At 54.6% G+C, this 116,421-nt stretch overlaps 3 protein-coding genes across 7 annotated transcripts; 1 reads left to right on the forward strand and 2 right to left on the reverse strand.

Moving 5' to 3' along the window:
- Window positions 1-2,300: 2,300 nt before the first annotated feature.
- On the forward strand, window positions 2,301-35,281 carry CEP72 (centrosomal protein 72). 2 transcript variants are annotated; one of them, XR_009502585.1, is made up of 10 exons: window positions 2,301-2,433; window positions 6,969-7,096; window positions 8,007-8,199; window positions 10,851-10,959; window positions 18,187-18,365; window positions 19,770-19,940; window positions 21,642-21,910; window positions 32,303-32,429; window positions 33,623-34,021; window positions 34,654-34,962. XR_009502585.1 is itself a non-coding variant. In XM_059919195.1 (10 exons), the coding sequence occupies exons 1-10, from the start codon at window positions 2,355-2,357 to the stop codon at window positions 35,019-35,021; spliced, it is 1,515 nt and encodes a 504-aa protein (XP_059775178.1). In that variant the 5' UTR covers window positions 2,301-2,354; the 3' UTR covers window positions 35,022-35,281. The 2 variants fall into 2 exon arrangements, 1 of the variants encoding a protein (XP_059775178.1); XM_059919195.1 differs by having other exon boundaries at window positions 33,623-33,734; window positions 34,874-35,281.
- Window positions 35,282-40,545: 5,264 nt separating this feature from the next.
- On the reverse strand, window positions 40,546-68,461 carry TPPP (tubulin polymerization promoting protein). 2 transcript variants are annotated; one of them, XM_059916050.1, is made up of 4 exons: window positions 68,375-68,461; window positions 50,892-51,209; window positions 44,728-44,881; window positions 40,546-44,603 (listed from the first exon to the last, which is right to left on the reverse strand). In XM_059916050.1, the coding sequence occupies exons 2-4, from the start codon at window positions 51,206-51,208 to the stop codon at window positions 44,409-44,411; spliced, it is 666 nt and encodes a 221-aa protein (XP_059772033.1). In that variant the 5' UTR covers window position 51,209; window positions 68,375-68,461; the 3' UTR covers window positions 40,546-44,408. The 2 variants fall into 2 exon arrangements, with proteins under 2 accessions (XP_059772033.1, XP_059772034.1); XM_059916051.1 differs by having other exon boundaries at window positions 50,892-51,212.
- Window positions 68,462-77,865: 9,404 nt separating this feature from the next.
- Window positions 77,866-111,939, reverse strand: LOC132363507 (probable palmitoyltransferase ZDHHC11B). 3 transcript variants are annotated; one of them, XM_059919197.1, is made up of 15 exons: window positions 111,876-111,939; window positions 109,909-110,130; window positions 104,655-104,833; window positions 104,162-104,263; window positions 102,935-103,059; window positions 102,006-102,161; window positions 99,685-99,797; window positions 98,758-98,792; window positions 95,627-95,714; window positions 92,199-92,233; window positions 86,617-86,680; window positions 84,642-84,676; window positions 83,663-83,759; window positions 80,458-80,530; window positions 77,866-78,663 (listed from the first exon to the last, which is right to left on the reverse strand). In XM_059919197.1, exons 2-15 carry the CDS (start codon window positions 110,128-110,130, stop codon window positions 78,206-78,208), a joined length of 1,782 nt encoding a protein of 593 aa, XP_059775180.1. In that variant the 5' UTR covers window positions 111,876-111,939; the 3' UTR covers window positions 77,866-78,205. The 3 variants fall into 3 exon arrangements, with proteins under 3 accessions (XP_059775180.1, XP_059775181.1, XP_059775179.1); XM_059919198.1 differs by having other exon boundaries at window positions 83,663-83,756; window positions 95,627-95,717; XM_059919196.1 differs by having other exon boundaries at window positions 95,627-95,717.
- Window positions 111,940-116,421: the final 4,482 nt, after the last annotated feature.

Below are 116,421 nucleotides of genomic sequence, written 5' to 3' on the forward strand. Positions count from 1 at the left end.
TTTACATGAGCCCGCACCCACTCTTGCTCCTGTTTACCTTCCAACAGCCGCAGGAAGGTCCTCACACTCCGTCTCACGTCACACTTTGGATAGAGGTTAGTCGGCAAAATGAGGCATTGACAAGTCACACATGTCGGTACTGACCTTGTGCAGAAAAAAGCTGGGAAAAGGCTCTTTCGTTCAACATTTATGAACGAATAAGCATCAGAACCAGCGAGCAGCTGCCCTTGATCAGAGGCTTCTCACTTGGTCCAGGGCGGAGGGTGAGGCCACAGAGCACCGGCTTCTGGGCAGCGCCTCGCGTGTGACCAGGGTGGGTTCCTGCCATCTGGCCGGGGAGTGGCCGTCCGAGCTGGAGCTCAACTGTCGGAGGTTTGCGAGGGTGTGTGAGTGTGAGGGTGTGTGAGAGTGTGAACGGGGACGTGTGTGAGTTCAGCGGTGTCTGGAGCCGTGGCTGTGTGGGTCTGTCTTCGGGCTCACAGAGGCCCCCTGCCTCCCGTTTGGAGGGCCTGGTGCAGAGGCAACCCAGGGCTGTGCTCGGGTCTGACACTGATCCTCGGTCCGGTCGCACCCAGCTGGCTGATGTTGCCTCGTGGGTGAAGTGACCGTGCTGGCGTTCAGCCCAGGGTGCAGAGGTGGTGACACGAGAGCTCACACAGTTCCCAGAGCGCGTGGCCAGCGCCACAGCCGCTCTGCTTCTGGGGCCTGGACAGCTCGCTCTCTGGGGGAAGGTGGGAGATTGCCCCTCCTCCTCCCGCCCCCGCCCCCTCCCCCTCCCAGCCAAGGCCAGTCAAAGAGTAGGGAAAGTCCAAGGTGCTCCAGGCCGCCAGCCCCTGGAGGACCCCTCTGGCTGCCCAGTCCGCGGGACTGACGTGGGCCTCTACTTGGGTCTCCATCTCTGTCGCCAGCCTTCTCCCTGGGATGGACTGACCGACTCTGGCTCAAGGCTGAGGGGCCTGGAAGCCTCCCTGGAATGTTCTAGAAAGCTGTAGAGGACTTGAGCCTGGGCTGCCTGGCCTGAAGTGACCGGCGGCAGGAGGAAGCAGCGGTGTTTGGCGTGTGGGCTGTGCCCTGGCTGACAAGCCGATTTTCTCGGGGGGGGGGGTGCGGGGGACAGCGACAGAAGCCTTTTGTTTGCTTCCGTTCGCTTCTGAGAGCCGGGATATTTGCTCAGTTTCTAGCCTCCTGGCTGCACCAGCTCCACTCAGGGGGCCCCTGGTTGGTGACCACATGCCGGGCCTCGGGTGCCCGAGTCCCTCCGCGGTCTCGTAGGAAGTGAGATGATGGCAATATGCGGCCTGGAACTGTGGGCAATCACTTGGCAATCCGGACTCAAAATATCGCTGAGTGTTTGCCGGCCTCAGTAAATGGCACAGCCCCACAGGCCTGGTGCAGCAGGCTTGAAGCCCCGCACCGCTCAGGAGAGACTCGGGCACCCTGATGCCCCCCTACCACAGCCCCTGAGCTCATCCCGTACCTCTCCCCTACACCCCCGTCTTCGCCCCTGCCCTACACCCTCTGCCATACTTCCCTTGTCTACACCACTGCCCCTCACCCCTGAGTGTCTATACCTGCCCTTCACCCCTGGCCCTACAAGCCCACCTACACCCCCCTATGCCACCACCCAGGCTGTGACATGCCAGGGGATGTTGCCAACAGGCCAGTCAAATCTGGGGTGAGAGGCAGTAGGGGCACCCTCTGGGGTGACCCGGGAGGGAGGGGGCACCCCCAGGGCTCGAGCTGGCTGGGGCAGATCCAGACCGTAAGGGAAGTCTTCCCTAAAGGTGCTCCACAAAGGGCCCAGTGAGCCGGACACGCCGTGAACCCCTCGGTCAGCTGATGAGTCTCAAGGCCAGACTCCAGACTCCATCACCTAGAAATTGAGGATGGGGGCAGAGCAGGACCCGCTGCCGCTGAGTCACCTGACCGTGGCGGGAGAGCACTGCGACCCCACGTGAGGAGCCCTCGCGCAGAACCTGGGGCGCCCGCAGCCCACGACGCAGGCGAATCTGGGGGTGGGGAGCGTCCCCAGGTGGGGCAGGTGCCCAGGTGAGGCGAGGTCTCCAAGTGGGGCGAGTCCCCAGGTAAGCCCTGGGGCGGGCACCGACTTCCCCTAACGCTCCCTCCCAGCAGCTTCGTCCACATCCTCACACCCCACACCCCGCACCCCGCACCCCGCAGAGGTCCTTGGCCCCGCCCCGCCCCGCCCCGCCCCCCGGCCTCGTCCCGCCCCCCGGCCTCGTCCCGCCCCCCCTGACTCCGCCCCCCCGGTCCCACCCTGGATCCTGGCCCCGCGCCTCGGCCGTCGGCAGCCACATCGCGCAGGCGCGGACAGGTGTGCGCCGTTTGAAAGAATGGCGCCGGCGGGGCGGCTGGTTCTGTGTGAAGAGAAGATCAGGGGGAAGACCGGGCTGGCGCCTCACCGCGGCCTGGGTGCGCGGCGGGCGGCGGGCGGGCGGGCGGCGCTGGCCGGGGGCGCGAGCTTCACGCCGAGGTGTCGGCGGACCGGTCGGGCCAGAGGTGCCGAAGAGCGACCGCGGTTCCCGAACGGTCGCAGGCCTGGGGGGTCGAGGGTGAGGGGTGGGCTGCGGGGCAGGCCGGGAGCGGGTGGGGAGCCCGGAGCAGCGGTGGGGTGTGAGGGGGCAGGCCTGGGGGGGCCCGAAGTGGGGGAGGCTGGGGGAGGGGCTGGGGTTCCGAGCTGAGTCCCCGGCGAGGTGGGGGCCAAGCTCGCGCTCGCAGACTGCCCGCGGGGAGCTCCTCCGGGCCGGGTTTGCTGAGCCCTTGCGGCAGTGCTTTCCGCCTTGACTGATACGGTCACTTGGGCTTTCTTTCCCCGATAAAAAGGTGCGTTAGGCTGATTTCCTGAAAGAGCTTGGAGCGCCTTCGTGTCTGGAGCAGGAGCGCGCCCTCCTTCTGTAGGACGCCAGGGTGTCCCGGGCCCTGCTCCTCCTGTGCTGAGCAGCTGTGGGCCCATGTCCTGAGCGATACGGGTCGCTAGTTTTCTGTTTTCCTGTTTTTGTCTAGTTTTGTCATCCACGTAATGCCCAGCTCATGAAACAGTTGGTAAATTGCCCCTTCTGTTTTCCAGAAGAGATTGTATGAAACTGGTGCCGGTTCTTCTTTGTTTGATGGAGTTTTCCAGTGAAACCTTATGGGCCTGGAAATTTCTGTATTTGAAGCTTTTAAATTACAAATTCAGTTTCTCTAGTCGTTATAGAACTGTTTGTATCATCACCTTCATCTTAGGTGAGTTATAGTTGTCTGGGGTTTTGCGAAACTGGTTCATTTCATCTAAGTTGTTAGATTTATGTGTGTAGAGTTTGTGGTATTTCCTTATTAGCCTATTGTCTCTGGGGTGTGTAGTGATACCCTTCTTCCGGTCCACGTTATTGGTCATCTCTGTCTTCTCTTTCTTGGTCTTTCTGGAGGTTTATGAATTTCATTAATCTTTTCAATGAGCCAACTTTTGTTTTTTCTCCATTGGTTTTCTGGTTTCAAATTTCATTGATTCTGTATTCTGTATAATTTTCTTCTTTCTGCTGCTTTGCATTTATTTTGCTCTTCTTTTTCTTGATTCTTGAGATGCAAGTTTAGATTTCTGATTTGAGACCTTTTTTAATATAATATAAACATTTTAGTGCTATAAAGTTTCCCTCTAAGCACAACTTTAGCTGAATCCACAAGTTTTGTTATGTTGTATTTTCATTTTCATTTAGTTCACTGTGTTTGTTTATTTCCCTTGACTTCCTCTTTGACCTATGGATTGTTCAGAAGTGTGTTCTTTTCATTTCTGTGTGATTGGAGGTTTTCCTAGTTTGTTTGGTATTTTTTTTCTTTTTGTTATTGATTCTGGTGTGATTCCATTATGGTCAGAAAACATACTCTGTATGATCTTAATTGTTTTAAATTTGAAGTTTGTTTTATGGCCCAAGATCTGGTCTATAATGTTCCAAGTGCACTTGGAAAGAATGTGTACTCTGTCATTGACTGGAGTGTTATTCAAATGTCAGTTTGATCTTGTTGACTTGTGACGTTGTTCAATTCTTTTGTATCCTTGCTGATTTTCTGTCTAGTGATTCTCTTAATTATCAGAAGAGGGGTATTGAGACCCCTGACTCTAATTGTGGATGTGTCTATTTCTCTTTTCACGTAAAGATCCTAAATATGTATGCACCAAAGCTGTGCTATTTGGTGCATACATATTTAGAATTTTTATGTCTTCTTGTTGGGGGTGACCCTTTTAACATATGTAGTATTATTCCTCCTTATCCCTGATAATTTTCTACAGTGAGATATCCACTTTATCTGATATTAGTGTAGCCACTCCAGCTTTCTTTGGTTTGGTGTTTGCAGGGTATGTCTTTACCCATATATGTGCTATTTCACCTTGAAACCTACCTATATCATAATATTTGAAATGAGTTTCTTGTAGACAGTGTATACCGTATATCATTTTTAATCTACAGTGCCAATCTTTATCTTTTATAGTGTATTTAGACAATTTACATTTAATGTGTTAATACAGCAGAGCTTAAGTGAGCCATTTATTTTTTTTTCTGTTTGTTCCCTTTGTTTTTTCTTCTTTTGTTTCCGATTTCCTGCCTTCCTGTGGTTTACTTGAGTATTTTTTTGTATTCAATTTTGATTTATCTATTATATTTCTGAACATATCTCTTTGTATAGCTTTTTTAGTGGTTGCTCTACAAATTACAGTATATAGTATGTGATTTAACACAGTCTACTTGTGTGAACGGTTTACCACGTCAGGTGAATATAGAAATTTTACCACCATTTAGGTTTCATTATCTTCCCACTTTATAATTTAGTTGTCTAGACATTTCCCCTGCATACCTGAGAGCCACAGTAATGATATGACTTTTTCTTTTTATAGTCATCCAACAGTTTAAATAGCTTAGGAGGAAACATTGACCCACATGTTTACCTGTTTCATTATTCTTTCTTCATTCCTGATGTCCCAGGTTTCCTTCTTTTATCTTTCCTTAATGTTTGAAGATCTTTCTTTAGCATTTATCTTAGGGAGGTGTGCAGGTGACAGATTCTCTTAGTGTTTCTTCATTTGAGAATATCTATATTTCACCTTTAGTCCTGAAGGCTGTTTTTGGTGGATATAGATTTCTGAGTTTAAAGTTCTTTTCTTTCAGCAATGGAAAAATGTGAGAGCACTTCTTTTGTTTCAGCACCATGGTTTCTGAGGAGTAACTCCCTGCCATGGGAGTTGTTTCTCCTTCTGGGTAATGCCTCTCTCTCTGGTTGCTCTCAAGATTCTTTCATTGTCTTTAGTGTTCAGAAGTTTGATTCTGATGTGTCAGTTTTTGCCTTTATTCTGTTTGGGGTTTTCTCAACTTCCTGAACGTGCAGGTTTATGTGTTTTGCCAAATTTGGGAAGTTTTCAGCCATTATTTCTTTAACTTAAAATTTTTTATTTTTAGCCATACTGTTTTTCTCTTCTTCTTGAAACTCTGATTGGGTCTCCACTGGGACCCCAATGACATGAATGTTAGATTGCTTTTTCTTCTTCCACAGGCCCCTGAGGCTCTGTTCATGTTTTTAAAGTCTGTTTTCTCTCTGGTGGTCAGATAGGACAATTTTGTTCAGTTTATCTTTGCATTTTCTCTCTTTGAATTTTTTCCTCTGTCATCTCCATTGTGTTATTGAGCTGCTCCCATAGTTTTTTGTTTGTTTCTTTCAGTTATTGTATTTTTCATTTCTGAAATTTCTATTTGTTTCTTCTTTACATCTTCTGTTTCTTTGTCAAGAATCCCTATTTTCCTATTTGTTTCAATCATGTTCATAATTGCTCATTGAAGTATTTGTATATCAGTTGCTTTAAAATCCTTGTTAGATAATTCTAATTTCTGTCATCTCATTATTGGTATCTATTGATTGTTTTCTCTCATTCAGATTGAGATTTTCCTAGTTCTTGATCATTTTTGATTGGTCATTTTGATTGGGACTCTGCTTCCTATTTAAATCTCGTTACTCAGTACTGGCACTGCCTGGGTGCTGCCTTGTTGCTGAGGTGGTGGCCAGGCCCCTGTCACACACATAGCATCTGCAGATGCCTCGTTACAGCCAGTCCAGGGCAGTAGTCATGTCCGCTCACACTGTCCTGGTGCTGGCCACTGTGCGAGGCCAGGTGTACGAGGTACATTTTTTTTTTTTTTTTTTCTTGGCGTTGGGCTGGAGTGGGGCTGAGGTTGTCAGGAGTCTGTCCTGCAAGGCCACCCCTCCTGGTACTTTGACCACGGACAGCAGGCTTACCCGTATATTTTGGTAGGTGTCCATGGGTGTTTCTGGGTGGCCAGCTTCTCTTGCACTCAGATTGGGATGTATAGGAGACAGAACAAAACCAACCCTCAGTGCTTGACCACTTTCTTCAGGTCCCTAGACAGTCCCCACGCTTCAGAGTCCCCACGCTTCAGAGTCGCCACGCTTCAGAGCTGCTTCCCGTGTTCTTGTCCAGGGTTTTTAGGTCTAATAAATGGGGAGGAATAGGGTGAAATGTGTCTCCTCTGTCTTGTCTGGAACTGGAAGCCCAAAAACCAGTTTCATATGTAATCAAGATGTGTTTTAAAACAAAAGTTCCTGGGAAGATACTGGTGTATCCAGACACAGTGTCTTTTTCATTACAGAAGCTTACTTTTGTAGTGATGTTTGTCTAACGGCTGCTTACTGGGTGTGCCACGTAGAGGTGTTCAGTGCACCTCGTGTGCAGCTGGCCCTCAGCTGTAACAGCACGGGTGGTCAGGTCAGCTACCGAATGGGTTTCAGATTGCGATCCCTGCACAGAGGCCCACAGGTAATGGGGCTGAGCAGTCAGGTGTGGAAGTGGGAACCCCCTTAGGAGGGTTTCCTGGTGAGAGGGTTTTGGAGGGAGAATAAATTATTGCAATAATTTATTTTCAATAAAATAATAAAGTTAAAATCTCTTAATTTTCTATTCTTAGCTGAACTTCAGTCATTATCTATTCCTGGAACTTACCAAGAAAAGATTACTCACCTAGGAAATTCTTTGATGAATTTAACAGGTCTAAAATCTCTAGATCTCTCACGAAACTCCTTGGTTAGTCTAGAGGTAAGTTTTAGGTTTGTTTCTTGAAAGAAAATTTATTGCTTTCAATAGCAGTGGGTAGTACATTTATGGTAAAAAAGGCAGTCTGTTTTATGACTATGCTTATAATACTTGTAGGCCACACACTTAACAGTGATTGTAAGTTTTGTGCTGATTTTCTTGCATTTGCCGTGAGCTGGATTTCTTACGCATCACATTATGTCTTCGAACTACTTTAACAAGAAGTCACAGCTCTCTGATGGAGATGGCTGTACCCGTAAAGGAAGTAAGATAAGGCCCGAAAGACGAAGGTGTGCGTGCCGGTCACCCTTCATCCTGTATCGGCTGTCGTTTTCTTCATCCACACTGAGCTTCACACCTGTTTACATCTGACTCTTGGCGGCCTCGGGCCCTCGAATGGCTTGCGTGCCTGACGCGGCAGGCGCTGGTCCCCGTGAGGGAGTAGGAAGTCGCCCAGGCCCAGGCGATGGCGAGTGGGACCGCCCTGCGACACTGCCGCGGCTTCGGGTGGGGAGAAGGAAGGCGGGCCGTCACTGCCCTGGAGCAGGACCTCTCAGCGCCCCGACCCGGGGGCTGGGAGCCCGCTCGGAGCCCGTGCGCGTTCCGGCCGGTCCAGGCTGCCGGGTGCTGGCTCACGGCTCGGCCCCGTCCTCTCACCTGTGAGGCGGGCGCAGCGGCACTTGCGCTGCCAGGGCTGCGTGCGGAGGGGGTGAGGTTAGTGCGGGTCGCTCAGCTCGGCGCGGGCTGCGGCCTCGCAGGCCTCGGCCGTCCTCTCCCCGCGGTCGGCGCGCGGCCGTCGCCCCGTGGCTGAGCGGACCTTCCCCTCGCTCTCCTGGGGACGCCGCGTGTGCGCGCTTGTTAGGTTGGGGGCTGGTTCCTGTTAATGGCTGTCTCGGCGCGTTTGTCCCGGCAGGGCATCGAGTACCTGGCGGCGCTGGAGCGCCTCCACGTCTACCGCAACCGCATCTCCTCGCTGGCGGAAGTCTTCCGGCTCCGCTCCTTAACGGAGCTCGCGGAGGTGGACTTCCGGCTGAACCCTGTGGTGGAGAGCAAGCCCGACTACCGCCGCTCCGTGGTGCACACGCTCCCGCGCCTCCGGCAGCTGGGTAGGCCAGCCGCACCCCTGGCCTCGCTTGGTGCTGCCCGATGGGTGTCTCGTGTTCTTGGGGTGATGGCGCTGTTGACCCTCCTGGAAAGGGAGGCTCATTGCCTCCTCTCACGGGAGAGCTGCCTGGAAGGTGGCAGGGAGCCCCTTCCTTGCGGCCACAGATGGCTGCTGGGCCAGGGGCGCAGGCATGGGCCGGCTCTGCTTTCCAGCTGGTGCCCTGTTTCCTGGCATGGGCTGCTGGGCGTCGTCTCAGGCTCAGCTGGACAGCTGGGTTCAACCTGGTCTTACGTCCACCTGGGAGGACACGGGCGAGAAGTTCGCTGTGCCACGCCCTCCCCAGGTGACCGGCGCGAGGGTGCGAGGTCCTGTCGGCAGGCGCAGCCACCACCTTGGCTCAGTGGCCCGTAGCCGTAAAAGAAGCGGATCGCTCAGGCTCGCAGGCCGAGCGGCCAGGGTGCCCACCAGCCGTGCCCAGTCAGGAGGGTTGTGCTGGGGAAACCACAGCGTCTTCCCACCCACTGTCCCGGCTCTCAGGAGCCACTTTGCTGTGAGCAGTGTGGCCAGGGCACTGCTAATGCCCCCCCCCGCCCCGCCCCCATGTCGCACTTCCCGGGGAGAGAGCTGGAGCGTGAGCCCGAGGGCATGCTGGCCTTGGAAACCCTGGGGAAGGAGGGGCTCAGAGTCTCGGAGTGTGAAGTGCTGATTAGTGGTGCAGCGGTGTCTGGAGGAGGGTGGTCCTCCTGTGCCCCTAGTGATCATGGCGCGTTCTCCATCCTGAGGGCCCTTGACTGCCTGGGGAGGCTGGGGGGCTTTCGGGGCGTCTCCACCTCTCAGGCACTGAGCTACCAAACCAAAATGAGACCCACATCATGGCAGCACCTGTCAGGTAAATGCTGGGCTCCGTGGTGGGCAGACCATGGCTCTTGTCCTTTCAGGGTCTACCAGGGCCTGTAGACACCCCACTGGCGGCACCTCTCAGCCGCACACAGCTTCTCTCATGAACAGCCCAGCTGCGCGTGCGCGTTGGCTCACCTGCTGGACCCCGGTCCTGGCGGGCCGTGAGCTCTGGGAGCCTGGCCGCACCGTTCGGCTGTGCCTGCCTGGGCCTAGGGGCACCGACCCCCGGGGGCACGCTGTTTAGTTTCAAACCTACTTAGAATTTCAACATTTAATGTTGATTTTTAGATATTTGGGAGGATTAAGTGCTTGTGTTCTAACTTTTATTTGACTGTTAAGTATCCTATAAACAATTGAATTTGACTCTTTTTCAGAAGCATGACAATCCTTATGGAAAGTTTTGCAGTCTTCAGCCCTAAATCATTTGTTTCCGTTTGTGATGAAAGTTTTCAATTCAGCCTTAGACTGCTCGTGTAGAGAAGGGGTTGTGAGAGCCTTCCCACACGTGAAAGGTGCTTTCAGACGTGAGGAAGGAGCAGAATTGGAGTCAGTCAGTGCGGGAGTGCGGAGCTCTCGGAAGGCCCTCCCTCCCAGCAGGGTGCCGCGAGAGCGATCTGGGTGCACCCTGGGCCGGGGTCTGGGAGAGTGCCGCAGCGAGGAGAGCATGTGGTCTGGCGGAGAAGGTGGGCTTGCATCTGATTTTAGTCATATTGAGTTTGAATTTAGAGTGGAACCGTCCAGAGAAGGATGCTCAGAGTAAGGGACGTGGAACTGCAGAAGCAAAGTTCAGGCTGGGCAAGTAGAGTCACGTGTTGTCGGCACGAAGGCAGCGTCCCGGCCATGAGACGGGAGGCCCCAGGCTGGTGTGTGGTGGATGGCGTCCCTGAGAGGACAGAGGGGCTGCTGGGGGCGTCCCACGTGCGGGGCGGGGCTGCTGTGTGCTGGCCACACCTGTGGAAGTGGGTACGGGGCACCTCCTCGTTCCCTCGTTTCTCACTGAGCTGGTGCACCTCGCGGGGTGCCGTGGGCTAAGTGCTTCCTAGGAGCTCTGTAGCAGCCATGGCAAGTTCCCGAGGGCCGAGCTCCGGCGTTTGGGAGGGGAGCCCCCCTCAGGTGCTTCTGAGGAGGTGCAGTTGTGGATGAGTGGGGTCTTCTTGGGCCCAGGGCACACATGGGGACAGTTTAAACTTGGCTCTGTCTCCTGTTCTGGTCCTGAGGATCTGAGGATGTAAACCCTGGGCGCCAACACACGGCCGGGGCGTCTTCTCTCCAGTGTGTTCAGGCTCCTCACCCACAGACACTTGCTAGGGGTGCTCAGTGTGGTTTGGGAACCTCGCCCAGCACCCAGGATGTGCGTTGAGATGAGAAGGACGTGCCTGCGTGAGAACTTGCGCGTGTGTTTCCTTTCCTGCCTCCGGGGCATCTGAGGTGCAAGCCTGGTGCGAGCTGCCGGCCCTCTGGGAATCAGTGCTCAGCATTTCTGGGAAGCCAGATGTAGCCCCCAGAGCCCAGCCTTGCTTTACTGGGTCTGCCCAGTGATCTGGGGGATGCCGTGGCGGGGTCAGCCCTGAGGGGAGGGAAGGTCCCCAGAGCAAGGGGTGGCAGTCCTGGTCACACGCCATGTGTGGCTGGCTGGGCGAGGGGGCACCTTTAGTCCTGAGGGGAGGCCGGCGGGCACACCGCGGGGTTTGGCTTGGGGCCCTGCCACCTGCCTCGTGCTCTGCTAGATACTCTGCGGCATCTTCTCGCTAGATGACCGCCCTGTGAGGGAGCGTGAGCGGAAAGCATCCCGGCTGCATTTCGCTTCGGAGGAATCGCCGGACTCAACGCAGAGCTTCGCAGCTGTTTTCAGAGTCGAAAGGTATGAACAGGAGGGGTATTAACTAAAGTGCTGATTGCCACTTAGAGGACAGACATCCAGGGGAGCGTGGGGAGAAGCGCTGGATACCAGCTGGCGATCAAGGAGACTGTGGGACAGCCTCTCTTCCTGTCGTCCACATTTTCTATATGGTATTTTTAAAAATATTTAAAATGTTTATTAAAGTAATGGATGTAAAATATGTGGCCCAAAAGGCCTGTGGTGAGAAGCAACAGTCCTTTCTCTCTACTCCTGGTCCACTCCCAGAGGCAGCCTCTTTCCCTTCTGTAATTGTTTCTGCTTCCAGGTTCTGTTTCAGTTACTTTCTGATCTCTAAACAGTGCAGACCCTTTGCTGTTTCTGGATGTGAGCACTTTGAGCAGATCTGACAGCTGCCGGAGCCGCCTCTTCCCCACCCTGGCGGTGTTAGCGCTTGGGCTCTGCTCCTTCCCGTGTTCTCTTTTAGTGCTCTGTGACCAGGGCGCCCGCTCTGCTTTGGCTGGGCTGTGGGAGCCAGTGCCCGGCTTCTCACCACCTCCCAGCTCCTGCCGTCTGCATCTTTATGTCTAACTTTAGATTGTCGGGGTGGGTAGTGTTTAAATGTGTTCTGAAAGCATATAGTCTTCATGTGTGTGGTTGATTCTAAACGGTAGAAGTCAGTCAATGGTGTTTACCTTGCTTGTGATGTACGAGGAGTATATACTCCTTCTTGTACACCATTTTGATTTGTTTGAGGCTTTTAATAGTTTTCTTTCTCTTGCATTGTATGCCTTAGCTCATCTGTAAATTTCTCTAATGTAGACGTCGACCGACTTTTTTTTGTAAAGGGCTGGAGAGAATATTTTCAGCTCTGTGGACCATATGATCTGTGCTTCAATTTCTAAACCCTGCCTTTGTAGTATGAAAGCAGCTATAGGCGATACATAAACTAATGATTGTGTTCCAATAAAACTTTACTTACAAACACAGGCAGTGGCTCAGATTTGACCTGTGGGCCATACTTTGCCAACTTCTGTTCTAAGATCAGTTTCAAATCTCTAGAATCTCCTCTTCCCTCAGATGCCTCCCTTGGAGCTCCCCTCCCCTCACTTCCCTATTTCAAACCAGACTAATTTCTGGGTAGACAGCTGCACGTGGTACCCTGCGGAATGGTCTGTGTATTGTGTACCCCAGATTCATATGCTGAAATCCTAACCCCCGGCATGATGGGTTTAGGAGATAGGGCCCGTGAGAGGTGATTAGGTCCTGAAGGTGGAGTTCTCATGAATGGAATTGGTGTTCTCTTATGAAAGAGACCCCACAGAGCTTTCTAGCCCCTTCCGCATTTGCGTGAGTTTTGTGAGTCACGTGGTGTCAGTCTTCTGACTTTGTCCTCCTTTAATACTGAGTTGCCAGTTCTGGGTCTTTTTCCTTTCCGTATAAATTTTAGAATTAGTTTGTCAATATCCACAAACTACCTTGCTGGGATTTTGATTGGGATTGCATTGAATTACAGATTGAGTTGGGAAGAAACTGACATCTTGACACTATTGAGTCTTCATATCCACGAACATGGAATATCTCTCCATTTATTCAGTTCTTCTTTGATTTCACTTATCAGAGGTTGGTGATTTTCCTGATATAGATGTTGTACATATTTTGTTAGATTTATACCTTAGTATGTTCTTTTGAGGCTAATTTAGGTTTTTTAATTTCAAATTCCAGTTGTTCATTGCTGGTATTTGACTTGTGTACAGCTGATGGTGACAAAGTACCACAAACAGGGTGGCTTAAAATAACAGAAACTTACTGTCTTACAGTTCTTAGGCTACAAGTCTGAAATCAAGGTGTTGGCAGGGTTGCTTCCTTCTGGAGGCTCTGGGAGAGAATCCATTCTATGACTCCAGCTCCTGGTACTTTGCTGGCAATCTTCGGTGTTCCTTGGCTTGTAGGTGCCTCCCTCCAATCCTTTTCTTCATATGGCTGTCTTCTCTCTGTGTCTTTTCACAGAACTCCGCATTGTGCATGCCTGTCCGGTGTCCACATTTCCCCTTTTTATAAGGACACCAGTCGTATTGGTTAGGGCTCCCCATAATTTCCTCCTTTTAACTCGATTACCTCTGTGAAGACCCTATTTCCAAATAAGGTCTTGTTCTTAAGTATGGGGTGTTGGGACTTTGGCATCTCTTTTTTAGGGGACACAATGTGACCCATACATCTTGAATTTTACAATCTTGCTGTAGTCACTTATTAGTTCCTGGAGTTTTTGTTTGTTTTTTGGTCGATTCTTTGAGATTTTCTACATAGATGGTTGGTATGTCATCTGTGAACAAAGATAGTTTTATATCTTCCTTCCCAATCCGTATACCTTTTATTTCCTTTTCTTGTCTTATTGTGTTAGCTTGGACTTCCGGTACAGTGTTAAAAAGCAGTGGGTAGAAGGGACATCCTTGCCTTGCTCCTGATCTCAGCAGGATAGCAGCTGGTTTCTCACCACCAGGTGTGATGTTAGCTGTGGGCTTTCATAGGTGTTCTTTATCAAGTCGAGGAGGTTCCCTTTGATTCCTAGTTTACTGACCACTTTTATCATGAATGGGTATTGGATTTTGTCAAACGCTTTTTCTGCGTCTATTGATATGGTCATATGACTTTTCTTCTTGAGCCTGTTGATGTGATGGATTACATTGATTTTTTTCAAATATTGAGCCAGCTATGCAAACCTGGAATAAATCCCACTTGGCTGTGGTGTAGACTTCTTTTTATACATTGTTGGACTCAATTTGCTGATACTTTGTTGGGGAGTTTTGCATCCGTGTTCATGGGAGATAACTGGTCTATAGTTTCCTTGTATTGTCTTTGCTGGTTCTGGTATTAAGATAATGCTGCCCTCATAGAATGAGTTAGGGTGTATTCCCTCTGTTTCTGCTTCTGTCTTATGGAAAAGATTGTAGAGAATTGGTATAATTTCTTCCTTAAATGTTCAGTAGAATTCACCAATGAATCCATCTGGACCTGGTGTTTTAGGAGGCTATCAATTATTGATTCAAGGTCTGTAATAAATACCCATCTGTTCAGATTATCCATTTTTCCTGGTGTCGGTTTTGGTAGATTGTGTCTTTCCAGGAACCATTCCATTTCATCTAGGTTATCACATTTGTGGGCATAGAGTGTCATAGTGTTCCTCTGTTATCTTCTTGATGTCCACGGAACAGTTCCTGCTGTGTTCCTTCTTTTAATTCTGATATTAGTAATTTGTGGCTTTTTTTTCTTAGGTAACCTGGTGGCATAGAGGTTTTTCCATTTTGTTGATCTTTTTAAAGAACTAGCTTTTGGATTTGTTGATTTTTTTTTTTTTCCCCGTTTTCAGTTTCATTGATTTTTGCTCTAATTTTTATTATTTCTTTTCTTCCTCCTGCTTTGGATTTAATTTGTTATTTTCTTAGTTTCCTAAGCTAGAAGCTTAGATTATTGATTTCGGAGCTTACTGCGTTCTAATATATACTTTCAGTGTTACAGATTTCCTTCTACGCATTGCTTTCGCTGCATCCCACAGATTTTGATAAGATGTATTTTCTTTTTAATTTAGTTCAAAATATTTTTATTTTGAAATATTTTAGTTCAAAACACTTCTTCTGAGATTTCTTTGACTCGTGTTATTTGGAAATACGTTGTTTAATCGCCAAGTTTTTTGAGATCTCCCAGTTATCTTTCTGTTATTTATTTTATTACTAGTTTAATTCCACTGTGTCCTGAGAACAAATATCACATGATTTGTTTTCTTTTAAATGCGTAAAAGTGTGTTTTATGGCCCAGAATGACTCTATCTTGGTGAATGTTCCATGTGAGCTTGGGAGGAATGTGTATCCTGTTGTTTGGATGAGGTAGATGTCACTACATCCAGATGATGGGTGGTGCTGAGTTCAGCTATGTCCTTAGTGACTTTCTGACTGCTGGATCTACCCCTTTCCGAAGGAGAGGTGTTGAAGTGGATCCATCCATTTCTCCTTGAGTTCTATCAGTTTTTGCACCATGTAGTCTGATGCTGTCTTATTAGGCGCAGACACGTCAGGGGCTGTTATGTCTTCTTGGAGAACTGGCCACTTGTCCTCACGTCATGCCCCTCTTTATCCCAGATCACTCTCCCTGCTCTGAAGTCAGCTCTGTCTGAAAGTAATGTAGCTACTTCTGCTTTCTTTTGATTGGTGTCAGCATGGTCTGTTTTTCTCTATCCATTTACTTTTAATCTATCTGTCTTTATATTTAAAGTGGGTTTCTTTAGGTAACATGTAGTTGGGCCTTTTATTTTGATCCACGCTGACAATCTCTGCCTTTCACTTGGTACATTTAGACCATTGATGTTTAAAGTGGTTATTGATACAGTTGGATTAATAGCTGCCATGTTCGCTGTTTCTACTTGTTGCCCTTGTTCTTTGTTCCTATTTTTGTCTTCTGATCTTTTCCTTCCTTTTGTGATTTTAAATGATCATTTTATGATTCCATTTTCTTTCCTTAGCATATCAGTTATACTTATATTTTCACTTTTAGTGGTTGCTCTGGAGTACACAGGACAGGCAGACCTCGTTTTTTGTGCTTTGCTTTATTGTGATTTGCGGATATTGTGTTTTTACAGGTTGCAGGTTTGTGGCAACCCTACGTCAAGCAAATCTGTTGGTGCTGTTCTTCCAATGGTATTTGCTCACTTCATGTCTCTGTGTCACATGGTAATTCTTGCACTATTTCGCACTTTTTTATCTTTTTATATTGTGGTGATCTGTGATCAGTGATCTCTGATGTTGCTCGTATGACTTGCTGAAGGCTCAGATGATGGTTAGCATTTTTTAGCAATAAAGCATTTTTAAATTGAGGTAAGTACATTGTTTTTAACATAATGCTATTGCTCGCTTAATAGACTACAGTACAGTGTAAACATAACTTTTAGATACACTGGGAAACCAAGAAAATGGTGTGACTTGCTGTACTGCAATATTTGCTTTATTGTGGTGGTCTAGAGCTGAACCCTCAGTATCTTCAAGGTCTGCCTATATACATTTACAAGTAATCCAAGACCACTTTCAGACACTATACCACTTCACAGATCATGCAAGTACCTTATAATAACAACATATTCCTAATTCCTCCCTCCTGCCCCTTGTATCATTGCTGTCATTCATTTCATTTATACCCAAACTATAGCCCTGCATGTAATACATGAACATAATGTATTGAGTACATTGTCGCTATTATTTCAAACAAACTGTTGCCTGTTAGATTGTAAGAAAAGTAGAAGTTTTTATTCTGCCTTCACTTATTCCATCTCTGATTTGAGTTTCTGACCTGTGTCATTCTCTTTCTCTCTAAAGAACTTCTTTTAATGTTTCTTACCAGGCAGGTCTACTGGCAACAAATTCCCTCAGTTTTTGTTTATCTGAGAAAGTCTTCATTTCTCCTTCACTTTTGAAGGATAATTTTGCAGGGTACAGAATTCTAGGTTGGTAGTTTTTTTGTCTCCGTACTGAGTATTTCACTTTACTCTTATTTTTGCTTGCATGGTTTTCCCCTCTGGCCTATTTCAAGATGTTTTTCTTTGTCTTAGGTTTTCTCCAGTAGAATATATTCCTTGCTGTAATTTTTTGGGCATTTACTCTGCCACTGTTCTCTGAGCTTCCTGGTTCTGTGATTTGGTGTCTGACATTAAGTTAAGGAAATTTTAAGTCATCTTCAAATATTTTTTTGGTTCCCCTCTCTCTTCTCCTTCTGGTATTCTCAAATGTGTATGTTACACCTTTTGTAGTTGTCCCACGATTCTTGGGTATTCTATTCTGGTTTTTTTCAGTCTTCTTTAATCTTCGCTTTTCAGTTCTGGAGGTTTCTGTTGATATATTCTCGAGTTCCGAGATCCCTTCCTCAGCCATGCCCAGTCTAGAGCTCATCAGAGGTGTTCTTTTCTGTTACAGTGTTTTTGACTCTAATGCGTCTGTTTGCTTCTTTCTTAGAATTTCCATCTCTCTGTTTACATTCCCATCCGTTCTTTCATGTTGTCTCTTTTTTCCATTAGATCTTTTAGCATTATTACTCATAGTTGTTTTAAATCGGAGTCTGATTTCATCCAGCATGTTTGCCGTATCTGAGTCTAGTTCTAATGCTTGCTCTTTTTCAATGTTGTTTTGGCTATTTGGAGTCCCTTGAGATTCCAGACGCATTTTAGGATGAGTTTTTCTGTTTCTGCAAAAAACGTCTTTGGGATTTTGATGGGATTGCACTGATTCCGTAGATTGCTTTGGGTAGTATTGACATTTTAACAGTGTTAAGTCTTCCAATCAGTGAACGTGGGGTGTGTTTCCATTTATTTATATCATCTTTAATTTCTTTCAGCAGTGTTTTGCAGTTTACCTGTGCTTGATTATCTGAAGACTAAGTTACCACAGAGTTTAGGTGATCTGGTGCAGTGTCCTATTATCCAGAGGTGACAGTGGATACCCAGAGAGGCTGCATGTGTCCACTGTCAGGTTTCTGTGGTCAGACCACGAAGGAGAACCAAGTCCCCTTCTTTCTACAGGGATCTGGAACACTTTCAGTATGAGAAAATAAGGAATATCATTCATTGATCTCTCAAAGTACGATAAGGTGTCATAAAATCAATATTCATAGTATGTGATTGAGTTCTATCTTGAAGAGTGATTTCTTAAGCTGCCTTTGTTGGAAATGAGGTTCCCTGTGAGTGTTTACCTCTGTATGGAGGGACGTCCTATTCTAAAGCCTCACATTTCAGTTGGTAGGGAAATATTTTCACTTAATGTGAAAATAGAAATTCGGAACACCACATCCTTGAACTTACTTTTTTGTTTGTTTGTTTTCTGTTTTTTGGCCATGCTATGTGGCATGGGGGAATCTAGTTCCCTGACCAGGGATCGAACCCTCACCCCCTGCAATGGGAGCATGGAGTCTTCGCCACTGATCCCCAGGGAAGTCCTCCTCGAGCTTTCTTGATCACACGTATGGCACTGTGGATGTGCTAGGAGATCCTAGCACAGGGGAGCTTCTTGGGACTTCTGTCCTTGAATGAATCCTGGCGTGGTGACCAGTTGTCCTGGCCGAGTCTGCTCCAACTTCACTGTGGTAGAGACACCAGCTCCTCCTCCTCGGAGACCTTGTGGCCGTGCTCGCGGAGTAGGCGCCTCCCTCCCTGGGTCTGTACGGGCTGGAGTGCTCTGTGGGCTGCAGTGCCAGCACTGGGTTTGCTTTTCTTTGCAGACCGCATCACTCCAGAGCCAAGTGCACTGACCCCTCGGCCAAGAAGGGCTTGGTCATGGACGCGGATGATGAGGCGGTCCTGAACCTCATTGCCGAGTGTGAGTGGGACTTGAGCAACCCTCCTGGGAGCATGAGTTCCAGCCAGCAGGAGCAAGAGGCCAGCTTCCAGAGCTCCCAAGGTAGGCTGCTGCTACACGGAGAGGGCCAGCGCCTGCAGCCTTTCTGGGAGGTTGATGCCTGCTGGCTTCAGAGTCCACGGCGGCCTTTTTTAGAGAGCTTACCTTTAAATGTAGAATCTTCATGGAGTCTTGTGCACTTGTAAATGTCAGTAATTTGGATCATGGAATTACAAAAGAAGAAGTCAGTGTATTTGAGGTGGATGTAGTCATGTTGCAGGGCTGTTTATATCAGGTCCCTCCTCAGATCAGTTACAGGGATAGAGAAGAAGTGAGATGTCTAAGCAGACAAGGAGGAAACGTCCTGTGCTGGAGGGAATGAGTCCCTGCCGGCCACGAGGGGACTCCCGGCTCCAGCTGCACGTTGGTCAGGACGTGAGCCTTGATGAGGACGTGCACGTGAACTTCACGCCCTTTGCTGGGGCTCTTCCGCCAGGACTTGTGTGTGAGCTTCAGCTCCATTGCTGCTGCTTCTGAGTTGTGGGTTCCTGAGGGCTTTCCATGAAGATGCAGCGGGCTGGGGCTTCCCTGCTGCAGGACCACCTCTGCCTTGGCATCCCCACCAGCTCCTGGGACTGTCAGTCTCTCTAACGCTGGCTCCCGTCCTGGGTGTGTGGTGGTATCTCTTGATGGTTTTAATTAGCATTTCCTGAAAACAAGTCACGACAGCCTCTTCACGCGCTCACATCTTCTTCTGTGGCGTTTCTGTTCCTGTCTGTTCCCCTCTCCTTTTCTTTTCTTGGTGTTGAAGCATAAGACTTCTTCATGGTGTTTGAACACAAGCCCTTTCTCAGATATACGTACTGCAAGTTTCTGCCCCTGCTGTGGCTTGCCTTTTGTTTTCTAAACAGTGCTTCCAAGAGCAGTGTTATTTCAGTGAAATCCAGTTCATCATGTTTTCCTTCATGGTCGTGCTTTTCGGTGTGCTGCCCCTGCTGGTGGAGGGTTTCTCCCACGGACCGGTCCATGTGCTGGGGGTCAGTGCTTAGGTCTGAGAGCCGCTCTTTTGAGTGAACTTCTGGGTGTGGTATGAGATGGTCAAGTTGCCCGCCTGTCCCCCCACGTATGTCCAGTTGTGCCAGTGCCATTTGTTGAAAAGACTGTCTTTTTCTTCATTTAATAACCTTGGCGCCCTTGTTAATTCAGTGGGCTGGAGTCTCTGGGTTCTGTTGACCGTCGTGTCTGCCTTGATTCCTCGGCCGAACAGTTTCTCCGGAGTGGGGCTGGGTCACCCTCCCCTGGGGCGCTGCGGGCGGTGACCACTGCAGGTTCCCACCAGGGTGGGCTGGTGCTGTGTTACCCGCTCAGCCTTCTTTTCCCGTTTACCCCACGGAAGGAGTATACTTGACAGATACGGTACACTGTTGGAAGCCTGAAACAAAGCTTTTAAAATGTTTTTTAATGCAGCAGAGTCGCGGCCCCTGTCGAGTCCTGAGTCAGCACGGTACCAGTGCGGGGACGCCCTGAGGAAGGGCCCTGAGATGCGGAGGAGCGGCTCCAGCGGGGACCGTGCGGGGCCGAGGGTGCAGGACCAGCGCTGTGGCGAGCTCCCCCTGCGGCACTTGGCCCCGTGTCCAGGTGAGCCCAGCCTCACCGTCTTCTCTCCTCTTTTCTTCATCGTGTGTGTGCGCGTAGCTCTCCAAGATGTCTTAGGAAAGAATCTTCCCTATAAATGGAAGTTGACATTTGTAGAACATCTGTGGTTTAGGTTCCTGGTCTGTGAGTATACACTCTCGCTCACACACAGTTTCTTCTGGATACATACATGGGCCCAGGTTATGACAGTGGCTACTGTTACAGTTTAAAAAATGAAAGACAAGGGAAATTAAATAAGTTAAATGAGAGTGTTGTTTGCACGAACATGGAAAAGGCGTCAGAAGCCTCCCAGCGTGAGCGAACCTAGCCCCTGCCTGAGGCCCGTGCAGGTGAGCCCGTGGGGACTTTGGTGGGGCGTGGTGGTGGCTGCCCAGTGCCCCGTGGCCACTGCAGAGCAGGCCGTGGCATCGAGGCACCTGCCACATTTGCTCCGTGGCCTGAGACCGCACGCGTGTGTCCCTACACCCGGATCTACACGTGTATGTGTGCATGGGGATGCGTGGATGCGTGTTCGGGTCCCGGATCCTGTCCGGTGCACGTGGCGTATCTTAGCGTCGTGTCTCAGGCGCCTGTGAGCTGGAACTGTTTCTGGGTCCTCCCGTCGTCTGCGTCCTGGAGGGTTTTGAAGCATTCAGACTGTGCTGCTGTGGGCCGGCCCCCAGTCCCAGTGTGGCTTGCTCTGCTGGGTCCTGGTGGCCAGGCTCAGCTGTGTGTCATCTGGGGGGGTGGGCTCATGTGGAGGCCCTGGGCTGGAGGTGGGGGCAGGAAGGGCACAGGTCGCAGGTCAAGGTGAGGGAGCGCGGTGCCGCGTGGGTGGGGGCCAGGTCCCCGGGCTGGAGGCAGGGGACGGCATGGAGTGGCCGGTGGGCATTTGAGTTGTGGAGGGTGGGCGGTGGGTCCGTCTGAGTGGGTGCGGCAGACCCGTCCCGGCAAGGGGCAGAGGTGGCCTGCTGGCGCCGGTTGGGTGGACTTGGTGACGTATGGTGATGGACAGGGAACTGGGGGGAGGACTGTCCGGGTGGTCTCTGACTTGGGCAGCCACATGACAGTGGTGTCCGTCCGCTCAGGTCACGAGCACTCGCGGCCCGAGTTCGCTGGGGACGCCCTGGGTGTGGCTCTGTTCACGGAGCCCTGAGGGGAGGCCTGGCCAGAGGGCAGCCTTTTGGGGCAGATTTGAGCCCGCGTGCCTGCAGAGTCCACGTGCAGGAGGGTCCAGGGCTCGGGCTGAGGGGCCTCAAGAGGAGAGCCTGCCCTGGGAGGAGGGCCCTGGGCTGTGGGGTGCCGGGCCCCGCGGTGCCCGGGAAGTGGCTCAGCGGCTGGGCAGGGAGGGTCTTAGATCCGACGCGTCGACAGCGTCTCCGGTAGGAACAAGTTATTAAATCCACTGTAACTTCCAGATCTTGTTACCCACTTGACTCATCTTTGTTATACATAGTTTTGGTGAGAGGACATACAATAAGTAGTCGATTCATTGGTTAAAGTTACTGCCTCGGTTTTGTCACTCTTCGGTGGATTTTGCATATTTGTGTGTGCACGTGCATCCGTACACAGGCACACGCATGCCTGCACATATGCTCACGTGCACACACACGCATGCATGTGCACACAGCTGTTTAAATTGCAGTGCCGGTCCCTGAGCCCAGGGTGCCTGGTGGTGAGGGCTCTGCCCCTTCTCTGTTGCAGACTCCACGGACACTGAGGACTCAGCCCCCTCTTCTCAGAAGTCAAGTTTATTGACGCAAAAGGGGTCAAATCCCTTGCCTGCTCCGGAAAAGTACAGGAAGCGAAGGGTGCCTGGCGGGAGGTTCCAGGCACCTGCGGACCAGGAGCGTCTGCGCTGCCTGGAGGAGAGTCTGAGCTGGCAGAGCGGTCCGGAGGGCTGGAGCGCGGGGCCCTGTTCCCATGCGGCGGCCTTGGGGCCCGAGCAGCGGAGGCCGCGCAGCGTGAGTGAGGTGAGCCAGCTGTGGAGGCCGAGGGGCCGCCGTCCTCTGTCAGGCCGCGTCTTCCATCCTCGGCGCTAACCACGACCCCGCGGTGAACGTAGCTCTTAGGTGAACTGCTCCGCAGCGCTGTCACCGCTCCGTTTTGTTAGAAGCGCGCTTCCGGGCTCCGCGCCTCTCCCGCGGTGCGAAGGGCCTCGAGGTGGAAGTGTCACCCCAGGGGGGCTGCCGGCCTACGCAGCCTCCTCGCCCCGCCGGCTGGAGCCATCCACGGCGCTCTCGGGAGCGGGAGTCCTGGGCGTGCGTCCTTTGGTTCTCGAAGGACACGTCCTCGTTCGGGAGTGGAAGTTCTCCCCCAGAGTCACCCAGAGCGGTTGTGGACGGTGCTTCGTCGCCCTTGTCACTGGCCCAGTTGGAGACTGAGACATTCTCAAAGTTTGAGACACCAGTGAAGACCACCCAGCAGACAGTGGGTGGCTTGCCCTCCGAGCTCGCGGGGCAGGGGGTTGGCCCTGCCACGTCACTCCCAGGCGGGCGGTGGGGGAGAGCGTCCCAGCAGAGAGGGGCGCGGGTGCCCTGACGGGGGCTGCGGCCCGGGGAGGCTGGGGGGTGGGGCTGGAAGGGGGCGTCCCACGAGGTTGGTGAGGGGAGCGCCTGGCCCCCTGTGGTTGGTCCTGAGCTGGAGACAGTAGAATCAGGGACGCTGGGCTCGTCGTAGGTGGTGGGTGGCTTCCAGGGTGGCCGCCGCAGGCCGCGGGGCCAAGCTCTGCTTTCATGGCTGGTCTGGCCGCTGTCTGTTTGCCTCTTTAGTCTCTCACTGGATTGAGTGAAGGATGGAAAATGAGGATTTGCTTGAGTTGGGAATGTGCCTGGGCCTTCCCTGTCCCCAGACGGATGTCACCCCGGGCAGCGCCTCGCCTGAGGGACTGGCCCTTGCTGTGGGATTGGGGCTTTGCAGGAGGGGCGCTGCCTGCGGTGCCCCCTCCTCTGAGTACTGTGACCCTGTGGTGGTCGTCCTCTTGGAGAGGGCACGACCCTTCTGCCGGGTGGAAGGCAGAAGCCTGACCACCCTGGGGACCTCGGCTCTGTCCCCCGCGCCTGGTGCAGGTGCAGCTTCTGATGGAGGTGTTTGTGCTGATGGCGGCTCTCAGCCTCGGCTCTTGGGGGCCAGCGGCCGGCCTCAGGGTTCCCACGCTGACCGCTCCCAGGAGACGGCTGCCCCGCCCTTGGTGTGACCTCGGGCAGAGCAGTGTCCCCTCTGCGGGCATGTGTTTCCCGGTGCTCCGGGGGCTCCCGTGGGTGGGCAGTGATGCCAGGAGTGAGGGTCTGTCCCGGCTCAAGTGGCCCAGGTTGCTCCCACACTCCCTTCAGGGTCTCGCTGGCTGTTCCAGACGGTCTTTAGGAGAAAAGCCCTTTATTTGTGTAACAGTGGGGAGCCCCGGGCTGCGAAGGGCGGCGGGGCCTCGTCCCCAGCTCTGGCACTGCTGGCATTTACTCCCTAAATCCCGGACCCAGGAGTTGTTCCCTAGACACTCAGAAAGTGGGCAGGAGCCGTCCCCCTTTCTGCACTAACCCCTTAAAATTGGTGAGATAATTTCTGAACGGAAGAAACGGGAGCGTCGCCGTGAGTGCCGGGGGCTCTGTGGTGCTGGCGCGGTCGGGCCGGGGTGGAGCCGGGGTGGCTCTGCTCAGCAGCTTGTGCCGGCACCGCCCCGGCCGGGCCTCCCGCTAGTCCGGCGTCGCTGCGCTGCACTGGCGGCCCGCTGGGCTCCAGGGACCGTTCAGGCCGAGGCTAGTCTCCTCCCTCCCAGAGTCGCTGGGCCTGGTTCAGGAGGGCCCAGGGCAGCTGCCCCTGGGAACCGACTGGTCTCCTGACTGTTACACTCGGGTGACAGTTTCGCCGCTCCTCCCGGTGTGAGATGTTGTCCCCGCCCCACGGATGTGGACACACGTGCGGGGGGCGGGGAGGTGAGTCCCATGCGCCGCCCCTGTGGGTTTGCGGTGTGTGAAGCGTTCATCGTGCTCGCAGGTGGCGGGATGAGGCGTCAGTGTGACGCGCACGCCTACTGCTGCATCACGCCCACTGGTTTCAGGCGCGGAAAAAGCCAAGGTCGTGGTTTGTTTCCGCGCAGGTGTGTACCAAATTGCACTTGGCCGTGCCGCCCGGGAAGAAGGCCGCCCTGGAGGTGGCGCTCCTCGGCCTGGTGGAGGACAGGCCCTGGGGTGGCTGCAGGCCCCGGCGCAGCAGTGAAGCGTGCCTCGTGAGCCGGCCCAGGGCTCTGCGGGCAGGTGCTTGCGCCCCACTGCTGGGCGCTGGTCCCCGCGTCTCGCTGGACCGCCTCACCGGCCTCACTGCCTCGCTGCGCTGCGGGGACTGTCCTGATGGTCCTGTCCACAGCGTCTGGGTTCTCGGGAGGTGGCAGACACGGAGGACTCCGCGCGGCCTGTGGCTGTCGTTTCCCACCTGCTGGCGCTCCGGGCTTCCTGGAGGTGTGTCATCAGCCAGTGGTGTTGGCATTGCTCTTCCTGGGTGTTTGCTTCTCCTTGCTCTGTCTTTATGTGGGGATTTGGAGAGACTAAAATGCTGCTGCTGTCTTCTCCGAACCCTCTGACCATTTGACTGGATGCAGGGCCCTGGATTTGCTGACCTTTTGGTGGAAATGACTTGAGGCCCAGGAAGATGGCCCCTCCCCAGAGAGGACTTGGGTTTTCTTCTGCCTGGTGCCTGGGTACAGGGGCACACAGGGGACCCCACATCCAGAGTCGGGGTGTGAGATGGGGACATGCTGTGTCCCCAGGGCCACCTTCTCTTTCCCCTCAGCCTGATTGCAGCCTCACGTGTCCCAGGGGCAGCAGGGACCTGCCAGCTCTCTCCTTCCAGCAGACCCTGAGCTCTGCCTGGATCTCCCAGCTTAGCTGCACCAGAGGCCTTCCGCTCAGTGTCTTGGCCCCTCAGCTTCTCCATCTGGAATCAGGATGCCCTGAGAAGCTGGCGCCCCTGGATTCTGACCCCATAAACCTACACCCTCTCAGGGCTAGCAGCAGGACTGTGTGCTTTCCCAGGCGTGGAGCTGCCAGACTGTTCGCACTGCAGGGCCAGGCCTGGAGCAGGAGCTCGGTGCTGTGTAAGAGAGCGTTCAAGCAGACCTTCCTAACGGTGGCCTTTCCCTGAGGGCCCTTTTCTCTAGGTCTCTAAAACTGTTGCTCTTTGCCTGTTGGTCCTCATCCACGGCTGGGGATAAAGAGGCCTGATGAGGTCATTTCAATGGTGTACGTGTCCCTTTTCCAGTCTCCATGCCAGTCAGTGTTTCTGAGCCATGTAGCCCGTGTTATTCAAAATGCATTGAATATGTTTTGTTTACACTCATCCTTTCAACGTAAATGTTGTAATAATGTTTGATTCTTACTTCTAGCTCAGGCAAGACACATTTTGTCATCTGTCCGAGAGTTCACAGCCACTCAGGACAGTTCAACAACGTGTGAATGAAGAAATTAGCTCCCTGACTATGGAAAATAAGTCTTTGCAGAGTCGCCTTGGTGAGCTAGAGCAGCAGTATAGTGTGAAGATGAGTGAGGTGGTGTCGGAACTCAGCGACACTCGGAGGGAGATGGTGAGTTAGTTCCGTTTGTTCACAGATGGAGCAAAATGTAGTTTTGACGTCACAGAATGAGGGTAGCTTCTCAACACTGCTTCCCCTTACAGCTGTCGGGCACAACACTGGGGCCCCTTCCTGCCCTTGCAGGATACAAACCCCCTCCCCCACCAGGCTCTCCTCACCCCCAGGGACTCCAGCTGCCCTTCAGGGATGCAGCATGACTCTGTCACTCCAGGACCCCTCATGACAGTGATTGCAGATGGCAGCATTGCCACTTGTCCCAGCTCTGCCTCTCCTGGGCGGCTGCATTCTGTTCTGAGAGAGGCCGAGTGGGAGAGAAAAAGAGAGAGTGAGGCTGGGCTGGAGGTGGAGTTTCTGTGGCCCCAGTGTTCCCTGGCCCAGGCTCCCCAGAACACTGGTGAGAGAGGTTCCAGTTACCTGGGTGACCTGGGGTCCCTGCTGCTGTCCTGTCTGCACCAGCCAGCTATGAGACCAAGGTGTCCTGTTGGACCTGTGGGAATTCCGCCACCAGGTGGCACTGAAGGGCAGCCAGAGCCAGCACAGTGTGGACCTGGCAGTGGAGCCCACTTCCTGGCTGAGGCTGCCCTCGTCCTTTGTAACCTCACCATGAGACCATCACTCACAAATGCCTACACTAAAAAGGAAGAAAGATCTCAAAATCTCAAACAACCTAACTTTACAGCTAGAGGAACTAGAGAAAAGAACAAACTGAATCCAAAGTAAGCAGAAGGAAGGAAATAATAAAGATCATAGCAAAAATAAGAGAGTAGAAAAACAACAGGAAAAAAATTAACAAAACTGAGTTGGGTTTTGAAAATATACAAAACCAATAAACTCTTAGCTAGACTAAGAAAGAGAGGAGATTCAAAATCAAAAATGAAAGAGGAGGCATTACAACGGATGCCTCAGAAATAAAAAGAGTCAAGGAATGGTTATATACAAGCATATTGGAGAACCTAGGAGAAATGGATAAATTCCTAGGAACATACAACCTACCGAGACTGTATCAAGAAGAAATAAAACCTAAGAGACCAATAACAAATGAGATGGAACAGTAATCAACCTCTTAATAAAGGAAAGTCCAGGACCAGATGGCTTCATGGCTGAATTCTATCAGACATTCAAATAAGAATTAATACTTATCCTTCTTAAACTTTTACAAAAAAATAGAAGTAGAGGGAATACTTTAAAACTAATTTCATAAAGCCAGCATTGCCCAGATACCAAAGCCAAAGACACCACAGAAAAGAAAACTACAGGCTACTATCTGATGCACATAGATGTAAAAATCCTCAACAGAAGACTGGTATACCAAATTCAGCAACACATCATCACCAAGAGGGATTGTCCCCTGGAATGCAAGGTTGGTTTAACCTACACAAATTAATATGATACATTAACTCATGGAAAGATAAAGACCACACAGTCATCCCAAGTGATGGAGATAAAGCATCTGAAAAAGTTCAACATCCATTCATAAAAGAAAATTTCCTCAACACAGTAAAGGCCATTTGTGAGAAGCCCTTGGCTCGCCTCACGATCAGTGGGGGAGACTGAATGCTTTTCCTCTAAGACCCAGTATGAGACCAGGGTGTCCACTCTGCAGCTTCTCTTCCACTGGAAGTACAGCTGACCCTTGAACACGTGGGTTTGAACTACATGGGTTCATTTATATGTGGATTTTTTTAATAGTAAATACTATGGTACTACACAATTGGAAGTTGGTTGAATCCACGGACACGGAACTACAGATTTGGAGGGCTGACTATAAATTATATGCAGATTTTCAGCTGCAAGGAGAGTTGGCACCCCAGCCCCCCAACCCGCCGTTGTTCAGGGATCAACTGTACTAGCAAGAGCAAGCAGGTGAGAAAAAGAAACAAAAGGCCTCCAGATTGGAAAGGAAGGAGTAAAGTTACCTCTATTTGTAGATGATGTGATGTGATCATTCATGTAGAAAACATTAAAGACTTTACAAAAGAAAATTAGAACAAATAAATTCAGTGAAGTTGCAGGATACAAAGTCAGCATAACAAAATCATTCTTATTTCTTTACACCAATGATTGTTCTAAAACAATTCCATTTATAGCATCAAAAAGAATAAATTTAACCAAGAAGGTTAAAGATCTTAACACTGAAAGCTATAAAACATTGATAAAAGAAGTTGAAGAAGACAAATGAGCGGAAGGATATCCCATGTTCATGGGTGGAAGGTTGTTAGTGTTAAAATGTCCATACTGCCCAAAGACATCTACAGTCGCAGTGTAAGCCCTATAAAAATTCCAATGGCATTTTTCACAGAAATAGAAAAAACAATTCTAAAATTTGTATAATTATTTTTCTTTTAATTTGTATTCTTCTTTTTGTAGTTCCACAAAAGACCCCAAATCACCAAAGTGATATTGAGAAAGAACAGAGTTTCAGGCATCACTTTCTGATTTAAAATTATATTACAAAGCTATAGTAATCATAACAGTATGGTGCTGGCATAAAAACAGACATAGATTACTGGAACAGAATAGAGAACCCAAAAATAAACCCAAAAATAAACCCACGCATATATGGTCAACTAATTTTTTTTTAAATTAATTTATTTATTTATTTTTGGCTGTGTTGAGTCTTAGTTTCTGTGCAAGGGCTTTCTCCAGTTGCGGCGAGCGGGGGCCGCTCTTCATCGCTGTGCGCGGGCCTCTCACTGTTGTGGCCTCTCTTGTTGCGGAGCACAAGCTCCAGACACGCAGGCTCAGTAGTTGTGGCTCACGGGCCCAATTGCTCCGCCGCCTGTGGGATCTTCCCAGACCAGGGCTCGAACCCGCGTCCCCTGCATCGGCAGGCAGACTCTCAACGACTGCGCCACCAGGGAAGCCCAGTCAACTAATTTTTGACAAGGGCACCAAGAATACACCATGGTGAAAGGATAATCTCTTCAGTAAATGGTGTTGGGAAAACTGGATGTTCACAGGCAAAAGAATGAACTTGGACCCTTATCTTACAGCACACACAAAATTCAACTCAGAGTGGATAAAAAATTTAAATATAAGACTTGAAACTAAAACTCCTAGAAGGGGCTTCCCTGGTGGTCCAGTGGTTAGGACTCTGTGCTTCCACTGCAGGGGGCGTGGGTTTGATCCCTGGTCGGGGAACTAAGATCCCACATGCTGCGTGGTGCGGCCAAAAAAGAAAAAAAAAAAAAAAAAAAAACCTCCTAGAAGAAAACGGGAAAAAAAGCTCCTTGACGTGGCCTTGACAGTGATTTTTTGGATGTAACACCAAAAGCAAAGGCAACAAAAGCAAAAATAAACTAGTGGGACTACCTCAAACTAAAAGTTTCTGCAGAGCAAAGGAAACCATCACCAAAATGAAAAGGTAGCCTATGGATTGGGAGAAAATATTTGCAAACCATTTATCCGATGAGGGGTTAATATCCAGAATATATAAAGAATTCATACAACTCAATAGAAAAAAAAAAAAGAAACCCAATTAAAAAATGGGCAGAGGACCTAAAAAAGACGACATACAGATGGTCAACAGACATGTGAAAAGGATGCTCAGTATTACTAATCATCAGGGAAATGCAAATCAAAACCAGAGTGAACTGTCACTTCACACCTGCAGAATGGCTGTCATCAAAAAGACAAGAGATAACAAGTGGAGGATGTGGAGAGAAGGGAACCCTCGTGCACTGTTAGCGGGAATGTAAGTTGGTGCAGCCGCTCTGGAGAACAGTATGGAGGGTCCTCAAAAAATCTACAGTAGAACTAGCATATGATCCAGCAATCCCACTTCTGCCTATTTATCCAAAGGAAGTGAAATCAGGATCTGGAAGAGATACATGTACTGCCATGTTCACTGCAGTGTTATTCACAGGAACCAAGATGTGGAAGCAACCTAAGTGTCCTTCAGCGGATGAGTGGGTAAAGAAGACGCGGTGTATGTGTACAGTGGGACATTACACAGCTTTCAAAAGAAGGAAATCCTGCCATTTGCAACAATGTGGCAAACGTTGCTCGCCCATAGACCTCGAGGGCGTTATGCTAAGTGAAATAAGTCAGACGTGGAAAGAAAACAAACTCCATGATCTCATATATGGAATCTAAGAGTTCATAGAAGCAGGGAGTAGAAGGGTGGTCACCAGCGGTGGGGAGGTGGGGGGTGGGGGGGTGGGGAGATGGCGGTCCAGGGCACAGAGTGGCAGTTCTGCAGGTGACTAAGTCTAGGGCTCTAAAGCGTGCCTGATGATCACAGCTAATAAGACCGCACTGAATCTGGGAATCTGCTGAGAGAACAGATTTCCCGTGTTCTCATCACCAAAGAAATGGTTACTCTGTGAAGAGAAGATGTGTGTATTACCTTGACTGTGGTCATCACTATGTACATGCACATCAGACCATCGAAGGGGCACCTTAAACATGTATAATTTTTACTTAAAGACCATCGTGCATTCAGCATGTTGAGGTTTTTACCTCACTGATCATTATGGTTCAGTTTAATTGTATGGAAACTATTTAGAGTGTCCTTTCATTTTATTTTTATTTATTTATTTATTTATTTATTTATTTAATAGCCAAAATAAGTAAATTTGATTCATATAGTATAATTGTTCTTTTTGGTCAAGCTCGTATGTCGTCAGGGTTGAGTGTGCGGGCCGTGGAGTTAGGCTGCCCGGTGTGAATCTGGTCACTCCTGTGCCATGTGACGGGCCCACGCCTGTGCCCTGATCTCTCGGGGGCTGCTCAGGTGACACCTGTGTGCTCAGTGGTGTCGGCGTTTCCAGGGAGTGGTCCTCCCGGTGTTGCCGTCCCGTGTTGGTGCACCTCCTGGCCTGTTCTCTGCCTTTCCCTCCACGCACTGCCGTCACCTGACACCCTGCCTGCCATTAACCCCTGTCAGTCCCCTGAATGTGTGATGCTTCCTCTCGTGCTTTTCCCCTTTGTACCTGCTCTTTCTCTCTCTTATTCTGCTCTGTCTGACGTGAGCGAGTAGCCACCGCAGCTTTCTTCCATTAGTGTTGCTATAGTGTATCTTTTTCTGTCCTTTTAATTTACTGGTGTGCTTGTATTTAAAGTGGGCTCCTTGTAGGCAGCATACACTTGGGTCTTGTGTTTTTTATCTAATTAACAACCTCTCCCTTTTATTTGCAGTAGACTTTTTTAAAAAATTCAATTGAATTAAACTAAAAAGCAGGAACGGTTCACCCACTTCTCCCACCCCTAACCTCTGCTTCTGGCAGGCACCAAGTTCTCTGTATGTGAGCTTCACTTTGTTTGTTTGTTTTAGATTCCACATATGACTGAGATCATATGGTACTTGTCTTTCTCATCGTATACATATAGCACATCTTCTTTATCCGTTCATCTATTGGTGGGCACTTAGGTTGCTCCATATCTTGGCTATTGTAAGTAATGCTGCTATGAACATGGGGGGTGCACATATCTTTTCAAATTAGTGTTTTTGTTTTCTTCAGATAAGTACCCAGAAGTGGAATTGCTGGATCTGGTAGCTCTGTTTTTAATTGTCTGAGGAACCTCCATACTGTTCTCCGTAGTGGCTGCACCAATTTACATTCCTACCAACAGCGCACGAGGGTTCCCTTTTCTCCACACCCGTGGCAGCACTTGTTATCGCTTGTCTTTTTGATGAAGCCATTCTGACAGGTGTGGTGACACCTCACTGTGCTTTTGAACTGCATTTCCCTGATGACTAGTGAGGTTGAGCACCTTTTTATGCGCCTGTTGGCCATCTGTATGTCTTCTTTGAAAAAATGTCTGTTCAGGTCCTCTGCCCATTTTTAAATCAGATTGTTTTTTTCACTGTTGTGTGAGTTCTTTATGTATTTTGGATATTAACCCCTTATCAGACAAATGGTTTGCAAATATTTTCTCCCAATCCGTAGGCTGCCTTTTCATTTTGTTGATGGTTTCCTTTGCTGTGTAGAAGCTTTTTGGCTTCTGTCCCGTGGTTAAGAGGGTGGGCTGTAGGGATGGCAGCAGGTACTGAACCCCCTGTGTTAGGTTGTCTGTTGCTGCATAACAAGTTACCCCCAGTCACACCTCAAACAGCACACGCTTACCCTGTGCAGTCTCTGTAGTCAGAGCCCAGGGCAGCTGAGCCGTGTGTCCTGGGGCCTCCTGAAGTTGCTGTCAGGCTGTCACTCGGGGCTGTGGTCTCCTCTGAAGGCTTAGCAGGGTGCAGGCCCTCCACGGCCATTCCACGCAGCCCCGCAAGGCCTCGCGATGCGGCAGCTGGTGAGCAGGGTGCCACGTGGTGGCTTCTGTGCGTTGTGTGTGGCGGGGACGGGTCTTCTCCCCGGGCGTGAGCACCCTCCGTGCTCAGTCCCCCCGTTTGTAAAATGGGAGTGAAAGTAGCCACGGGGTTGCTGGGAGACAAGTGTCTGAAGTGTCTGGTGCTTATCGTCTTATCAAGACAGAGATCCTACACAAAGCTTCATTTTTAGAGGCATAAATGAAAAATAGTGAAGTGGTACTGGCATCCTCTGGGTGTCTGCACACAAATGGCTCTCGCATCCAGGAAGGGCTGCAGCCCCAGCCTGCCTGGTCACTGGGCAGTGCGTCGTCCCCATGGGCATAGCGGGCCTGTCAACCCGGAAACAGAGGACCGTGGATTTGGGGGTTTGGGCAGATGAGTAGTGGCACCCCTTCCCCTTACAGTGTGCAGTTTGGGACCATTTGGATCCAGACAGACGGGCCCCAGATGCCATCTTTGTAGCGATGCAGTCTGCACAGAGTTTGACTCGTCTGTTTGGCGTGCGTTGCTCTGTGTCTGCAGGATCACCTGAGGCAGCATCTGGACAGAACTCTGGAGGAAAGCAGTAGCTTGAAGTCTCTTCTGTTCAGCGTGAAAAAAGAAGTGAGAAACACCGACACTCCATCCACACTGAACTTGCAGATCACTGGTGAGTTCATGGTTTACTTGTATGTGTAAGAGTCAGGATTTCACAGGGTTCAGACTCAGCAAGTGCAGTGAAGCGGGGTCAGAGCCCCCAGCCCTGCCAGGGCAGGCATGCGTGCCGGGACCGTCTCTCTGAGCTGCTGAAAGGCCACGGGGCCCTCCCCGGGGCGTCCTTCTCCTTGATTACGGCTCCTTCCAGACCCAGGTCATTTTTGTTTCCCTCTTCACTGTCTTGGATTCTACTTTGCCAGTTTTGCAAAAGTGCCCTTGGGATTTCAAGGTGGGGTGCAGCCTGCTCTGGGGTAATGTGAGGTGACGTGGGGTCCCACAGGGGCTTCAGCCTGAGTGTCTGCTCCAGTCTGACCTCTTAGGGGCCTGAAACTTCTTCCTAAAGGACAGGGTGGTAACTATCTCAGGGCGTGAGCACAGTCACAGCCGAGACCCTCCGGGGCCCGCCGCTCGGTAACCGTCCCCGCAGCCTTTCACCCCAGTCGTGTCGGCTGCCAGGGTCTTCTTCCTGAAGGCCCAGCTGTCCAGCAGCAGATCCAGCCTAGGACCTCCGGCTGGCGCCAGGCCCACCTCCACCTGTCTCTGCTCCACGCCGCACGCGCCCCTCAGGGGTGCCCGGAGGGCAGAGTCCCGGGGCTTCATCCCCAACAGCAGGGGCCGGCGCTGGGCCCTGGGTGGGACGATTGCAGGTGGAGAGGGGGCTGCTTTGCTCACCCTGATGACCTTTTCCCGTGTTTCCCAGGTGCGCTTTAAACTCTAGAATCATTTTAGTATCCAGAATGTGGTAGTGTTGGGACTTCCCTGGTGGCGCAGTGGTTAAGAATCCACTTAACCTGCCTGCCAATGCAGGGGACACGGGTTCAATCCCTGGTCTGGGAAGATCCCACATGCTATGGAGCAGCTAAGCCCGTGCGCCACAACTACTGAGCCTGAGCTCTAGAACCCGCGAGCCCCAACTGCTGAAGCCCACGCGCTTAGAGCTGGTGCTCCGCAACAAGAGAAGCCACCGCAGTGAGAAGCCTGCGCACCGCAACGAAGAGTCGCCCCTGCTCGCCGCAACTAGAGAAAAGCCCGCACACAGCAACAAAGACTCAACGCAGCCAAAACTAACTAACTAAATAAATAAATAAAATTTTTTAAAAATGTGGGAGCGCATTTCACTGACTATCGCTACTTCTTTCCCATCAGGACTTCAGACAAGTGTGGAGCGGCTCTCCGGTGAGATTGTGGAACTGAAGCAGCATCTGGAGCACTACGACCGGATCCACGAGCTCACCCAGATGCTGCAGGAGAGCCACAGGTGCCTGCCCGGGGCAGCGGGCCGGTGGTCCTGAGCCCACGCGTGTCGCTGGGTTGACTTGGAGCTTGTGTGAGCGTCCCCGTCTTACTGAGCAGCGAGGTCCTTCCTGCTGCAGCTTCCTGGGAGGTGTTAAGGGGGGGACGAGGGGCGAGGGAGAGGTGGTGCAGTGTCCTGGAGGCCTGCGCGTGCCCCCTCGGTGTGGTTCTCGGCTGTTCTCGTAGAAACGTGAGGATTCCACCTTTGCCCCTGGCTCAGATTTTGTGAAGAGACCTGCGGCTGGCAAGCAGGTGGGGCTGCGGAGGGGAAGCCGGCGGCAGCGGGGGGGCAGGCCTGAGGGCAGCACTCCCGCCCCACCCTCCCTCTTCCTCTGTTCTCCCCCCGCCCCCTTCTCACTGTCGGGCGAGGTCACCACACCTGCCCTGCCACAGCCGGAGCCGGCTGTGACCTGGTGGCGATTGGAGGCCACAGGCCCCTGGGCCCGTCCCAGCACAAGCCCCGTGGGGAGGGCAGGCAGGCCGCGGGCGGTGGGCTCCGTGGGCTCGGTGTGGGCACGGCAGGGCCGCGGCGCCTCTCGGAGCAGCAGGCGGGTCGGTGCCGAGCCTCCGCCTGGCCCGTGGCTCTCCCGGTGTCCCGGCACACGGGGCTTGTCGCTGGGGTGGCCAGCGTCGTGGAGAACGGGGCCCCGTGCTATCTGTGGCTCGCGGTGCCATGGAGGCCCCTCAGTCAGTGCCAGCTTGGTGAGCTGGCAGCTTGGAGACGGGGTCGGCAACGTGCAGCCCCCCTTTCCTGCTGAGATTCCTCCAGAGTTAAAAACGGTCACAGCAGTAAAAAACCCAGGACTTTCCCATTGTGCTGTGTCCGTGTCAGAAGTGCATTTGACTGCGAGTTAGAACTGTTTCCATCCTTGGACCTTTTCTAGAACCGGAACACTGTTTTCTCGCCGTGAAGATGGAGTGTTCTTGTCAGAGCGTCGAGGGGCCTCCCCGCCCCTTCAGCTCCCGTGCCAGCGGGGCGCCTGCCGGGCCGGGGCCGGGGAGACGCAGCCCCGCCAGGCGAGGGGCGGCAGCAGGGCAAGCGGGAGGGCCCCCGGGGCGGGGACGGGGCCCGGGGCTGAGCGCCGTCCCCCGCCTCGTCTCCAGGTCCCTGGTCAGCACCAACGAGCACCTGCTTCGGGAGCTGGGCCGGGCGCGGGCGCAGCACCAGGCCGAGGCGGAGCAGCTGCGCTGGAGCTACAGGCAGCTCAAGAAGACCACGGCCCCGTTGCCCGGCCGCCCGCCCGCGCCCTGAGCGCGCCTCTCTGCGGGCGCCTGTCTTCAGGGCCTGTGCTGCGGGCTCCGAAGGGTCCTGAGGAGGGAAGCTCATCCAAGCCCCGTACGTGTCTCGAGACAAACAGGTCATTACTTTTTCATCAGGTATCTTGAGACAAAGAAGATGCTGTATTTTTCTGCCTAACGTGCAAGAAAGCAGCTCTGTAGGATGGTTAAAGAAAATAATTTATTGTGTAACAAGCAACCCTTATTTAATAAACTAATACATTGTTCTAAAAAGCGGCTCGTTAATTATAACTGAGCTTCGCGTTGAGTTCTTTTATGAAATAAGCTGTGCAGCATGGTTGATGAGCAGGAACTGCAAGATCTGAGACTAAATACAAGTAGCACTTAGAGCTGTGAAGAATAATGTTTGTGGCATTAACACCCACAGGAGAAATACCCGCCCAAGCCCCGCTCTCCTTGGTTTGCAGTTCATTGCTGAAAATTATGTCCTAACAGGGCATAAGATTAGATTTTTAGATTGGAAACGTTATATCTTAGGTAATACGTGCTTTCTTTGGTGAAGCGAAGTGACCGTTGAGAGTGCCGTGCGGTGGACTTGGGGAGCAGAGCTGCAGGTGGAGAGCAGGGGCTGGCGCGGTCCTGGGGCTCAGGAGGAGGCTTGCCTTCAGGTCGCGTTGTGTTTTTGTAACTTCACAGGGAAGTCGGTATGGGGGGTGGGTGTTTCATCATCAGATTTTTTTTTTTTTTATTTAAAGATTTTCTCATGAATCCGTTTTCAGCTTGTAGAAGATTGTCGCCGTGCTGTTACTTTATGTTTGTCGTTTGGGTTACGTTGAGCTTGTTGGACCCGAGTTTGTATTTTTCGTCAAATGTGGAAAGTTTGGGCCACAATTTCCTGTTATTTCTCCCTTGACCCGACCCGCCTCTCCCATCCTCTCCCCCCTGGCACTCCAGTGACGCCACGTCAGCCCCTGGGTCTGGCCCCCCCTTTCCCTAATCTTGGGTCTTTTCCCCCTTAGTTCTCTAGGAGCTTCGGTTGGGTGGTCTCTGTTGTCCCGTCACAGAGTTTACTGCTCTCTCCTCCATGCGCCTGATCTGCTGTTGGGCTTGTAGACTGAATTTTTAATTTTAGAAATTGTATATTTCTTCGTTCTAAAATTCCATTTGGTCCTTTTTTACAAAAAGGAAAGAAAACCTTTTTTATAAAGGTTTTATTTCCCATTATGTTCATGTTTCATTTAACTGCTTAACCATATTCTGGGTAGCTTTACTACAGATCATCTGCACCTGTTTGCAAAGTGGTGACACCAGCTAACACTGCCGCTGGCAGGTGTGTGGGGACACCTGCTGGCCCTCGTGCCCCACACTTTCAGTCAGGCTTCTAGAAGTCTGCCTCCTAGCGAGTCCTGCACCTGCTGCCCTGTCGGCCAGGGTGAGCACCTGGCTTGCCAAGGTGCGGGTCAAGGCTTTTCCCTATTCTCCTACCGCATAGCCTGTCCCTTAACTTGTAGAAGTTATTTATAGTTCTGGATGCTAGTACTTTGTGGATTATGTTTGAAAATAGCTTTTTCTTGTCTTTCCACATTTTAATGGTGTGTTTTGATGAGAAATTTTAAACTTTTTTTTAAAGTGTTTTTTTTTTTTGACGTGGACCATTTTTAACGTCTTTATTGAATTTGTTACAGTATTGCTTCTGGTTTTTTGGCCGCGAGGCATGTGGGATCTTAGCTCCCCGACCAGGGATCGAACCCGCACCCCCTGCATTGGAAGTCAAAGTCTTAACCGCTGGACTGCCAGGGAAGTTCCAATTTAAACTTTAATAGGATGCAATTTATCAGTCTTTTTCATGATGATTTTTCTGTTTGTGGTCATAAAATATTCCATGTATCTTCTAAAAGAGCGTATAGTTTTGTCTGTTTTGAGTATTAGATACATATTCTACCTGGAATTGACTTCTGTGCACGTTGTGAGGGTTAAGGACCCAGTTCTGGGGTTTTCACGTGTAGGTCCAGTTGCCCAGCGTCATCCATTCACAAGACTCGTTGGTCATAAGTGATTCGTGCGTCTGTTGCCCCCACTGGTGTCCGGTCCGTCCCTGTGCAGCACCACACTCCGTAGGTCAAGACCTCCCACCCCATGTCGGGATGTTTGGGCTACTTTTGACCCTTTGAATTGCATGAGCTTTAGAATTAGCTGGTTAAGTTGGGATTTTGTTTGGGATTGCGTCGGTCGGTTTGGGAAGAGTTGACATAGGTAAATATTGGGTCTTACAAGCTGTGACTGTAGTATCTGTGTCCACTTATTAGATCTCCTTTAATGTACGTTAATTATAGTTCTATAATTTTCTCCATGGAGGTCTTATGCATCTTTTATGTTTATTCCTAGGTTTTCCTTATTTTGTGATGCCATATCTAAAAGATGTATTTTTGAAATGTGTTTGTTTGTATTTTATGGAAATAGAATTGATTTTTTTGTACATTAATTTTACATCCAGAGATCTTGTTAAACTCGTAATAATTTGCCTGTAGCTGTGCTAGACTTTCTAGTACAGTCACGCCTTCTGTGAGTAATGGCTTTTCTTTTCTCCGTTCCATTCCTTTACTCTGGGTTTTTACTTTATGTTTTCTTTTCGGTTTTGTTTTGAGTTTTGCTCTTCTGTGCTGGCTGGCATGTCTAATATAATTGTGGATTATACGTGGTAGTAGAGCGGGCATCTGTCTTGTTCTGGGTATTAAATCAAAGGGGAGCTTTTACCACTTCACCACTAAATTTGCAATCGGTTTTTTGGTAGGTGGCCTTGCTCCTTCTGTTGTTAATTTGCTAAGAATTTGTCATCATGAATGGATGAATAAGACACTTTTCTGCCACTATTGAGATGACCATATGATTTTTCTCCCTTGTTCTATTAACATGGTTAACTACAGTAAATTTCTGGAATAAGCACAACTTAGTGATGATGGGCTTTCCTTACAGACATGTTGTACGTGGTTTGTGGATGTTTTGTGTAGGATTTCGTGTTCCAGGTGTGCCACTTCATGTCCCCCTGGGCAGTGAGATTCTCTGGGCCTCCGTGTCCTGGTTTGCAGGGCCTGCCTCGCAGGCCACCGTGAGGGTCGAGTGACCTGTGAGTGCGGTCCCAGACAGGCCCCCCACACGGCCGGCACAGCGTGAGTGTGGCTCTGAGAAGATGTGGTACGTCCGTCTCCAGGGTGACATTTGCCTTTGTGATGCTGTCCTTGTTGGGATTTGCATCTACCTGTCCTCTATTCCCAGGAGAATTTGTATAAGATTGTTTCTTCCCTGAATGTTTGGCGGGACTTGCCCATGGAGTCATTTGTGCCTGCAGTGTTCTTTGTGGGGAGATTTTTTAAAAGTTTTATTTATTTTTTATTTAGTTGATTTACAATGTTATGTTAGTTTTTGCTGTACAGCAAAGTGGTTCAGATATATATATATACTTTTTCATATTCTTTTCCATTATGGTTTATCACAGGATATTGAGTAGAGTTCCCTGTGCTACACAATAGGACCTTGTTGTTTATTTTATATATAGGTAATGTTTATCTGTTAATCCCAAACTCCAAATTTATCCCTCCCCTCTACCATTCCCCTTTGGTAACCACAAGTTTGTTTTTGGTGTCTGTGAGTCTGTTTCTGTTTTGCAAAAAAGTTCATTTGTATCATTTTTTTAAATTCCACATATAAGTGATATCATATTTGTCTTTCTCTGACTTAACTTCACTTAGTATGACAATCTCTAGGTCCATCCACGTTGCTGCAAATGGCATTATTTCAATCTCTTTTTATGGCTGAATATTCCATTGTGTATATGTGCCACATCTTCTTTATCTATTTCTCTGTTGATGGACATTTAGTTTGCTTCCATGTCCTGGCTATTGTAAATAGAGCTGCATTGAACATTGTGGTACATGACTCTTTTTGAATTATGGTTTTCTTAGGGTATATGCCCAGTAGTGGGATTGCTGGGTCATATGGCAGGTAGTTCTATTTTTAGTTTTTTAAGGAACGTCCATACTGTTCTCCATAGCGACTGTACCAGTTCACATCTTGTGGGGAGACTTTTGACTTGATTCAGTTGAATTATGGTACGGCAATGCCGCAGAACGGGTTCTCAGGGGCCGTCCATGTGCCTCCCCTATAGCTGGTTTGGGGCCATGTGACCAATTCTGCAAGTGAAGGAGGCGTGTCTTCAGGGCCCAGCAGAGAAAAGCTGGTGGCCGCCCCAGTGGCACCCCTCCCCCCGGGCCCCAGCTGGGCTCCGTGTGAGTGAGATGCACGCCTCGTTGCCCAGCCCCTGGACTTTGGGCTTCTCCACTGCCGTTGGTACTCACCTGGCCAGGACTGTGCGGGCTTCCCCGTTCTTCTTGAGTTAGTTTTCATAAGTTACGTTATCTCTAGGAATTTGTCCTTATGGCCTAATTTTCAGGGTTTTTGGCATGACACTCGATCTTTTAATGACATTTTAATAGTTTCAGCATTTGAAGTTGTGTCCCTGTGGCAGAGATGTAGGGGCAGGTGTGTCCCTTCACGCAAGACCTTGCTGTTCAGGGGACGGGATGCAGCTCCTGAGCTCAGGACCCTCGTCCAGGCAGCCCCAGTCAGTGACCCGGTGACCCCAGCAGGGCCCGGGGGTGCCCCCAACAGGCCGCTGACCGAGATCCTGGGCCAGCTTGGCGGTGGCCCCGAGGCCTCCACTCCTGCCTCCTCCTGGGTGCCTCGGGGTGGTACCCACCGTGGACGGCTGACCGCCTCCACGCTCCTGCCCGGCCCCACTCGCTCTCCTTGGTCATTCCTCATCCTGGCAGTGGAGCTGTTAGCAATTCTTCTGTGTTTCTCTTGCTTTATCAGCTAATGTAATTGATACATTTTAGTTTAAATCTGCCATCTCATTTTGTGCTGTTTGTTCTACTTGTATGATTTTTTTTCCCGTCTAGTGTTGCCGTTTTTAGATAATTTTCTATCATTCACATTTTCACCTCTACAAGTTTGGAGGCTATGTGCCCTGTTCCTGGTGTGGTATCACAGCACAGGTTGTGTTTATTTGATCAGCACTCCTGACATCGTACACGAGCCATGAGCACGTGACTCCCTGTGCACCCCTTCTGGCTTAAATGTCATGGTTTTCAGGTGCCTTAATGAAATATTTTGTTTAAATGAAATACAGTCACTATTTACCTGTAGTTATTTATTGTTTGCCCACTTCTCTGTCACATCTCAGACTCTCCGTCTCTAATCACTCTCTGCGTTTACAATTTCCTTTCTCACCTACTGGCACGAGTCTCCCCATCACGGTCTAAAAACGTCCTTATTTTATGTCAGTTTTGATGGCGTCATCCCCGTTTTCAGGGCTGCTGTGGGCGTTCGTGATGGGGTTTGTGTCCAGATCCCACTCCAGGCCTCGCACCTGGTGGGCGGCTGGCGCTCCCGTAAGCTGTGGCCCCCCCGGGCGCGTCCGTGTTACCGTAGTGCCCACGCGACTGCCCTTGCACACAGCGCACTTTTGAGGACCACAGACCCACGATTCAACACCTTTATTTGTCACTTTCCCAATCTGACACAGTGTTAACAACGGAACACACGAGGAGGTATGCAGACAGACAGGGGCTGTTTCACCACAGGTTTGCAAGCCAGGCCTTGGGCCGCGACTGGCAGGTGACACCACGCCTCGGCCCTACAGACGCCCCCAGAGTTCCTGGTGAGTGTGGTTCTGAGTCAGAGCACCCGTGACGTCCACACTGCTTGTCCCATCACACTGCAAAGTGATGCCCTCATCACTCCCTAACAGTAAGAAAACAGTGCAAAAATAGATCGCATCTATATATACATTTATTTCCCTTTCCTGAAAAAAACTTAGTACAAACTAGTAGCATATGATCCCTTTCAAGTTTGAGTTATGTGCATTTCCTTTGTTGTTTGGCTTGGTTTGGGGAAGACAGAAAGTTAACTAAAGCATCTCAAAGTGCAGGGCGACCACCTCCCGGGAGTGCCCGGGGCCACCACTGGCCACACTCTCCACTCCCACGGACGAAAGCCACACCCGAGCCACGGGATTTCACGGAGCGCTCAGTAGTCAGTCAGCGGAGGGAAGCTACGCAGGGTGAGTTCTAAGGACATTCTAGCCTCGTGGTGACTTCACAGTACAGCTGAACTGTCAACCTGAGTGGACGCAACAGGTGACAGTGGTGTCCCCACCTGCGTGCACTGTGGGACGGGGTGTGCCAGCTCGTGCGGGAACACTCCCAGAGGAGGGAGCCTGCTGGGTCCTCGGGGTGGGGGCAGCACCAGCAGCCTCCCCTCAAGGCCCAGGCGGTGGCTGGTGCAGGGTCCGTGGGCCACGGCGTCTGTGACTTGTCTTCTCCCTGCCGCCGGCGTGGCCACAGAAGCAGCCACGGGCGTTGCGCGGTGCACCGCAGGGCTGTGTGCCGGTAAAACTTGATTCGTGACAGCCGGTGGTGAGCAGGCCCAGGCTTCGGGTGTGTGAGCCTCTTCCGCTCGGTGCTTCAGAGGGACGCCGCGGCCTGCCCCGAGCTCTCGGCCACTGGGGCGTGGACGTAGCGCAGCGTAGACAGGAGGCGATGCCTCTGGAGCTCCACGTGCCTCTTCCTGACAGTAATTTTCATCGGCCTCGAACCTTAAGACTGAGGATATTCGAGGTGTAAAAATACTCCAGTATAAATATAGATCTCTTCCTATAATTTTAAACTTAACGTAATTTGAACTTCAATTTTGGTGAACTGACCGCCGCCTAGTTGCTCATCCTAGGGCATTAAATAGAAATAAATAAGTACTGTGGCGCCATCAGTGTTCTCAAACGCTCGCTCTGCTGTCCTGGCGCTCGGCGCCGTCAGCACGGTGCGCCCTGACCACGGGTCCCTGCTCCCTGGCGGGCTTGCTGTGCAGTTCCTTCGTTCACAGAGAGACGTGTAGTTTCTAGTTAACCGCAGTTAGTAGAAGCGAATGGGTGTTGCATAGAACATGCAGCGAAGACGCACACCTGCCTGTGTGTCCACGGCGTCCAGAGCCTGAGGGAGGCACGTGTGTCCGTGCAGAGCTTGGAGCCCGAGCCACGTGCTGTGTTTGAGCTACACACAGATGCCGTGACGGAGCCGACGGGGAGGGGGCCACCGCTTCCTCCTGCCCTGAGCGGGGAGATGTGTTTCCAGAGCTACCCTTTGGGAAGGAAGCCTCAGGCGAGCTGGGGACACCTGAGACCCCCCCAGACGCCTTGGCCTCGGCAGCTCGGGAGCCCGCGAGCGCAGGGCCGGGGCAGGGATGGCCACGGGGGGGCAGCTGTGTGCGCCAGACTTCCCTCAACCCCAGGAGGGGGTGCTGCTGTAACCATCGGGAAGATGGGTTTCCTGCGGCGGGTGGTGTTGGCCCCGCAGGCCGGCCCCGGGGCGGGGGGCAGAGTGAGGAAGCGTCCCAGGACGCCACTGGCGTGGTTTCTTCTGCTCAGACCGCCTCCCGTGCGCTCCCGGGCAGGCCAGCCCCTGGCCGGCCGGGAGGGCTGGACTCCCGCGTCCTGCTGCGGGACGGCCGTGCGGGGCGCTGGGCCGTTGGGCAGGCGGAGACCCGCAGCGTCTGGGCAGAGGATGGGTCTGGGGAGGAGTCCTGTCCCGAGTCCGCGGAGAGGAACCGGCCGGCCCTGGAGCACGGGCTTTCCCATCTGTGATCCGCTTAGTGCCCAGAAACACTCTGCACGTTCAGAGTTGTCTGCAGACGCAATTCCCCAGCTGACTCTTGCCTCTGGAGGGAGGAGAGGAGCCCAGGGCCGGGGTCGGCCTCCTGCCTGCCTTTCCCCAGCCCTCGGGCCTGTTTCCTGGTGGCGGATTGGAGGCCTGGCCGGGCAGCTTCGGAGCCCCAAGTTTTAGAAGCTTTCTAGACGGCAGTGATTCACATCTTCGCAGTGAGCCCGGACGCCTGTGCTCCGTCACTTGCTGGGTGATCGTGCGGTGAGGTGCCAGGCCTCACGACGAAGCTGCCCGCAGAGGCCACCGCCATCCCAGGGGGACCCCCCCGTGCGAGGGGCTGTGTTGGCTGGGAGCGCTGGCCTGAGCCCCTCTGTATGGGTGGGCAGGGTCCAACGTGCCTGCCATGGCAGTGCTGGCCTTTCTCACGGCCACCTGTGCCGCGGGCCAGGCCGTGTGTCCATGGAGCGGTGCCCCTAACCGGCCTGCTGCCCTGGACACAGGACAGATAGCGGCAGGGCGGTTGGGTTCCCGGGAAGCATTCCCCGGGGGCTGCCATGGGCTTTCCCCGGGACCGGAACCAGGACCACAGGGTCCAGAGGGTTACACGCCAGGCTGTGGCCATGCCCATGCAAAGGGACACACTGCCAAGGGCCCACTGTGACAGCAGGAGGCTCCCCCTCTGGCGTCTCAGAGAAACCAAACCCCGCAGACGCTGCCGGCCCCGGGCCCTCCGCTGGCCTGGTCCTGCCCTGCAGTTTTCTGCGCCCCTGAGCGGGGAGGACAGGGAAGGCCGCTCACGGAGGCTCCAGAGAGGCCAGAGGAGCAAGGAGAGAGCCGTCGGGCCGCCCGCAGCCTCTAGCCCAGGGCCCCCGGGGTCTTCCCGGCTCGGGGCGGGGGGACACGGGCCGCTGGGAGGGAGTCACAGAGACGGGATATTCTGAGTCTTCCCTGAGCCGTTCTGAGAATAAACGTGCATCACTGTTTCCTATTTCTTCTCAGAGAAGCGAAATGAATTGCCCTTAGTTTCCATTTTTGAATCTCGTGACGTCACGCTCCGAGTCACTTTGGTCGACAGAGGATGCGTCTTCCTGTGCACAGCAGCCCTCAGCTCGGCGCCCGCCCTCAGCGCAGACCTGGCGGTCGGTTTGTGCGTCTGAGCGCGTGTGCGTGCGTGCGTGGGTGCGTAGTGCGCGTGCGTGCGCGTAGTGTGGGTACGTGCGTGCGTTCGTGTGTGCCTGGGTGTGCAAGCGTGCACGGTGCGCCCCGCCTCCCACACCTGCGTGGTGCTCTCCGGGCCCCGCGGCGCCCTGTCCGGGGCTCCCTCTGCTTTATCGGTGCTGCTGGTTGGTGCCTTGGCGCTTGCGGGTCAGCACCGCGCCGACAGGGTCTGCCCCCCAGCTCCTTTAAAACGCCCCCTGTGCTGCAAACCAGTGGCCCGTGTGGTCTGGCCCCGGGAGACACTTTGGAAAGGGCCATCTGCCCACTTCCTGGCGGGGACGAGGCAGGTGTGTTAGGAAAGGTGAGTCGGGGCCAAAGCTGGGGTGGAGGGGAGTGCGGGCCCGGGCGGGAGGGAGGCCTGGAGCCTCCGCAGCCGCCCAGCCCCGGGTCCGAGTTCTGCCTGCAAGCACAGGAATGTAACGAAGTGTGAGGCGGCGGGGGGACCGGGCGACGGGAGAAGGCCCCGCCGGCTACTTGCCCCCCTGCACCTTCTGGTCGTAGGTGCCCGCATGCTTGTAGCCCGGCACGTAGCCTGATTCGTCCACCAGGTCCACGCGGCCCGCCCTGCCCTTGCCCCTGCCCGACGGGTCGAAGCGCTCCTTGTGGGAGCCCGTGAACTTGGTGGTGTCCGTGAGCCGCGACACGGTGGGCGAGGAGATGGCTTTCTGCAAGAGAGCGGGGAACGAGGTTAGGGAAGTCCAGCCCAGGGGCCCGGACCGCGGACGGGGGCCGCCGGCGCCCGGGAGCCACGCTTCTGCCTCCCTCCCGAGACCCGCCCGCCGCACTCACCGTCACCCCCGAGATGATGGGGGCCTTGCCCTCGACGAGCCTGTGCACCTCTCGGACGGCCGCCTCACCGCTCTTGTCTTTGAATCGCTTCTTGGCCAGCTCCTCCAGCGCTTCCTTGAACTGCTCGAATGAGATGGTCCTGCAGGACTTGCCCCTGCAGGGAGAGGGGGCTCAGGGGGCGCCCACCGGGCCCAGGCACCCCCCACGGGGAGGGGGCGCCGAGCAGCCACTGGGCTCGGCCCCGGTGTCATCGGGGGACCCTCACCCCACCTCCTTCCCGCAGCCCAGAGCGAGTCTGCCGTTGAAACCCAGCACGTGCCCCTGCCCCGCCCTGGTCTGCAGCGTTGCACCCAACGGTCGGTTGCCATCGGCAATGGCAGCAAACATAAATCGTCTTGGAACAAAGTTGAAAGGAAGCACGTCCTTTGTGAACGACTGGACATCAAAACACATCCTTGTCTGGTTCTAAAGCGGGCGAGTGTGTGGCCTCCGTCAGAGGGAAAGTGGGTGAAAAGCACGTCGGATCCCACGGCACAGAGGCAGCTGCAGTCCTGGCTGGGGCCACCGGCCTGCGCGGGGGTCGCCAGGGGGTGGGGGGCACGGTCCCCACTCGGGGACAGGATTGGGGGCCGCCTCCCCGTAGCCGGGGCCTGACCAGCACCGGGCGGGCTGGGGCACAGCCGGGACCCAGGAGCAGCTCCTTACCCAGACGCATCCCACGGCTGCCCAGGACCTGGTAGGTCATTCTCGCAATTTCTTTCTCCTCCCTCCCTCCCTCCCTTTTTGGCTGCGTTGCTTCGCGTGGGCTTTCTCTAGTTGCGGTGGCAAGCGGGGGCTACTCTTGGTTGAGGTGTGTGGGCTTCTCATTGCGGTGGCCTCTCCCATTGTGGAGCACGGGCTCCAGGCGCGTGGGCTCTGTAGTTGTGGCGCACGGGCTCAGCTGCTCCGCGGCATGTGGGATCTTCCCGGACCAGGGCTCGAACCCATGTCCCCTGCATTGGCAGGCGGATTCACAACCACTGTGCCACCAGGGAAGTCCATTCTCGCAATTTCAAAATGGCTCTAGACTGGCTCTTGGTCTCTACGAATTTTAACTGAAAAACACTTTTGCCACTTTGGATCTTCCCCAGCTAATCCATCCAGTGAGGTTTTCAATGTTCTACAGTAAGAGGAGGTGGGGGGAGGTGCCCCGGGGACCAACAGAAAGGCTGCCTGCAGAAGCCAAGGGCTCGAGACAGCGCGGCCGCCGGCACCCAGGGGACCGGCTGGAGAGGCGAGAGCAAAGTGGGAGGGGGCTGCCCCCACGTCAGCACCGGCCGCAAAGCCACAGGGACGGCCGCAGGGCGGCCACAGGACAGCCAAACAGGCCACATGTAAGGGTTTTTGACAAGGTTGCAAAAGCCAGTGAGCGGAGGTGGAACTGTCCTTTCAGCGGCCGGAGGCTGTGCGCAGAGGAAAAGGCCTGGCCTGTGCCCCACGCCGTCTACAAGATGAACTCAACTGGACCACAGTCCTACGTTGATATCATAGACCCCGAACTATCCAACTTCCGGATGAGCATCCAGATGAAACTTTTCGTGACCTTGGCTTAGGCAAAGATTTTCTCAGGAACGACCCCCCACAAACAGTCCATAAAAGAAAAACAATGAATTGGACTTGACCAAAAATTTTAAAACCATGCTCTTCAAAAGATACTGTTAAGAGAAGTAAAAGACAAGCCACAGACGAGAAAATCTGATAAAGGACTTGTATCTGAAATACGCAAAGAACTCTTACACCTCAACAGCAAGAAAAAACCCAGTGTAAAAAGTTGGGCAAAATACTTGAACCGGACACTTTGTCAAAGATCTACAAGTGCAAACCAGCCCGTGAAGGCCGCTCCACGTCACTGGGCACCAGGGAAATCAGGTTGAACTGGGATGCGGCCCCGCCGCACACCCACTGGGACAGCGGAAGTAAGTAAACCAGATAAAAGGACACCACGGTGTGGCAGGGTGCAGGTGGCAGCATCCCCCAGAAGGTGGGCTGGCAGCCCACGCACAGCCCTGCGACCCCTCCTGGGTCTCACTCGCACGTAAACCTGTGCGTGGGTGTCGCTCTCCTATTCGTGGTTCTGTTCAGTCACCAGAACTCAGACAGCCCAGCGGTGAGCGATAAACACGCCTCAGGACGTCCCCTGCACATGCCGGGACTCACAGGCACTTGACACGTGAGTCTGAGGACACGGGACCTGCTGACCGCTCACCCCGGGGTCGGGGAGACAGAGGAGGGAGGACACAGCCCCAGGGGCCATGGGGAGGACGACCGAGTCGTGCCGCCAGCGAGGCCACGTGGGCGGATGGTGAGTGGAGCCCGAGAGGCCTGGACGGCCGTCGGGAGGGGCACCTGGACCGCAGGCCTCATCAGAGCCCCCGTGTCCGGCGGTGGGTTCCACCCCTGAAAGCCTGGCTGCGACACCACAGCGGCTCTGAGGTCTGTGGGCCGGGCTGGGGGGATCCCTTGGCCCAGCTGTCCCGGGCAGCGTGTCCCGGGCCTTGTCGGGGCGGGGAACCTGCCATCCCTGCTGGACGCTGGCCCGCGACGGCCGCGGGGCCCCACTTGTTTGTCCTGGGCTGTCCAAGGCGCTCCCGTCTCTATTCACGGGTGCCAGGCCTGACTGCCAGCCCGGTGACCGGCCGCTGGGGCACCAGGCGCCACCAGCGTGAGTCACTCGGGCTGGGGGCGGGGGCGTGGCCGACGGGGCCTCCGTCAGAGGCTGCATTCAGATCGAGTGGACGTGCGGGCCCAGGGCGCTGACCTGCCTGCTCCACCTGGCGGGGCCGGGTGTCCCCACGTGTCCCCACCGTGACCGCCAGGCAGGGTCTCGGAGCCTGGTCTGGGCTGGCAGGGAGCTTTCCCCAGGGGGCCCCCGGTCCCCGCTGAGAGCAGTGCCTGGGGAGTTCTCGAATGACACTGCCAGCCTCTTCCCTGGAGACACGTGATCACTTTACACGGCTCCCCACACACAGGGAGCCTGTTCTCGGGAGTGCACAGAACTGGAGGGGGTCCCCCCGCCAAGCCCCCCTCCCTCCTCCCGGCTCGGCGCTGGGGCCAACCAGCGCCCTGCTCAGAAGGCTGTTGTTCTGCTGGAAAGCTGGTCCAGCAGTAACGGGGTCACTGGTCACACACGCGGCCCCGTGGCTTGTGCTCCCCAGGCCCTGCGTCCCCAGACCTCCAGGCCCAACGCAGGGCAGGCAGAGGGCTGAGCCCGGCCACCCCCGAAGGTCACCAGGGACACTCGGTGGCCAGGGATCTGGGCGGGGGGTGGGGGGGTGGCCAGCGCAGCCCTCCGAGGACAGAGGTCTGTGTCTCCAGGGCCAGCGTCATGAAGGCCGCTGGACTTCGGCTAACATGTCCTAGGACGGAGCAAGGGGCCCCCTCTGGACCACAGACAACATGCCGCTTGGGGGCTGGAGAAAGCCGACCCCAGGCTCCCCTGAGCAGCAGGAGCTGGGACCTGGGTGGCCCGTCCGGAGAGCAGGAAGTGGGGTCTGGAGGGGGAGACGACGGCACCGACGAGGGCCAGAGGAGGGAGCCTCCGGGATACTCCCACCAGACCCTGGGCCAGCAGGGCTGTGCGGGTTGCCACGGGAGCGCTGTCTGGAGGACCTGGATGCCGTGTGAGGATGCCGTGTGCTGCGGCAGCTGCCCGCACGTGTGGCTCCAGGCCTCGGGAGCGGGCAGACGCCAGCCCCCTGCTCCCGGGCCCCAGGGACCACGCTGCTGGCAACCTGGAACGAGGCTGCTCAAACCCAGGTCTGGCGGCCTCCAGGCCGGCCGCCTGAAGGGCAGCTGTGGCCCCAGCAGTCAGCCACTCCCCAGGCAGGAAAGAGCGTCCTACGTTCCTCCTGACTTCGCGAGGGCCTAACGCAGGCTGGAGGCTCAGGGATGGGTTCTGGGGACAGATGCACCTGAGGTCACGGAAACCACTTCTGGGTGTTTGGGGGAGGTCATCAAAAGACCTGCGTGCACTGGCGTCCAACACCGATATCAATGGGATGAGGAGCCAGCCCCCCCGAAGCCTTGGCCCTCTGTAGACACACCAGGCAGGCCCCAGGGAGGCCAGGGCAGAAGCCGCTGGAGGCCCTGCACAGGCTCGGGCGGCCAGGAGAGGCCCCCGCGGAGGACACTGTGAGACCCCCAACGCCACAGCTGGAAGCACATGCTGGGATCAGGGCCCCGAATGCCGCAGCCTCACCCACCAGCCTGCAGGGAGGGGCAGGGCAGGGCCAGGCGCCGCTGGCGTGTCCGGGACTGCACAGCGCACCCGGCCTTGCCCGCTGCCCGCCGCTCCCGCGGGCATCCCGCCCGGCCTGGGCCTCTGCACCGATGTGCCAAGCTCTGTGCTTCAGACAGTTCCCTCTGCGGCCCGTGCGGCAAAAATGGGCCGCGTCCCCAGCCCAACCTGCGTCCTCCTAACCTGCAGCCCAGACAGGGCTCCAGAGTCACGGGAAACGCCACCATTGGCCAGAAAGCCAGCGGGTGGGGGCCAGGAAGGGCCAGCAGAGCCCCCCTCCGCCTCCGCAGCCTTCCCACCTGGGCGCACACGCAAGGGACCCTGCGGCCCACAGACCCCCGGCGGGAGTGTTGGGGTGACACTCCTGCTTATGGGAACGGGGTCCTGAGTTAATTCCTTCGGCCCTGGGGCCGGGGAGGGGGGTGGGGGGGTCCCAGAGACAGCAGTCTTCAATCAAGGCCTGGGGAAGAGCTGCAAGAAGCTTGTTTAAAACTCAACACATAGTAACATCCAAACAAACAAGCGCTGCCATGACGACGGGCCTAAACAGAGGCTGCAGATACGGGGCTGGCGGCAGGGCTGCAGAGTCATGGCAACCGCCCCAAACAGAAACAGCCGTCGGCGGTCAGCGACCCGTGTGGTTCCGCGCCCACGGCTCCCACGAGCTGAGGCGCTTCTGCCATGGCTGCCACCGGGAGCAGCCGCGGTCCCACGACCCGCACACCGGGCCGCGCACGTCCCCACCGCGCCCCACACTCCTCAGACCTGGTCCCCCAGGGGTGGCTCCCAGCCTGTCCTGCAGGACCCCACGACCCGACTCAGGGCACCAGCCCCCCAGGACCCCCCAGGGAGCACTGCCTTCCTCTCTGTTCCCAGGGCAAGGTCCCCCCCTGCACAGCTGGGAGGTCTGGGGGACCCTCCCCCAGAACAGGCTCTCCCAAGTGGGACACAGGTCACAGGGACCCCCCAGGGAGTTCAGGTCCAGGAAGGCAGGGGGGGGTAGCCACAGGCTGGTCTTGACTGTGTCTTGACCACGACCCCTCGCCGGGCCGGGGCTGCAGCCGCCCACTTCCCGCGACGGCCCGCGCCCAGCAAGCCGAGGCAGAGACCCTGGGGCCCACAGCATCCGGGCTCTGAGGTGGGGCCCCCGTAGTGCCTGGGCGCCAGGGGCCAAGCCTCCTCCCTGAGTGTCTGAGCAGCGCCCTGCCCTCCAGAGCGGGACCGGGACCAGATGGGGCTCCCTTTCCCGGGGGGCAGAAGGGCCCGTGTGCCTCCACTGCCCGTGCTTCCTGCACACGGGGTCTCCAAGGCCTGTCCAGGACATCCGTGCTCCGGGTGAGCCGTGACCAGCAGAGTGGAGACCTGAGTTCTACGTGTGTGTGTGTGCACGTGCACGTGTGTGCGTGTCTGTGTGATGCCTCGGGGACGCTGTTCTCAGGTGTGGTCACGGGGTGTGAAGGGCAGGAGAAGGGGGAGGGGGCATATCGATGCCCGGACCACACACCCGAGCCCGTGTGCACACGCGTGCAGACACGCACACGGAGAAGCACACGGTGCCACCGTTCGTCATCCCCGCTCTTCTTCACACGTGAACGTCCCCCAGAGCTGAGGGGAGCGGCGCCACAGACGCCCACCTCCCGGACTCGTGCCCCCTGCCCCCAGCAGCCCCCCACGGGCCAGGCTCTGCCACCTGAGACCCCTCGGGCCGCGCCAGGCGGCTGCAGCAGCGTCCCTGACCTGGGCTCCCGGCCCCACGGGGGCATGTTCTGGTTCAAACTCCCGGGCATTGTCTTCCGGGCGGGGACAGCGTCCCAAAGCATCGCCTCCTGGCCGCCCGAGAGAATGCAGAGCCCCGCTCCCAGCCCCCTGGTCCCAGGCGCACACGTACTTGATCTTGCTGAAGACGATGTCCACGTCGGTGACGGTCACGTTCCTGCCGTCGATCACCTGGCAGTCCCTGCACAGCTTGGACCAGTTCTTGCCATGCATCTCCTTCCCGGTGGCCCTGGTGTCCCCGTGCACCGCAAACCTCCGGAAGGCCTCCTCCAGGGCGCTGAGCTCCGGGCCCGCGGCGGCCGCCCCCTCGCTGGCACCCTCCGACTCCAGTGACAGCCTCTTGGCTGCCTTGTCCTTCGCGGGGTCCCCTGGGGACTTGGGGGGCGTCTTGTTGGCGGGCTTGGGGGGCTTGGGCCTGCTGTCAGCCATGCTACTGGGAGGAAGCAACAAGAGGTCACCTGCTTCTGCGGGCAGCTGCCCAAGGCCCCCGCTGCCCGCGGACAGGGGCTGTGGCCCGCCAGCGACTGTGCGACCCCGGGACAAAGTGTCCATCTGCTGCAGGACACGGCGGGGCCCCTCCAGCCCCGGCGCCCTGGCCGCCAAGTCCCCGACAGTCAAAGCCTCCAGCGCGGGGGAGCACGAGGCCAGCCTCCTGGGGGACTCGGGGCCCCTCCTGCTCTGGGGACTCCCCGAGTGACTCCTTCCCGGGCGTCAGTGGGGTGACACCATCCTCGGGGAAGGGATCCAGAACCTGTCACGCTGCTGCGCCCACCTCAGGGCCCAGTCTGCTGACCAGGGTGCCCCCCACCCAGGGGGCCGAGCAGACTGCTAGTAGGAGAGGGAAGCCCCAGGCGAGAGCCGGGGTCTGTGGAGACTCCGAGGGCCGAGCAGGGCTGCGGCCCGGGCCCAGGGTGAGGGGGGGGTCATGTTGGGGGGGTGGCTGATGGCGTCAGGAGCCCAGTGAATGCCCAAAGCTGGGCCCAGGTCCCCACGGGGCTGAGAAGACACCGCCACCTCCAGCAGCTCGGGGGAGCCGGGAGCTGAGCACCGACGCCCACCCCCGGTCATGGCTCATGGTCAGCGGGGGAAGCAGGCAACCCGGCATCGTGGGGTTCCCGAGCAGGGCCCTGCTGAACTCAGGACCTACAAGCTCCCCAAACAGAAAAGGCAGCGCAGCTCAAGAAGGCACGGTGCCTGGCGAGGATGGTCCAGGACCCGGGGCCTCAGGGCAGGGTGGACGTGACTGCGGCTGTGGTGATGAGCCCCAGGACCCAGCTCTCCATCCTGGGCTCCACGTTTGTAGCTTAATAAAGTAACTTGAAAATTACTTGAACAAAAGCAACAGGAGTGAGACCCTACATGCAGATGGGAAGCGCTCCAAGGTGACGTCCTGTTGTGCGGAGAAGCAGGACGGTGGGGGGAGCAGAAATAACACAGCCGATGTTGGAGCCGTCGAGGACGAACAGCATCCACGTGTGGGCCTGCACCTCGTGACCAGGTGTCGCTGTGGCTGGCTGTGGACGCGGCAAACTGGAGGCCCAGCGGCCTCCGTCCCTGCTCCCTCCACGTGAGGCTTGTCAGCAGCTGGTCCCGGTGTGGGGCCAGGGGTAGGAGGAGCAGGTGGGCAGGTGAGGTGGGGGGAACTGTGTGAGTGCCACCTGGCCAGGCCCTGCTGAGGCACGGCTGACCCCGCGGGCTCCGGAGTTGGGAACTGATGAGGGATTCACGGCGGGTGTGGGGATGGACTGCATTACCGGATTTGCATTTTCAAATGAGGGTTTGGAGAGGGCAGGGCAGCTGCAAGGTGGACTCACAGACCAGAGTGGAAGGAGATGCAGGACGAGCGGACCTGGGGACACCTGCCCCGGAGTGTCCACCAGGCTCCAGGGACCACCCCACCACGGGGGCCCAGCTGTCTTCAGACACCACGTGATCCCCTGGCCCACCAGCCCCTCACAGGCTGTCCACGCCCCAAAAAGGCGCCACGAGGCCTGTGTCTCCAGAATGATTCTCCCTGGCAACGCCCTTAAGACGTGACTACCTGAAGCAAAACCTATAGAAAAGGTGACACAGGACAGACCATTATATGCCACAGTCACAGCTTCTGTGTGACATCAGCACACAGTGCCCCCAGCCAGGAGGGCTGGGAATCCATGTTAGTGATGTGCCTGCAACAGGGCCAGGTGTGCCTGTGAGCTGGGCCAGGTGTGCCTGTGAGCTGGACCAGGTGTGTCTGTGAGCTGAGCCAGGTGTGCCTGTGAGCTGGGCCAGGTGTGCCTGTGAGCTGGACCAGGTGTGCCTGTGAGCTGAGCCAGGTGTGCCTGTGAGCTGAGCCAGGTGTGCCTGTGAGCTGAGCCAGGTGTGCCTGTGAGCTGAGCCAGGTGTGCCTGTGAGCTGGACCAGGTGTGCCTGTGAGCTGGGCCAGGTGTGCCTGTGAGCTGAGCCAGGTGTGCCTGTGAGCTGAGCCAGGTGTGCCTGTGAGCTGAGCCAGGTGTGCCTGTGAGCTGAGCCAGGTGTGCCTGTGAGCTGGACCAGGTGTGCCTGTGAGCTGAGCCAGGTGTGCCTGTGAGCTGAGCCAGGTGTGCCTGTGAGCTGAGCCAGGTGTGCCTGTGAGCTGGACCAGGTGTGCCTGTGAGCTGGGCCAGGTGTGCCTGTGAGCTGAGCCAGGTGTGCCTGTGAGCTGAGCCAGGTGTGCCTGTGAGCTGGACCAGGTGTGCCTGTGAGCTGGGCCAGGTGTGCCTGTGAGCTGGACCAGGTGTGTCTGTGAGCTGAGCCAGGTGTGCCTGTGAGCTGGGCCAGGTGTGCCTGTGAGCTGGACCAGGTGTGCCTGTGAGCTGAGCCAGGTGTGCCTGTGAGCTGAGCCAGGTGTGCCTGTGAGCTGAGCCAGGTGTGCCTGTGAGCTGGACCAGGTGTGCCTGTGAGCTGGGCCAGGTGTGCCTGTGAGCTGAGCCAGGTGTGCCTGTGAGCTGAGCCAGGTGTGCCTGTGAGCTGAGCCAGGTGTGCCTGTGAGCTGGACCAGGTGTGCCTGTGAGCTGAGCCAGGTGTGCCTGTGAGCTGAGCCAGGTGTGCCTGTGAGCTGAGCCAGGTGTGCCTGTGAGCTGGACCAGGTGTGCCTGTGAGCTGGGCCAGGTGTGCCTGTGAGCTGAGCCAGGTGTGCCTGTGAGCTGAGCCAGGTGTGCCTGTGAGCTGGACCAGGTGTGCCTGTGAGCTGGGCCAGGTGTGCCTGTGAGCTGAGCCAGGTGTGCCTGTGAACTGAGCCAGGTGTGCCTGTGAGCTGAGCCAGGTGTGCCTGTGAGCTGAGCCAGGTGTGCCTGTGAGCTGGACCAGGTGTGCCTGTGAGCTGAGCCAGGTGTGCCTGTGAGCTGAGCCAGGTGTGCCTGTGAGCTGAGCCAGGTGTGCCTGTGAGCTGGACCAGGTGTGCCTGTGAGCTGGGCCAGGTGTGCCTGTGAGCTGAGCCAGGTGTGCCTGTGAGCTGAGCCAGGTGTGCCTGTGAGCTGGACCAGGTGTGCCTGTGAGCTGGGCCAGGTGTGCCTGTGAGCTGAGCCAGGTGTGCCTGTGAACTGAGCCAGGTGTGCCTGTGAGCTGAGCCAGGTGTGCCTGTGAGCTGGACCAGGTGTGCCTGTGAGCTGAGCCAGGTGTGCCTGTGAGCTGAGCCAGGTGTGCCTGTGAACTGGGCCAGGTGTGCCTGTGAGCTGAGCCAGGTGTGCCTGTGAGCTGGGCCAGGTGTGCCTGTGAGCTGGGCCAGGTGTGCCTGTGAGCTGGGCCAGGTGTGCCTGTGAGCTGAGCCAGGTGTGCCTGTGAGCTGGGCCAGGTGTGCCTGTGAACTGGGCCAGGTGTGCCTGTGAGCTGAGCCAGGTGTGCCTGTGAGCTGGGCCAGGTGTGCCTGTGAGCTGGACCAGGTGTGCCTGTGAGCTGGGCCAGGTGTGCCTGTGAGCTGGGCCAGGTGTGCCTGTGAGCTGGGCCAGGTGTGCCTGTGAGCTGAGCCAGGTGTGTCTGTGAGCTGAGCCAGGTGTGCCTGTGAGCTGAGCCAGGTGTGCCTGTGAGCTGGGCCAGGTGTGCATGTGAGCTGGGCCAGGTGTGTCTGTGAGCTGAGCCAGGTGTGCATGTGAGCTGGACCAGGTGTGCATGTGAGCTGGACCAGGTGTGCCTGTGAGCTGAGCCAGGTGTGTCTGTGAGCTGGGCGAGGTGTGCCTGTGAGCTGGGCGAGGTGTGCCTGTGAGCTGGGCGAGGTGTGCCTGTGAGCTGGGCCAGGTGTGCATGTGAGCTGGGCCAGGTGTGTCTGTGAGCTGGGCCAGGTGTGCATGTGAGCTGGACCAGGTGTGCATGTGAGCTGGACCAGGTGTGCCTGTGAACTGGGCCAGGTGTGCCTGTGAGCTGAGCCAGGTGTGCCTGTGAGCTGAGCCAGGTGTGCCTGTGAGCTGGGCGAGGTGTGCCTGTGAGCTGGGCCAGGTGTGCATGTGAGCTGGGCCAGGTGTGCATGTGAGCTGGACCAGGTGTGCATGTGAGCTGGACCAGGTGTGCATGTGAGCTGGGCGAGGTGTGCCTGTGAGCTGGGCCAGGTGTGCATGTGAGCTGGGCGAGGTGTGCATGTGAGCTGGACCAGGTGTGCATGTGAGCTGGGCGAGGTGTGCCTGTGAGCTGGGCCAGGTGTGCATGTGAGCTGGGCGAGGTGTGCCTGTGAGCTGGACCAGGTGTGCCTGTGAGCTGAGCCAGGTGTGCCTGTGAGCTGAGCCAGGTGTGCCTGTGAGCTGGGTGAGGTGTGCCTGTGAGCTGAGCCAGGTTTGCCTGTGAGCTGAGCCAGGTGTGCCTGTGAACTGGGCCAGGTGTGCCTGTGAGCTGAGCCAGGTGTGCCTGTGAACTGGGCCAGGTGTGCCTGTGAGCTGAGCCAGGTGTGCCTGTGAGCTGGGCCAGGTGTGCCTGTGAGCTGGGCCAGGTGTGCCTGTGAGCTGAGCCAGGTGTGCCTGTGAACTGGGCCAGGTGTGCCTGTGAACTGGGCCAGGTGTGCCTGTGAGCTGGGCCAGGTGTGCCTGTGAGCTGGGCCAGGTGTGCCTGTGAGCTGGACCAGGTGTGCCTGTGAGCTGAGCCAGGTGTGCCTGTGAGCTGGGCCAGGTGTGCCTGTGAGCTGGGCCAGGTGTGCCTGTGAGCTGAGCCAGGTGTGTCTGTGAGCTGAGCCAGGTGTGCCTGTGAGCTGAGCCAGGTGTGCCTGTGAGCTGGGCCAGGTGTGCATGTGAGCTGGGCCAGGTGTGTCTGTGAGCTGAGCCAGGTGTGCATGTGAGCTGGACCAGGTGTGCATGTGAGCTGGACCAGGTGTGCCTGTGAGCTGAGCCAGGTGTGTCTGTGAGCTGGGCGAGGTGTGCCTGTGAGCTGGGCGAGGTGTGCCTGTGAGCTGGGCCAGGTGTGCCTGTGAGCTGGGCCAGGTGTGTCTGTGAGCTGGGCCAGGTGTGCATGTGAGCTGGACCAGGTGTGCATGTGAGCTGGACCAGGTGTGCCTGTGAACTGGGCCAGGTGTGCCTGTGAGCTGAGCCAGGTGTGCCTGTGAGCTGAGCCAGGTGTGCCTGTGAGCTGGGCGAGGTGTGCCTGTGAGCTGGGCCAGGTGTGCATGTGAGCTGGGCCAGGTGTGCATGTGAGCTGGACCAGGTGTGCATGTGAGCTGGACCAGGTGTGCATGTGAGCTGGGCGAGGTGTGCCTGTGAGCTGGGCCAGGTGTGCATGTGAGCTGGGCGAGGTGTGCCTGTGAGCTGGGCCAGGTGTGTCTGTGAGCTGGGCCAGGTGTGCCTGTGAGCTGGGCCAGGTGTGCATGTGAGCTGGACCAGGTGTGCATGTGAGCTGGACCAGGTGTGCATGTGAGCTGGGCCAGGTGTGTCTGTGAGCTGAGCCAGGTGTGTCTGTGAGCTGAGCCAGGTGTGCCTGTGAGCTGGGCGAGGTGTGCCTGTGAGCTGGGCCAGGTGTGCATGTGAGCTGGGCCAGGTGTGTCTGTGAGCTGGGCCAGGTGTGCATGTGAGCTGGACCAGGTGTGCATGTGAGCTGGACCAGGTGTGCCTGTGAGCTGAGCCAGGTGTGTCTGTGAGCTGGGTGAGGTGTGCCTGTGAGCTGGGCGAGGTGTGCCTGTGAGCTGGGCCAGGTGTGCCTGTGAGCTGGGCCAGGTGTGTCTGTGAGCTGGGCCAGGTGTGCATGTGAGCTGGACCAGGTGTGCATGTGAGCTGGACCAGGTGTGCCTGTGAACTGGGCCAGGTGTGCCTGTGAGCTGAGCCAGGTGTGTCTGTGAGCTGAGCCAGGTGTGCCTGTGAGCTGGGCGAGGTGTGCCTGTGAGCTGGGCCAGGTGTGCATGTGAGCTGGGCCAGGTGTGCATGTGAGCTGGGCCAGGTGTGTCTGTGAGCTGGGCCAGGTGTGCATGTGAGCTGGACCAGGTGTGCATGTGAGCTGGGCCAGGTGTGTCTGTGAGCTGGGCCACGTGTGAATGTGAGCAAAGCCACGTGTGCACGTGAGCTGGGCCAGGTGTGCACGTGAGCTGGGCCAGGTGTGTCTGTGAGCTGGGCCAGGTATGCATGTGAGCTGGACCAGGTTTGCATGTGAGCTGGGCCAGGTGTGAATGTGAGCTGGACCAGGTGTGCATGTGAGCTGAGCCAGGTGTGCCTGTGAGCTGGGCCAGGTGTGCATGTGAGCTGGGCCAGGTGTGTCTGTGAGCTGGGCCAGGTGTGCATGTGAGCTGGGCCAGGTGTGTCTGTGAGCTGGGCCAGGTGTAAATGTGAGCTGGGCCAGGTGTAAATGTGAGCTGGGCCAGGTGTGTATGTGAGCAGAGCCAGGTGTGTATGTGAGCAGAGCCAGGTGTGCATGTGAGTTGAGCCAGGTGTGCATGTGAGCTGGGCCAGGTGTTGTTTCAAAGGCGACAGCAACCCTGCCTCTCCTGGTTCCCCTTCCTCGAGCAGGACACAGGTCTGCACTGAGACTAAAGGCGGAGTGTGTGTTCCTGCTTCCGCAGGTGTGACCGCACCTCCACCCCGACTCCCCCAAACCAGCTCTCAGCCCCTCGTTCCCAGTGCCCCTCCTCATACTGCCCATAATCTACACCCTAGCTGCAGGCACTTCCTGCGATCAGACCAGGCCTCAAGCATCTTGCCCCTTGGGATCCAGGTGCCTTCCAGCCCCCGGGGCCCCTTCCACCTCCTGGGTCCTCTGGGCCCGAAGCCCCTGGCGGGTGCTGAGTGCACCAGGATGGCCAAGGCTCGCTGGAGGGCGGCCTGGGAAAGCTGCCGGCCCTGGGGTGGGGGGTCGGGGATGGCGTGCCTTGGGGGGGCAGGATGGGGGCCAGAAGATGCGCATGTCTGGGAGCTGGGACCCGCACAGGGGACCCCCTGCCCCCAGCCCTGCCACGCCACACGCTCCCAGCACCCGCCTGGGGCCCGTGTGACATCCCCACCCCCGCCTCCTGGGGCCCGTCTGGGAAACACTGGGCCTGACCCCTCTCCTCCCAGGCCCTGAAGGGGCGCTGCTCAGGCCTCAGGCCCGTCCCGCCGGCCTCCTTGACGCCAAACCTCCGGAAACTCGGAACCCGGCCCCACGTCACGCCGAGCGAGCTGGGCCGGCGGCACGGGCACGGGGGCAACGCGGGTCACGGCCCGGCCACGGCGCCCGGACCCTAGCACGGGCTCTGCGGGTCACCGGGCATCGCACCCCAAGTCCGGAACCTCCCCGCGACACAGCGGCCCCACTGGCGAGCCCCCTACTTGGAGGGTCGGGGAGCTGGGGCATCCAGAGGCCTCAGCGCACTGTGGCCTCCAGGGCGCCCTGGGGTGTCGCTGACGACGCGCTAGAGCTCGACTGGGGTTCTTGTCACCGACCTCGTCCTAGAGGCTGCTCGGGACCGGGAGACCGGCCCGCAGGTGGGAAAGGGCTCCCGGGACAGCGGATGCCGGAAGGAATCTTCTGGAGCCGTGAGCCGGGGTGGGAGCCCTGGGCTCTCGAGCTCCTGCTCAGGCGTCCCTGGTCCTCAGCCCCGTCGGCCCACCCCACGTGCCGCCCTCCTGCGCTCTCAGGGCCGGCGTGGTGCCAGCGCCCTCCAGATGTCTACACCAAGCTGGGCCCAGGGGCGGCACCCTCCACCAGGGCCGAGAGCCCAAGTCCCTGGGCCGTGGCTGCGCCCGCGGATGTGCCCCCAAGGCCCGGGGTCCAGCTGAGACCCCGCTTCTGCGCAAGAACCGCAGGGGCCCTGGAAATGCCAGGTTCCCGAGCATCTGACAAACTAGCCCTCCTTGGACCTCGATGGAGTGCCTGAGGCCGACCGGGCTGACACTCTGCTGAGCGCACCTGACCTCGGCCGTGTAGGGCCTGGCCACGGAATGCCCCTCGCCGGATGCTGCTGCACGCGCAGAGGCAGCCCAGAGGCTCTGTGCCAAGCGCGGGAAGGCGGGGAGAAGTGCAGCGGGAGCAGGCGCTTCCCAGGGCGGCCCAGCCCCTTTGGACGGCTCAGCCCACCGGGGCCGGTCCCAGGACTGATGCGGACGGAGGGGCGGGGGAATAACAGCAGCAGCCCCAAGTAGGCCCCAAGCACAGCTGCTCCGGGGCCGCACAGGAGGCCAGGGCGCCTGGTCAGCTGGGCCCGGGGAGAACCTCCTTGACCCCTGCCGGGTGGGCGCGCTGTACCCTCGCAGCCAAGATGAGGTGGGCGGGGTGAGGGTTAGGACAGAAAGTGCAGAAGACCAAGCGGCCAGCAGCCGGGGGGAGGGACGCCATCGCCTCCCCCTCCTCCCCTCCGTCCACCAGGGCTCAGGCGCCCAGGGTCGGGGTCCAGCTTCGCCCTCGGCGCAGCTCCTGGAAAAGGCACAGCCTCCGAGTGAACAGCCCGAGGGGAACAGAGGCGTCCGGGCCTGCACAGCCTCTGGCCCGGCCCGCTCCCCGGCCCGCAGCTCTGGCTCCTTATTTCAGCGTCCACTGGAACACAACACAGCCCTTTGGCAACTGTTCACATTTTAATCATAATACGGCCACCCCTCCTCGGCGGCCCGACACTCGATGTGAATGACCACTCGTCCCAGGCAGCGGCAGCCTCCCAGGCGGGCACAGAGCGGCCTCTGAGCGCCGGCCCCGCAGAGCAGGCGGCCCCGGGAGTGTCGGGCGTGGAGGCAGCCCTGCCGCCTTCCCGTCCCTGCAGGGGCCCCGGCGGGACGCGACGAGCGGCCGCACCGTCCGAGCAGGGTGCCACGCAGGTCCCGGGTCACATGCTTCAGGCCGTAGGCCCGGAACGGCCCGTGGGGTTGGGACCGCCTGCACTGAGGCTAGGCCATCCCTCGGGGCAGCCTGGGAACCAGTCACAGCCACACTGTCCCCTGCGCCCAAGTCAAACGCGGTTTCTCTGGGACGAGAGAGAAGAAAGTGGGTAGCTGAGGGCACCTTCCTGGGGGCCGTGGCCATCCTGCGTCCCGCGCTGCCCTGCGGTGAGATCACCGTGGGAGCCGCACCCTCGGGCCTGGGGGCTCCTGCTGGTGGGGCAGGCGGGGGAGGGGACGGGCACGGCGGGAGGAAGGGGCCAGGACAGGTTTGCCACCCCTGCCCCTCAGAAGAACTGATGTGGACAGCAGGAACTTCTCTGGGTCACCACGAAGCTGGGGGCTTTGAGGGGACTCACTCTGTTGGGACCCCTTGGCCTCCCAGGAACCATATCCTGGGCCCCAGTCCCCCGGTCCCAGAGCCGGTCTCTACTGTTTGTCAGCATGTTTCTTACAAAATCCAAGAACATGGCATCTGCAGCCAACCTGGGGTTGGGCGGGCCCTGTGCAGGGTACGTGTAGTGGGTGAATGGTGGCCCCGAGTCAGGTGTGTCCACGTCCTCGCAAGGTGGAGGAACCTTGTTTGGAAGAAGGGTCTCTGCAGACGTCATCAAGCTAAGGATCTCGAGATGGGTCCACTCTGGACCAGGGTGGCCCTAAGTCCATTGACAGGTGTCCTTACAAGGGACGGAAGAGGAGACACACAGACACAGAGAAGCCACGTGAAGACGGAGGCCAAGACGGGAAGGACGTGGCCACAAGCCCAGGGATGCCCGGAGCCCCGGGAGCTGGAAGAGGCAGGAGGGACCCTCCCTGGTGCCTCTGGAGGGAGCGCGGCCCTGCGACACCTCAATCTCGGACTGGGAGACTGGCCTCAGAACTGGGAGAGGACACATTTCTGTAGTTTTCAGTCAAAAGTCTGTGGTCCTTTGTCACAGCAGCCCCAGGACCCGCACACAGCAGGGACACCAGAAAGGGGTCCCTGCCCCAGAGAAAAGCGCCTGCAAAGGCCCAGAGGAGTGAAGCCTGGGCGGCGGCACAGAACCCAGAGGCGAGAGCGGGCAGAGGACCCTCCCCGCAGACAGGGTCTGGCCTCGAGTTGGCGTGCACGTGAGACCCTCAACAGGAAGTCTGTTGGCTCCAGGAACATGGAGCTGCCCGCAGATGGCCTGGCCTCTTCCCAACGGCAGGCGCCCTGTGGTCACCACGTGCCCGCACGGCAGGTCCTGGGGCCAGGCCTCTCAGGCCGCCCGAGACCCCACGGACCCCACAGCGTGGAGGGCAGGCCGGGGCCCGGGGAGGGCGGGTGGGGCGGGGAAGCCAACCGCAGGGCCAGGAGGAGCAGAGGGGCCTGCGGGGAAGGGCCGCTGCCTGGGTCTGACGGCTGGCAGGTGAGGGACAGTGTCGCCTGCAGGCCGCAAAGCCTCTCCTGCCCCAAAGCAGCCAGCACAGGTGTGAAGCGCAAACCCAGAGGCAGCCCGAGGGTCTCCGAAGTGGTTTGCAGCCCAGCCCTCACTCCCCCTCCGCCAGACAGCTGGGAGGCTTCCCACCAACCACAGGGACTGAAAAGCCCCAGGCCCCCCACCCTGGAGGGCAGGGGACCCTGAACAGACCAGCCCTGCCCTGGGGGTGGCGGACGGCGCCCGGGAGTCAGGGGCGGGGGCCGCTGGCAGGGGCGGTCAGGTCGGCTCCTCTCAACCCCCAGTGTGGATGCGGGGATCTGGATCGCTGGTGCCCCAAACACTGGCAGGACACACATAAGCACTCCTGAGGAGGAGACGACCATTGGAGAGGGAAAAACACAATATCCACACATGATAAAAAAACAACCAGGCCCAAGAGGGGGAACAAGTGCCAAGAACTTGCAGAAACAACAGGAAGCAGAAACGACTAGAGGTTCCAGTTCCTGGAGCTCGATCAGACGTTGAGTTTGAAGTAACTACGTGCACCGTGTGCAAAGAAGAAAAAGGACAAGATGAGGAATTCCAGCAAAGAACGGGAGCTGTAAGAATGCAGGAAGCAGATCTGAAAAAAGAACACCTTAGAAATTCTAGCCCTAAAAAGCACAGTAACTAAAATTCAGAACTCAGTGGTTGGGTTTCACAGCAGAGCAGATTAAAGAACCCGTGGATCAGAAATACCCAAAAGAAAACAGCTAGATGTGGTGGCAACGTGTGTATGTGCACACATGTACATACATGTGTGCATGTGTATGGTGTACACACATAGGAAAATCGAATGTGGGTACACCATCATATGTGAGGTAAGCTGCCATCTAAGAACTCAGGAAAAAAACCTCAGCAAATTAAGGACAAAGGCGTTAGAAACAATGAAGATAAAAGTAAAAATTAATAAATTAGAAAACAAATCTATAATACAGAGGACCAACGACATCAAAAGTTAATGCCTTGAAAACACTGATAAAATTGATAAACACTGGGGACGTTAATCAAGTAAAATAAAGAGAAGGTCCAAATATCCAATACCAGAATGGAAAATGAGGACATCCCTACAAGCTCTACAGATATTAAGGGATTAAAATATAATAAGAGAATATTATAAACAATTTTAGACCAACATGTTTGATAATTTAAATGAAATAGACAAATTCCTAAAAACAAAACAAAAGCCATTTTACCAAACAGTAACAAGAAGAAATATATTCTTATAATTGCTCTTGTATTTATTATTAATTCTTATAATTATTGAGGATTTGAATTCTTATTTAAAACCCTTCTCACAAAGAAAACTCCAGGCCTGAAAGACTTTACCAGCAGATTCTTCCTTATATTGAAAGAAAAAATAATGTCAGTCTTACACAAATTCTTCCAGAGAAGAGTAAAAGATGAAACACCCCACCCCGACTCATTCTGGCTAAAATAATCCTGGTACCAAAACCTGATAAGGGCGTTACAAGAAAAGAAAAATTTATGCCAATCTCACTTACAAACACAGATACAAAAACCCTAAACAAAATATTAACAAACTAAATCCAGTAATAGATAAAAAGGATCAATACCTTACAATCAAGTTTGGTTTATGCCAGGAATGCAAGGTTCATTTAACATTAACTTAATATAATTCATCACATAACACAATACAGAACCAAAATCATATTATCATCTTGCAGCCAAATTTGATGGATTTCAGCATTTATTCACCGTAAAAATTCTTAGCAAATTAGAAAAGGAAATAAGTTCCTTAATTTGATAATGGGTACCTACAAAAAGCTACAAAATCATCACACTTTGAATATTGAAAATTTTTCTTTTCAAACTGGAGTAAGAGAAAGACGCTTGTCTGCTATCAACACTTCTACTCACTGTGTCAGTGTGGTAAGATAAGGAAAGGAAATAAATATGATATAAACATAGAAAGGAAGAAATAAAACTGGCATTATTTGCAGTTTCTATGACTGTGTACATACAAAATCCAAAGGGATCCCAGGAAAACTACTAGAATCCGCGTGAGTTTAGCAAGGTTTCTGGATACATGGTCAACATACAAAAATCTATTCTATTTCCATGTAGCAGCAAAACCAGACAATAAAAGGTATTTAGAAATATACCATTTTAAAAAAAGTGAGGAAATATGAATTACCTAGGAATAAATTTAACAAAAGATGTGCAAGACCATCGACACAGAGACTATGAAGCATTATTGAAAGAATAGTGATATTATGAACATGGATTAAGTCTGAAATACAAAGATGTCAATTATACCTAAATTCATCCACAGTTTTAATTTAATCCAAATAAAAATTCTAACACTTTTTATGTCTGGGTAGTGAGACAAGCTGAATGTAAAATATACACGAAAAGGCAAAGAACCATGAATTAACCAGCGATCTTGAAGGAAGAACAGGTGGAGGATTTGCCCAGCGGTTTCGAGACTTGATGGAAAGTTCTGGAAATGAAGCCAGTGTGGTGTGGTGTGTGGTCCTGGTACAAGGACAGAAAATAAACCACCGGGCAGAAGAGAGCCCCCAATCCACCCGCACATGTGCAGAGACAGTGTGGACCACAAAGGTGGTCCTGCAGGAAAAGCGGGGAAGAAAACTTTTTCAACAAAAGGAGACGGGCTGACTGAACAGACACACGGAGAAAAATGGAAATTAATTCAGCAACAGATTGAAGCAGGAAAGGCAAAATCATTAAGCCTCAGGAAGGGGATGCGTGAGAGCATCTGATGTCCTGGGTGGGAAAGACTCTCTACACAGGACACAAAAACCACTACCCCTAAAGGAAAAGATTCTTAAATGGCACCAGATTAAAACTCAGAACTTCCATTCATCAAAAGATATCATTAAGGAGTGAAAAGACAGCTGCGGGGTAGAGAAGGTGTCTCTTACATGCAACACACATTGCTGTCTCCAGAATCTAGAAGGAACCCTGTGGATCAACCAGAAAAAGACAGCTCTAGAGAAATGGGCAAGGGACTCGAGGAGGCCCAGCACATCCAGACTCCCAGTCACCGGCGGGGACGCCGGGCTTCGTTACCTCGGCCGGAAACGCAGGCTCTGGCGCGCACCCTCCAGACGGCCACCCGCCAAGAGGCCACTGCGCCCTGCCCGCTGCCGGCGGCTGTGGAGCGCGGCCGCCAAGGGGCTTCGACCCCAGGGAGCCGCCGGTACCATCAGCTACGGCTGGAGGGGGACGGGGCGCCGAGGGCCCAGCAGAAACGTTCGCACGCGTTCTCCGAGGAACACGCAGGGGGGCTCCAAGCAGCCACGCCAGAGCGTGGAAATAACCCCAAGGCCCGGGGCCCACACAAGACATCAGCGGATGGTGACGGGCTCACGGAACGGAGCGTGCACCGGCTCCACGCGGCACTGCCCGAAATGCGCCAGCGTGGCAGGGCACGTGCTCTGAGGGAGGAAGGTTGAACGCTAAACCGGAGAGGTGGGGAAACAGGCTCAGGTAGTAAAACCACAGCAAAAGCAGAGCCCCTCCCCAGGAACGGGCTGGGGGGGCAGCCACAACCCCTGGCAGGAGGACGAAGGAGCAGCCTCGGGACATCTGGAGGCCTGGGGGCCCAACAGCCAGCAGAGCCAGGGCCGGGGAGACAGGCCCAGATGAGCTGCGGGAACCGCCTTCCCAGGAAGGCAGCTTGGTGCTGGCGGCTCCTCCCAGGCTCCGAGGCCCATGGCCCCCCGCACCCAGAGGCAGTGGGAGTGGGAGGCGTGAAAGAGGCCCCGGGAGGATTCTGGCTTTTGTGACAGTCCCACTGGAGCGAGAGCTTCCCAGGGCTGACCTGGCCGGGCTCACCTGGCACCTGCTGTCTGTTGAACAGATGGGTGCAACAGGGTTACAGGATGAGACCTTGGGAATGTGGCCCAAAGAGGGGAGATTGTGCTGGGACAATTGGACATGGGACACGCTGGGGACAGGGGGACACTGTGCTGCGGGACACAAGGCGATGGGCAGGAAAGGGCTCCAGGTGTTCTTAACTTTTACACTTGAAAAAAGGTAAGGACCAGTCCTTCCTCTTCACAAATCTAATTACGAAAAGGAAAAATGGGCGTGAACGCGCTCTTCCGAGGTGAGCTCACACCCCCCTGCTAGTGGGGGTCGCAGAAGACACTTGGGTTTGGTACCAAAGTCAGAACACCATCGTTTCCTCACACCCCGTGAAAGACGTTTTACATTTCTTCACCAAAGAAGGTCCTACATTTGGACATTTAGACATTAAATTACAATTGAGCTTCACCGCATGTCACTGCACATCCTGTACAGTTAAAGGGGAAATCTGCAAGCTGAGAACAGTCTTGCTTCCCCGTCAGCAAACGAGATTTGGAGACAGCATGCCACATCCCTGTGGGGAGCTGCCCTTCTCCCATATGCCCTTCTTGGGGGCTGCAGATCACAGAACCCGCACCCTCCCCTGTCACCCCAGCAGGGCCAATCAAAGCCATTTCCAGGAAGTGCCATGTGGATGCCGCTGAGGGCGTTCCCCCTCTGAAGAGGCTCTGCTGAGCTGGGACTCGTGGCGCGGATGCTGTGGCCTGGGGGTGCCGAGTTTGGGGATTCCACGGGTTGTGACACCATGGTTACCTCCCCACCCAAAGAGGAGGCTGGTCTCCCCAGGAGGGGCTGAAGAGTGGGGCGAGCCCACACGGGGCGCCGGAGACCACGTCTGAGCCCCAGATGCCGCTGGGTCCCCCCCAGGCAGCTCCCCACCTTCCTTCCCAGGAAACACCTGCTGCTGAAGCAGTAGGAGTTGGGTGTGTGTCGATTCTCCTGCCTAATCCCAGCATCTGCCTGGTCCAGGCTTTTGGGCTCAGGTGGCCTCTGCACAGTGCCCAGCACCCTCGGTCTGGGGTGGTTTCCAGATGGTGCCAGGTTGGGCCCAGGGCACGGACCTCCCGACCCAGGGAGGACCTGATACTTCAAGGTGCAGAGGGGGCCGTGCCTCATGGCCCCAGTAGCCCCAGGTGGCGTCTGTACGTGCTCCTCTGGCCTCAGAGCAACATCACCAGCTATAAATAGCCCTGGCGCTAAGCCAGCAAGCCTCTCCCTGAGGAAGCTTCTAATTCTCAGCCTCTTCTGCAGGGAGCGGCTCCACTGCCCACCAGGGAGGGAAGCCACGAGGACGCAGCCCCGGAGGACAGTTTGGCTGCTCAAAGGTTTCTCTTAATCCTCGATCAGTGACCAGTCATTTTAATTTTCTTTACGAAATTCTCCTGTGATTTGCACATTTCCCACAATGAGCATCTATAACCTTGTATATAGTTAAAACAGCTCATTTATTGCAACTTCAAAGGATTCACGAAGATCAGCCAAACAACACCGAGGAGATAAGAATTCGGCCAACACAGCTTCCTCTAGTCTCCATCACTTCGTCATTCCAAAAAGATGGAGAAGAATTTTTTAATGTAGTACCTAAATTAGGGTACCTTTCTGAGTCACAGATTCTTCTGGAAATCATGAAGGCCCTTTCCCCAGGAAAACACACATACCCTTGCGTGGCACGCATTTTGCAGATGCCCCCAGGAAATTCACCAGCACCCCCTTCCCCCATCACTCATCACTGAGCCCTGGGATCCCAACCATGTGGTGGGAACAGGGGCTGGTACCAGAGGACGGATCATGGAGTCCAGTTTAAGGCACTCGCAAGGCGCCTGTCCCATGGCCCCCGCCCCTCCCCCCATTTCCTGCCTGCTCCAAGCTCTCCCTCCCCAGCCCCATTGCTCCATCCCCGGATGTGGTCCTAGTGCACTTGGAGTTCAGGTCAGGGTTTACTGATCACCTCCTAGGCGGCAGGGGCTGGCTCAGGCCCTGGGGAGGCCCCCCCAGCACACCCTCCCTGAGAGACTGGCCACGGGGAGTCCTGGGAGGTGGTGGGGGGGGCCATGGGAGCTAGGTCTTTTATCGTTTATAAACGTCAGATGAATTAGCCAGTAAATACACAGACGGATGACAGCATAGCCGGCTTAGCCTAAAAGGTGTCCCATCATCAGAGAGCACAAAACGCCTATCAAAACAGCAGTCACAGAGAGGGTTTTCTTCCCACCTCATTTCAAGGCTTCATTTACATAACTGAAACCGCAGAATAAAGGGTTTCTCTGGATCCTCCTTCAAGGGCGGGGCACTGGTCCCCAGGGGCGTGTGGAAAAAATACACTGGCAGCCAACCTCTTTATCTTGATTGCCGGGTTATGTGCCCACATGCGATAAGAAAACAGAACACCCCTCCGGGGATGCTTCTGGATTTGCAAAGTGTAGGCCTGACCCTCTCACCTGCACCGATATGGCGACGTTAATGCCGGACCGAGAGGGGCGGCCGAGTTATCGCCAAAGGATCACGTACATTCTCGGCCAGTGGACACAAACGGCCCTTTCTGTGGCCCTGGGTCTAAAATTCGTGCTGTATGACAGTGGCTTCATTTCAAACCCTCTAAGCCCTAATGTCCCGCCGTCTCGCCGGCAGCCGCCACCCCAGGCCTGGGCATGTGAACGGTGTTTATGTAGCAGGACACGGAGAGGGAAGGGGCTGTGAGGGGCGTCCTCTGTCGCGATACGCACCGACGCGAAGAAAGGCCAAAGCGCCTCATTTAGGGCCCAATTATAAACCTGTACCTTTGCATCGCCGGTCGCTCCAGCCCGCGCCCCCGCGTCCCCAAACCCGCGCCCGGACGCAGCCACGGGGGCCCGAGCGCCGCGCGGATAGCCGGCAGCTCCGGGGCGCGGGGCGCACGGACGCATTGGGCCTCGGGGAAGGGGCGCGGCGGGCGCCGGGAATGGGTGGCGCGCCCCGGCCTGCGGGCGCAGGTGGCAGGAGGAGCAGGGGGCCCTGCGCGCCGCGCCCCGGGACGGAGCCCCGCGGCCCCTTACCTCGGAGATGCGGCGACTGCAGCGGCGGCGCCTCCGCGACTCGCGCGCGAGCGACCCGGTACCCAGCCTGCGCTCGCGCCGCAGCTCCCACCCCGCCGGCTCCGCCCCCGGCCTCAGGCCCGCCCCCAGACCCGCCGGCGCGCCCCCCAGCCCACAGCTTCCGCGCCCGGTCCGCCCCACGCCCTGCCCTCCCCGCGCTCCCATTGGAGGACCCGTCCCAGGACCCGCCCCCCAGCCCCCACTGGCCCCCTCTCGGACCCGCCCCCAAGGCCCGCCCCGCCCGCTCCTGGCGGCTCCGCCCCGACCCCTCCCCCCCGGGCGGCAGGGCGCACTGAGGCCGTCCGAGCGCAGCCTCTTCCTTACAAGGAGGGTCGGCGCTGGCCCCGGGGCCCCACGGCTCCGCGGGACGGGGTGTCGCCCGTGCGGTCCCACCTGGCCCTCCGGGACCCCGGACGCGGGTCGACGGATGGGCGCGAGGACGGGCCTCCCGGCTGGGGCGGCCGGGCGCTGGCCTCTCTGCGGAGACGCTCGGGCCAACGCTGGGGTTCGGGGTGGCCGGGCTCGGACCCCACGGAGGGGAGCAGGGTGGGGCGGGGAGTGGGGCCGCCCCGCGAGAGTTTGGGGGACAGTGGGAGGGTGAGGCGAGCGCCCGGCTGGGGTGGGCCAGAGGCGGGGAGGCGGGTGCGTGCCGGGCCCTGGGCGCGGTGCGCAGCTGGGACGCCTTCCCGGGGGCAAGCGGCGGCGCCCCAACCCGGGTCCCCACTCCAGCTGGAGGCGGGCCATCTTCCTGCGTCCGACCGGGGCCTCCGCGGGTTACCTGGGTGAAAGCTGCAGACCTCAGAGCCTCTTCCAGGGTCTCCTCCTCTCTCTTCTCGGGACACCTGCTGCCCCCTCTCCACCAGGCCGGCTCTGCGCCGGGAGGGGTGGGGAGGGGTGGGTTCGGAGACAGGGCGCGTCCCCGCCTTCACCAGGAGGTTGCTCAGCCGAAGGTTCTGGGGCCGGGGTGACAGGGAGGTTCTAGTACTGAGACTTGGGGTGCAGGGGTCTCCCTCTCTGTCCTCCAGGACCCCCTCCAGTGGAGCAAGCCGTCTCAGGCTGTCGAGATGCCCGGGCCCCAGGGGGAAGTGTGGCCTTTAGCTTCACTGCCGTGGTACCTGGAGCTGGCCAAGGAGCCCACCGCAGGCCCTGTCCCCCGCTCTTGGCTGCAAAGCCCCCCACCCTGAGCCTTACACATACACGCCTCCACGGCCCATCTGGCCACAGACCTCACTCCTCCCCCACCCCAGGCTCTGTCCTCCGTCCTGGCTGCAGAGACCCCACACCTGACCCCAGGCTCTGCCCAGCTCTCAGGTCTCGTCTGAATCGGGATTGCAGGCGGCAGCTTCCGACTTCACCTGGGATTCCGGCCGGGCCAGGCAACAGAGGAAGCCGGGGTGCTGAGCCAGAGAAGGGGTGACAGGTGCTGCTGTCCAACAGGCCGCCCGCCCCCGGGAGAGAGGATGCGGTTTTCTCGACCCTTCGGGAACCAGGGACCGGCAGGCTGAGCCCGCCCGTCCCCACCGTGGGCCTGGGCCGAAGTGCCTTTCTCTCAACCCCTCTGCGGCTCAAAACTGGCCGCAGACGGGCTTCTATTTCTCGTTTCCTTGAAAAGTTTCACGCTCTGGACGCCAGGTAAGTCCAGAATCTTAGAGTCGGAAGAACAGGGAAAGCAGGAGGTCCCCCTGAGGCCCGCTCCCTGTGACCTGCGGTCCTGACTCTTTAGGTTGAAGCTGGGCTGCACCTTCTCTGTCCCACACAGCCCCGAGCACCACTGAAGTTACTATTAACGATGCAAATGAAAGAACGAAAAACACTACTCATTATTACGTTCCCGGTATCGTATTAGCCAAAAGGCGAGCATTCAGTCCACTTTTCAAAACCTGTGCAAGTGCCGTGGCATAAACGTGTGGGTTTGCCGATGGCAGAACTGCTCTGGGAGGTGAGTGCCAGACTCCGGGGGCAGAGACATGTGAGGGACAGTCATCGCAGGGGCCTGGGGGATGGGGTGGGCTCCCAGCACTCCCGCCCCCACGATGGGGTGGCCAGAGCCACAGCCCACAGAGCCACGCCCCACGGCGCAGGCGGCCAGAAGCCAGCCAGCGGGGTTGCCGGCTGTACCATTCCTGGAGGCTACCACTGGTCGTCTGTGAATGAGATTGTGTTTTGAGTTCACAGCATAGAGTCAGTCCTGGCCACACTCGGAAAATCGCCTGAAATAGTGACATCGGCTCTTACCAAGCTGGGAGAGTCCCCTTCGCGATGGGATGGGATGGCAGGTTCCATCCTGGTGTGGGAGTCAGAGGACCCTTTTTCCGGCTCTGGCTGCTGGACCAGCGCACCCTTTGTGGGGGATGACACTGCCCCCTGGCCCTTGGGCCACTGACGAGACCTGGACGACCTCTGTCTACACTCCAGTTATCAAAACCCAACTCGAGTTGGCACATGCTCGTCTGCACGGTGGCCACACGGAGGCCGCCCGTGAGCGGAATCATCTGTACTTGTAAGACGCTGTGCTGGTTTTTCAGGGCCACGGGGCAAAGGACCGCATGCTGGCGGCTTAAACAACAGAAGCCCTCACAGTCCAAGGTCAAGGTGTCGGCAGCCGTGCTCCCTGCAGGGGTCTGGGGACCCTTCCTGCCTCTCCAGCTTCGGGGGCCTCCAGGCATCCCTGGGCTTGTGGCCCCATCACCCTGACCTCGGCCTATGTCTTCACGTGGCCTCCTCCCCCGTGTCGGTTTCCTCCCTGTGTCTCCTAAGGACACTCTCGTGGATTTAGGGCCCACGATGGTAATGCGAGGTGCCCTCCTGTAGAGGCTCCTAGTCATATCTACAGAGACCACCTTCTGTGCCCCCCCCCCAGGACGGCGCTCAGCCCACGGGCCTGGCTTCCTGGCACGTTCTGTTTCCCATGCCTCGTCCACCCTAGCTCCCACCTGGCTACCTCAGGCTCTGGACCCTGGGCCCCCCCCCCGAGGACCACCCAGACGGGAGGCAGAGGGCGCCTGTGGGCGGGAAAGGGCCGGGGCCTCAGGCTATACCTAGCTCCACACACTAGGCATGAGAGTGTTCCTTATTTTAAAACCTGAAGTCCGTCCTCTTGGTTGAAATGCATTCCTGACCGCATGCTCGGAGGCCCGGGCAGCTTCCATCCTCGGCCACGCAGTGTTCCCCCACGTGGGAAGCTGCTCGTGGGCCGCGGCACACGCAGGCTCTCACCCAGGCGGCAGGGGGACACCGGTGGGCACGAGGCGGCCCGTCCATCTCGCCGGGGGGACGGAGCTTTGGCGACTCCCGCTTGGTGCTGCTCAACCAGGGAAGAGTTGCCCTTCATCGAAGCCTAGACCCAATGGAGCCAAAATAACCCCGGGTAGCCAAGGAAGGAGGGACGACCTCCAGCCAGCTCTGAGCCCCTTGGGGAGCTGCTGCCCGGGGTGGGGCGCCTCAGCCAGCTGGGGACCGCTCTGTCCGCTCGCTGCTGGTCGGTGCCCAGCAGGGCCCCCTCCTCGGGGTGAGATGCACGGGATGGACGGACAGATGGCTCCTGGGGAGGAATGTCCTCACCACAACCCAGCTCGGTGACCGTGGACGCCCAGAGCCCGCTCTGGCCCACGCTGGCCCTGCCCTGCTGCACATCCCGCCTGGAGTGGATGTCCGATCGGGGCCGCCGACGTCAGGTGCGGGATCCAGTCAAAATGAAAACTTGGGGCCCTCGTTCCAGATTGTGAAGAATCTCACGATGGTGGCGGCCGAGCCCTGGACCAGCACGGGATCCTCCTGGGGGCCCTAGGCGTGCACAGCCCTGATCGCCGTCCCGATTTTCAGGCGATGCTCCTGGGACTCAGAGAAGTTGAACAGCTGACGCAGGACACACAGCAGGCTTGGGGCAGGGCTGGCGTCCCCCACCAGTGTGTGCTTGATACTCACCTTGGAAACCTGCTTGTTTGGCTCATAGACGTATCCTTGCAGTCATAAACGTGGGCGTAAAGTCTTATTTCAGAAAGCCAGAAAAATTCCTGATGGTTTAAGATGATTCCTTAATTTTTATTCTAATAAGACTTTCAGGACCTGGGGTCTGTTATTAACTTTGCTTCTAAGACAGTCTCGTGAGGCATCAGCTCACCAACTCGGGGTGGAGGCCTGGTGCTTCCCCTTGGCTTTGGGGACCCCTCCTGCCCACGCATCCTTCTCCACCTCTGGTCATGCCAAGCCTGCGGTGCTAACCCTGGCAGCATGGCGCGTGGGCTCTGAGCACAGTGACAGACTCTGAGTTCTTCCCCGGGCTGTTGGTCGTCGTTGCTGTGATCACAGTGGCCGAGGTGGTGCCCCTGTGTCCATCCGAGGCAGCCTACCTTGGCTTTTCCTTTTTCCCAACGTCGCATGAGGCTGAGGGCGTATGGTGCCAGCACAGGCGTGCACGCGATTTCCTGAATGTGCCATCAAGTTCGTTTAACGCCTGTGCACTCCGGGCGTGAGGGCCGGAGGTCAGTAGGACAGTCGGACACCCCGAAGTCACGGCGGACGGCATTACAAACTGCAGGGCTTGAGGTGGGTGTGTGAACGAGGCGGCTTTCTGTGGTCCCTTCAGGAGGATGTGGAAGTGTATCCACGTCACAGAGGTTCTAAACATAGAAACAGTTGAACAGAAATCAAAGCCATTTTGATAAGCTTGTTCTTCCAGCATCTGTGGAAATCCATCATAAGACGTCCACTGCAGGAGAGTCACTGACTCTGCCTGACACCGTGTCTCGTCGTCTGGAAAGGATCCCGGGACAGAGGCACCACGCCTCCCCGGAAACCACGCCGGGGTCAGCTGCCCCGTGGGAGCAGAATCCGCCCTTCAGCCCAGTCCTAGCTTTTCCCACTTATTTAAACTAATAATCTGTTCTTCTGTGCTGCCTTCTTAGCACGTGGAGAGCCCAGCACGAGTCCTAATCTGTTAAGGTAGCAGCTACTGGGTCAGCTGCCCTCTCCCTGCGTTCTCTGAACGCGCTCTTGAGAAGCGCCACCCCCATTTCCTGCTGTTCAGAGGGAGCGTCACTGCTGGGGGTTAAGGTCTGCGAGCCCTCGGCCCTGGCGCGTCTTCACCAGTGACAACAGCAGCTGTCTGAGCCTGTGTGGGTTCAGTCGGCTCTGCTCCCGTCATTGCATTTCCTGAGTTTGCAAAGGAAAACGGGTGTGTGTGCAGCAGTAGCCAATATGCATCAAATTATCACTGAACAGACTTCTGCTTCCAGGCAAGATGGAATAACAGGAACTAGGTTTACCTTCTCACATGAAACAACCCCAAACTGGATGAAATATATGAAGCAATGGTTTGCAAGGCACTGGACAGCAGGTGACAAAGGACAGTGACCCCGAGTGATGGGAGCCCCGGCTGACGTCCTAGATAGCGTCCAGGTGCAGGGAGAGGACCCGGGCGGAGCCGGCAGCCTCCCCAGGTGAGGGGACAAAGCGGAGAGACTGGGGGGTCCAAAGTGGACAGAGTAGCACAGAGAGAGCTGCGCAGCCCCCTAGAGTGTGCAGCTGAGCGCTGATGCCCTCACATAGGTGAGGGCACCAGCAAGGCTGGGAGTGGACTGCTGCAAATGTCAGAGGGGGCAGAGCTGACACCCACACAAGGTCATGAGCGATGCGGGGACCGGCCAACAAGAAGACTTCACGATTCTCAGGCGTCTGGGGTGCCTGGAAAGAAAGGGATTGCTCTGGAGAGGGGATGGTAGACCGCAGTCTGAGCTCTGCCCTGGTCTTGCCTACAAATCTTAGCAGCAAGGCACAGAGACCAAACTGCATCTCAGACCAAACTTCAAGAAAATTTACTGTATAAGAATACAGAAATATCTAGCACCCAAAAGGTACACTTAACAATCACTGGCATTCAATGAGAACTATTAGGTGTGCAAAGAAGCAAAAAAAATAAGACCCATAATGAGAAGATAGATGAATCAATTGAAATGGACCTAGAACTGACACAGGGCAATAAAACAGTATTGTAACTTATTCCACGTGTTCTAAGATTATAGCAACACTACCAATTAAATTAATGGAGGTAAAAACTACGATGCATGGATAAAATACCCAAGGCGTTACTGGCAGGTTAGACCATGGAGAAGTGTAGCAATGCCAACTATCCAAAATGAAACAGAGATAAAAGAGAATCAAAAAAAAATCATCACAGGGACTTCCCTGGCGGTCTACTAGTTAGGACTCTGTGCTTCCATTGCAGGGGGCACAGGTTTGATCCCTGGCTGGGGAGCTAAGATCCCACATGCTGTGTGGCACCACCAAAAAAAAAAAAAAAAATCATCAGTGACCTGTGGGACAGCTTGAAGGAGCCTAATGTATGTTTAGTTGGAGCCCTTGAAGGAGGGGAGAAAATATTGGGGTTGGAGTGCAGAAAAGATGTTAGAAAAAAAAAATGAATGCCAAAATGTTTCCAAATTTGATGTAAACTCAACCCAAAGGTGCAAGAAGCTCGATGAAGCCCAAACATGAAGCCCAAGAGGGAGGCTCAGCGCGTACAGCTGTCCCACCGCTCAACTCCGTGGTCACGGGGAACCCTTGAGGCAGCAGGAGACGGCACCACACCGGGCGGGGGTGGGCACAGAGGTGAGGACGCTCGCCCACCCACGCCCGTGACCAGAGGGTTGCTCGGGCTTTGTTTTGGGAGATAATCCCTGTGTGCCCGAGCAGAACCCACATGTTCCAGAAAACGAGTCCAGGGTCCTGAAGATGCCCCCTAATTCGGGCTTGTTCGTCGTGTTGTCCAATCTGTATTTTTACTTCCTTTCCAATGTGGTGGCCTGACACAGCCGAGAGGGGTGTGTTGGAAGCACTTCTGCACTTTTCCTGTGGCTTCTGCCAGTGTTTGCATTACACGTTTTCCTTTGATGGTGGTAAACTCAGCTTTTATTCATCTAAGAATGTGTTTCTGCTCTTTTTCCTAAGTATGCACTGCCGGGTACATGCTTCTAGGTTGACACCCATGTCTGTCACGCTTTGTGGACACCACTTCCCACCTTTTGTTGTTAGTATCCAGAAGTCTGCTGTTCTCTGTAGGTGGTCCGTTCTCCTTCTGGTTGTTTTTAAGGTCAGATTGTCTGGTGTTCTGCCTTTCTCTCCAAGAGGTCTAGGCGTGGGTTTCTTTTTTATTTATGCAGCTTGTTATACATTATGCCTCCTGTACCTGTACTTTCATGTCCTTTGTTAGCTCGGGGGAACCCTAATATCATTCCTTATAACCCTTCCCTCCCTGAGTTCTTGTCTTCCTGGCCTCTAGCATCTGAGACCCCATCTTTCCTCTGTCTCTGCCAACCTTCCCTTCTTTCTGTCCATCTCTCATCCTCTCTGCTGCATCTGCATTCTGAGTAATTTCTTCAGATGATTTTCCTGTTTAATAACTCTTTCTTCAACTATGTTTAATCTGATGTTTTGTTTACCTGTTAACGTTTATTTTAACAAGTATATTTATTTCTAAAAAGTCTATTTGCATCTTTTACATATCCTCCTGATCATGTAGAAAATCTTCTTTTTGCTTATTTCTGTGATTTTCATATATTTAAATATTTCATGCACCCTATTGAATAGTCCATATTTCTAATTCCAAATCTCAAGTTCCTGGGGCCTAAATCCACTTTTACTGTTTCTGTTGACTTCCACTCACAATGGTGTGTTTTCTCTGATCTTTGATTGTGAGCTTATTTTGCTTGATCTTAAACCCTGAAATCTAGAAATCTAAGAAATCTAGGATCTCAACTTCGGCCGCCTTATTTCAGTTTATTTCTGCTGGAGTCCCTGATTTAGTCCTGGAATCTTGCACCCAGCCCTGCTCTTGGTTCAAGGCCTGGTTTCAAAGAAGCCCACCCTTCTGTGTACTCATCTACTACTTATTTCCCAGCTCACTTTCTCTAGTTTCTTGAGGGTTTTCTCACTTTCTTCAATGCAGGATGCAATAAAAATGCATTTTTAAGCAAGTGCTTATTGTTCTGTAGTAAAAACGTCACCATACAGCCTGGGAGCCCTTTCTTCATATCTCGTGTCCTAGGTCCTCCGTCCATATTCATGACTCAGAGGGCCATAGCCCTAACGCCCATCATGTGGTCCCTGCATGCTTTTTGTCAGTGCTTTCTAGCCACCCAGCTTCTGAACCTGTTCTCTATTTGGGGGATCTTCTGGATCTTCTTTGTGAGCTTGGCTGGGAGGCAGAGGCCACCTCCCCTCTGGAAGCCGGAGGCTCATCTTTTCTTAAGGTTGAGGTCAGATGAGCGGCTGGGTCCCTCAGTCCCATGAGCCCATGTGGACTTGGAGGTCCCCATGCCATGGGGCAGGGGAGCTGCCACCTGGTACCATAATCCAATTTCAAGTAATTGGGGTGACAGCAGTTCCACTAGCAGGTCCTGTGGGGACCAGGTCTCTGCAGACTTTGGGGGCTGGGGGCAGGAGCCAGAGTGCTGCTGGAAGCCCAGAGGGACACCCAAACCCTGTGGAGGAGGGCAGAGAGGGCTGGAGGTGGCAGGGAAACAGGGACAGGGAGGGGCCGCTCCAGGTTTCCCGCAGGTGAGAGGGCGCAGCAGTCTTCAGCTTGGAGGCAGGGCCCCCTGACTGTGTTGATGGGGATGAGAAGTGTGTGCCGGGGCGGGGGGGGGGGGGGACTGTAGGAGGGCTGGCCCACCCTGGAGAGGCCCGAGGGTGTGTGGGGGTCTTCTAGGTGGTCCCCAAGGGAGAACACATTCCGTCAGGAGGAAGGGGCTGGAAACGGACTCTGTGACTGAAGAACATGGGCATGAGCAGGTGAGGCCAAGGGGTGCCTTGCGTCACGTACGACACACGCGTGTGTTCTCCTGATGAGGGACCACACAGGCGGCCCGGAGGCTAACCCTCTAGGAAGGGACCTCATCACCGTGCGGCTCACGCGGAGGAAGTGGGATTTCAGTAGCCTGCCCAGGGCCTCCGACCGTGTTGATGGGGATGAGCACGGCCAGCACAGGTGTGACCACGGCCGTGCGGGTGAGGCAGGCTATGCCCTGGATGGTCACCGCCTGCAGTGGGCCTGATTCAGGGGAGTGACAGGGACAAGGCTGGGGCGGCTGCCCCTGGGAATGGGCTTGGGAGCCAGTTCTGGAGGCCCAGACCAGGCCTGGTTCACACTGGACTTCAGAGCCCAGCACTAGTGTGGTGGGCAGGCCAGGGGTCAGCTGCCAGCCCTCCACAGAAGCAGCCACTTGAAACCCAGGGACTTAAAATTTACCAAGACTGATTTCAAGGTTATTGCCATTAAAAATAATTTTCATTTTTTCCTATAAAACTTACTAAGGAATTCTGAAGAATTTTCTTAAAAGCTACTTAAATTCCTACAGTTAAAAACGTTAATAGTCAACAAAGTAAAAACATGGCACCCACTCCATCTTGAATCCTCTTTATTTCTGGAATAACACTTAGACGTGTTTAGAAAAATATGAAAGTCTTTAACATGTGGCTTCTAGAGTGAGTGAAATGCAGAGGTCATAAAACTCTTCCCACGTAGCCAGAAGCAGAGGGGCTTATGCTCCCTCTTCCCTCCTGACTCTCATGGAGGGTGTGGGGTCTGATGGTGACAGCAGGGTCTGACGGTGGACGGCGGGGTCTGATGGTGGACGGCGGGGTCTGAAGGTGGATGGCGGGGTCTGAAGGTGGACGGCGGGGTCTGACGGTGGATGGCAGGGCCCAGGTCTCCTCCTAGAGTTGGAAATGAGGCCAGGCTGTGTGAGCAGCTCTGGAGGGAGGGGGCGTCCTGGGGCCCTGGGGGATGCGCTTGCTCTATAGAGGCTGAGGAGCCCGGTCCTTGAGCTCCGGGTCCTCAGGCGTTACGATCATGGTGACCCTGCGGGAGTCGTCGGATCCAGTGGCCTCCTCGGGGCTGCAGCCCTCCTCCACGCTGACGACGGGGGTCACCATCATCCCACACTCTTCTTCCTCGATGACGGGCAGGCCCTTGGGCATCTGGATGTACGGCACCGTTGCCCACGCACGGGGCACCTCCTGGATGGCCGGCTGGTTGTTCGGCTTCCCGGAGGCATTGATGACCGTGGACTCCAAGCTCCAGGGCTTCTGGCTGCCGGGGAGGGTGTCCCAGTGCCTCTGGGACCACGTGTCCTTTCTGTGGCCATGCAGAGAGGACAGGAGAGAGTAGTTTTCAGGGACTGACTCCACAGGCAGCATACTGGCGGAGAAGGAGCCCTGGAAGGGGCTCTCAGTCGGCGCAGGTCCCTGGGCTCCTGCAGAAAAAGGAGACATTCCCGTGAGCACCTCAGAGGGGTGTGTGCAGGGGTGGGGGGCGCCGAGCCCTGGCACACGGCCCCGCACACGGCGCACGGCGCCCCACACGGCACAGAGCCGGCCGTTGCAGCAAAGACCAGGCTCGGCTCTGTGCACCTCTTGTCCTGCCCTTTTGCATTTCTGTAAGTTTTATCTCGTTCTTCCTCAAATGTGTTTGGTAATTAAAGAATAGTTTTCTGTTCTCTTCAGATATTTTGAACTTGGCCTTTTATTTCTCTAAACAAAATAAATCCTCATAGTTATTTGGTGTTTTCGCCTGCTGAGTCCCGAGGCCTCTGTGTCTGTTTCCGTTACAGTTTCTGCGGATTCTCTCTCCAGCGCTTCGTCCCCACGTGAAGTCGGTCACTCTTACTGAGAGCTGCTCACTTTCTTGCAGTTCTCTTCGTGACGCCTTTGATGAAGGAGCAGCAAGTCTCAGAGGGTCTCCGCCTGGCACCCAGGATGGCCCTAACCCTCTGTATCACTTCTCAGCTTGGGGGCTCAGGGGATCAGCCCTTTTCACAAAGTTACGGACAGCCTGGTGTTCCGAATAGTCAGCAGTGATTTTTCTCTTTTCCTCACACCCCCAAGGTTTGAGGCTGATTATTCCTGTGTCCTTTGGGGCTAGAGAATTGGGGTCCTCCGGCTCACCTCCACATTTTGGGGTCCCAGTTTTATGGGACAACTTAACCCATAAAGTTAAGTTGGCTCTGAACTTGGCCTTCTGTTTCTACCTCCTGTACGTCTGTGAAGATCAAGGTCACCAGGGTTGGCAGGTGCCCTGGGCTTCTCTCTGGGGTTCTCCCTGCCTCAGTCCCAGCCCGAGAACCCCTCACCGCCTGGCTGGTCCATCATCACCTTCAGGAGGACCCACGCGTGGGCGCACCCTCACACACCTACGGGGCTCGCTTGTCGGGAGCACGCTCTGTCCTCAGAATCAACCTGCATACTCGGGCTCATGGAACAGCCTCTCCCTTCTCCCCTCCCTGCTTCATGGATGCCATGTTTGTGTTTGTGAGCCTTCAACTCCAGCTTATGTGGATGACGTAACATCAGTTAACCCTTCCAGCCTCCATCTCCCTTCCAGGAGTCGGAGTCTCCGAGTCCTACATCGAGCGTGCTGAAGGGTTAGCAGCTCAAGAAGGTGCCCTGTGTGCTCTACCGGGATGCACACTCATGAGACGATATCGTCATGAACGTTAGTTGGTGAAAGGCTGAGTGGTGAATATTTTTTTAAACTCTGGAAGGATGAAGACTCACAAACAGTGAAGACGCTGCGTGAAATCACTCGAGACCCCGGCAGGCGGAATGTGGTGGAGCCACGTTGGAGCGTCCGTGGAGCACACTGGACCTTCTGTTCCCGTCGCCACCCAGACTCTCTGGTGGGACCCTGCCCTGTGCGGCCACCATGAGGTCGGCCACCATCACTGCTTGCGGTCCACAGCTCGGATTGGTGGCCACAGAAGGATGCCCAGAGCCAGCCCTCAGTCAGGGGCAGACGTTCGCTGCTGGTGCTTCAGCCGGTGTCCAGCTCCACCTCTTGGACTGCTTTTTGGCACAGAGGTGGGCAGGGCAAACACATGGGACGTCGGGGGCTGTCTGAGGACACATCACAGAGACAAGCGTCCCAGCCCTGAGTTTCCATGCTGATTTCTCTCTCCTTTTTTTTTTTTTTTTCTTTAAAAAATATTTAACTCTCTAGAAAATCACACTTGGGTAGATCTCAACATGACCCAAATTGCCAAATAGCTTACCTGAAGCTGAGCCTTGGTTTTCAGCCATGTCTCCTTCCATATGCTGCCTTATTTCTTGTTGATCATTTGCATCCTACAGAAAGAGAAGTAATACGGAATGCGTGATGCAGTATTTGTTAAACTGCCAAAGGGGACAAAATGTAGTGACAAGAGGATGTTTTAGAGACAGACAAGCCTGCCTCTCCCCCGGATGAGCTCTGAGATGTGGGCAGTCGGTCACCTCTAGAGCCTCAGAGCATTCATCTCTGTGTGTGCCTAGAACCACCACTGCTTCTGGTGGAGAATGTTGGCTTTTTCTCCCGCATGTGCATCAGGATAAAGACAAGTGTGCTTTGCCTAATGTGTGTGAGGGTCTCATGGAAGCCAAGGAGACCTGTGTGGGTTCCCAGCACGAGAAATGGTGGGTGCCTGGGGCACACACAGGTCATCGCAAACCTGGCAACTTCTCCATATAACTCGCTGCTCTGTGGTGCTGGGGTCTGGCTACCAGGGAGCCCCTAGTGTTTTACACCCACATCTGAATACAGGCATTTTGTTCCTTGCCCTGGTGCTAACCTGGCCCAGCAGACTGATGACTTTATTGTCCCATGTCTGCCCAGCGAGCCAACAGGAAGGGCGACCACAGTTCTTGCCAGATTTGCCAAAGGGTCAGGGATGGTGATAATTTCAACTTTCAGTGCTGAATGTGGCATGAACCAGAGACTGGGACTATGCAAAACTGTTCTTTGAAGATTTGGAAAGACTTACAAGTAAACATGTCACTAGGAGACTTCTAAATCAAAACAGCATGTCTAAAATATGCTATAGTCTCCCTCCCCTGATCCAATACTTTAAAATTATAGTCAATATATAAATAGATACATAAAGGGGTAAAGATATAACTTCAGGGGAAAGCAAGAAGGGAAACCCTAGCTGGGCCAGAAAAGACAACTCCCAAAGAGGAGGAAGCAAATGGGCACAGAAGGACATGGTCAGAGGAGTGTGCTGTGGACGGTGGGAGAGACCCGCGTGGAATCCGCCGTGAGAGGGGCAGGGTGCTGCCATGGTTGGGGGGTACCCCCAGCGGATAACTTGCTGGGACCACCGCAGGCCGAGCAGCCAGGCAAACGATCGCTGCTACAAACCTTCCTGAGTCCACAGGCGACAACGGGGTGTCTGCCCCCAGATGAAAGCACTGGAGCAGTCATCTTGGTAGAGACAGGGCAGTGTGAGAAAAAGTACACAGAGGAACAGATGCCCAGGAAGCAAAGGTGAGGTGAGGTGTTGCCAAACCATCTAGAAATTACTGGAACTAAGGGGAGACAAAATGTCACTTTGGAATGACAATAAAAACCGGACAAAGCAGGTAGGTGAAACAGTGGGGGACTGTGGAATGGAGATTTGTGGGGAAGGAGGTGGCTGACGGCTACGTTAGAAGTGCAGCAATGGCTTGCTAGGGAAGAGGGGTGCAGCCGCAAGCTTTAGAGGTTCGCCCTCCACAGAGGCGACCCTCGTGCTGAAAGGAGCTGTCAGTCACCCATCTCACACGTGGAGACTGATCAGATGCTGTAACATCTGGGGGGGAGGGAGCGGCTGCCACCCTCTGTTCTTTAGTCCTGCTGCGGCTCCGGGCAGAACAGCCTTCATTCCCGGAGCAGTTGGCTGACGCACCCCACAAGTTCGGGGTTGTGTGTTTTGCTTGGCCTGGCCTTGCCCTGAGGGGCAGGCACAGGTGCCTGCCTTAGTTTTGGCCCCCTTGGCAGCAAGAGCTTCCGTCAGTGCCACCTTCTGGAAGATTTAAAGAGACAGAACCTTTGCCCTCTATTTGCAGCCAGACATTTAAGGAAGTCTTTGTCAGGTCACTAGCTGACCACAGAGATAACGGAAGAGAAATTTCAGTGACAAGAAATACACACTTGGCAAAAATAGTTTGGAAAAGTCACAAACACATAGTTCCAGCCTTCCACAGGCAAAAATCTATAATCCCTGAGGAGCGAATCTGACTTCCAGAGTTACCACATTATAATACTCAGAATATCCAGTTCTCAACAAAAAATTATAAAACATACAAAGAAACAGGAAGCCCAGACTTTCAAATTAATAGTAAAGGATATTAAATCGGCCGTCTCAAAAATGCTCAGTGAGGCAGAGGACATCATGGACAAAGAATTAAAGGAGATCAGGAAAATGGTGTATGAACAGATAAGAATATCAGTAAAGAGGCAGAAATTAGAAAAAGAAACTAAACGAATTCTGGAGCTGAAAAATAAGAAAACTGAAATAAAAAATTCACTGGAGGAGATCAGCATATTTGAGCAGGCAGGAAAAAGGATCAGAAAACTTGACGAAACTGAAATTATCCAGTCTCAGGACCGTAAAGAAAAAAGAATGAAGGAAAGTGGACAGAGGCTGGTGGACCTGTGGGACACATCAAAGGTATCAACATACGTGTTGTGGGAGTCCCAGGAGGAGGGGAGAGGGGAAGAGAACAGAAAAATACCTGAAGAAATAATGACTGAAAGCTTCCCAAAGATGAAAAACATACATCTACAAATCCAAGAAGCTTAACAAACTTCAAGCAAGATAAACTAAAACAATCCACACTGAAACATTACAGCCAAATTCTCAGAACCTAAAAAGAGAATTTTGAAAGCAGCAAGAGAGAAGCAACTGATCACAAACAAGGGATCCTCAGTGTGATAAACAGTGATTTCTCATCAGATTCCATGGAGGCCAGGAGTCATTGGGGTGACATAATGTCATGAAGGAAAAAAAAAAAAACCCTGCCAACCAAGAATTCTATACACAACAAAAGTATCTTTTAAGAATGATGGAGAAATTAAGACATTTTCAGGTAAACAAGTGCTGAGGGAATCTATCACCAATAGACTTAACACAGTTTACACAGCCCCTCCAAATTCTTCAGGCTAAAATGAAAAGATACTAGACAGTCTTTCAAAGCTGCTTGTGGACGTCAGGACTCCCACAAGGGCTGCTGGCGGTGCCTCCGTTTTGCGGTCCGTCTGCTTCTATCACACACACACCATCCCGCGGCCCACAGCCTTGGCCCTCCTTTCTCTGCTGCTCTGCACTCAGCTGGGTTGTCCTGAGGAGCACCCCTGCGTCACAGGCAAACCAGCCATCCTAACCTCAGTGTGGGGAGCCTGGCTTCTACACAGAGTCTCACTCTGCACTTGGGGCTCAGAGGTCGGTCCCCCGGGCTCACCTGGAGCTGCAGGGAGCTCTCTGAGCCGATGGTCCTGAGGGAGGTCTCACTTGAGCACCTGGACGGTGGCGACAGGAACTCCTTCCACTTCACTCTGCTGGGGCCGTGGGAAACAGAGTCAGCAGGGAGGCGGGGGGGTGGCATGTGGGGGACACGGAAGGAGGCCACGTGCAGTGTCTGAGGGCTGGAGAGGTGTGTGAGCATGTGCGTGCGTGTGTGTGTGTGTTTGGTGGGTGAGATTCAAGTAAATGACTTGTTCCTTTTAATTTTTATTTTAAATTGTATTCAGTGACACCAGATGAAAGTGATTGAGCTTGGAGGGTAAGGGTGCAATCTCCAAATGCTTACAGCATAGGAAATGTTTTATAAAAGTAGCTTTTTATTTAAAGCTCTCCCTGTTGCTGAGTAAGTGAATAAAGAGTGAGTAATTTACTTACTGTCAAGTTGTGAGTGTGTTCATTGTTACACGCTATTCTAAGATATAAGACTCTCGTGGCCACACACAGTTTTGCCAGGGGACAGAGCATACGCTTTAACACGTGTGCTTGAAACTGGGTCAGGGCCTTTGTAAAGGGCCACTTCCTGCCCTTGAGGCAGGAAGGTGGGCAGCGGGCTGGCCCGTGTTCCTGGGAGGCGAACAGACTCAGTGCCCACTGGACTCAGGCCTGCGTCAGGAGGACACTACGGGAAACCATCGGAAGGGCGTCCTACATGTTCACAGAGAGAGAAATCAAACGAGCATGACTCATATGTGTCCATTAGCTCAGGTGTCAGTTGTAAAGAAGGTGACGGGGAGCACTCAGGACTTTCCAGGCTGGGGGACAGCCGTGAGTGACAGTGTCAGAGAGTTACCTGAATAATTGTATTTTCTATTATGTCTTCCCCCAAATACCCCATCACAGATGAACCACTCTCCTCAGGAATCTGTGTTAAGAGGAGCATACAGCCCTTTGTCAGGTAGAAAAGCTCACAGACTTACCCCACTGTGGATGAACTCAGGTTGGCATCCAGTTCCTGTGAGGGGAAAGGAGTAAACGATGATTCATCAAGTTAAAAAAGAAGCCCTCGACACGGAGCTTACCTTACACAAAATCAAGCCCATCATCAGTGGACTTTGAGTAACGGTACCTCAGGGGCTCCCAGGTCCAGGGAAGGATCTCTGGTGGGTGGTACCCTAGCCCCAGTCCTCGGGTTCTGGCCTGAATTGCATCCCCTCCATTTCTATGTTGAAGTCCTAGCCCCTCGTGACTTTGTGGCTGTATTTGGAAATAGGGCCTTTAGAGCGGCAGTTAATGTGGAATGAGGTCATTAGGGTGTGTCCTCGTCCACTGTGCCTGCTTTCCTCACGTGAGGGGGAGATTCAGACGAAGGCCGTGTGATGGCCGAGGAGAGATGCTCAGAAGGACCAGCCCTGACTGCACCCTGACTGCAGACGTCCAGCCTCCAGAACTGTAAGAAAATAAACGTGTAGTTGGGCTGCCTGGCCTCTGCAGCCCCAGCGGAGAAATACACCGTCACACGTGCACGTGTTTTCACTCCCGTTTGGCGAGGACGGGGGTGGGGCGGCTGGGTCGCATGAAAGCATGTATCTGACTCCAGGTGCTGCTGGCTGGTCCGCCTTCCGCACCTCACCCGCAGGGCACAGGCCTCCACCTCCTCTGCCCCTTCACCACGCTTGGCATCAGTAAACGCTCTGATTGCAGCCGCGCTGGCAGGCGTGTGGTTACACCTTCCTGCCGTGCTCATCTGTATCTCCTCAGAGTCTAGTGATACCGAGCCCCTTTTCATGTGCTTACTTGCTGTCCTTCGATCCCTTTTGGTGAAGAGTTTGTTCAAATCTAACCCTAACCCTAACCCTAAACTTTGATGATGCCCCATGTACCATTTATTTCTTTTTCCTCCTTTTTTAACCTAAAAAAATCAAATATTTCATGTATTTTTACTCAAAAATCATGCAACCACAGAAAACACTTTGGGAAATAGAAAAAGAAAACTAAAAGTTACCCAGAGTTCAATCATTCTAATGCATTTTCATGAATTTTCTGTCAATCTTTTTTTCCCTATTTATAGGATTTGGTTTTTGTTTTATACAGTTGCAAACATGCCATATATGTAATTTTATATACTGCTTTCCCCCACTTATTACATCAGAAGCATTTAACTTTGTTATTTCATCTTCAAAGCCAGAATTTTCAATTGGTCCATCATCTGTCAGGACTGGATATTCAGCCCATTTTACTTAATCATTCACCTGAATTTGGATTTTTAGATTATTTCAGATTTTTCATTATTATAAACAATGTTACGGTGAACATCTTTGCAATAGAGCTTTGTCCACAGTTATGATTGGATCTTCAAGTTAACGGTAAGAAACAGTTGCGTGCTCCCAAGTGCTGGGTGCTGTGCTAGTGGAGCAACTCTGCAATCACCACCAACAAACTTAGAGGTTTGCACAGGAGTAGACGTGCACAGGGCTCCCTGCCCAGGTAACTGGCAGAACTGGGTTGAACCCAGGAAGCCTTAGAGTCTATTTTCATTCTCAGGAGTGCAATTCCTGGGCCCAAAAGTTTATTAATAGGTTTACCCAAAGGGAAGACCTTTTAAAAATAAACCTTATGATCTAACATGCATCCTGGTGACTGTACTTGGAATCTGCTGAGAGAGTAGATCTCAAGGTTCTCTCTCTCACACACAAGGTGACGACATGAGATGCGATCATCTCACCATGTACACGCATGCCACTGCCCTCTTTCATAGACAGTGCTTTTGGCATTGTATAAAAGAAAACTTTGCCTAACACAAGATCTGGATGCCCGTCTGGATGTAAGAATGGACGTAGGAACATTCCGTTACAGTAGCAGCCCCGGAAACACCGGGTCAAACAGGCAACTCCTGCACTGTGCGGTCCTCCCCCCGGTCCCTGAGTCCGGCCCCTGACCCCGCGCCGCGCTTACCTGCAGCCCCGAGGAGCTCTCGCCTAGGATGCTGATGGTAGAGTCCTGTTCTGTGAGCTTCACGCTGGTGGGACATACAGAAGGAAGAAAGGACACATATCAGCAAATGTGGACTTTTGGGGGCTCAGAATGGGCTGTGAGAGGCTGCGCGATCATACAAGGCTCAGAGAGAGAGCAGCTCTGCCGAGCCCTGGAGTCTGGCCTCTGACACTGAGAGAGAACAAATGCCCCCTCTTTTAAGCCCCTTAGTTTGTGAGGATTTGTTGCACTAGACCTAAAACAAACACAAAACTATTGCGTTGAATTATCTACGTGGGCCCAGTGTAATCATCTGAGCCTCTAAAAACGCAGAACCCAGGAAGAATAATTCAGAGAGATTTGAACGTAAGAAGGACTTAAACTGCCATTGCTGACTTGCGATTCAGGGGGAGGAGAAACGGTGAGAAGTGAATTCTGTCACTGTCCCCAGTGGGCTTGGAAGTGGATTCTCCCCCAGAACCTCCAGGGATGAACGAAACCTGGGGACACACGGTTGCTGTCTGTGGGGTGCAGAGAAGAGACCCAGTTTCATTCGACCAGGTTTCTGCCCCAAGGAAACCATGAGATAGTAAGTGTTGATGTGTGTCTTCACGTGTAAGATCTTATTCCTTGTTCATATTCTCAGCCCATCCATTTAACATTCCATAACAGATAAACAGTCCAGAAGAAATACTCTTTAGAAATTGGTACGATAACCACTGCTAGAGCAAGAGACACTTTGTAAAGTCCTCCGTGAGGTTTTCTGTTACAACTTGCCCACAGAACACCGTCACATCCACGGGCACGTATGGGGCGCATTTCTTCCTCTGGCAGGTGTCACATGACTTAGATATTTCCCCTGGTCTCTGTGAACCGAGATCCGACCTGCTCTAACAGGGTCAGCCGCCGGAGTGAGGCTGGGAATGGCCATCAAAAGTGCGGATTTCCTCAACTGGATCCAAACTACTATGTTACCCTGGAAACATTTTCTGCCACAAAAAAGACTACTGGTAATTTATTTCCCATCTCATCTAGAGGATTTGTAACTTACACTGTACTTGTATCACATTTTACCCATCATTAACCCTTTCATTAAATAATGCTAGCTCCTTTTCCAATTGGAGGAGTAGAGGCTGGATTGGAAAAGAAAAAGAATATGGTAAAGATGAATATGATACATGCCCAAGGTAGAAGAAAAAGTCTTGATTTTTTTCTTTTAACAGAATGAACTTCACAATCAATGAGGCTCCTAAGGAATTGTATATGATCATTATTTTATAAAATAAAACATTATGTATACAATGCACAGAAAAATTATTAGAAGGGAAGACTTAAAAGATACAAATCAAAATTCCAGCAGTAGTTATTGGCGGGTGGGGGACTCTGAGTGTCTTTTGTTTTTATACTGGGAATTTTGTATTTCCAAATTTTCTATAATAAATGTGCATTGATTTGGAAATCTGAAAAAAAATTTTTTTGAGGTGAAAGTTTACCATCCTGGTTCCAGTTAAGTTTCTATCATTCTTACCAGAAAAGGATAAAAGAGAAACGTTCTCAGATTCTACTTAAAGGGTCATGGTTAGATGATGCTGTGAAGTGAAATTCATAATGACTTGGATTCACATGATAGTCTTGCCGGTCAGATTTCTCAGGAAGTCAATTTAGAAGAAAACTTATTGGGTTGTTTGAAAGAGAATGATCTTTTTACACTAAATTGTATTTACTGGCTGATTGTTAGACTAAGCAAAAATCTAAGTGACTCTCAGCATCTGAGACACTGCCTAGTGGTGCATTTCTTCTAAGCTCCCCTTTCCCGGTCCAGGGAACCTCTCTGCCCTGCTGGATGCAGGATGGAGAGAGAGTGACCCACAGGGGCACAGCCCCAGCGCTCCCCGTCCCCAGCTCCCAGCACAGCCCTCCAGAAGGGCGGGGGCTGCACTTCTGGCCCCTTTTCCACTGAGGAGAGATGAATCTAGGCTTCCCTGTGCTTCCACATGGAGCAGTGATGCTGGGAAAGAAGCAATGGTCCCTCCCAAGTGAAGCCATATTGAAGGCAACACCAACCCCAAACCCAGGTGTCTTGGAACTGGACAAAATCATTTCAAAGTTTATCTGGAAAAATAAATGTGTAAGAATTGTCAAAATTTTTGAAAAATGAAAACATCTTGATAGGAATTTGTCTAACAGGGAGTAACGGGATGCTGCAGTAGAAAGAGATAAATGAGGCAGAAGCAGGCATCCAGGATGAGTGCAGATGGGTCCAGACACTAAAGAGAGAGCTTCTCACTTCCACGGGGAAGGTGGACTACTTAATAAATGAGGTGGCAACCAGTAGTTACATCGTTGGGATAAAATGACTTTGTTACCTGTCTCACTGTATCCAAACATCAAGATGGCCTGAGAATCAAAACGTAAAGAAAGCAAATAAAAACTACGAAAATATTAGAAAGACTATTGGAGGATATTTGTAGAAACTGAGAGTAAGGAAGGCTTTTAAAAGCAAGACAAAAGAAAATCTTGACAAATTCAGCTTCAGAAAAATCTGTGACCTCTACATTGCAAAAGACACAATAAAGAAATTTTTTTAAATGACAGACTGGATGAAATATATTTGAAACACATAGAACAAAGAATTAATCAATATCTTCAGTAGGCAAAGAGCTCTTAAAATTGCTAAGAAATATACAAATACCCCAGTATAAAAATGGGGAAAATATGTGAAAATCTAATACAATGCACACAAGAGAAACTATATAATGGTCAAAACAGATGAAATGATGTACATTCCCACTGGTATTAAGAGGAATGCACATAGAAACAATTACTTGTTTTATTTGGATGAAACTAAATATACTGTTAGTATCTTGTATTGAAAACTTTGAGGAAATTGATGGAAGTGTGAATTACTCTAACTTTGGGGAAAGTAATCGTGAAGATCTTTGAAGATTTAAAGTGCACAGCCAAGCCCTTTGCCCTATGGATGTCCTACAGAAATAAAACCAACTGTACCTAACAATAATGGCACAAAGACGCTTCTGGTAAACTGTCCGTAAAAGCCAAAGCTGGCCATAACCTCAGGGTCTGCCGGGGGATAGCTGACAGACTCACGGTCTATCCACGGAAGAGGATGACTTTCCTGACGAGAAGGAATCACGTCTACGTGCAGTATCACAAAAGCCATCCACGATACACCATTGGGGGTATAAAATAGGGAGCTGCAGACTGACGGGTATGGCGTGATTCGATCTTTTTCCTGTAAGCTTTTGTGTATGGATAGAAAGCAAAGGTGGCGGCTGCTCAGGTTATCAGCCTTGAGGTGGTGCTGGGGGTTTTCCATGGTCTCTATATTGATGCAAGAGCATGTGTTAACAGATATAATAATGAAGAAGCAGTGAGGTATTCATCTCAACCAATTCTCAACTTTAAATGGATAACAAGCCCAGCTTCCTGGCATGGAGCAGGGCGTGGTGGGCCGTCACCTGGTGGGCCTGACGATAGCACAGATGACCAAGCCAAAGGGGATTTTTTCTCAACACTTGAAATCTAAGGAATTTGCCCTGCTGGGTTTCAGATTTGCTCGGGACTGGTGACCCTTTTTTCCTTCTGATTTCTTCCTTCTGGAATGGGTATGTCTAGCCTATCTATGCCTGTCCCGTCAATGTATTTTGGAAGCAAATAACTTGTCTGGTTTCACAGGTTCACAGATGGAGTGGAATTTTGTCCAGGATGAATCAGTCATACCCTGAGTCTCAGCCATCACTGATTTGGATGATTTAGGTGGTGAGATTTGGGACTTAGAGCTGATGCTTGAACTGGGGGAAGTCGTGATGTGGTGACAGAAGAGCATGGATTTTGGAGGGCCAGAAGGCACACTGTTGTGGGTTAAATTGTGTCCCTTTAAAAAAGATGAACAGTTGACCCTTGAACAACATGGCTTTGAACAGTGCGGGTTCACTTATACGTGCATTTTTTCCAATATACAGTTGGCCCTCCAGATTTATGGGTCTCACATCCGAGAATTCACCCAAACTTGGACTGAAATTTCTATCTGTGGTTTGTTGAACCCTCGGATCCAGAGCCCACAGATGTGGATGGCTACCTATGGCACTTGAGCATCCACGGATTTTGGTGAACGCAGGGGCCCCTGGGACAAATCCCCCACGGAGACTGAGGGATGGCTGCGTTGGCGCCGTAATTCCCAGGACGTCAGAACGTGGCCTTATTTGGAGACAGGGTGTTTCAGAAGCCATCAACTTAAAGTGAGGTCATGGGGGCTTCCCTGGTGGCACAGTGGTTAAGAATCCGCCTGCCAATGCAAGGGACACGGGTTCGAGCCCTGGTTTGGGAAGATCCCACCTGCCGCGGAGCAACTAAGCCCGTGCGCCACAACTACTGAGCCTGTGCTCTGTCCTGTGAGCCACAACTACTGAAGCCCAAGTGCCACAACTACTGAAGCCTGCGCACCTAGAGCCCGTGCTTCACAACAAGAGAAGCCAGCACAGTGAGAAGCCCGCGCACAGCAATGAAGAGCAGCCCCTGCTCACTGCAACTAGAGAAAGCCAGTGTGCAGCAATGAAGACCCAACGCAGCCAAAAATAAATAAATAAAATTAAATTAAAAATTTTGGATTAGGGTGGGTACTAATCCAATACCCGTGGTGGCCTTGTAAAAAGGGAAATTTGTGCACAGAGACAGGCATAGAGGGAAGACGATGTGAAGAGACACAGGCAGAAGATCACCATCTACAAGCCAAGGAGCCAGGCCTGGAACAGATCCCACCACCCTCAGATCCCAATCCACCCTGCCAACACTTGATTTCAGACTTCCAGCCTCCAGAACAGTGAGACATGTTTCTAATTTTTAAGCCGCTTGTTTTGTGGTACTTTGCTGTGGCAGCCCTAGTAAATGAAAACACCCACCATAACATTGCAAGTAAATTCCCTGTTTCTCCACTGTCTGTGAGAAGATGACTTTTCATGGCTGCATACAATTTCATCACGGAGACAGAGTGTACTCTTAAAATGTGTTCTTACCCTGGATGATGACCTTTATAATGGGCCATGTTCTGTTTTTGTGATTTCGAAGGTGAAAAGGTCATGTGCGTGTGTGCAGTGCTCCTGGGGCAGAGTGTCACTTACCTTAGCATCTAACTGACTCAACACCGACTCAACATGAGTCAGCCTGACTTTCGGGAGCTTAATTGAAACCTAATGTTAGTAGAGGCTGTCAAAAGGACATTCAGGCTCAACGGAGCCCATGTCCTCCAACTGGCACGGAAAATAAAGAGACTTGTCTTATTTTTGTGTATTAGTTCAGATGTTAGTTGTAAAGAAGGGCGAGGAGAATTATTGTAGTTTTTGCAAGTAAGATAAGTAAAAATGAGATACATGAATGGCTATAATTGTTAGTAATCTTAAGTGAAACAATTTTAGTTTTCATTGTGGTACACATTATTTAAAAATATTCCATCACAGATGAATTATTTTTCAAAGTAATTTAAGTTAAGAAGAGAATATAGCTATTTTTCAGATAGATACAACAACTCTAGTAAGCATCTAACCTACCTCTGTACAGATGAACTCAGGCTGGCAACTGGTTGCTGTGAGAATAAATAAAAATCAATAAAATTGTAAAGGAAGAAATTGTCGATGTTGAGGTTATTTGTTCAGAAAATTCAAGTCTGTTATAGTTGATTTCAAGCAATGGTGTCTCACGGGCTTCTGAGGCCTGGGAAAGGATCTCACTGGTGGGATAGTATCTTTCCTCCCAACCCACGTTACATGTACAGAGGTGGCTTCATTTCTCCTAGTCAGGAATGGGATTGCTGGGTCAAATGATAAGAATATATTTAAGCTTTAAAGAAACTGCCAAACTACTTTCCAAAGTGGTGTCACTTTAAATTTTCATTTTCCTTTCCATGTATTAAGACATCCAACTCCTCTACAGGTTCACCAACACTTGGTATTGTTAGCCTTTTTAATTTTAGCCATTCTGATTCATGTGTAGTGGGGTCTTATTTTAGTTTTAATTTTCATTCCCTTAATGCCTAATGGTGTTGACCATCTTTTCATGTGCATATTTGCCACCCATATATCTTTTTTGGGGCGGTTTGTTCAAGTCTTTTGCCCATTTAAAAAACTGGGTCATTTTTCTTATAATTGAGTTTTGAAAATTCTTTATATATTCTGGATACAAGTATATGGTTTGGAAGTATTTATTCCAGTCTGTGGCTTATATCTTTATTTTTGTAGTGGTGACCTCTGAAGGGCAAATATTTTAAATTTTGATGAAGTCCAATTTTTCATATTTTTCTTTAATAGTGCTTTGGTGTCATATTAAAGAAAACTTTGCCTAACTCAAGATCACAAAGATTTTATTCTGTTTTCTTCCTAAAGTGTTGTAGTTTAGCCCTGAAATTTAGGTCCAAGATTGATTCTGAGTTATTTTTTTGTATGCTGTGAAGTAGGACATTAAGTTAATTTTTTTTTTTTTCCTTGTGGGTATCCAATTGTTCCAGTATCGTTTACTGAAAATACATTTCTCCCCATTGAATTGCCTTGGCACATTTGTTTAAAATCCATTTACCATAATTGTAAAGGTTTTATTTCTGGAGTTTCTATTCTGCTTCATTGATCTCTATGTCTGTCCTTATGCTGGCAACCATACAGTAGCTTTGTAGTGAAATTTGAAGTCAGATTGTCTAAATCCTCCGATTTGGTTCTCCTTTTTCTAAATGATTTTGGCCACTCTAAGTCCTCCGAATTTCCACATACAGCTTGCTATTTCCTTAAAGAAAAAATCTTGCTGGGAATTCAATGGGGATCATGTAAGTTTGTAGACCAATTTGGGGGAAATTTTCTATCATGACAATATTGAGTGTTCCAATCCATAAATATTGTAAATCTTTCCATTTATTTGGAGTGTGTCTAATTTCTCTCAGCAATAGTTTGTAGCTTCACATATACAGATTTTTGTGCTTGTTTCATTATTTTATTATTTTTTGATTCTACTGTGAATGGAATAGTTTTCTTAATACCATTTTCAGAATTTTCACTGCTAGTATACAGAAATGTAATTCAGTTTTTAACATTGATTTTATATCCTACCACCTTGCTAAGCTATCTTATTATTTCTACAGATTTGTTAGGATCATGTTTCCTGCAAATAAACACCATTTCATTTTCAAATCTATATGCCTTTAACTTATATTTCTGGCTTTACTGCACTGGTTGGAACTTTAGTAAAATGTCAAATAGAAGTTTGGAATGGACATTCTTGCCTTGGTCCCAATCTTAAGGGGAAAGCATTCAGTATGAATTAAGTATGAATTAGCTGTAAGTTTCACCAGTGTTCTTTACCAGATTTAGGGTGTTTTCCCCACTAGGTTGTGAAACTGTTTTATCATAACTAGATGTGTTACTGGCAAATACTTTTTCTGATTGATTGATGTGCTTGTATGTTTATTGTATTTTATTTTATTAATATGTTTACTACATTAATACGTTTTCAGATGTTAAACCAACCTTGCATTCCTGGAATAAACCTCACTTAGTCACAGTGGATAGTTCTGTATATATGTGACTGCATTTGGTTTGCTAATATTTTGTTAATGATATTTGCCTCTGTATTCATGAGTGATATTGGCTTATGATACTCTTTTTTGATGACATTATCTGGCTTTAGTATTATGTACTAGCCTCACAGAAATGAGTTGGGAAGTATTTCTTCCTCCTCTATTTTCTGAAAGTTTGTGCATAATTGATTTGGGTTTTTTTCCCCTTAAAATAACAGTTAGAATTCACCAATGAGGCCATTAGGGTCTAGAATTTTCTTTGTGGAGAATTTAAAATGACTAGTTCAGTGTCTTTACTTGTTATATGACCATTTGAATGTTCCATTTCTTCTTGAATCGGTTTTGGTAATTTGTACCAACTAAGTAGAATGGTAAATCCCTTTCTCAAGTAATAAAGCATATTTCAACCTTAGAACACTTACAATTAAGTATAGAAAAGTTTAAGAGACCCAAACCCATAATGTTATATTTTTGCATTAGAAAGTCACCTGTGCATTGGTAATTTGGTGTTTCATGTTCTTAAATGCCAAAGGTAATGTGTCCTCCAGTGCAGGAGAGAGAAAGGTTTCAAATCTCAGAGTCTCAGAAGACCTGCCTGCTCTTAGGAGTTGAGCTTGGCCCCATTCTCTCCTGTTGGCCACCAAATGGATATAATAATGTGTCCAGGAGACTCTTAGTGAGATTTAACATATGATCAATGACAAGTCAGAGTGGTGACCACATGGTCAAGACTGGCAGCAGGTATCAAATGGGACTGTCTCAGGCAAACTGGAACATAGGGTCACCCTGGCTTTAATGACAGCAAAGAAAAACCCATGGATGCCTGCTCCTGGCTTGCAGTAAAGGTCACCTTTGGTGGTTGAGTCTGGGGGGGTGGGCAGGATGATAGTTTCCATGAAATGTGCTTCCGAACTTCTAGTAGAAGTTGCTAGCGCAAGTGCAAGCAAGGAAAAAGACTGCTGACAACTTCACTGCTGCTAAAGGTGGGTGCTGACCCTCTTGCTATTTCTAAATTATTACAAGGGTCCCCCTTCTCTGATGCCCTTCAGGGTTTGTGGTGAGATGAAGCTCCTCCACAGAGAAAATAAAGTCACCAGCAACACATCATACTCACACATCACACACACACATCACAAACACACATCACACACAGAACACACATGCATCACACACACACACTCACACACACACACACAATACAAGCCCCACAGTTAAGAACAGTTCTGTCCCTCACTTTCTCTTCTATTCCCCACCTACCTTTGTTCCCATGTGAGGGGCATCCCTGGGAACCACATAAATGCTCCCATTCATCAAACAAGCAATTCCAAATACTGCTCTGCCCTCATTCTTGGAGGGCCTCAGACCCACCTTTGGCTCTGACCCCCGTGGTGAGTCTCACGCTGGTGGCCGTGGGCTTACCTTCGATGGCGAGGTGTCCTCTGGTTTTACGGCGGTGGAGCACAGCCTCAGGTGCATGGAAGTTGGCAGGAACTCCTTCAGCTTCTTTCTGCTAGGATGGGGCGGGGGGAGGGAAGACTGAGGTCAGCGAGGAGGGAGCTGGCTGGGGGCAGGAGCGCATGCGGGGCTGGTAAGGCTGCAAAGCCTCACACCAGCCCCAATGCTGCCATTTCCCCCTTAGAGCAGCAGCCCTGGGAGGCCGTTTGAACGCTCAATGTGAAACAGCCCGCAGGGGCTGTGCATGTAAAGGACCATGACTGCTTGCCAGTGGGACGCCAGGAAGACGGGCTTCGCCCCACTGAGCCCCCCCGGACAACTGCACTTGCCAGTTTGCGAGCAGCAGCGGCGCAGGGGCTCCTTACAAGCGCACAGTGACGTGCCCCGGGGCCACAACATTGCCACTTTGTGGCACTTTCCCGCAGAGGCTCCAGGAAACGAATACGGGGGGGCTTGTCTTTGATGCCCAGGTAGGTCAGTGTCATCACACGGACCTCCACAAACCGAGGAACGTGGAAGAGGGAAGTCAGGGAGGTTTGAAGCACGAGGAGGACTTGGCCCTCCGCTACCGACTTAGAGATGGAGCGTGAGGACGGGACGGGCTCTGCCAACACTCCAGACCCACCGTCTGCCGAGGACGCCGCCCCAGGAGCCCTGACGGCTCTGTGTGAAGTGCCCGGCAGAGCCCGACGTGCCCGCAGGCATGTGCCCGCGGGAACCGAGAGTTCACGCGTCGTCTTTGTCACTAAGTCTGTGGGGATTTGCTGTGTAGCAATGGGAACTGGCACAGGCCACGCCTCTAAAATCAGACAGGAAGTGTCTGCCTGTGTGTGGTCCTCCCCCCACTTGTATTTTCATCCTAGCTGGTCAATTTCTATCGACATAATCCATTCTGTTTACTGTTCCACGGCAGGCAAACAGGCCAGAACAGAAGAAACACTCCCAGTAAACTGGTCTGATAACCGCTACCAGAGACACACTTTACAAAGTCCCACAGTGTTTTCCACCAAAACACGCCTGTGAGACACTTCAGTGTCCTGTGATTTAAACATATTCCCAGGTTTCTAGGACCTACTCCAGCAAACTTTCCCCCAAATCGGGCTGTGTCTACTCATCAACTGTTAGGTTGACTCCCAGGTCGCCCCAGGAACATTTCTGCAGCAAGAAAAGGCCATTGGTGTTTTATTGCCCATTGGGTCTGGAGGGCTTGTAAACTTGTATTTTGTTGTATCACACTTCTCACACAATCAACCTTTTCAATAAAGGGATGCAAAAGTAAAGACTAGATTGAAAATAAAGAATAGTATTCCAAAAATGAGGAATACGGTACATTCCAAAGATGGAATGATTTATATTCACAAAAATCATTATTTTTTCTGTTAACAATGTTCACAATATATGGAGTTTTTAAAAAAGACTTCTAAAGAGTTCTACAATATGATTATAATTTTAGAAAAAAACCCATCATGGGCTTCCCTGCTGGCGCAGTGGTTGAGAATCTGCCTGCCAATGCAGGGGACACGGGTTCGAGCCCTGGTTTGGGAAGATCCCACATGCCGCGGAGCAACTGGGCCCGTGAGCCACGATTACTGAGCTTGCGCGTCTGGAGCCTGTGCTCCGCAACAAGAGAGGCCGCGATAGTGAGAGGCCCGCGCACCGCGATGAAGAGTGGCCCCCGCTTGCCGCAACTAGAGAAAGCCCTCGCACAGAAACGAAGACCCAACACAGCCATAGATAAATTAAAAAAAAAAAAACAAAAAAAAAAACCCATCATGTATATAATGCACACAAAAAATATTTAAAAGGAAGACCTAAAAGATACTAATCAAAATGCCAGCAGTGGCACTTGGTGGAGGGGGGCAAGAAGGGATGTTTGTATTTACAATGGGAAGTTTTGCAGTTTCCAAATGTTCTATAATGAATATGCATTGATTAGGCAATCTGAAAAAAACTAGGTTTTTGTCTTGTTTAGGCTTGGTTTTAGAGTTAAGCTTACCATGCTGATTCCAGTTAGGTTTCTACCATTCTTGCCAGAAAGCGATAAAGGAAAAAATATTCTTAGATTTTATTTAAAGGACCATAGACACTTGAAAGTGAAATTCAAAGTGACTTAGATTTTCACAATACTAGTGCCAATCAGGTTTCTAATAAATTTAGAAGAAAAAAAATAGTGGGTTATTTGAAAAGGAATGCTCTTTCACACTAAATGCCCTGATTATTAAACTAAGCAAAAATCTGTAGCAATTCTCAGCTTTTGGGGAATTGACTAATGGTGCACCTCTCCTTTTCTGAGTCTCTCTGCCAGTTGAGCTGTGGCAAGGGAGACGTGAAGCCCTCCAGGACCCCTGGGCCAGTCTTCCCTGCCAGGAACACTGGAGCTTCCCCTGTAGGTTTCCGGGAAGAAGGAGCCCACTAGGGTGTGCCCGGCACTTCCAGCCCCTCGATTCCCCACCTCCCCACCCGGAGACTGGCTTCCTGGTTTGTTCCCCACACAGACGCTGAGCTGTGAAGGTGGGGAGGCAGCCTTTGTCCCTCCCACGTAAAGTGCACACCTAACGTAACTCCAGATCAAACTCCAGGTTTCTTGGAACTGCACAAAATGATCTTCAAGTTTATATGGAAAAATAAATACAGGAAAGAATTGTCAAAAGTAATGAAAAACAAAAATCTTAAGAGGGGCATTCACCTACTAGATATTTAAAGGTAGCTAAATGAAGTCCTATCGTTAAAACAGCACAGTGTCCTTAGTACACTCAGCAGAGGGACAGACTGGTGTCCAGAAGCAGACAAGCCCAGCGTCTACGGAAGCTCGGGGTATCAGGAAAAGGGCCTTTCGATTTGATGAGGAAAAGTGGACCATTTAATTAATGAGGTGGCAACCAACAGTTACGCTGTAATCAAATAACCTTGGCTCCTGTTTCAGTAAATACAAAAATAAATAGAAGATGGTTTAAAAACCAAACGTAAAGAAAGCAAGTAAAAATTACGAAAATATTAGCAAAGAATATGGAGGCTGTTCTTTGGGCTAAGAAAGACTTTCTAAAGCAAGCCAGTTAAGAGGAGAATATAGCTGCTCTAGGCAGACGACCACTTACCCCTGCACGGATGATCTCAGGTGGTTATCCAGCTGCTGTGGGAGACAAAGGAAAGTCATAAAATGAAAGCAAGTTGTTGACACTTTCAGTTGATTTGGAGCAGTGGTACCTCAGAGGCTCCTGGGTCCTGGGAAGGGACCTCACAGAAGGGAGGGGGCACCCTTCCCCACACCCTCACACATGTGTGCACGTTCCCACTTCTCTTTGGCAAGAGACAGGGAGTGGGGTGACTGGGTCACTGAGACGTATATATTTCACTTTTTAAGAAAATGCCAAACCTCTTTGCAAAGTGATGTAGTTTCACATCCCCACCAGCAACGTGTGAGCCCGCCATCTACAGCCTCGCCAACACTTGGGGCTGGTCTCTTTGATTACGGCCACTCTAATGGGCATGTGTGATGTCTCATTGTGGTTTTGTGTTTCCTTAACGATGAATTATGTTGACCATCTTTTCATGTGCCTATCTGCCACCCATAGATCCCCTTTGGTGCAGTGTGTTCAAATCTTTTGCCCATTTAAAAAGTTGGGTCGATTTTCTTATAATTGAGTTTTGAGAGTTCTATACACTTTCTGGGTACAAGTATATGATTTGCAAATAATTATTTGTGTCTGTGGCTTATATTTTCATTTTCTTAATGGTGACCTTTGAAGAGTAAATGTTAACTTTGACGAGGAGCAGCTGCAGAAATGGGTGGGCCTGAAAGGAGTCAGCCCTGCGGGCTTGATCTTGTGGAGAGTGAGCTCGGACATGAAACCACACACACACGCACGCTACGTGCCAAACATACTCACGTACGCATACAACCACACACACATGCCAACACAGAAGCGAAGGATGGTGGCTAAGTGTTCCTAGCTGCAAGGTGACCTTGGGTCTTGCCCCAGCCCGCATGAACCTGGATGGTGAAGCAGAGAGACGTCCGGTACCTGTGACAACTCTTCTCTTTCTGAGGTCACATCTCTCTTCACTGCCGGGGCCTTCGAGCTCTGCTGCTGGTAGTTTCGCGTTATGTAATCATATGTGCTCAGCTTCTTGGCCCCTAGAAAGGAGGAAGGAGGCAAAGGGCAGAGTCGCCCTCCATCAGCTGCACAGCGGCCCGCCCTCCATGGTCCGGGGCGTCGGGGGTTGGTTCCCAGGCCACTCCAAGCCCGGCTGGCCTCGGGCCGTGGCCAGCAGCTCCCCGCACCTGCTGGGCCCACCAGCCCCGTCCCGGGCAGGGGAGCCGGGGCCCTGTGTCCCTCACAGGCCCGCAAAGCCAAGGTGGACGGGGGAGGGCTGAGCCCAGCTCCGTTTTAATTAAGGTGAGACACCAGCTCTCACACGTGGCGGAAAGACCCCAGGTTGTTAGAAGAAACTCTCAAACATGTTTGTCAATAGAAAAGCACTATTAACGAAAGCACGTCCTGTGCCCGTTTCAGTCGTGTGCCTTCGCGGAGGGGCCGAACCTTCCCTGAAAACTAACAAACGTGAGAACAGAGGGTTGACCATCATTTCTGAAAAGCGAAAAGGGCCCCCCACAGAAGCCTGTTTGCCGCTTGGGGAGCAGACGGAGGGCCGCCCGCCCTCACAGCTCAAGGCCCACTCGGCTGCTCCCTGCGGGGGGCCCGAGGCTCAGAACCCCTTCCCCGTCCCCTTCCCTGGGGGTTCCTACAAGGGCTTTTGCTTCATTTGCCTTATCTTTCTTGATTAACTGCACACATTCCCTCAGAACCTGTGTCACAGTTTGAGGATGTAAACTTGACCCTGTTTATATCTCATGAAAATATTCATTCTTCGGTGCGGGTTTGCACAAACCCCACCAAATTCAGACTGTGAGCCGCCCCTGCGTGCATCCGGCGCTCACCCCCTTCTGAGTGCACCTCGCGTGAGGTGTGCTAATCGGACCGCAGTGATAAAGCAGAGGAGGGGACACAGATGCAGAGCCTCACACGCCTCGCGGCCTGGGAGCTGTGGCCGGAGCCCGGCCGCACTGAGGAGGGTCCGCCTGTGTCCACCCGCCAGCTCGGGCCGCTGGAGGGTCCTCTTCTTCCTCGGCATCTTGCATGGCGCTTTCTCTCCCATTTGCCGTGCCCGGCTCTTCCTTGAGCCTCCGACCCGAGGGTTTCACTCCGATCGCATGCTGAGCGCTCGCCACTGCGCTGAGCCTGGACTGAATTCTGACTCGCCACTGCGCTGAGTCTGACCCCGCAGAAGCTGAGGGGTCGCGAGGATGTTAAGTAGATACGTTCTAGGGTACTTTTACTGTAACTAACAATAGCTAAATCCCAATGCTTTCCTGGAAATCCATTCTTGGAGGTTCAAAGACCCTAAAATAAACCCACGCGGTCCTGAATCCAGCACATCTCCCCCTGTACAGGCCTCCTGTGTGTCCTCACCCTCGGTGACGGTGGCACCACTACCCCCGGACGCTCCTGTCCTTACACGTCCAGCCGGCCACCGAGTCCTGGGGGCTTGACTTCTCCAGGCCCCTCCTCACTCCTGCGGACTCACCGCGCCCCTATCAGCTACAGAAGCGCAGAGAGCAGCGCTTGGGCGCGCTCCGCCTGGACAGGCGCAGACGGCCCCCGACACGCACCCCGGCCCCGAGCCCAGGGCCCTGCTGGCCCCGCCGTGCACGCAGGAGCTGGCGGAGCCGTCCGGGGCTTCCAGGGCGGGTTCTGCGCTCGTCTCTGGCTCAGCGGGGGATGGTGGGCGCTGGAGCACCCGGCACGGCCACCACAGGCCCCTCGCCTTCCCTTCGGGGCCGCAGAGGTTGGTGACGGTTGTGACTTCCAAACAAAGTCTTCACAGGGTGAGGGATGGGCCTTCTCCCCTCATTTTAAAGGCAGATGGAGCCTGCCCCGGGCAGCTGCCGTGTGGACACGAGCAAACCACCGGTTCTCCCTCAAGCGAGTTTGGTTAGTGGAGACCCCATCGCTGAGTTCAATGCTCTTCATTGGTAGGATTTCTGGTTGTTGCTTTTCTAAATCTCCCTGTTCTTTTCCACAGCGTCCTGTTCGTGCCTCATAGATTCTATTCCTTTCTATCTCTGAACACCTTAACTGACCACTTTCTGAACCTCCTTTATGTTTTCCGCAGGTCTTGGAATAGAACTCAGCCTTTCTGCCCCTCATGGGGTGTTTCTTCTCTTCCCGTGACTTGTCCTTTGTGCTTTGAGCTTGTTTCTGGCGGAGCCTGCCTGCCCGGGGACCCACGTGAACATAGGGGCAAAGGCTGGCCAACACAGGGCAGCCCAGGGGGCACGTACTCAAGTAGATGTGGAAGAAGAGCAGGTGACCAAGCAGCAGGAGGCTGATGAGCTCAAGCAGCAGCACCAGCACCCCGATGCCCAGGAAGACCGGGGTGCTCGTCCTCACAGGGAAGAGCGGAAGGAACAGCAGCCACGTGTTCTGATCGGAGATACCTGTGGAGAGGCGGAGACACATGCACCCAGCTCCTGCTGACAAGGCAGCACCCCTCATCAGGTGAGTACCTGGGGACAGAGCTTGGCACTGGGGGAGGGAACACCAGCCTGAGGGAGCGACTCCCTGCCCAGGTGAGCTCTTCCCTGCCCAGATGAGCTCTTCCCTGCCCAGGTGAGCTCTTCCCTGCCCAGGTGAGCTCCTCCCTGCCCAGGTGAGCACCTCCCTGCCCAGGTGAGCTCCTCCCTGCCCAGGTGAGCCCTTCCTCCTCGCCCAGGTGAGCCCTTCCTCCTCGCCCAGGTGAGCCCTTCCTCCTCGCCCAGGTGTGCTCTGCCTGACCTAAGTACCCTTGCAGCCCCTTCTGACTGCGGTGGGTATCATGACCCACTTCACGGATCTGGAGGGTAAGGCTGGGAGACGGTAACTAGGTGCCCAGGTCACAGAGCCTGACCCCGGCGTCCACTGCGCTGCCCCGCTGGGCCCTCCCCACTCTAACTAGAGCTGGAAGGTCAGAGCCACCACCTGGGGCATTTCCAGGATACAGTCCTCTGTGACCCAAGGGGACCTGACACCACAGCCACGCGGCCTCCAACAATTAAGTGAAGAAAAACAGAGAAGGGTCGTGTGCTGGCCAGTGAAGACCGAATTCCAGCTCAGGCGTCTTCACCCCACAACTCAGTCTGGACAGGTGCTCGACCCCGGGCTGCCCTACGTGGCCCCCCAGAGGGAAGGTGGCGCGAGGGGAGGCCCAGGCCCGGGCGCGGGGAGCGCATACTCCTGTAGTGTGGGTCGGTGCGCAGGCTGGCGGGGCTGATGAAGTACTGGATGAGGGTGTACAGCAGGATGACGATCGTGTACAGCAGTCCGGCCGAAGCGGAGGCCACTGTGGTGAAGAAGTACCTGCGGGGCAGAGCCTGCTCAGGGCGGCTGCACAGCCCGGGGCCGGGGAGCCAGCCGGCACGCGTGCCGAGGCCCCGGGCAGCGTGGGGGACCCGGGCTCGTCCCTGCCGAGGGCGTGCCCCGGCCGCCGCCCCGCAGCCCTTCCGCCTCTGGCTCCCGACCTTCGGGCTTCTCTCTCCTGCTCTCGGGGTGGCCGCACAGACGCGCGGCCCCGGGGCCTCCCTGCACTTTCTGTTGCTCCACGGCCTGCAACCTGAGGTCTCACTCGGTCCTCCAGGAGGCCCGAGGAGGGCCCGAACCCTAGCGCTACCCGCCCCAGCTCACAGGAGGGAGACGGAGGCTCAGACACGGGGTGCGACTGGTCCAAGCCGGCCCCCCCCGGCCCCCCCTCTCCTGCTGGTTCAGACCCGGCTCCCTCCCAGCCACCACCAAGGGCACGGCCGGCCGGGGTGTTGATGCCGGCGCTGAGGAGCGGGGAGACACTGCCTTCGAAAGGCACACCCGTCAGGGCTGCGTGCTTCGGTTTCAGACCCGAATCACTGCTGCACTTCGCGCACAAAAGACACGGAGAACGGTCTCCCCGTCAGAACAAATAAACCCTGGGGGGCAATTCCTGGACTACGGTTCCACTAAAACGCCTTCCTTTAGTCTTTCTGCTGTTATACCTTTAACATTTTCAGTGTTAAACGGTGTCTGTAGTTCACCTGAAGTCGCCTTACACCTGCCCTGAGGTCCTCCCCTAACGGCCCGGATAACCCCGCACAGGCCGAGCCCGTTGCGTGCCAGGCCCCCCCCCCCGACCCCGTCCTGCCGACCCTGCCCAGTGGACACGGGGAGGCGCCCGCCAGGAGACCCCTCTCGGCCAGCTCTGTGCTTGGAGCCGCCGTCGGGACCTCCCGAGGGACCCCGCGGAGCCCGGCCCCCTCGGTGCTCTTCGAGGCAGGGCCACACCCCTCACCCGTCCCCACGGCAGGTGGACCTTGAGGTGCTCGGCCAGTTAGGAGGCCCCTTAAGGAGGCACGTCCCGGAGGAGGGGGGAGCGAGCCGCGTGAGGGGTGAGTGCCGTCCCAGGCCCGACGCCCCGGGTGGGGAGAACCCTCACCAGTAATTCCTGCTCCCCACGCAGTTGTTAAGCCACTTGCAGTGATGGTCAAAGCCTGCGACACACTTGTTGCAGGCGCTACAATGCTTGGCTTTCGCGGTCCTGGAAGGAAGGTTAGGAGGGGCAGCCTGTCAGAGCCCCTGTCTGCCTGCAGGGCCAACCCCACGCGGTGGGTGCCTGCCCGGGCGGGCGGGGCGGCCACAAGGCGCCAGGGCCTGAGGCCCGGAGGCTGAGTCAGATCCCTCCTGGCCGCCTACTGACACCCCTGGGGCCCTGAGCAGCCCCGGGCGGTGATCCGGTCGGGGGCAGAGGCTTGTGGGAGACCCGAGGCTACGGCGCTCCTGCCCCGGACGGGCGGGGGGCTGTGTGTCGGGGCCCCTGCTTCTCTGCAAAAGGGGCGGCGCCCGGCGGCTGCTGGGGACCAGGTGCGCCTGAGCCCAGCCCACCCCCGCGGGACGGCTCGGGGGGGCCCCTCACGCGGCCGGGCACTCACACGGGGACCTCGCACAGGTGGCAGCACTGCCCCTGGATGACACGGGCGTGTTTGGACCGGTCGAAAGTCGGCACAACCCGTGCGTAGTTCTTCTTTAAGCGGACATTGGCTTCGGCCGGATCGATGGAAACAACAATCAAGTGGACTAAGAGGTGGAAGAGGCAAATCCCGCCGGTCACCTGGGGGGCGTCAAGGAACATCTCGGCCTGGGCAGCACGCGTGAGGGGCCCGCTCCGGGCGGCCAGGGGTCCAGGCCCCAGGCAGCCACGAGAGCCTGTGCCTGGCCGGCAGTGGGAACGGCCCCTCTGGCACCTGCGTGCCCAGCAGAACCCACCCGACTCCTTTGTCCTTGAGGGACACAGCAGGGCCCGCTGGAGGCCGTGGCCCTGCAACCCCAGCTGAGCTTCACTGGGACAGCGGGAGAGGCCTGTGTGCGTCCACGGGCACCAAGCCTGGCGCCGAAGCCGGGTTGTGGAGGTCCTTGGGGCAGGGAGGCCGCGCTGAGCACATGTGTCAACAGGAGAAGGAGGGAGGGAGGGAGGGAGGATTCAAATACCCGCAGTGAGCCTCTGTGGTGAGTGGGCCGGGACTGTCTGTCTCTCTCTGTCTTTGTCTCTGTCTCTGTCTCTCTGTCTCTCGCTGTCTTCCTCCCAGCCCAGGACCCCTCAGGCCCACTCCAGCTCCCACTCCCTCCAGGGCTCCCAGGGTAAAATCAATTCCTCACATCCCACCCTCTCCACCTCCTCTTCAGGGACTGACACACTGTCCCCATGGAAACCAAACAGAAGGGGAGGAAGTGTCGGCCTGGCCTCCCCATCAGCCCTGCCCTGCTTCCCAGGACAGTTCTGAGCCGGGAGGGTTCGGGTTCACGGGTCCAGCTCCTGCGAGGGCGGCCTGGGCGTGGTGGGGAAAGGCCTCTCTCCGCCCGCCCACAGGGTCTCGTGGCAAAGCCGCATGTGCACAGGGTCTACGGTGACTGTACAGAGGCCCACTGGCAGTGCAGACTCTGAGCAGGGAGGCCCCTCTTCCGGGGCCCTTCTCAGGCTGCACCGCCGTCGGGGTCCAGGGCCTGCTGGCCCTGCCTGTACCGCTCAGCCTCAGCGGAGCCGCCCTGGGGCTCTGGGGCTCGCGCTCACAGGCACGGTGCTGCCTGGACCAAGCACCCCTGGTGCACGGCGAGCCTCAGTGGGGGACTGGTCTGGCCAAAGCTGCTTGGCCTCCCTTGTCCTCCAGCCTCCAGCGCAGACCCAGGGCCCTGGGTGCCAGGCGTGGGGCAACAGAAGCCCGGCCCAGCCAGGGGGCACAGAGACCACGGTGAGGGCGAGAGAGAGCCGAGGACCAGCCAGGCCAGGGGACCTACACAGGGAACGGGACTGACTGGATCCCTCAGTGCCACACAGGGACGCCCTTCCTGTGGCCTGGACCTCCCTGCCCCTGCTGTCCAGCAGGCTGAGCCACGCTCCCGTGCAGGGTGTGGGGCAGTGGGCAGGTGGTCAGCGGCGGGCCAGCACTGTCCCATCTGGAGATGCCAACAAGGTCCGGGCACGCTGGTGCCCCTACGCCCGCTTCCCGAGGCCTGAGGCACAGCTGACGCAGCACTGTTTGTGTGGTTGCTGTGGCAACAGGAGCGTGTCCTGAGCGCAGGACACAGGCGGGGGCACAGCCCGGGGCAGGAGATGTGGCAGGAAGTGGCACTGCGGCCCAGGTGCGGCCCTGCTCTGCGGAGCTAGAGTAGGACTGTCCCCATCAGACGCCGGGGGCCCAACCCTAGCCTGAGGGGCAGCCCTGCAGAGCCCCTAAGCCTGCAGGTGCCCGGGGGATCCCGAGACCCAGATGCGCTGGGCCAAGCTGCCACGGCCCCTCAGACGTCACGCGTCTGCCCACCTGCCTGCCTGCGTCTGCGTTTGCCAGAGACGGCCCGGCCATTCCCGCTGTCGGTCACACGCTCAGTGGCCGTCTCTGAGCCCCCAGAATAGAAGGTGCCACAGGCGGGGTGTTGCGCCCTCAAGCTGCCCGCTTTCACTTTCGAAGTAATTTTATCTCAGGAGCGTCTTAGGTTCAAGTAAATAATAAAAAGAACCCGGTCTGCCGTCTCACTTCCCCTGCAAAGCAGGGCCCCGAGCTGTTCTGAGGACGCGGCGGTCCCCTAGCAACTATCTTTGTTCAGTAAACAAACAGCACCGGGCGCCAGCCCAGGATGCCCGCCCTGTCACACGGCTGCCTCGCCGGTCCTGCAGCCGGAGGGCGGGGCCCCCGCGGAGCTGCCCCACCGCTGCCTGGGTCCCAGAGGAGCCCCACCCCGCCCAGTGCCTTCCGCACGCCGAGGGCGGCCAGGCTCCTGCGCGGTGACCCCCACGCTGCACGTGCAGCCTTGCTGACGCTTGCCTGTCTCCGCCGGGCCCACGGAATGCCACACGGCTTCCTGAAATCCCGCGGCCCTGACCCGGGACCCTGCCCTCCCTGCTCCTGGGTCCCTGCAGGCGCCGAGTGACGCTGGCGCCCACTAGTGGCCAGAGCATGGCGCCCAAGTGCGGCTGCCGGGGCCTGAGGAACATCGCTGGGGCAGTGGCGGGTCTGGGTGGCAGGAAACTGGACCAGAAATCATGTCCTGAAGGCCGTCTGAGCTCTGAACAGCCAGGGACGCCATCCTGCATCCCCCGCTTGGGACAGGCAGGAGGGGGCCACACAGACTGGGTGCTGAGCCACCCACAGGCAGGGGCCCACCAGGGGGCCAGGACTCTGGGAAGAAATGGCCGTCCACGTGGGATTGGGTGCACTTGACCCCGGGGCTCCTTGCTGTGCACAAAGCAGGTAAGCGCTCACAGTGGCTACTGGACAAAGCACACGGGGACGCTCAAAAAGGCTCCAACGGCCAAAACTCAGCTAAGTTTTGGGTCAAAAGAGAATTAAGGTACAGCATCATAGCCCAGCACATAAGCAAAGACCCACAGGTGAGGCTGAACTGTGTCCCCAAAAGATGTTGAAGTCCTAACCCCAGGAACTGTGAATGATTTTACTTGAAAATGGGGTCTTTGCAGATGATCAAGGTAAGATGAGGTCCTTATGGTGGGTCCTGATCTCATAGGACTGGTGTCCTTACAAGAGGAGAAGATCAGGACTCAGACACTCACAGCGGGACAACCCTGTGAGGACGCAGAGGTGGTGGCATCTAAAGCCAAGGGATGCCTGAGGCCACCAGAGCTGGGACAGGTCCTGGGAACTTCAGAGGGAGCACGGCCCTGCCAAACCAGCTTGGACCTCTGGCCACCATCTTTGTGCCTCTGTGCCTCCGTGTGTGTGACAGAGCGGGTGCCCATATGTGTGGCTGGTTTGTGACTTGTGCATTGTATGTATATTAGTGTGTGTGTATCTGTGTGTTTGTAGGTCTGTGTGTGCTTGCACCTAAGGGGAAACTTATAGCTTCAGATACGACAGAAAGAAAAAAGGTCTAAAATCAATGGCCCAAGTTTCCACCTTAAGAAGGTAGAAAGAACAGAACTTCCCTGGTGGTCCAGTGGGTAAGGCTCTGCGTTTGATCCCTGGTCAGAGAGCTAGATCCCGCACGCCGCAACTAAGAGTTCACTCGTTGCAACTAAAAGATCCCATGTGCCACAATGACGATCCCACGTGCCACAGCAAAGACCTGGCACAGCCAAAATAAATAAATAAATAGATAAAAATAAATCTTAAAAGAAAAAAAGAAGGTAGAAGAAGAGGAAATTAAAGCCACAATACATTGAAAATAAATAGTAAAAATAAAAGCAGAAATTCAAAAGAAGAAAACAGGGAAAATCAGTAAGTCCAAAAGCTGATTCTTTGAATAATCGATAAAAGCGATAAACCCTACGAAGACTGATCAGCAGTGGCATCACGACAGATCCTACAGATAACAGGAAATAGTGCGAATAATTGTATTCCAAGAAATGTGACCATTTAGACAAAATACTAAAATTTCTTGAAAAAGATGACTTGCCAAAACAGGCAGAAGATGAAACAGAAAAGCTGAAGAGCTCTTTTCCTATTAAGGAAATTGATCATTGCAAACCTTATCACAAAGAAATCTATCCCTATGACCTCGAGGGGAAAAAATGGGCCTCATCTGAGGGAGAGGCACTCCAGGCAGATGCCCTGGTTTTTCTGACTGATTGAGGCTCAGGGGGGCCTTTGGGGCTCAGGGGGGGGCCCCACCTCTGCAAAATGACAAGTGTCAATCTTGGTAACTTGCCATGGGATTTTTTAGGTGAGATAAGAAGAATGGTGGTGTGGAGACAGAAGTCTTTGTCAGATGCAAACTGGGGCATTCCAGTGAAATTGCATGATGTCTGGGATTTTTAAAGGTACTCAGTGTATGTGTGTGAGATGTGAGACAACACTGGCAAAATCTTAACTGTTGAAGCTGAGTACCTGGTAGCTGGGGTCCACCACACTGTTCTTTCCGCTTCTTCAAAGCTGAAAGACGCCATGATAAGGGGTCGGGAGGCCCCGGGAGACAGAGGGGCCAAGAGACAGAGGGCCCTTCTTGGTCCTGCCACCTCCCTCGCGCCCGAGCCCCACCACTTACACACACCTGGCCAGGGGCATGGGGCAGCCTAGGAGAAGAGGCAGGCAGTGTAGCTGCAGGCGCAAACACCCCGCTCTTAGAAGCTGGTTCCAATGCCCACTCTGCAGCAGCCCAGCCGGTCCACTGGCTGTAACGGGCGGCGACCCTCAGCGTGAGGGCCGGGGCTCCTGGTGGAGTCCCGCGCCACCCTGACGCCCACCCTGACGCCCACCCCAGCATTCAGAGCAGACGTCTCTCGCCCAGAACACAGCCACCCCGGGGTATCACAGACGTCAGCGCCTCGGCTCCACATACGTGACACTCGCGGGGACATGCGAGCTCTTCAAGTCCCCATTAAAACCCACCATTCCTCTTGGACAACACAGACCGACCGCTTAGCCGTGGTTGGGAACGTGCGTGGCCCGTCTGCGGCTCCTCCCCTCCTGGGGTCTCTGTCCACCCGGGACCCTCCCAGCCCTGCTGCCAGCTGGGCACCCTCTCCCTGCCCCAGCACTGGTGGGCACTTGCAGCCCAGAGCCCGAGCCAGCGGCTGCCTGGAGGACAGCTGTGGGGTCTCCAGCACTGGCAGTGGTAGCAGGGGTGGGGGGCAGGTCTGACCACCTCCGCGGGCGGCCCGGAGCCAGTCCTGCTGGAGGCCCCTCCGGAAGCACCGCCCCCCCTCAGACGACAGCAATGCCCCCAGTAAAAGGATACACTGTAGGCAATGTATCTCCACTCGGGTGGCAGGAGGGGAATAAAGATGCCAAAGGTGGTGAAGGCCAGGACCAGGAACAGGATCCAGGCCACGACCTGCAAGTAGTGGACAGGCTGCGACCAGCCATTCACCCTGGACCGCCTGGGTGGCACAGTCTTCGGGCTCTTCCTGGACATGGTTCCTGGGAGGATAAGCCTCGAGATCCTGGCACAGAGCGCCATCTGCAAGACAGGACGGGGCATGGCAGGCCATGGGCTCCTGCCCTCGTGGCGCGGGGGCTCTGGGGGCGGGACCCACGGCCCAGCATCGCCCGGGGCCCCGGTGACATCACAGCTGCGGAAAACAGCTCTTGGGGTGGTGTGGCCCCGTGGGTGAGGAACGAAGGGCACCCCCCTACCCCCCACCATGACCTCAGGGCGGGCAGCTACCAGCCCCTCACTTGCAGCGATGAGTCCGGGGGCTGGTTTATGATGCACACGCCTCATCAGAAGACTCATGGGATATGGGGGACCCAGTGAGGAAAAGGTCCTCATCCCTGGGGAAGCCGAGAGGGGGGCAGGAAAAGCCAACTTTAGCTGGTGTGATCATGTGACACTTTCATCCACCAGAAATCCTGCAAGTTTCCCCTGTGGCAGGAGAGGCCACATTTCCAGAGTCCTGTGTTTTTCCTTCCACAGGGACAGGCCCTCCGGGGGTGGGAGGGAACCGTGGCCCTTCCGGCCAGTCAGGTGGGCAGGGCCACTGGGAAAGGGAGGGACGTGGCCAGGAAGGCTGTCGGGTGTTTGAGGGTGTTGGAGGGGTTAAGGATGTTAACAGCCGTTACAGGTGGAACTCTGAGGTTAGAAGGCCCTGTGCACAGCCTTCATTGTCTCTTCAGAAAGAAATGCACAGAAAATATAGTTGATATTAATGTGTTACTTTGGGAAGAGACAGAAATATTGAAAAATATTCTAAGACTCTTTTTTTCTGTGAGCTGTGACTTCCCCTTGGGGATTGTCCTAAGAGCAGGTTTCAGCTGCTGGCCACAGCTTTTGGTCATCTGCTGTGGTCCTCTGGATGTGACGCCACGTGGGCATCGGGACGCAGCAGCCCTGAGTCTGCGTGGGTTTCGTGAGCATCTAATGGCACATTTGTACAACACGACCAAGGCAGCAGGGATTCAGAACCCAGCAAGGCAGGCTTGGTATTGAAACATGATTCCCAGATGAAAGCATTCAGATGGAAGGGCCAACTAACAGAAAAGGTGTTGCCAAAAATCAAACTCCAGTCACGTGGAAGGTCACATCAAGGGATTACTGCAGATCTTGAAACAGAGACGTGTGGAAGGGATAATTGTGAGAGCAAATTTAAGTGACACAGACACAATGTCTGTCTGTCAGGGTTTCCAGAAGAGGAAAAGGAAGAGGGCGTAAGAGAAGAAACAAAGAAAAAAAGTGAAGCAATGTCCGTACTGCAAGAAGATTTAAGACTTTAGCCCTAAATTATACTCCAAGAACCAGACAGTGGAAAAAAGAATACATCTACGGTGGTGAAAATGCGAACTTCGAGGACGCAGAATCCTACAGGTGTCCCGGAAGAAGAAACAGTGAGATTACCTATGACACGATGTAACTGGCATTTATAAAGTTCAAGTGCTGAGTCTTCTGTGCTGAGACGGACCAGCCGGCCTCTCCCTGAAGGGGACACAGGGCACACCCTCGGGAGGCGTGGAGACTCAAGCGCACCCACTCACCTTTTCCCAGAGATCTTCTGAAAAGATTTACTCCCTCAGATCTGAGAGTCACCCTGATACCCCGGGCACTTCAAGTTCAGAATGCAGGGCCGAGCGGGTGGGTCTTCAGTGAAAGCCGGAGCCCACGGCGCTGGCCGCGCGGACACCCGCCAGCCCGTCAGCAGGCCCGCCATGTGGTGGTGAGAGGTGGCGCCCGGGCCCCCCAACCCTGACCTAGGGCCCCCGCACGCAGACCTGGCAACTGTGGCCGAAGTCCTTCCTCTCCAGGCCCCGCGCTGGGACGTCGGGATCAGCTGGGTTGTTCCGACCAAGGGGACCTGGGGGAGAAGAGAGCAGACGGGGTGGAGGGGCCGCGGCCCACGCTCGTCCCGCGCCTCTCCTCGTGAGCCGCGCCCTGCGGCCTGAGCCCCGCCTCCCCGCGTGCACGAGGGGACACGCGGGGTGACGAGAGCCACACAGGGCCGCGAGCGCTCGGCAGCCGTGGAACGTTCGCGCGGGGCCGGGCCCTCTGCCCCGAGACGGGACTGTCCCCGCCTTGCCATCTGGCTCCACCTCCCACCGCGGCCTTGGCTCGCGTCCTGCCGGCTCCTCTCCACTCAGCACCCCGCCAGGCGCCAGGTACCCCGCCGCCATGGCCACCGCTGCACGGCGGAACTGGAACCCCCCAGGCCCAGCGACCGGCGCGGTGACAGGCTCTCCTGCCCCACCCGTCCTGTGACACGGCTCCACACTGCTGCTGCACGCGGACACACAGCACACGCCACAGACACGCACACACGCACGCACACGACACACACGCGCATGACACACACACACCACACACACACACGCACCACACACACACGTACAACACACATACATACACACACCACACACGCCACACAGAGACACACACACACAGCACACAGCACACACACCACTCACCACAGCTGCACACACTCTCAGGTTTCTGGGCTCGTTTCTCACTGCTCAGTGTTTTCCAGGCTATTTCCTGGGCTGGGACCCTGGCGCCATCTTCTGCCCCTGCCCACCCTGGTAACAGCCGCATTCTCCCTCTGTGCCCTGTCCGGGTGCCACCTCCTCTGGGACATTCTGACTTCACTATGGGGCAGACCGCTGGTGTTGGGCTCAGGAAATTAGCCCTGTTTGGGGCATGATGGTGCCTGGGTCCACTTTTTGCCCCATTTTGGTTCCTGCATCTTGTTTTCCATCATCCCTGGGGCTCCAGTCTGTGCTTGGTGCTGGGATGACCCGTAAGGTCATTGTCACCTCCAGGCCCCCGACACGACCATGGTCAAGATTCACAGGCTGTGGTCACCATGGAAGCAGGGGGCTCCCAGGTCTCCTGAATAACTTGTCCGCAGTGCAGACAGAGCCCCTCCCCACCTCGTCCCCAATGTGTTCCCACCCCACCCACACCGTCCCCACCCCGTCCCCACTCTGTCCCCATCCTCCCCGGAACAGGGCATCGGGCTGGCTGCACGCTGCGTCCTGAGCCAACCACGACCTCTGCGAGCACGTTTTCTGGCCGTCCCCCAGCACAGATCCTGGCAGCTTCTGGACCCGTGTCTCCCCGTGTCCCACGTGGTCCTGGACTCGAGGGGCGGAGCAGACGGAGGGCGGAGCACCCACCTTCCCCGCAGCCAGACGCGCAGCCAGAACGCACTCTCCTCACGATCCCAGGTCCTCGATGAGCGGGAACGCAAGGTGCCTCTCGCTCAGCCCAAGCCCAAGTGAGGGGAGCCGGGTCTCGAGGTGCCTCTCGCTCAGCCCAAGCCCAAGTGAGGGGAGCCGGGTCTCGAGGTGCCTCTCGCTCAGCCCAAGCCCAAGTGAGGGGAGCCGGGTCTCGAGGTGCCTCTCGCTCAGCCCAAGCCCAAGTGAGGGGAGCTGGGTCTCGAGGTGCCTCTCGCTCAGCCCAAGCCCAAGTGAGGGGAGCTGGGTCTCGAGGTGCCTCTCGCTCAGCCCAAGCCCAAGTGAGGGGAGCTGGGTCTCGAGGTGCCTCTCGCTCAGCCCAAGCCCAAGTGAGGGAGGGGAGCCGGGTCTCGAGGTGCCTCTCGCTCAGCCCAAGCCCAAGTGAGGGGAGCTGGGTCTCGAGGTGCCTCTCGCTCAGCCCAAGCCCAAGTAAGGGAGGGGAGCTGGGTCTCGAGGTGCCTCAAGCTCAGCCCAAGCCCAAGTGAGGGAGGGGAGCCAGGTCTCGAGGTGCCTGAAGCTCAGCCCAAGCCCAAGTGAGGGGAGCCGGGTCTCCTGGCAACACTAAATGGACACCCAAGACGTGTCACAAAGGCGGGCCCCGCCCCCGGGACGCATCACCAGCTCTAGTGCAGGGGCAGGGTGGCACAGGGGCGGGCCCAAGAGACCCTCAGGAGGGACCCTCACCACCCGTGCCTGAGCCTGGAGAACTTCAGCCCTCGGTGAAAAGGCGGTGGGCTCGTGCCCCCGACCCGCTGCTTCAGCAGCTCACGCCGGGGGAGGCCAGGGCGTCCATACCAACCTCGTCCTCACACTTGACCCAGGAGCCGGGACTCCAGGCTCTGTCCAGGGTGTGGGTGCCTCTGTCTGGGCTGCGCTCCCCCAGCCTGACGCCCCGGTTGCCCCCTTGAAGGCCACGGAAGGGCCACGGCAGGGGCAAGTAGGGGAGCACGGGGCACGTGGACACAGTGCCGAGCGGGCAGCTCGCGCCACAAGGATGGCCAGCCCACTGGCTCAGGGCCTCCTCCCCCCCGCCTCTCACCACATCGTCTCGATTCCCAAGCTCCAGAAAGTCCCGGTTCCTTAGTGTGGTGTCCGAGGACTCCTATCTGAAGGCCCCAAGTGCGGCCAATCGCCAATCGCGATCCTTCCTTGGGGGGGACAGGGAGGGGGACAGGGACACGTCCCCTCTCCGTCCACAGAGGCGGCGGCCTCTCGCAGGCTCCGGCTGCCCGCGCCCCACGCACCCTCCTGGGGAGCCACGGCGCCGGCAGGCTGGCTTCCTCCAAGCAGTGTGGCGGCCCTGCTCCCGGCGCCTGCAGGGACGGCTGGGTCTGGCCCAGATGGACAGAGGCACGAGTGGAGGAGCCGGCAGGTTACGAGGCCCCCTGGGCGGGGCTGGGGGCCGGTTAGGAGAGGGGGGCTCCTCCGCGGTCGGGGCCCCTCTGCTGGGCCCTGCGCCCCAGCCTGACCGGCCCCTCCCCGCTCACCTGGTGTCCGTTCCCTCAAACGGCAGCGCTGCCTTTGGCCCGACGGCACGGTCCTGGGAGCAAAGCACCACCGGCACGACGACGCTCATCCGGGAAATCCTGGCTGACCACAGCCGGCAGGGGCGTGGGGGGCCAGGGGCCTCCCGGGATCGCCCACCTCGGGCCCCAGGGAATGAGGGGCTGCGGGCTGCTTGCAGGGCCCCTGCGCGCGGCGCCCACCGCGAGCAGGCCCGGGCTGGCACCTCCACCCAGAAAGCACTTCCCAGGGAGGCAGGCGCCCAGGACGGGACCAGGCGGCGCCACGCTGCCGCCGCCGCCGTCCACAGTACTGCCAGGGGCCCACAGACGCCTCCCGAGCCCCAGGGCAGACCATCAGGCCGCCCGAGCAGGGTGTGACCGCGAGAGTCCAGCCCGCCGTGCAGCAGAGGCCGCGGGCTGCAGGGAGCATCTGGGCCGTGCGCTCTGGTGACTGAAAGCACAGCTCAGCCCCGCAGAGAGCGTGGCCCTTGCTCGTGCACTCTCCCCCCCAGGGCCCGGGCCCTGGGAGCCCGGGGGCGGCCACAGCTCCTGCCTGAAGCAGGCGTCGCCCAGGCCGCTGCTCAGCGCGTCCTCACGGTTCTTCGAAGTGCAGGTGAACGTCCCCACAGCCTCCTGCACGGGACACGCTTCTCCGGAAACACGTGTGAGGGCAGTGACCGGTGCCGGGGAGCACGCACCCTCGGGGTTTGGGGGGCTGATGACCGCAACGCCAAGTGCCCCCCAAGTCCAGCCGGCCCCAGGGCATCGCCCGTGACTCTGAAGGAGGGCACCTGGGACTGCGGGGCAGGCACTCACCTCCCAGGGCACCCCAAGTCTGCAGTCGTGAAGGCTCCCGACTGGCCCGGGGCCCGGTGAACTCAGCTGCTCACACTTTGGAGAAACGACCCCCCTTCAGGGGCATCGCTGCTCCACGGAACACCATTAAGAGCTACAAATTCAGGGTCTGCTACCAATTCTCGTAAACACGCACAGCCACGATCCCCGCCCGGGGCAGCCAGGCCTCTCCACACCGCAACGTGCGAACCGGGATCGTCACACCCACCTCGGCCGGCTCCCGTCCCCGAACTGCTGCGTCGTCCCCTCCCCGACCCAGACCCCCCACCTGGTCTTCACGGAGGGACGGATCAACAGGCCTGGAGTTCGGGGCGCTCACGCCTCTCGTGGTAAGTAGCGCTCTGTAAGCCTGCCCGTGAGCACCTGGACCAGGAAAGCGGCCCTCACTGGGAGGGTCTCCAGCCCAGGTGGGGGACCAGGTGGGCGCAGAGGGGGAGTGGCCACGCCGGAGTCGGCGTGGGGCAGGCGCGGGCGCTGGCACAGTGCCCGCCGGCACACGCACGCGCCCCTCACAGGTCTTGTTCTGAGGGAAGCTTCCAGCAGAAAAGCGCTGTAAGACGGACGGACGCTGGCCGTGCCGCACTGTCCGCCCAGGCGGCCTCCCGGAAGCAGCCTTTTGTTTTCTCTCTCCGGGGAGTCAACAGTCCCCTGTGAGGCCTGCAGCCAGCATCTGGCCCGTGTTGCCCTGAGGGTCGCCCCCTCCACCCCAGCCACCTGGGCAGTTACTC

The sequence above is a fragment of the Balaenoptera ricei genome, chromosome 3, assembly GCF_028023285.1.
Source record: "Balaenoptera ricei isolate mBalRic1 chromosome 3, mBalRic1.hap2, whole genome shotgun sequence".
Classification (NCBI taxonomy): Eukaryota; Metazoa; Chordata; class Mammalia; order Artiodactyla; family Balaenopteridae; genus Balaenoptera; species Balaenoptera ricei.

Bases quoted from the DNA above. Each gene is read 5' to 3' on its own strand.
- CEP72 (XM_059919195.1), top strand. From the start codon at position 2,355: ATGGCGCCGGCGGGGCGGCTGGTTCTGTGTGAAGAGAAGATCAGGGGG. The intron at 2,434-6,968 runs GTGCGCGGCGGG...TTCTATTCTTAG, and splicing joins GGCGCCTCACCGCGGCCTGG to CTGAACTTCAGTCATTATCT. The intron at 10,960-18,186 runs GTATGAACAGGA...TTTTCTTTGCAG, and splicing joins GCTGTTTTCAGAGTCGAAAG to ACCGCATCACTCCAGAGCCA.
- TPPP (XM_059916050.1), bottom strand. From the start codon at position 51,208: ATGGCTGACAGCAGGCCCAAGCCCCCCAAGCCCGCCAACAAGACGCCC. The intron at 44,882-50,891 runs GTACGTGTGCGC...CTCTCCCTGCAG, and splicing joins ATCGTCTTCAGCAAGATCAA to GGGCAAGTCCTGCAGGACCA. The intron at 44,604-44,727 runs GTGAGTGCGGCG...GCTCTCTTGCAG, and splicing joins CCATCATCTCGGGGGTGACG to AAAGCCATCTCCTCGCCCAC.
- LOC132363507 (XM_059919196.1), bottom strand. From the start codon at position 110,130: ATGGCGCTCTGTGCCAGGATCTCGAGGCTTATCCTCCCAGGAACCATG. The intron at 86,681-92,198 runs GTAGGTTAGATG...ATGTCCCACCAG, and splicing joins CTGAGTTCATCTGTACAGAG to CGTGAAGCTCACAGAACAGG. The intron at 80,531-83,662 runs GTGAGCCCGGGG...CTCTTTCTGTAG, and splicing joins AGAGCTCCCTGCAGCTCCAG to GATGCAAATGATCAACAAGA.